General features: G+C 55.4%; 8 protein-coding genes across 11 annotated transcripts; 3 read left to right on the forward strand and 5 right to left on the reverse strand.

The window, feature by feature from the left end:
* Nucleotides 1–13643: 13643 nt before the first annotated feature.
* SHISA7 (shisa family member 7) lies at nt 13644–26627 on the reverse strand (the record flags this gene model as incomplete). 2 transcript variants are annotated; one of them, XM_082862024.1, is made up of 6 exons in its annotated part: nt 13644–14290; nt 15712–15861; nt 16308–16373; nt 17924–18078; nt 19578–20287; nt 26270–26627. In XM_082862024.1, the coding sequence occupies 5 exons, from the start codon at nt 20255–20257 to the stop codon at nt 13644–13646; spliced, it is 1698 nt and encodes a 565-aa protein (XP_082718150.1). The 2 variants fall into 2 exon arrangements, with proteins under 2 accessions (XP_082718150.1, XP_082718149.1); XM_082862023.1 differs by lacking the exons at nt 16308–16373; nt 26270–26627 and having other exon boundaries at nt 19578–20257.
* Nucleotides 26628–26638: 11 nt separating this feature from the next.
* Nucleotides 26639–33529, reverse strand: ISOC2 (isochorismatase domain containing 2). 3 transcript variants are annotated; one of them, XM_082862026.1, is made up of 7 exons: nt 33441–33529; nt 30150–30193; nt 29701–29856; nt 29369–29578; nt 28983–29053; nt 28703–28820; nt 26639–27046 (listed from the first exon to the last, which is right to left on the reverse strand). In XM_082862026.1, exons 3-7 carry the CDS (start codon nt 29833–29835, stop codon nt 26966–26968), a joined length of 615 nt encoding a protein of 204 aa, XP_082718152.1. In that variant the 5' UTR covers nt 29836–29856; nt 30150–30193; nt 33441–33529; the 3' UTR covers nt 26639–26965. The 3 variants fall into 3 exon arrangements, with proteins under 3 accessions (XP_082718152.1, XP_082718153.1, XP_082718151.1); XM_082862027.1 differs by having other exon boundaries at nt 28983–29076; nt 33441–33514; XM_082862025.1 differs by having other exon boundaries at nt 28983–29076; nt 29701–29838; nt 33441–33476.
* A 1447-nt stretch (nt 33530–34976) lies between these two features.
* Nucleotides 34977–41783, reverse strand: LOC309977280 (uncharacterized protein C19orf85; the record flags this gene model as incomplete). Its single annotated transcript, XM_082863320.1, is given in 5 exon segments — nt 34977–35039; nt 35043–35090; nt 35093–35423; nt 41612–41771; nt 41774–41783. Coding segments are annotated over 5 exon segments (612 nt in total).
* Nucleotides 41784–53409: 11626 nt separating this feature from the next.
* Nucleotides 53410–60577, forward strand: ZNF628 (zinc finger protein 628). Its single transcript, XM_082861947.1, has 3 exons — nt 53410–53554; nt 57326–59841; nt 59875–60577. The coding sequence occupies exons 2-3, from the start codon at nt 57331–57333 to the stop codon at nt 60502–60504; spliced, it is 3141 nt and encodes a 1046-aa protein (XP_082718073.1). The 5' UTR covers nt 53410–53554; nt 57326–57330; the 3' UTR covers nt 60505–60577.
* A 1291-nt stretch (nt 60578–61868) lies between these two features.
* NAT14 (N-acetyltransferase 14 (putative)) lies at nt 61869–63947 on the forward strand. Its single transcript, XM_082862730.1, has 2 exons — nt 61869–61955; nt 62837–63947. Exons 1-2 carry the CDS (start codon nt 61884–61886, stop codon nt 63383–63385), a joined length of 621 nt encoding a protein of 206 aa, XP_082718856.1. The 5' UTR covers nt 61869–61883; the 3' UTR covers nt 63386–63947.
* A 1062-nt stretch (nt 63948–65009) lies between these two features.
* On the forward strand, nt 65010–88632 carry SSC5D (scavenger receptor cysteine rich family member with 5 domains; the record flags this gene model as incomplete). The annotated part of the gene is made up of 14 exons (XM_082862218.1): nt 65010–65034; nt 65482–65508; nt 65831–66139; nt 66835–66954; nt 67144–67257; nt 67605–67913; nt 69601–69918; nt 70140–70316; nt 72904–73221; nt 75418–75990; nt 76073–76387; nt 76545–76712; nt 83554–83718; nt 86792–88632. The coding sequence occupies 14 exons, from the start codon at nt 65010–65012 to the stop codon at nt 88630–88632; spliced, it is 4779 nt and encodes a 1592-aa protein (XP_082718344.1).
* Nucleotides 88633–96876: 8244 nt separating this feature from the next.
* Nucleotides 96877–100778, reverse strand: SBK2 (SH3 domain binding kinase family member 2; the record flags this gene model as incomplete). The annotated part of the gene is made up of 3 exons (XM_082861948.1): nt 96877–97467; nt 98252–98454; nt 100520–100778. The coding sequence occupies 3 exons, from the start codon at nt 100776–100778 to the stop codon at nt 96877–96879; spliced, it is 1053 nt and encodes a 350-aa protein (XP_082718074.1).
* A 33-nt stretch (nt 100779–100811) lies between these two features.
* Nucleotides 100812–107874, reverse strand: SBK3 (SH3 domain binding kinase family member 3; the record flags this gene model as incomplete). The annotated part of the gene is made up of 5 exons (XM_082861949.1): nt 100812–100818; nt 104486–105144; nt 106420–106622; nt 107151–107301; nt 107830–107874. The coding sequence occupies 5 exons, from the start codon at nt 107872–107874 to the stop codon at nt 100812–100814; spliced, it is 1065 nt and encodes a 354-aa protein (XP_082718075.1).
* Nucleotides 107875–119245: the final 11371 nt, after the last annotated feature.

Below are 119245 nucleotides of genomic sequence, written 5' to 3' on the forward strand. Positions count from 1 at the left end.
TGGGGGGGCGAGGGAAATGGAGAGCGACCAATGGGAGCCTTGCCTAGCGCGGACCCAGGCGCTTGCAGCCAATGAAGTTCGTTGATTTTTGTGTATGCAAATGAGTGTGCGCGGATGCCCGCGCCCCTTCCTCAGCCGGGAGTGGGGGTGGGCGCTGGGAATCGTTGTACGTTTTTCTCCGAGGCGCCATTTTGTGCTGAGAATGACCTGTGACCTGCGTGGTGTGTCAACCCGGCGCTGAAGGCTTAGACGCCTGGCCGTCCAGTGTGTGACCTCTGGCCCCAGCCAGGCTTCAGTCTCCTCCTGTGAGGACTGTGCCCGAGAAAGAAGGAAGAGCCCCCAGGCCTTGTTGAGGGCCTGGCCCTGCCTGTGACTGACAGCGGCCTCCCGCCAGCCAGGCCTCGCCGGGACTCCCTTTCCCTGTCTGGTGAACCGGCGCAGAGCGCCCCGGGCGGCCCATTGTAGGCGCCCTGAGAGCGGGAGGCCCGGGAGCTGACCCGCCTCCTCGGCTCCTGTGCGGTGCGGCCGCGGCGCCCCCGTCAGGCCCTCTCTGCCCTGGTCCCGAAAAGACTCCTCGGGGGCCCCAGCCTCTGGAACAGGGGCCAGGAACGTGCAGAGACGCCCACCGCCGTAGCCGTGACTAGTCTGTGGCAGATTGGCCGCACGCGGGCATCCCGCGCGCCTCGCCTTGGGTGTTATCGCACCGGGTGCAGAGGAGTCCGGCCCAGTTAACACCCAAGAACCCTGAAGGAAGAGGGGGGTCAAGTGACGTGCCCAGGGCCTCCCCCTCCCCCACTTGGGACATGGCGGAGGTGGTGGTCAGACTGAGCTGTAGCTCAGAAGTCCACTCAACAGACGTAACTGATGATGGTCACGAGAGTGGTGGCGATCGATCGGTGCTCGCTGGGCAGGGCAGGGCGCTGCTCTAGTTTCTTTGCATGCTTCGTCTCATTGAATCCTTGCCACAGCCCTGTCAGGTGGATGTTATGATTCCCCTCGGGACGCCCTCCGTCGTTCAGTACGCTTTTATTTTTGAGCACCTATCATGTGGTAGGCAGGATACTCTGGGGATAGGGCTAAGCATAAAAGGGACAAAATCCCTGCGCACTCAGGGAGCTGACGTCTTCGTGGGGAAGCCAGACAGTAAACAAGTAAGTATATCCTATGATGTCAGCGAGTGATAAAGACGTAGAGGAACAATCAGGGCCAAGGGCCTACAAAGGGAGGGGTGGGGGTTGCTCTCTGACCTGAGGAAGGATCACTTGGGCTCCATGCGGGAAGGTCTAGGGGAAAAGCATTCCAGAAAAGGGAACAGCCCATGCAAAGGCGAGGCGAGGGGATCGCGCTTGGTGTGTTTGGGGCGCCACCAGGAAGCCAGTGAGGGTAGGTCGGAGGGAGGTGCCTAAGTCCGAGAGGTAAGGGGGGGGGGCAGCGGTTACGTCTCTCGCCTCTGCCGGGTGGGCGGTGTGTAGTCTTCAAGCCCTAGGGAGCCATTGGAGGCTTTGACAGGGCCGTGGGCGGTAATAGAGAGGGAGGCGAGCAGGATGGTGGCAGTGGGGGTGGGAGACGTGATGGGGATCGGTGACGTCGACAGGACCTGAGGGAGAAGGAAGGAATCGCCTGCATCTTAAAATTGGGGTCAGCAAACCTCAGTAAAGGTTTTTGATTTTGCGGGCCATCAGTCTCTGTCCCAGCGTACCCAGTTCTGCTGCTACAGCCCCGGAGTAGCCAAGCCCATGTGCAGATGTAGGGGCTGGCTGTGTTCCCATCAGCCTTTGTTTACAGAAACAGGCAGTGGCAGGGGTTGGACCTCAGGGAGGCTGCTCTTTACTGACCCCTGAAATCCCAACAGGCCCCACCCCTGCTAAGAACTTTTCAAGAGCCCTCAACACACTGCGTTTCAAGTAAATCCCAAACGCCCATGAGATCCGTAAGTACACTCTCCCTGAGGCCCCCTTGGCCTCTTTCTGTCTGTCTCCCTGCTATAAGCCAATCTCTGCCTGACCTGAAGTAGTTTACACGGGAGTCCCCTGTGCCAGGAGAGCTTTCCTCCTCCTCTGTCCTCCTCATGGCCTAGGCTCACCTTAAAATGTCACCTCTCATGGGACTTTCCTGGCAGTCCAGTGGTTAGGACTCCTCGCTCTCACTGCCAAGGAACTGAGGTCAGTCCCTGGTCGGGGAACTAAGATCCCACAACCTGTGCAGCACGGCTGGAAAAAAAAAAAGTCACCTCTCAGAGCAGCTTCCCACCTCCACTCCCATGCTCTGTTTACTTCACCCTCGTTGATCTTCCTGGTCCATAAGAATTTATTATTTGCTTGCTTACGTGTTTGTCTCTGTCCCCCGATGAGTACAGCCCCAGGAGCACAGGGACCCTGTTCTTAGACTCTAGCAGAGTGCCTGACAGATCAAGGTGTTTGTTCAGCAAGTATTTATTGAGCACCTACTGTGTGCCAGGCACTTCTGGGTGATTGGGATACGTAGGCAAACAAAGATCTTCGCCCTTGTGGGGCTTACTGTGGTGAGAGAAGACAGACACAGAAGTGAAATGTAATAAATAAATAAGATACATGGTATGTTAGGAGGGGGCAAGTGCTGTGGAAAAAGGGAAAAGTAGAGCAAGGGAGGGGCTCGGGGTGCGCCAGGTTGTGAAGTTTAAGCCAGGTGGCCAGGGAGGCCTCACCAAGCAGGCATCATGTGAACACAAGTTTGAAGGAAGGGAGGAAGTGAGCCATGTGCTTATCAGGGAAGAGCATTCCAGCCAGTGGGAACAGCTGGAACAAAGGCCTAGCACGTGCAAGGAACTGCAAGGAAGCTGGTTTGGTTGGAACAGAGTGGGCAAGGGGGAGGGTGTGGGGAGCTGAGGTTAGAGAGATGTATGTGTGGATGGAGTTGGGGAGCCGGTATCATTCAGGGCCTTGAAGGCCGTGGCTAGGACTCTGGTCTTGTCTCCCGGGGAACAGGGAGCAATGGCAGGGTTTTGAGCAGCGGAATGCTGGGGTCTCACTCTGACTGCTGGATGGAGAAGAGAATGAAGGGGGATGAGGGCGGAAGCAGGGAGGCCGGGGAGGAGGCTGTTGCAATAACCCTGAGAAGAGATGGTGCTGGTCATCAAAGAAGATATATAAATGGCGAATAAGCACATGACAAGATGCTCAGCATCATCAGCCATCAGGGAAATTGCACATCAGAACCACAGTGAGCTACCACATTACACCACCAGGGAGGCTATAATCAAAAAGTGAGATAATAAGTGTTGGGGAGGATGAGGAAGATAGGAACCCTCACACAGCTGGTGGGAATGAAAAATGGTGCAGCTGATTTGGAAAACAGTCTGGCAGTTCCTCAGATGATTAAATCTAGAGTTACCATATGACCCAGCAATTCCACTGCTAGGTATATACCAGAGAAATGGAAACATGTACACGTGAAAAGTCATACACAGATATTCATAGCAGCGTTATTTCTAATAGCCAAAAGTGGGAACAACCCACATGTTCAGCAACTGGTGAATGGATAAACTAACTGGTATTTACTTACAATGAAATATTATACAACCATAGAAAGGAGTGAAGTACTGTTATCTGCTACAAAATGGATGAACCTCCAAAGCGCTACGCTAAGGGAAAGAAGCCAGTCACAAAGGACTACATGTTGTATGATTCCATTTATATGAAATGTCAAGAACAGTCAAATGCATGCAGACAGAAAGTGGATTAGTGATTGCCTAGGACTGGGGGATGGAGAGTTGATAGCTAATGGGTAGATTTTCTTCTTGGGGCAATGAAAATATTCTAAAATTGTGATGGTATAGATGCACAGCTCTATGAATATACCAGAACACTTTAAATTGGTGAGTTTTAGGTATGACATGTGAGTTATATGTCAGAATAAAGATGTTATTTTTCTAAGAAGAATTTTTAAAAAATACTGAGATGGGAGGAACTGACAGAAGGCCAGAGGGGTGGAGAAAGAGGGAGAGAGAGGTCTGAAGGAAGAATATTCTGAGCCAGTAGAGGTAGGTATGGAGGGGCTAGGCTTGGTAGAGCCCTAGGGAGCCAATGAGGAATTCTCACCGGGACGTGTGAGTGGATTTGGTACTGATGTTGAGATTCTGGCTCAGGGCTGCTGGGTAGAGACTAGATTGGAGGACCCAGAGTGGAAGCAGGAACTCCAGCAGGGAGCTGGTCATGGGTTGGGCTAGTGTGGTGGCTATGGCCGAGAAGTGGGCGGATCTGAGAATGACTCAGGAGATGGCCTAGTGATGGGCCTTTTGTGTTAGTTTGGGAGACTGGAATCTGCAGGGGATGGGCTAGGGGAGGGCTGTCCTTACTTTCCTAAATATTGGAGACCTGGAAACTTACTTTTGCTCAGTGAAACCCAAATTGTCCCTTCGGCTTGAATTCTAGCTTCAGAAATTAATCTTCATTTCTTCTGTTCATCTGTATTAAATCACTAAAGAAATACATGCTTGGAGGGAAATTCACACAGTTACTGCAGTGCAAGAGGTAAAAGTAGGAGGTGCAGCTCTCCAGCTCTCCTTCCACTCCCACATTCGCAATCCCACCCCCTCAGGTACCCGCTGTTAATATCTGGGTGTCTTCTTCCCCACACTACTTGGACGTTTACATTCCCACACATCCTCCCTCGGCAGCATGCACAGCGGTCCTTGATAAGAACACGGGAGTTTCTAGCATTCTCCAGGGTGTTTATGCCGGTCCAGTCTGTGGCTAGAAGCTGCAGTGAGCATCCTCAAACGTTTACCTTTGGGCAAAGGTGTGAGCTTTCGGGCTTCCCTGGTGGCGCAGTGGTTGAGAGTCCGCCTGCCAATGCAGGGGACACAGGTTCGTGCCCCGGTCTGGGAAGATCCCACATGGCGCGGAGCGGCTGGGCCCGTGAGCCACGGCCGCTGAGCCTGCACGTCCGGAGCCTGTGCTCCGCAACGGGAGAGGCCACAACAGTGAGAGGCCCGCGTACCACACACACACACACACACACACACACACACACACACACACACAAAGGTGTGAGCTTTCCTGAAGGAGAAATTCCTAGAAGTGGAATCTCAGGATCAAAAGAGCATGAGTGTTTGCAATTCTGCCAAGTAGCCCTTGGCAGGGTTCTACTTATTTAGATCCTCACCATTAGGCTCTGATCCATTCATTCAGTAATTCATTTAGAACCAACTATTTGCCAGGCTGTGTTTCTGTGTGCTTGGGATACATCAGTGACCAAGACAGGAAGCAAGACACCACCTTCCTGGGGCTTCCATTCTGGTGGGGAGACAGATAAACAGTAAGCACTAAACCCAGGGTGGCCAACTGTACGGGGTTGCCCAAGATGCTGGACTTTCAGTGAGTGCCAGCACTGGGAAAGTCCTGGGCTAGTGGGTAAGAAAAGCTGGTAGTATAAAAAATATTACTATAAAAATTAGAGCAGTTAAGGTAAGGAGGTTTGGGAACACTGGGGGGAGGGGGGAGAATTTTAGATGCGGGGAGTCAGGGTAGATCTTCATCGAGAAGGAAACAAATATTTAAAGGAAGCGAGGGAGCAAGGTTTGTGCTTATCCAGAGGAGAAAGACTGTTCCAGGCAGAGCAAGCAGCCGATGTCAATGTTTTGATGCAGAAATGAGCCCGAGTATTAGCAGGCTTCAAAATATGTGCCAGTCATGGTCAAATGTGCCTCATCTTTAATCGGCATTTCCTTTCTTCCCAGTGAGGCTGAGCATCTTTTCATGAGTAAATGCCTCCATCTTTATTTCTGAGTTCACAGTCTGTGGTTGCTGATGTGTTCTCTGCCTCTTAGTGGCCTTAATATTTTTAAGCAAGTTGACTGTAAGGCTGTGGTAGGTAATTAGCAAGAACCACTTTTCCTTTGTGCCCCTGAACAGAGGTTAGAGCTCTACGCCAGTGGGAGGGGCCCGCATTAATTGCTAAATATGCCTGCAGTGGATCAGGTGCTCCCTCTAGTGACAGACAGCAGCAATGAAACGCGTTGCTCTTATCCCGCTCCAAAAACCCTAGACGGCAGAGCACAGACTTTCATGTTGGACAAAAACAAACTTTAGGGGTTTCCCTGGTGGCGCAGTGGTTGGGAGTCCGCCTGCCGATGCAGGGGACACGGGTACGTGCCCCGGTCCGGAAGGGTCCCACATGCCGCGGAGTGGCTGGGCCCGTGAGCCATGGCCGCTGAGCCTGCGCGTCCGGAGTGTGTGCTCCGCAACGGGAGAGGCCACGACAGTGAGAGGCCCGTGTACTGCAAAAAAAAACACAAAGCAAAACAAAAAAAAACAATAGTAACTAGGGGCTTCCTATAACGGCCGTAAAACAGACACCTCTGATGCACATCAAGATTAAACAGAATAATGCCTGATGCCGGCAAGGGTGGGAGCAAATGGACGTTCTCACATACGTGGACTTGGCAAGGCTCTCGGAACTGCATCTTGGCGTTGTGTAGCAAAAGTCTTAAAAACGCACCTCCCTCCGACCCAGAAGTTCACCCTCCTGGGAGGTCTTCCCAGGGAAAAGTAAGTGAATGCTCCCCATGGTGTGCAAAAAGATATTCCTCAAAGTATTGTTCATAGTATTGAGAAATGGGAAAACCCTAAATGTCTGGTGGTAGGGACTGGAATAAAAATTATGCTGCTGCCTGGACTCCAGAAACATGTGTCATGAAAGAGACTGAAGAACTGTTCAAGTCCAAGGATCCTCGAGAGACACAATAACCAGATTCGACACCTAATCCCGGGGTACCAGGGACTGAAAAGAGAACTGCTCCAAAGGACAATACTGGGACAGTTGGTGAAACTGGAACATGGACTTCATCAGTGTTGAGTCCTTGCTTTTGATAACTATACTGTGGCTGTGTAAGAGAATGTCCTTGTCCTTCAGAAATGTCCCTTAGGGGGCAACTTACTCTCAAGTGTCTCTGAAAAAAAATATATGGGAGGAAAACCATAAAGCAGTGTGATGAAATGTTAGCAATTAGTGAATTGACAAAAGCTGTACATGAGTTCTTGGACTTATTCTTGTAACTTCTGCACGTTTGAAACTGTTTCAAAATATAAAGTTGAAAAGAAATGAAAAGAAAAAAGAAAGGCACATGCACACAACATCTGGTATAGATTTCAGAAGTTTGCAAGCCCGCCCCCTCAAATGCCGGTTAAGAATAGCTGCTCAGAGGCTGTATTTATCAACACAGTGGAGTTGCAAATTGAGCAAATGTTAGGTTACAAAGGCGAAAATGCTTATGCCAGATCTTATCCTTGACTTGCTCAACTAAAGCACGGTACATGTGGATCAGATTGCTTTCTTCATGGCTGAACAGAAATGAAGTAGTTGACAGGCACATAGAGGCCATGTTGAATGAAAAATACATACGTTTAAGCCTTGGCATTACAACTCAGAGTGGAAGCTAAGCACTTGCATGGGAGGGGAATGAGACTCTAGTCTCCTGTGTTAAGCTCGCCCTGGGCATCTGCTCAGTTAGGAGAATGGCAGTCAAAGCCGGCACCATTGACGTTTACATTTAGACTTTATTTTTTTAAAAGTAGGTAACGCATCTACAAAAAATTCAGAAGTGCAAGAGTGTACAGCAAAAAAGCCACCCAGTTCCCCTCTCCACAGGCAAGGCACATTGGCCGGAGTAGGCTGCACTGTCCGGCAGTAACAAGCAGCCCCAAAGCCCCAGTTGTTAAAGCAACAAGGGTTTGTATCTGGCACATCTAACATCTGGGAGGCAGGGAAGTATGGTCCTAGTCTGTGCCCAGGAGGAGACTCTCTGAGTGCTCAGTGATCCCATACTTCGACACACTGCATCACCACCCTCCCTCCCCACCCACCCCCAATTTTCTATAGACAAATCGCCAGCACAAAGAGGCGATTTCTAAGAATGGTCGAACAACCCTTACACACACCACGTGGGGCATTTCACCAGGGATCCAATACCAGTACTTGAAGGCATCACCCCCTCCCACCCCACTAACCTACGGTCAAACAGATGGACCTCTGCAGGTGAAATCTAGCCGGTGGTGAACACTTAACTGCACCAAAGGGGGGCAGGCTTTCTCAACCACAGATCACGCTCCTTCCAGCAAGCACTATCCTGTGAGGATGGTTAGGTTTCATGTGTCCACTTGGTTGGCTACAGTGCCCAGCTGTTGGTTCAAACACAGCCCAGGTGTTGCTGTGATGGTATTTTGTAGACAAGATGAACACCTACAGTCAGTTGACTTTGAGTAAAGGAGATTATCCTAGATCATATGGTGGGCCATGTTCAATCATTCGAAGGCCTTAGAGCGGAAACTGAGGTTTCCTGGAAAAGAACGAATCCTGCCTCAAGACTGCAGCCTCGAAAGCCTGCCCGAGTTTCTGGCTGCCTTACAGACTTTGGATTTGCCAACCCCCACGGTCACATGAGCCAGTTCCTTAACAGGAATACACACACACACACACACACACACATACACACACACACACACACACACACACACACACACACACACAGGTTCTGTTTCTCTGGAGAACCCTGACTGATATGGAATAAAGTCTAATATCTGAGAAGCAAACACTTAAATACACTAGAGAGGAAGGGGTTTTCTTAATGATAAAATCAATGCTGAAATGCCCTGCACACACAACCCAGAGGTACGAGCAAACTAATGCTTTGATGTAATATGAGTCTGATATTAGTAAACAAACACTTAGATGCTCCTAGAGGTGAGCTGTCCTAAAGTTCATAAAACCAAGCCTTAGAGGCACTTCTTGAGACAGAAGGAGGGGGCAATTCTAGTCATCACTATGGAAATATTTTAGTGCACTGGGTGGGAGGAGAGAGGTGTGGAAAATGATTCCCAGTTATCATAAAAACTGACATTTAGACTATTCTGTCACACCCCGTTATGGGTTGAATTTTGCTCCCTGCCCACAAAGATGTTGAAATCCTAAACTCCAGGACTTGTGAATGTGACCTTGTTTGGAAACAGGGTCTTTGCAGATGAAATCATTGGGGTGGGCCCTAATCCATGATGACTGGTGTTCTTATAAAATGAGACATTTTGCCAAGGAGACACGCATACAGAGGGAAGATGATGTGTCGAGGAATGCCAGCATTGCCAGCAAGCCACCAGAAGCTAGGAGGGAGGCACAGACAGATTCTCCCACACAGCCTCAGAAGGACTCAGCCCTGCCAACACCTCCGTCTCAGACTCTCAGCCTCCAGCACTGAGAGAGAATACATTTCTGTTTAAGCTGCCAGTTGTATGGTACTTTGTTACTGCAGCCCCAGGAAACTAATGCAGATGCACACCCCCCCCCCCCACACACACACTTCAATGATGTTCAGGCAAAGAATTCAAATATAAGGAGGCGCAAACAAATAGAATCTGCAAACAAATGCTTACCTGCTTAGAGGGAAGAAACTTTCTTAGGAAGAAACTAAGGATTTGAAGGCATCTTACAGTGCATCTCCCCATGCCTGACTCCTCTCTTGGTGACAGCTGGAGCAGCCCTGACCACCTACCTGTAAAGACACTTAGATGCCCGCCTTCCTTGGCCACAAAGGGGACTCCCCAGTGACCTGCAAATGCGGAGATGGAAACCCATCCTTTCCCGACAGTATACTTGAGACCGGGGATCAGGAAAACATCTGTTTATTCAAAAAAATACCAAGTTGCAGCTCGGCTGGCTGTCCTCACCAAGGAACTGGGGCAAGAGTCAGGTGTTGGGGGGAGGAATAGGTTGGGTAGGGATAAGGAAGCAGGCAGAGCTTTGGAAGTTCTTTTGGTCCAGAATTGATCTTCTTTCTGTACCGCCCTCCACTGCCCCCTCACTGGAATGGGAGTGTGTGTGTGTGTGTGTGTGTGTGTGTGTACGCACAAGCCTGTGTATGCATTTATGAGGTGGTGGGGGCTGGTGAGGGAAGACTCAGATGGCGAGGTCCCATCTCTGGAAGCATCAAGGGGATCTGGCAGGACATGCCCACTTCCTCACTCACCTCGAGACCTCTCCCTACTATGGCTTATTTGAGATAAGAGGTCAAGGCCCCAGGGTCAGGCAGCCTGTGTCAAGTGAGTGCGGGGAGGGGGCAAGATACCTGGAATCCAGGCCGGGAAAGAGCAAGTTGAGGGGGGCATACAAAAGCTGAAAGGCCCCGAATCCCCCAATTCTGGGGGCTGGAGAAAGCTGAGGGCTCCTTGAGGGTGGTGAGCAGAGGGGAGGGGTCTGGGAGGGGCAGGTGCCCAAGCTGGCTCCTTTGGGGGGAAGTCACAGTCTGCCATAGGGATACTGGGCGTGGTGAGGCCCTCAAGGGGATTGGAGGAACCCAAAGGAGCAGCTGTAAGCGTGGAGTTGAAAAACTGGCAAACTGGCACTGGGGCCCTGGTAGATTGGGGGTAACCCCTCAGTTTCCTCAGTGTGGTGGGAGCTGAGGGTCAGTTATCTGCCCCAGGCTCCTGATGAGAAGGGATGAGCTGAGGTGCCAGGATTTGTGGGGAGAGAAGAAAGGGAGGGGGACGGCCCAGGGGAGGGAGAAGAGGCCCCCGCACCTCGCCCTGGGGGCTGGGAGAGGGGGCCTGTAGCCCTTTGAGAGTGGGGGAGTGGCCGCCCCAGAACATGGCTATGTACAGAGAGAATTGGGGGCAACTTGTGCGCAGGGCGTCGGGGAATCCCCGACACCCCAGAGGCTCCCCAGTGTGTGAGGGGGAGATGCAGGAGAGAACGCTGCTTCTCTGCCATCTTGGGATGATGCAGAGCACCACCTCCCACCCCTACAGGTGGCACTGGCAGTGGCCGTGGCTCTCCAGATGTGCCTGCCCCACGACCAGGGCAGCAGAGAAAACCATTGAAGGCCTCAGGGAGGTCGGCAGGTGTTGGCCCAGCCCAGGGGGGTCTCTAGGGAGAGTTTGGCCCAAGCCAATGGAGTGCAGCTCTGGGTGGGGATCCAGGTAACAGGGATTGGGCAAGGGACAGTGGTATCACCTGAGGACTGGAAAGCCCCCCCTCTGGTGATGATAAGAGGTCTCTTTGTTGACCCTGTCACCGATCAGATGGGTGGGTGAAGGGCAGTTATCAGGAGGGACCTGGATACCCTCATCAGGGGGAGATGGAGGACTGACCAAGGCCAAGTCTGTGGTGTGGTTGATGCAGGCAGGCGTCAGCCTAAGTCAGGAGCATGGCAGTGACATCATCAGGAAGGGCCAGAGTATGATGATGTCATCAGAGGGGACCCCATCCCACTCCATTTTTGAGGGAACGGGAAAATGATGTGTATTGTGCTGGTTCCTCTTAAGGGAACAACTGTAGGTGACCCCAGAAGACAATTGAAATACAGCTGTCGTACAGCTTGGCTCCCAAGATGATGGATCCTGGAAGGTGATGATACATGGTTGAAGTGGATCCTGCTAAATGACATCATTGGGTGTCCTGGATCCTGGGAGATGATGATGCCATGGTTATGGTGGATTCCAGTAGATGGTGATACCATGGTTGAAATGGATCCTGGGAGATGATGACACTAATTGGGTGTCATGTGTTCTGGGACACCATTGACTCATGGATGCTGGGAGGTGGTGACATCACTGCTGAGTTGAATCCTGGGAGGTGATGACACCAAGTCTGTGGTGGATCCTGGGGCATGCAGACATCATGGTTGAAGTGGATCCTGGGAGATGATGACACCACAATTATGGGGGACTATGGGAGATTGTGGCATCATCAGTTTTAGTGGATCCTGGTAGAAGATGTTACCATCAGCTCTAGTGGATTCTGGAAGGTAATGACACCGTTGGTCATGGCGGGTTCTGGGAGATGATGACGTCATCAGCTGTGGTGAATCTTGGGAGATGATGACACCATGGTTGTGGAGAATCATGGGAGATGATGACATCATGGTTGTGCAGAATCATGGGAGATGATGACACCATTGGCTATAGGGAACCTTGGGAGAAGGTGACACTATAGTTATGGTAAATCCTGGAAGAGAATGATATCCTAGTTATGGTGGATCCTGGGAGATGAATACACCATAGGTCAAAGGGAATCCTGGGAAATGATGTCATCATCAGGCATGGTTAACACTGGACCCCAGGTGCAACTTACCACCAGGAGTGGTGGAAGTCTTGTGGTGCTGATGATGTCATCAGCTAGATAAATAGCAGGCATACTCCCACCTCTCCCCACCCCCCAACAGGAGGCCAGGACTTTGTTTACAGAGGTGGTGATGTCTGTAGTTACGGCAGAGAGAAGTAGCGCCACCTGTGAGTCCCAGGACTCCAGGAGCCTGGTGGGCCAGAGTGGCCTCCGTGGGAGCAGAAGCCAGTCTGGGAGTGCTATCCTCCAGGAGTCACACAGGACCCGTGGCCCAACCACCCTTTAGGTGAGGTTCTGGTGGAAATCCCGCAGGGCATGTCTCTAGGGTCAGGGGAAGGAGTGACCAAGCCAAGTCATGGTGGGACAAGGCAGAAACTCTGGTGATACCATTACAAGTAATGGCCTTCCAGAGCAGGCAGTGTCTCTGGTGATGACATCACAGCAGTGGGGCAGAGCCTCAGCTGGGGCAGGGCCACTGCCAACAATCCACAGATGGACTGTCATCTGTGGCAGAGACCTCTCCGCCGGGGCAGCCTCCCCAGTGAGGACACCCCTAGATGACACCTCAGGACAGGGCACTTTCTCTGGTGACCCCCCTCAGGATAGTCATGGACTCTGAGTGTGCCCTGCCGTTCCGGGACTTGGCAGCAGCAGTGGAGGTGTCTCATGGCGTATGTAATCTCGGAGCAGGCAGAGTCTGGTTGTGACATTGCAGAAGGGGCCTCGTCTTGGAGATGTCCCCAGAGTGGGCTGCCATCTCTGCTGATGACATCACGGAAAAGGCACAGTCCCTCTGACGACATCATAGGGCAAGGCACCTTCTCTGGCGATGGCATCACAGGAAGGAAGCAGAGTCCCTGTGATGATGTCGTAGAAAGGAGGCCTTATGTCTAGTGAGGACACAGCTGGTGAGGCTCTTTCCCCTGTGATGTGTCCCAGGAAGATGGCTTTGTCTGTAGTGGTGACAAAGGCATCTTCTTTGGAAGAAAATATTTTCCTGGTGATGATGATGTCAAAAGAGGCCTTTTGGTGCCAGAGATGACATCATAAGGATGAGATTTATCTATGCAGTGACATCATAGGAAGGACTCTGTCTCTAGGGATGACGTCATAGGACAAGGCATTGTTCCTCTTATGACATCACAGGAGGGAAGTCTTTGTGATGACACCATGGAGCATAGATGCCTCTAGTGATGACCTTAAGGGTGGGCCTTTTCCTCTGTGATGACCTCATGGGAAGGAGGTTTTGTCCCTGTGGTGAACAAAGACATTTTCGCTAGTGATGACCTCACATACAGGCCTCTTCCTCTGTGATGACGTCATGGGAAGGAGGTCCTGCCTCAAACTGTGACATAGGAGGAGGGGTCTCATCTGCCGTGACATCGCAGAAGGAAGCTTTGTGTCAGGTGATGATTTCATCCAAAACAGTGTCCTTGGAGGCAGCCCTCCCGGCCACCGCAGATCTGGTCCCAGGCCCCTGGCGTGTGTTGGGGGATGCAGGCCGGGATGGGGGCCCCAGGCTGCAGCCCCCAAGCCCCTGGCCCGACCTCAGACAGTCAGACAGTCACCTCATTCTTGCTGGCAGTGCGGAGGTGTTGGGGCAGGTGATGGCCGGGGATGAACTGCAGCTGCTCCAGCGTGCCCTGGCGCTGGAAGGGCGGCCTGCGAGACAGCGTGCCCCCACCTCCGCCGGTGTCTGACATCCAGGCGGGCTGCGGCGAGCCGTGCAGGCCGTGGTGGTGGTGGTGCGCATGCAGGCCGGGCGGCGGGGGCAGCCCGTGCAGCGGTGTAGGGGGCCCCCCGGGCCCCAGCAGCAGGTTGGAGTGGGAGGCGGCCAGGCTGGCGCGGGCGGCGGGCTCGGGGGGCAGCACGGGGCTGCGGGGGGGTGACAGCAAGTGCTCGCGGCTCTGGCGCAGGGCCTCGGGGGACGACAGGAGCAGGTGCTCCTGTGACACGAGGCGCGCGCGTGGCAGTGTGAACTCATAGCGTGCCCGGCCCCCGTCGCCCAGCAGGTGCTCCTGGGACATGACGCGCCGTGGGTTGGGCGCGGGCGCCAGGCCCAGCTCCTCGGGGCCACCCCAGCCTTCCATGCGATAGCCGCCCCCTGTGCCAGGTCGCCGCAGCGCATGCAGGGGCAGCGTCCCGCGGGGCATCTCTGCCAGGTGCCGGCGCTTCAGGTAGGCCTCGTCCAGATCCTTCTCGGCTGGGGGAGAAGGGAAGAAACCACAGAGGTGGGTCCTCAGCCAGCCCAGAACGTGCTCCCTTCTCTAGGGCACCCCCCACCCCAGGAAGACCCCAGACATTACCTGGAACTTCCTGGTCATTAGCCTGGGCAGGGGCACAATTTTAACCAGTCAGAACAGTCAAGCTAGCAGAATGCAGATTCCCAGGCCCAGCTTGCAATGCTGCGATCGTAGATGAGGGGGGACCTTTTTTTTTTTAATTGCCTGGGAACATCCCTTCTTTTGGGAGTAGAACCCAACTCTTGCTTTTGAGGAACCACTTTCCCTTCCCTTTCATCCTGTAGCACGTATTTTTCAAACTTGGAGATTCGACCCATTCATGGGTTGAAAAGTCAATTTTGTGGGTAGGGACCAGCATTTGGCAAAATGAAATAGAATAGAAAATTATCAGAAAGTGTCCCATAATAAGAGAATAAGGGTGAATACCATTCACAAAATTTTTATTTCAGTTGTGTGTGTTATTGATATATTAACGGATAAAGTGACATGATATCTGGGATTTGTTTTGAAATAATCCACCAAAAGATGGGGTGGAGGGAGGAGAGATTAACAAAATGTTGTCCATTGTTAAAGCTGGGTGAAAGGAACATGGGGCTCATTTTACAATTCCTCTACTCTCGAGTGTGTTTGAAAATGTCCATAATAACAAGTTTCAAAACTTTACTGTAATTTAGAAATGTGCCAGTGTATGTGGGTCTCATGGGACACAATATAAAAATCCTTTCTTACTGTGGATCTCCGTTTAAAATGTTTGAAGGCTACTCCACTACCAGGGATCGGCCACTGACCCAGAAGTGTCCAATCAGAGTCACAGTGATTGGTTTTGGGACAAGCATGTGACCCTTTTTGGCCAGTGGGATCCAGGCTTGGGAATTTTGCTGGAATCATTGGGAGGGACTCTTCTGGTAGAAGTGCCCTGAAAATTCTCAGGACAGTCTTTGCCATCACAAGGGGAGATTCTATCTGAAAATGAAGCCAGCCCACTGTTCAGCAGAGCTGAGAGATGTAGAATCCTGGAGACAGCTTTTGAGCACCTGGGTTCAGCCACACCTGAAGCTTGTGGCACATAGACTTTCTGTTATCAAGCCAGCATAGTCACCTTTTTTTTTTTTAAGTTGTATTTCTGTTCATTGCAAATACAAGTCCTGATGAATGCAACAGATCTTGGGGAGAGGACCATGGGTTTGCATTTTCAAAAAGCACCCCAAGTAATTGTGATACAAAATTACCTCAGGTAATTCTGGAACAAACTTGGAGAAAAATCTAAGGCGGGAGCGGGGTATCTAAAGCTTTAGAAGGCGATCGGGTCACTGTCCATTGTCCTGAACCCAGGCCCTGACCCCGCCCCATCGCCCAGGTAGCTCCCCTTCCCGGGACTCACCCAGCCTCTTGAGGGAGGAGTAGCGGTTGAGTTCAGATTTCACAGCGGCCTCGTAGGACGGGGGCAGATGCGAGAGGTTGTGGAAGGACCGAGAGCAGGACAGCGTGGAGTAGTGCAAGGAGGGGCTGGGCGGCGGAATGGCCCGCCAGTCTGGGGCAGAGTGGCATGGCTGGGGTCAGTCCAGGCCCTCCTCCCTCAGACCCAGCAGTTCTGGCCCCCAGCCCCCTTAGAGCATTAGAAATCTGGAATCCCAGCCCCTCAGAGCTGCAGCAGTCCAAGCTCCCTGTGCTCACTCCCCCCAACCCTCAGGTGCTCTTTGCTGGGGAAGGAGGAGGAGGAGGGGCAACTGGCATTTTCTCAGCACTCCTTGTGTGCCCCGCCCCAGGCTAGAAGGGACGCACTCCATGCAGCTTCCCGCAGACCACTTCTGGCATAGAAATGAGGAAACTGAGCCTCACTGGGTTACCTGGCTGGACTGTGCGGACAGGCTCCCAGGGTCTCACACCTGCCCTATGCTGGGCACCTGGCTCCGGCTCAATACAAGGGTGGGAAGGGAAGGAGCCCTGCCCTCCCCGCAGCCCCGCCCTGGTCCATACCCAGAGTGGCAGCGTGGTGTTTGGGGCTGTTGACGTTGAGGTGCAGGTAGTTGTGGTGCAGATTATCTGTGGGGACCAAGAGGGGAGGTGGCATCACTGCCATTGCCTGCTCCCAGCTGGCACCGCTGTCCTGGTCTTGTGGAAGGATCCCCACCCATGTCCACTTGGTCCCCAGCTCTGGTCCCTCCTGCTTACTGAATCTTTGCCCTGACTTGCTTCTCCCTCCTGGATCATCAAACCAGCCTTCTGGCGAAATGGCCAGCCCATCTCCAAGATCAGCCCCACTGCAGTACTTCTGACATGTACACCTGCCCCTGTCCCTCTGCTGCTCGAAACTCTTCCCATGTCTCACCATCACCCATGGGACACAGTCTAAGCTGGGGATGGCATTTGAGGCCTGTGTGACTTGTCCCCAACAGACATCTGCAGCCTCATCTCCCATCCCTCCCCTCAAGCCATACTTCTCTCTGATGCCCAAATGGTCCAGCTCAGTTCTGCCACAGGGCCTTTGCACATGCTGTCATGCTGTTCTCTCGGCCTTGAATCCCTTCCTCTCCTTCTTTGCCTGAAGACCTCCTACTCACCCCTCAAGATCCAGGTCAAATGTTTCTTCCTTATCACTACTATTCAAACCCATCTCCTCCCCTCCGTTCCTGATCCCAGATCAAGCCTTGTCCTTTACTGCCTGGATCATCATGCAAGCCTCCTCTGGAGCCTTCTTCCTCTCATCGATCTTCCTTCATATGGGTTCCAGAGACATAGTTCTTCCACCCACTTCTGACTTTGCTTCTCCCTTGCTCTAAACTCCTCCATGGCTCCCCATTGCCCTCAGGACAAAGGCAGAGCCACTCAGCTCAGCCTGGTACTCAAGGCCCTTCCTGAGGTATCTGCCCACCCTCTCCTCAGCCTCAGCTCTGGCCACCTCACAAGCTGTGCTCCAGCCACTCAGAGATCCTCCTGCCCAAGAAACTCCCCTCACCCTCCTGGCCACTGCTCAAACATCATGTTCTGAGGGAACTCCTCCCCCTCACACCAAATGAGACCCTTTTCAAACCTCTTCCAGCTACCTGGACTTCTCCACTGATGCACTCATCATAAACTATAAGAATAACAATAATATGAAATGAGTACTGTTACGATTCTCATTTCATGGATGAGGAAACTGAGGCCCAGAGGAGCGAAGTCACTTGCCGTAGGTCACAGTGGTAGAGCCAGGATTTGAATCCAGGCGTCTGGCTCCCAACAAATTCTAATTCAGTTACCAAGTGAGTCCTTGTGTGTCACTGGCTGTTGGGTGGTCTGACATGAGTTTCTCAAGTGCAGGGGTTGAGAATGTCTAAATCTAAATCATCCATCGTAGCACCCAGGGTTCCCACCCAGGGTGCCCACAGGAGGTCAGGGAGGAGGTCTGGCTCACTGCAAAGTCCAGTGCATTGCCCAAAACAGGTGTCGGCCATAACGGTTCAGGGAAGGCAGAGACAGCAGGCTGTGGCTAGGGGCAGGGCCTGGGCAATGGGAGATGGAGCCATCCGTGGAGGGCGGAGCTACAGGGATGAGGGGTGGGGGCAGATGCAGAGGCAGCAGAGGCGGCAGCCGAAGCCCCACTTCTCACTCACCGAGATTGCTGGGCTTCACGGTGTTGTAGAGGTTCTTGGGCGTCCTCGGGGGCATGCTGTCGGGACCCCCGACCCCCGGGGTTAGGGAGCTGCTTCGTGCCCGGTCCGGGCGGGTCCCAGGCCCCGCCTGATGCCTCAGAATGTCCACCAGAGCCCTAGAAGTGGCAGAGGGATGGTCAGTGGCCTGGGGACTGGGGCTGGGGGTGGGGAGAGGGAGGGCGCAGGCCTCTTTCCCCTCTCCGTTCTCACCTTTGGGTGTATCCATTAGCTCAGCTCGGCTTCTAGCCTTTGGCCACGCCCCTTGCTAATATCAATCTGAGCACCGCCTGCCCCAAGGTCCCTCGGACCACACTTCCTGCTTGAAGCGCCCCTTCCCCTATGTATTTGGACCCTACCCCTTCTGCGGTCCCTCCCACATCGTCCTCTCTGTGGCCCTGCCCCACCCTGAACCTGGGACCTCACTCTGTTCCTTTTGCTGCCTTCCCCATGGCAATAAAGGGTGCTATGTGGACCCCAAACCCTAGAATCACCCTTGACTCTTCTTTTTCTTTCCTGCACGGCCCTTAGCAATCCTGTGGATTCACCCTCCAAAATGTATCCCAACTCGGAGCACTTGTCACCACCTCTGCTTCTACCAGCCCCATCTCTCACCATTATTGCCACAGTCTCCAATTGGTCTCCCCATTTCTGCCCTTATCCCTTGCAGTTTCACACGCACAGCCCAGGGATCAGATGGTGACACACGGAGCTCAGGGCTCCCCCATCACACTTAGGATAAACCTGGCCTCTGCCTACTTCTGTCCACCTCCTCCTCACCCACTGCACTGCAGCTGCATGGGCCGCTTCGCTGTCCTGCAAACACTCCACCTTAGGGCCATTGCACTTATGGCTTCCTCTCTGCCTGGAATGCCCTTCCCACAGATATCTGCTTGGTTCTCTCTTTTCCTTCAAGTCTCTGCTCAGAGAGGCCTTTCCTGACCACTTCGTGTAAAACAACACTGTCCCTCCCATTCACAACTCGTTATGCTACTTTATTTTCTTCACAGCAGTTATCAGGATCTAAAAGTATATTGCACATGTGTTTCCTTGCTTACTGTCTTAATGATAACGGTAGCCAGCATTTACTGAGGGCTTACCAGGTACCAGGACTCAACATGAATTAACCCAGGTAATCTTCATTACAGTCTGAATAGGTGGGGAACAATTATTAGGCCCATTGTACAGACGAGGAAACTGAGGCATAGAGAGGTTTAAGCAAATTCCCCAGGGTCACACAGCCTGCAGGCAGCTGACCTGGGATTGGAAACCAGGTTTACTCCTCAGTGCAGGGACTTTGTTTTGTTCACTGCTGTGTTCCCAGCTCCTGGCTCACAGAAAGTGCTCAAGAAATATTTGTTGAATGAATGAAGGCCCGAGCCTACCCGGTCACTCCATAGACTGCCACTTAAGTCACATATATTCTCATGTCCCGCCCATCTTTCCAAGGCATTGGCTTCTGAGCTCCTGGTGGCTGCCTCAGGCTCTGGCCATACTCCCTGCACCCTGCCGCCCCCCCCCCCCCACCGGCCCCACTCCCTGATGGCTCCACCTCCCGTGGCCCCGCCCCCGCCCCCGCCCCCAGGTTTCCCACCCTCCGGCCCCAGAGCACACACACCTGGGTACATTGATTTCCCGGTGCGCCCTGGGCGCACGGGACGCCTTGCTGAAGGCCACTTTGGCGCCGACGCCCACGGCCAGGGCGAAGCTGATGACCCCGCACACCACGTAGGCCGTGCTGCCCCCTGGGCCCTCGCCCCCACGCCCCCCGGCGCCACCCGCCCGGCCCCCTTCCATCCACCCGGCCTGGCCGGGCCCGAGTCCCCCGCCCGCACCCCCGGCGCCCCCGGCGCCCCCGGCCAGTGGCGGCGGCGTGGTGGCCCAGCGCGGCGTGTCGTAGTTGGAGCAGGAGGCCTGCGCCAGGCGCATGTGGCGGTGCTCGCAGCAGAAGCGGTAGTGGCAGGTGCCGCAGCAGAAGCGGTAGGAGCCAGTGCTGCAGTTGAAGGTGGCGTCGTACTGGCCCATGACATCGTAGTAGCCGTGGCAGAGCTCGGCAGGAGGGGGCGCCCGTGCCGCCGCGCCGGCCGAACTCGGGGTGCTGGTCCTGGTTCCGTTGGCCCCTGGGCCCGCCGCGCCCCCGCCGCCGGTCAGCGCCCCGGTCAGGCGCCGCAGGTGCGCCAGCAGGGCGGGCAGCGGGCCCGGGGGTTCGGTGCTTGTGGCGTTGGACGGGCGCGCCCCAGCCTGGCCGGTAGTCGAGGCCAGGAGCAGGAGGGTCCCGAGGAGCAGGAGGGCCGGCATGGGGCAGCCAGGCTGGGGGGAGAACCGAGGCTGGAACGGCGGGCGGGAGAAAGGTGGCCAGAGGTGGAGAAATGTGGAGATGGGGGCCGGAGATGATGAGGAAGGCAGGGCCAAGGGAAGGTAGAAGGACGGAGAGGCACAAACCAAGAAACAGAAAAGATGGAGGGGACATGTATGGACCCAAAGTTGGCAGTCCCACGGGACAGTGCACGGTGATGGGGGAGCAACAGGAGGATGTCCAGACACCGCGGAAGGAGAACGGAAATGATAATGGCAGAGAAAGATCAGAGCGAGTGATGAGTGGTGGAGGAAAGAATGGGAAAGTCGACAGTGGCATCGGGGGTGCGAAGAAATAAGAGAGGTGGACAGAAACAACCAGAGGAAAGATGTGATGGAGGGAGAAGAAACCATGGAGGCAGGTGAGGGAGAGAGGGCAGAGGGGAAAGCCAGAGGTGAGATGCAGGTGAGGGAGGGCAGAGGTGGGCAGAGTGAGAGGTGGGCAGAGTGGGGAGGAGGTTGGGATGGGTCAGTGGGGGACCAAGGGAGGCAATGAAGGGAGACACATGGTGGGGTGGGCGAGATGGGAGGAGTCGGGGAGATGGGGAAGGAGAGAGAAAGAAGAGCAGATGGGGAGGAGAGAAGGAGAGAGAGAGATTGGAGTTGAGAACCTGAGTTTATAGACCAGGAGGTGGAAAGAGGGAGTGCAGGGTTTCTCACCCTGGGCGCTACTGTCATCTGGGCACAGAATGTACTTGCTTGTGGGGGCCCATCCTGTGCATTGTAGGGTGTTCAGCAGTATCTGCTGGATGCCAGGAGCATTCACATTCCCCCACATCGTGTTAACATAAGATGCCTCCAGGCATTGCCAAATATCCCCCCGGGGGGCACGTTTGCCCCCAGTTAGAACTGCTGCCTTAGACCCACGTGGCCCGCAGTTTCCCCAGTGCTTATTTCTCTCTTGTATTTACGTCTGATAATCAAGGGATCTTGAGCCTCTGTCTCTCTCTCTGTCTCTGTCTCTCTCTGTGGTCTGTCTCTCTCTCACGCACACACACACACCCATGCTCACGGTTTCAGGTCTGACGTGTCTCCTTGCACAGCTAGAGAGTCAGGGCAGTAGTGGTTCATCCCCCAACTCCACCATGTGCCAGGTGCCTGATACTGGATACACCTAAGTCCCCATGTGCCTCAGTTTCCCCATCTGTAAACCAGGGGTAAGGATGGCTATCACTGGGTGGTTGGAAAAACGAACCGATTTCATATGTGTAGAGAGTTTAGGGCAGTGCCTGGCCTAGCGCAGGTGCTATACTTATAGGAGGGTGAACAGGATGGGAGGGGCCAGATGGGACAGGTGCGCCCAGCTGTTTTGTATGGCAACAGGCTGGCAGGAGGGGTTCCTTCAGCAGTGTTTACTGAGGCTGGGGATGCAGCAGTAGATGAACCGCAGGGTTCCTCCTCTGTCTTTATGGGGTTTGCCTTCTGGTGAGGGGAAAAAGCCAGTATGCAGACACAAATTAATGGGATGCACGTTGAAAACTGTTATGAAGAAACACTAAGAAATTATGGAGGCCATGAAGAAATAAAAGCAGTGCAAGGAAGTGGGAGAGAGGGTGGGTGGGTGGGACTAGTTTAATAAATGTCGTTTGGTATTATTTTTATCCTTTATTCCTTCCCATTGAGTGAACATGTATCTAGGGACCACACCATTATGAAAAACTGCTGGGGCCTGGGATGGGGAGAGGGCTATGGGAGGCTGCACCTGGGGCCTCAACGTTCCCTTTTAGCTCTGCTCCGGCCCCTCCCCTGAGCTCGCCTCCAGACTGCCTGCTGGATGCCTCCACTTGGTGTTTAACGGGCATCTTAGAAGTGCCTTGGCCCACACTCTGGAAAGCAGATTGGCAGTTCCTTAAAAGTTAAACATAGGGTTACCACATGACCCAGCAGTTCCACTCCTAGGCATATGCCCCAAAGAATTGAAAAACATGTTAACACAAAAACACAAATGTCCTTAGCAGCATGATTTACAGCAGCCCCAGACTGGAGACCACCCAAATGTCCATCGGTTGATGAATGGGTAAACAAAATGTGGTCTATCCATTCAATGGAATACTATTCAGCCATAAAAAGGGATGAAGCACCAATACATTCTACATCATGAAGAACCTCAAAAACATTAAGAGAGAAAAGCCAGACACAAAAAGTCACATATTGTATGATTCCATTTATATGAAATGTCTGCAATAGTCAAATCCATGTAGACAAAAGCCGATGAGTGGTCGCCTGGAGCTGGGGGCAGGAGGGAATGGGGAGTGACTGCTTAATGGGGGCAGGGCTTCCTTTCAGGGTGAAGAAAATATTCTGGAACTAAATAGTGGTGGTAGTCGCACAACACTGTGAATATATTAAATGCCATTGAGCTGTACACTTAAAATGCTTAAAATGCTAAATTTTATGTTATGTGTATTTTACCACAGTTAAGAAACAAAAACCAACCAACAAAGGTCAGGTGATGTCGCAGTGCCCAAGCAATGGTGCTAGGCTTTGAACTCAGGGCACCACCACCCACAGAACATGGATGCATTATCCCACACAGAGAAACATAGGTTGTCATGCACACAGACACACCACTTCTGAGAGTGACACGTGTGTGGCGATGTGGATTCCTTCATTCATACGAGGGCTGCCACATATGGTTGGGCAGGTTGTGTACTGCACAAGAGGGTCTGGCTGAGAGGCTGGAATCCAGCCGCGCTCTCCTTCCTAAGAATGCAGCTGGTGGGGCTGCATCCATCTGTGGGAAGGGGTACCTTTTCAAACACATGCAAGGGTACCATCTGTCTGCTAAATCATAGATGCTAGGGAGCTGCATTGGGCTGGGGGAACCTTTGTCTCATCTGCCCCGCAGGGGTAGCAGTTTGCCCTCTCAGTCCCTGTGCTGTGCCAAGCCTCTGGCTGGGCTCCATGGACAGAATTTCTCCCTCTGCTAACAGAGTCCCATTGTCCCTTCCAACTTCGCACACATGCACAGAGCCAGGGAAACGAAACTCTTGGCCATTGACAACTCTGGGGAGTGAGGCAGGAGGAGCAGAAGCCTACATCCCCTCCAACCCAGCAACACACACACACACACACACACACACACACACGCACAGCCCCTCGACCAGTGGGCGTCCTGTAGCCTCCTGTCCCTGCCTCACACCTCCTGATGCAGGGCAGCACCTCCAGGTGGGGAGGAGACACACTGCAGACACAGCAGCTGGTCCACACACAAGGATACAGAGGACCAGTTCTTCCTCTTCCTCACACAAAACTATACACAGACACACAACAGAGCTTATATACACACAGTGACACAGAGCACAGGACACCCAGTGTCCCAGACACAACACGCAAGGACACCCAATGTCATCCTGGCGGCACACCTGAGCCTCTCTCCTCCCCAAACACACAATACAGCTCCATGTGGACACACAATCATGCATTTCTGGGCATTCCCACCCACAGCACACAAGAGTCAGACACAATCTCAGACACCTTGACACACTGGGACCACACACAGCTCCAGAACATGGCCAGGGACCTGCCCCGGCCAGCTGCACGTGGGCACGCAGTGGCACACATCACAGCCCACAGTCACGCAACCTCATAGGCACACACACCAGTGAGAACCCAGTGGTGGAGAGTCTGGAAGCAGGCATGTGGCCCTCCACCAGACACACCCAGACAGCCCCCCAGCACACACCGGAAGGCACACTCCTCCTTCACAGCTGGAGAGGAATGCCCCCCAAACCCCGATCTCCCTCCCCGCACCACACACACCTAGCAGCTCAGGGCCAGAACCCAGCACCCCAGCCCAGGACCTGAGAGACAGAGATGTGAGGACAGAGATCAGGGGAGCCAGTGTGAGGAGGGGTCCCAGAGCAGGCCCCACTCGGTCCTGGGCTCCCAGAGAAGCCCCTCCCCCACCCGCTCCCCTGCAAGCGCTGTGCCTCACAGCCCCCCCACCCCCCCTCTCCTGACCCTGCCAGCTGGGCTCTGGGGGCAAGGACTGCCTTCTGAGATGCCTGGCAGCAGAGAATGAGAGCTAGAACAGGGCGCGGGGGGCAGGGGGAGAGAGCCCTCGGGGTGGGGGTAGAGGCCCAGAGAGAAGAACAGAGACCCAGGGAGAGGGGAACAGAGACTCAGGGAGAGGGAGACAGAGACCCAGAGAGAGAGGAACAGAGACCCGGCGAAAAAGGGGGACAGAGGCCCAGAGAGAGAGGAACAGAGATGACGAGAAGGGAGTACAGATAGCCAAAGAAAAGAGGACAGAGCCCTGGGAGGGCAGAGACCCATAGGTCGAGCAGTGACGGGGTGGGGGTGGGGCAAAGACCCAGAGGACTGGGGATCAGAGATTGAAGGACAGAGAGAGAGAGAGAGAGAGAGCTCGAAAGAGAGAACCAGAGGAGGATAGAGACCCGCAGAGGGGAGGAGACCCAGAAAAAGCCGGAAGCCCTGACCTCAAGCAACTGGGTGCTGGAGAGGGGTCCGCAGGTGGCAGCGGGGTGGGGGCTGAGGGTGGGCGGTGTCCGAGTGCAAAGGGACGGCCTCCTAGGAATATCTGGGGTTGAGGGTGGGTTTGAGTTAGGCATGTGGAAGAAGGCGGCATCTGGGTTCCGGAGGAGGCGGACCCGGCTGGAGGGGAAAAGCGGAGGGAGAAGGGGAGGGGTCTGGATGCGGGGGCGGGGATCCCAGTTCCGGGCGGGGGAGGCAGGGTGGAGGGATCCAGCGCCGCCTCCGGCTCGCCACCTGGGAGGTGGGAGGTGGGATGGAGGGAGAGATGCGGACCCTCCCCACGCCCTCCCAGCGGCCCGCCCAGGTCCCTAGGCCTTCCTGTCTCTTATGTCTCTGTCTCTGGGAGTCTCTGCGTCTCCGTGTCCTTACCTCCTCCCGGGACGTCGCCTCCCACCGCCTCTCCCTCAGCCTGCCGGCGGATCTCTCATCTCTATCGGGAGGTGCCCTGGGTCGCGCGGCCTCTCTGAGCCTGTCTCTCTCTACGTGTCTCATCGCATCTCTGCATCTTTCAGTCTCTGTCCCAAGTCTCCTCTGTGTGCCAACATTTTCTCCTTCCCTCTGCCCAGTCTCTGTCTCTATACATCCTGTGTCTTCCCCGTTTCCACATCCCCATCTCTCGCTACCTCTTTGACTCCGTGTCTCTGTCTCTTTCCTAGGTTTGCTGTCTACAAATCTCTGTCCCTCTGAGTGTCTCTGTGTCTCCCCCCGACCCCGGACCACCAGTCTCCCTCCCCGGGCCCCCCACTCTCGCTCAGGCTCAGGTTGGAGGGGCGGGGTGGGGGGGCGCTGCGGCGGGAGCTGTGTGTTCCCAGCGCAAAATAGACTCCTGTTGCCATGGCGACGCGAGCGCGGCCTCCGAGACGCGAAGCTTCAGGCTGGGGGGTGAGGAGGGGGGGACACCTGGATCCGAAAGGCGGGGGCCGGGGGCGCCGGCGCCCGGTCCCAGGGGCTCCTGGAGGAGGGGGGAGGCAAGGACTCCTAGATCCCTGCGGAGAGAGGGGGTGCTGGGCGCTCTGACCGCGGGGTCCGGTGACCGGGACTTCTGGGAGGGGTCTGGGATCCAGGGGCGGGGGGGGCTCTGTTTCCCCAATTGGGGGCGGTCTGGCTGAGAGCTCTGATGCCTGGGTCCCTGGGGGACTCAGATTGCCTTCTTGGGCACCCAAGGATGTGGTGGGGGCGGGGGGAGGACTAAGACTCTGAAGGGGCTGAGGGGCCCTGACTGGGGGGTCCGTAGAGTCCCAACTCCCAGATTTCCAAGGGGGCTGCAGAATTCTGGGAGCCCCTATGTGGATCCCCGGGCTCCTGCGTCTTAGGGGAGCAGGGACCACTCAGATGAAGCTGTCTGTCCTTCCCATCCATTCATCCATTCATCCGCATGCCTGTCTCTTCCTTCCTCCCCGTCCCCAAGTCCCTCGTGCCTCAGTTTCCCCCTCCGCACCGGGGTGCGGTCACGCTCACCTCACTTTCCGGATGCGGGACCCTGGGGGAGTCGGGGGTGGTGGCGACGTGGGGGGCCGGCCAGGGGAGGCAGAGCCAGCGCGTGTCTGCGAGCCAACCCGGCTGGGCGTGCGCGCGCTGATAGGGGGGGCGACCGGCAGCGAGTTGGGCGACCCCGGGCCGGCAGTTCTTTTCCGTGCAGATGCGCGCCGGCTCCGGTGCAGATGTGACAGTGGCCAGCCCTCGCCTTTGCCTCGCGCCGGCTTGGAGTTGAGAAGAGGCACCTCCCCCTCCCCACCTGCTGGGGACCCCTCTTCCGCCACCGCCCGCAGCCCCCAGTCGCCCCCGGGATACCCCCCAAACCCAAGAATGGTTCAGTCCACAGTCACATCAATGTTTATTCTCTGAGACCGGGTCCCACACAGCCTGTGACACTCCCTCCCCCTCCCCTTGTCACCCCTTGAAGTGGCCCGGGGAGGGGGGGCCGAGCCCCGCCTCCAGCTCGACTCAGCCAACCCCCGCCCAGCTTCCAGGAGTCTCATTTGCATTTCCGGGAGCTGCCGTCCAATGGAAAAGCGGCACCCACATCCCCTGCTGAGGGGGCGGTACCCCCGGTGGACTGCACCACTCTTGGGATCCAAGAATGGGGGGGAAAGCGCTTCCAAGGTCCCAGGGACGAGAAGGTGGTCGGTCTCCCCTCAAGGCAGGGTAGGGAGTTCAGCGGAAGAGGGGGTTCTGGCCATGGAAGAGGCCCAGCAGCCCGCTGTCTGGGGCGGGCTCCTTGATGATCTTCTGGATCTGTAGGGTAGGGGTATGGAGTCAGGAAGCGTCAAGGGTTCTCATCCCCATGACAGATCCAAGGGATACTTCTCCATTTTCATCTCCCTTGCCCCCTTAGTAGCAACTGGCCAAACCCACCATTGCCTCTTCTCAAAACTTTTCTTGGGGCCTCTCTTTCACCATAGCCACCAGGGTTAGCACCTGATCATCTGCCATCTCGGTCCACCTTGCTGACTTGGACCACTAAGGGTGACCGACTCTTTCCTGGGGCTCCTTGTCTACACATGCTTCTTCTTAAGTAATCTCACCTCTCTTATCCCTCAACTCTCAAATCCAGCCCGCGCCTTGCCCCTCAACTCTGGACTCACTTATCCAGCTGCCTCTTAGATGCTGGTGGTCACCTGACCTCTCAACCTCATTGCCGCCACCGCCACCCCCATCAGTAGAGAGCTTGAGCAACTGCGCTCAAGCCAGATCCTCTCTCTGTGCTGCCTTTTCACACCTTGCACCCATCAGCAATCCCTGTCATGCTAACCTGCAGAGATTAAAAAATGGAAATAAGCAAAGCCTGTATCCCCGCCGCTGCCTCCACCCTGGTTTCCCCCCTTCCTACCACATATCCATTAGCCACCTGGCACTACACATAGATCTGACAGTGTCCAGCCCCCCTGTGCAAACCCCCATGGCTGCCCCTCCCAACCCCCACCAAAATCTTTGGGAAGGCTCCGGCTCCTCCCTGCCTCCCCTCCTCCCACACTCAGCCTGCACTCACCGTGCCCCGCTACCGTTCCTTGAATAAGTCACGTTCAGCCCCACGTCCAGGCCTTTGCCCTAGCTGTCCCCTCCGCCAGGACCACTTTCTGGATGACTGGCTGCTCCTGCACTTTCAGGTCTCCACTGTAAGGCCACCCCCCAGGAGGGGCCTCCCAGCTGCCAGCCCCCATCTTATTTCTCACACATTCTACATGTTCCCTCCCCAGCTCCAGGCCACAATGCGAAATTGAATACAGACTGTCTTTTGCTATTGCCCCTGGACCTGCCACAGTGGCTGGCACATAGTAGGTGCTCAATAAATGCTCAACAGAACTAAGAGGAGGGGAAGGGGCAGACCTCAGAGGGCTGGGAATCTCAAGTTCGGGCATGTCTCGTTATCCTAAGGGCCAAGCAGTGGCCCTTAGTGGTGTGAAGCAGTGGGGACTACCTGGTCAGACCTGGGTACTAGGAAGGCCACTCGGGTGGTGGGTGTGGAGGCTGGACCTCAGTGCCATAGACTGGAGGAGAGGGTGGCAGGAAAGGGTCAAGGGGCTCCCATCTACAGGGCCCCTGCTGGACTGTTCTCTCCCATCTGCCTGGCTCCCTCCCATCTCTACCTCACTCTAAAATCACCTTCTTCCGGGAGGCCTCTGGACCACCTTAGGCAACCCCTCCTCTGCACACCTGGCCCCCTCTCCTGCTTTATCTCTCTCTCCAGTCCTCGTGGCCAGACAGCTTCTCCTTTCATTGATTTATGGTGTTGACCCGCAGTTTCCCCCCACTAGAACTTAGCGCCCCTGGAGGCGGCAGCCTTCTGTGTTCCCGGATGTATCCTGTGAATATGTGGTGGGTGCTGAAAAGATATTTCTCGTTTGCACAGGAGATGGGGGAGGTCAGAGTGTGGGGCGTGGGGGTCAGTACCTCCTTGAACCGGGGGTGGGTGGCATCACCCACGAGCTGCAGAATGAGCCCTTCGCTGGTGGAGAGGAAGGCGCCGCTCTGGCGCATCCGGGACAGCGCCACCAGCCGGTCCACCTGGCTGCGGGGGGTGGGTGGGGGGTGCATGTGTGCATGCGGTGTCAGTGCCTTGGTCTGGACACCCAGACACCTGGCAAACTCGGCAGGGATCCCACCCCCTGGTTCTTCCTGGGTGCTCCAAACCCATCCCACATGCACCCCACCCCTGAAGGGACCCTCTCACCTGCGGGAGGTGCAGGCGTCCACCACCACGTGGACCTGCAGCCCTTGGTCCAGGAGGTCCAGGGCTGTGTGCTAGGGGCAGAAAGAGGTAAGGGCTACCCCCAGACAAGAATAGGGATCCTGGGTGAGTGATTGGGGAACCAGGATGGGGATGAGGGAGGCTCAGATCAGGGCAGGAGGTCCCCAGATTACAACGGGATCCTAGGCAGGATGGGAGCCCCAGGTAAAGAGAGGGATCCTTAGTGAAGGTGAAAGTCCCAGGTCAGGAGGAGAGTCATGGGTCAGGAAGGGGAGGATAGAGAGTTCTGGGTCAGGAAAGACACCCTTTTTAAGTTGGGGAGGTCCCAGGTGTGAATGGAGGTCCCCAAGGTTCAGTTGCGGTCTCACCAAGATGCAGGCTTGTGTCTCCAAGCCACAGAGGAGCACAGAGCGCAGCTGGGGCCGCGCATCCAGCTCCTGCTGCACCGCGGGCACCATGCTGAAGCAAGTCTTGGACCATGGCTGCAGACCCTCAGCTCCCAGCTCGGGCACTGTGGGGCCCAGGCCTTGTGGGTACTGCTCAGTCAGCACAACTGGCACATCCAGGAGCTGGGCCACCTGGGTTGGGGTGAGGAGCAAAGGTCTGAGCCCAAGGAAGGGGCCGGAGGCCCAACTCCTAGGTCTGAGGGAGGAGGGGCTGGGGCCCTGGACTGGTGGGTCTGCGGGAGGAGGGGCTGTACCTTGAGCATGCGGGCAGCCACAGAGACGATCTGGGGGAAGAACGAGACATGGCGGAACTTCTCCTGCATGTCGCACAGGAAGAGGATGGATGATCCAGGGATGATGCGTCCCAGGCCGGGCCTCACAGCTGCCATGTCCTGGGGTGGGCAGAGGGGCTGAGGGAGTGGCATCAGGCAGGGAGAGGCTTCTCTGCATGTCCAGGGTCCACATGCTTACACCCCAGGCTCCAACTGTGATCCTCCCCCGACCCCCAGGAGGAAACCGAGGTCTAAGTAGTGAAGTGTCCTGACTGAGGGCCCACTGCCCATAGCAGAGGGAGCAGGACTTGAGCCCCGAGGCAAAAAGAGCTGCATTCTCCCAGCTGCACCACCTCCCTCCTTCATGGCCTGGGGTCCCTCAAGTCTGACTGCCTCCTCTGAAAAGCAGTTTACCCGTGTGGAAAACTCACCAGCTGAACCCCCTTCCAGGTCTTAGAAAGAAAGGCTGGGGTACCTGTGGAGTGGAATATTACCCAGCCATAAAAAGGAATGAAGCAACGACACAGGCCACAGCGCGGAGGCCCCTCACCGCGATGCTCAGTGAGAGAGGCCAGTCACAGAAGGCCACGTGCAGGAGTCTATTTACACGGAATGCCCCAAACCCAAAGCGGCTTCGTCCAGAGACAGGGAGAGGGTTGGTGGTGCTTCCACCTCAGGGCAGCGGGGGTGGGGTGGGGTGCGGGGGTGTGAGGAGTGACTGAAAAGGGGTACAGAGTTTCCGTCTGGGGAGATGGAAGTGTTCTGGAACTAGATAGTAGTGATGGTTGCCCAATATCATGAATATACTAAGTGCCTCTTAATTGTACACTTTGAAATGGTCGAGATGGTAAAGTTTAGGTTATGTGTATTTTACCACAATTTTAAGAAAAAGAAAGAAAGGGACTTCCCTGGCAGTCCAGTGGTTAAGAATCTGTGCTTCCACTGCAGGGGGCATGGGTTCAATCCCTGGTTGGGGAACTAAGATCCCGCATGCTGCGAGGTATGGCCAAAAAAAAAAGAGAGAAATATAAAAATTAAGAGGTGGGGGACTGGTAGAGCCACCTGGCCAGCAGCCCTTTTAAAGGGGAGGACACTGAAGCCCACGGGAGTCCATGAAGGCCAAGGTCCTGTGGGGACTAGAGGGGTGACTGCCCCTCCCTGCCCCCGTCAGAGTGAGCATCTGGGCCCTGGCCACCCCAAGTCTCACATGTCCCAGCCCATGTACCCAGAGGCTTGTGTCCCTGGGTGCCTGAGTTGCTAAACAAATGGGAGTCCTGGCTTTTGTCTGCAGCTCCCTCTCTCTCTGCATGTTACTCACTTATTTGTTGATTTATTTAGGAAACGGAGACCCTGTGGACCCAGCGGACCCAGCGGACCCAGTGGAGGGCAAGCCGGCTGACACTCACTCGGGGGAAGTTTCAGTTGCTGGCTGGTGAGTCCCCACAGGTGTCTATGATTATTCTTTAAACTGAACACATCTACCACTGAAAATGTTTTCTATGTGTGACATATCTAAAGTTTAAAAACTAGTGGATGGCTAAAATGGTGAATTTTATGCTGTGCGAATTTTGTCTCAAAAAACAAATGGAATGGAAACTCCCTCAAAAACAAAACCACACTGAATTAATTAATTGCATAATTACAACTGTGACCAGTGCTAGGATTGCTAGGGAATCTAATCCATCTTGGCAGAGTTCTCTCTGAGGAAGAGAGAGGGAAAGAAAACAACCTTTTTGAAAACACAGAGCTGACCCTATTTCTCAGCTCTCCCCAGGGCCCCATGGCTTCTCTCTGTCCTCAGGACTACGATGTACCCTCCTCCCACAAGGCGCTGGACCCAGACCTTCCAGCCTCGGTGGCCAAGTCCCACTTCAGGGCCTTTGCCCAGGCAGCTCCCTCCACCTGGAGTGCTCTCCTCACTCCCATTCCCGGCTTAGCTCTCCACGGGACAGGAGGGACAGGGTCAGGTGGGGGCGGGGGCGCTGGAATGTCCAGAAGCCTGTGACAGTGACAGGAGTCTAGAGTGAGGCAGAGCTTCCCTGTGGGCTGTAGGAGCGGGGACTGCAAGAACCCCTAGGGAGAACCATGTGCCCACATTTCTCAGAATTACAGATGCACAAACCCTGTGACCCAGAGAACTCACTCCTAACTATCCTAAGTATTTATCCTGCAGACATACCTGTGAAATGACACAAAGTTATTCATTACAGGACAAGGTTATTCATTATGGGCGTCTGCCCAGAGCAAAAGAATAGAAATAAATCCAACATCCACGGTTAGGGTACTGGTTAGATAAGTTATGGTATATCCATACTATGGAATTCTTTGCAGCCAGGAAGAATCACAAGGGAGATCTTTAAGTAACAACGTGGAAAAGTGTCCAAGAGATGTTAACAGTGAAGAAAAAAAAAAAAGCATAATAGTGTGTATAACAATGCTCCCATTTGTGCCAAAACGCAAGAAGAAAAAAAGTGTAGGTACTGTTCCAATCTGTATCTGCTCTCTCTGGAAGGCACATAAGGAACAGGCTCCTTCTGCAGGGACAGGCCTCTGAGGCGCAGAGTGTGAAGGACATTTGATTTTCACTGTGTACTAGTCTGTTCCTTTTGAATTTTGGACAATGTGTAACAGGTTGTCTAGTCAGGAATAAATACAATACAGTAAAAGATTTACATAAGGCAAGAACCCAGCAAAACCAACCTGTAGCATTAAAGTTATGATAACAGTTATCCTTGGGCGGCAGTGTTGAAGGAGGGGGTGCAAGGGGGGTTTCTGGGGTGTGGGGGACGTTCGGCTTCTGGATTTGGATGCTGTTGACACCAGAGCGTTCTCTTTGTGAAGTTATTTGAGCTGTGTATCTGTGATTTCTGTTTTCCTACATATGTGATATACTTCCATAAAAAGTTTTCAAAATATACAATAAAATAGGGAGGCCTCGCTGGCCGCGGTGGGGCTGGACTGGAGGTGGAGGCCAGGGTGAAAGTGGGGACTGCGGTCCAGGTGGCCAAGGGTGAGGCCTGGGCTCCAGTTCAGGCAGCGGGGACAGAGCGGGGAGGGGGCAGCTGGGCCTGGCTGTGGTCGGAGGGGGAAGAAGGAAGATCCTCAGGTTGCCAGTGGTCCGAGGGTGGCAGGTTCCAGGGACTAACTGGGGACCTGGAGAGGGGAACTGATTTGGGGGAGAAGATGAAAATGTGTGTGTGTGTGGGGGGTGAATGTGGGGAGGGGGTCTCGGCTGGAGACAAAGTTGGCGGTACTCTGGGTAAGTGATGAAAATTCAGAACGCAGCTCGGGGTGGAGGGAGCCCGAGGCCGGAGGAGGAGCGGCCCGAGGTGGGCGGCAACCTGAGGAGCGAATGGGGCTGTTCAGATCCCCATGTGGCCTGGGGAACCCGGTTCTGCAGCCGAGACTAGCTGGCGGTGTGACCTTAGGCAAGTTTCAGCTCTGTCTGAGCCTCAGTTTCCTTATTGAGGAAATGGGAGCCAAACCCACCCACCACGCAGGGGTGACGCGGAAACTTGGTAGCGAGGGCGGAAGCGGCCCGTGGAGAATTCGAGCCCCTGGCTAGCCAATTCTGGAGGGCCCAGGCAGGAGCCCTCCCCCGGCTGTCCTCCACCAGCAAGGGGGGGAGGTCTGTCCCCCCGCAGCGCCAGAAGGGCCTCATCAGGAAGGCGCCGGGACGGGGCCCGGCCCGTCCGCCGCAGGTGAGGCCTGTAGTCACTTACCTCCCGCAGCCGGACTTCCGCCGCTCAGGCCCACCCGCGGGGTCGCAGGCCTGGTAGATGTTTCCCAAAGCCCAGACACTTGGCCCGCCCCCGGCTCCGCCCTCGTCCCGCCCACCAGGGCTGAGCCGCCCAATAGGCACTCGTCTAGCTCTGCTCAGCCCCACCCCCCGCTCCCATCCAATCCGCAAGCGCCGCTGCTTCTCCCGGGGGGGGGGGCTGCGTGTGGGCCAACTGTCCTTCCTGAGAGCGTGATTGGCCCGTCAGGGGGCGGGAAAGCAGCCAGTCTGACCAATGGGGAGTCGTGACAGGTGTGAGTGGCGGGCTTAAGGCGGAGTGGCGCGGTGGGTACCGAGAACGCGGACTCCAGCTGGAGAAGTGGGTGAGTCGCCACCTGCCCGGCTGCCCCAGGGTCGAGAGGGAGAGAAGGAGAGAGAGAGGGAGGGGCTGTGCCCAGGGGAAGGCCTGGGGTTCGAACCCTTGCCCTTCTGTTTAGAGACAAACTTAGCAAAGAGACCCAAGCATTTTCCTGGAAAGGGTTAAAGGCGCGAGGAAGCCAAGAAATCCCTCCCTCTCCCCGCACGTTCGTTCTCTGTGCCTCAGTTTCCCCATCTCACAGCACCTGCCTCCTACGGTGGTGTTCGTAATATTTAGACTGTGTTTGGAAATGGGGTTGAAAGAGATGGAGAGTGAACTTGCCATCAGGCTTGGAATAAAATCTAAGCTACCCCCAATTCATGGTGTGCCTTTGTCAGTCTCTCAACCTCACCTCTTACCACTCTCCCTCGTCTCACTTCACTCCAGCCATGCTGGCCTCCTTTACTGTTCCCCCAACGTCCCACCTCAGGGCCTTTGCACGAGCTGGTTCCTCTGCCTGGAATCCCAGACTTTCGCAGTACCAGCTCCTTCTTGTCATTCAAGGCCCTCCCTGACCACCCTACATCAAGTAGTCACCTGATCAGGTCGCTGTTCTATTTTCTTCACAGCACTAATGCCAATCTGAAATTGGAAATTTATCTTGTGTTTAAAAAAATGTATGGATGTACTCATTTATTTTCAGTACCCCCGACTTTACCCCCCGCCATGAGAACTCCTCGAGGGCAGAGATGTTATCTGTTTTATTCACTGCTGAATCCTCAGCACCCAAACCTGGGCCTGGCACATAGTAGGCACTCAACAAATCTTTGGGAATAAATAAGACGACACCAGACACTAGGCAGAGGTGAACCAGGGTAAGAGGGAGCTGAAGGGACAGTTGCCAAGGAGGTGGGGTTGGGAAGAAAGAAGGGAGAAGGTGGGGGAGGGAGAGCGTGACCCCCCCCCCCCGAAGGGGCTGTGATGGGGGCACTGGACCTGGGAGAAGACCCATGAGGCTGTGGTCAGAGGTGGGAGTCTGGGCTTGGTTCATATTCCCACAGGCTGCCAGGAGGGTAGTGGATGGGACAAGGGGCTCCTGGAGGGGGCGGTGGCTGAAGAACTGTCACGGAGGGAGGGGCAGACTGGTTTGTCTGGGAGCCTGGGCTGGGTTGTGATTGGGTGTCATGGGGAGCGGGTCCCCCAGCCTTCAGGGATCCTCTGAGAATGGCAGGCACAAGACACCTCTCACCTGCCCACCCAACCTCCCTCAGGAGCTGAGAGCTCATTCCCTCCCATCCCCCCAGGGCATGCAGGGTAGGGAGCAGGGGGTCATAGAAGTGTGGGTCCTGCCTCAGGTCCGCCTGGCCCAGCACACAGTGGGACAGGTCAGATGACGCTGAGGGACACTCTGGGGGGACCACAATGTCCTCAAAGAGGTCGTGGGTGGAGGCGTCCAGGGCAGCGAGACTTAGGCTGGGGCCAGTGGGGGCCACATCACAGGCCACCCCCAGGAAGGGGGATGGAGGTGGTGGAGGTGGCCTTTGGGGTGGCGGTCTCTGGGGAGGTGCCTCCTGGGACAGGATGGATATGGCCAGGCGCTGGGTGGCAGCTTCGATCTTGGCAAACTGCCTGCAGAGAGAGCCAGGCATTAGCTGGGTGACCACGAAGGACTCCTCTCCTATCTGCCATCCCAGGAGTGATTTGTCCCTTCTATCCCTCCACATTTTTCTTCTCTGTGCTAATGTCTCTGCCCCTGGGTCCATTTTCATGAGTCTGACAATGTAATCTTTTTAACCCCATTCATAGGGAAGCTCTGAACAGCTGTGGGGTTTGTGCACTGCACAAGGCAGCACATCTCGTCCAACACTACGCACATTTTTGACATTTAGATTTAATATGACTATATTCCAACATGTAAAAGTAAAAAATGTCTTAAGGAAGGGGTGCCTTTAACAAAATTTTCACACAAAGGTGCACTGTGGGCTGGCAATGTGACTATAACATGATGCCCTGTGGATTCTACTGCCTAAGTAGTTATGAATCTGCATCTCCACCAACCCTCTCAGTATCTCAACTAACCCCTGGTTGGAGTCCCCACCTTCCCCCACCTGGATGACTGTAATAGGCATTGCATGGGTCTCCCCCCAGTATTCCTAACCCCTCAGTAACAATGCAGACGGGGGGCTTCCCTGGTGGCTCAGTGGTTGAGAGTCCACCTGCCGATGCAGGGGACACGGGTTCGTGCCCCGATCCGGGAAGATCCCACATGCCGCGGAGCGGCTGGGCCCGTGAGCCACGGCCGCTGAGCCTGCGCGTCCGGAGCCTGTGCTCCGCAACGGGAGAGGCCACAGCAGTGAGAGGCCCGCGTACTGAAAAAAACAAAAAACCAAAAAAACAAAAAACAAAAAACAATGCAGACGGATCTCACAAACTGTTAGGGGCTGAACTGTGTCCCCCTGAAATTCATATATTGAAGTTTTAACCCCCAGGACCTCAGAATGTGACTGTATTTGGAGACAGGGTCGTTAGAGAGGTGATTACATTAAAATGACATCATCAGTATGGTCCCTAATCCAGCAAGAGGAGATTAGGACACACAGAGGGATGACCACGTGTGAAGCCAAAGAGAGAGGCCTCTCCCTGCCGACACCTTGATCTTGGACTTCAGCCTCCAGAATCATGAGAAAGTATCAATACACTTCTGTTGCACTAGTCTGTAGTGTTTGATTATGGAAGTTCTAGCAGGTTAATGCAAAAACATAATGTTGAACAAAAGCGGTGAGTTAGAATAAGTGGATACGTGACGCCATTTAAATAAAGTTCAAAAACAGGCTAACTCAGTCGACAGTGAGAGAAATCAGGATGTGTGGTTCATGGGAAGGAGGTACTACCAGGGTCTCTGGGACAAGGAATGCCCTGTTCCTGGATCTGAGTGTTGGTTACGTCAGTGGGGCCCCTTTGGGAAAATTCATTAAACTCCACACGGTTGATGTGTTCATTTTTTTGTACTATGGTAAACTTCCAGGAAACGGTTTATTTAAAAATGTATCTGAGGGCTTCCCTGGTGGGGCAGTGGTTGGGAGTCCGCCTGCCGATGCAGTGGACAGGGGTTCGTGCCCCGGTCCGGGAAGATCCCACGTGCCGCGGAGCGGCTGGGCCCGTGAGCCATGGCCGCTGAGCCTGCGCGTCCGGAGCTTGTGCTCCGCAACGGGAGAGGCCACAACAGTGAGAGGCCCACGTACCGCAAAAAAAAAAAAAAAAAAGTATCTGATATTGTATGACTCTGTTTATGTGAAATGTCCAGAATAGGCAAATCCCTGGAAACATAGAGTAGATTGGTGGTTACCAGGTGCTGGCGGGGAGGGAAGGATGGGGAGGGAATACTAATCGGTACCGGTTCTCCTTTGGGGTTGATGAAAATGTTGCAGAACTAGGTGGAGGTGATGGTTGCAAAACATTATGAATATACAAAATGCCTCTGAATTGTACACTTTAAAATGTTCAAAATGATGAATTTTATGTTATATATATATATTTACATTTATATTTATTTATTTAATGTATTTATTTTTGGCTGCATTGGGTTTTTGTTGCTGCACGCGGGCTTTCTCCAGTTGCGGCGAGCGGGGGCTACTCTTCCTTGCGGTGCGCGTGCTTCTCATTGTGGTGGCTTCTCTTGTTGCAGAACACGGGATATAGGCGCGCGGGCTTCAGTAGTTGTGGCGCATGGGCTCAGTAGTTGTGGCTCGCGGGCTCTAGAGCACAGGTTCAGTAGTTGTGGCGCACGGGCTTAGTTGCTCCGCGGCATGTGGGATCTTCCCGGACTAGGGCTCGAACCCGTGTCCCCCGCCTTGGCAGGCGGATCCTTAACCACTGCGTCACCAGGGAAGCCCAATGTTATATACATTTTCCTATATTTAGTGAGAGCTGCCTCTGTGACACTGTCTTTGATGCCAAGGAGGATAGTTATGCTCTGAGTGCCCCAGGGAAAGTTTTCAGTAATGGGAGGTCAGGTTAAATGTCAGAGGGGGTGCGGGGGTGGGGGCGGGGGACTGATTTAAGATTCATAACAACTACATGCCACGTATGGTCCCTGACCTGAACAAAGTAAGGATAAATGGTGTTTAGGGCTGAAGAGTCGTGACATTTATGATTTACTTTTAAACTTATTTAAAACATATAGATGAAAGAAATAGGCTAAGATGTTATGGACAGTAAAATCTAAGTGATGTTACATGAGGGATCAATAGGCCAGTGGCTCTTAAACTTCAGTGCACAACAGGAAGGACACCTGGAGGGCTTGTGGGAATGCTGGTTCCTGGGCCCCCGAGTTTCTGGGGTGGGGTCCAAGAATTTGCATTGCTAACACACTCCTAAGTGATGCTTAGGTGCTAGTGGTGCTGATCTGGGGACCACCTTTTTATTTTTTATTTTTATTTTTTTTCGGTACGCGGGCCTCTCACTATTGCGGAGCACAGGCTCCGACGCGCAGGCTCAGCGGCCATGGCCCACGGGCCCAGCGGCTCTGCAGCATGTGGGATCTTCCCGGACCGGGGCACGAACCCGTGTCCTCTGCATCAGCAGGCGGACTCTCAACCACTGCGCCACCAGGGAAGCCTAGGGGACCACCTTTTTAGAACTGCTGCATCAGACAACTGTCTTGACTTTTCTGTGGGTTTGAAAAATTTCACAAAAAGTTAAAATTTCATAGCGTGGGTGGGAGGGGGTTCCTGAGGGAGCAGGGCCTGAGCGGACCTGGAGGGAGGAGGAGGGCGTGGTGGGAAGATGCTGAGGAGAGCTTGTCTCTGACCTGGATCTTCCTAGGCTGAGCTTGAGTGCTGAGGGGAATGTGATTCAGAGCTACCTGGGCTGCCCTCAAGGCCACTGGTGGGCAGCCTGTGTCCCTGGGGAGCACGTGGTAGAACGGGGCATGGGGGTGGGGAGGTTGGGATGCTCTAGCAGAGAAGCTGGCCCTGGGGAGCAGGGAGGACAGACAGGGAACCTGGGAGGCCAGAGGCTGGCATTATCACAGGGTCCAGATTGGGGGGAGGGCTGAAGATGGGGAGGGGTACTTGAGCAGAGGAGGCTGAAGAGGAGTTGGGAGGCCAGCTCTGGAACACAGGGCTGGACCCTGTTTGGGGACATGAGTGTTTTCCTCTTCAATGGTGTATGTGTGTGTGCGGGGTGAGCATTCTGGGTGTGGCCACAGCTGGGCATCCTGGTGGAAGGTGGCTTGCAGTATGGGGGCAGTGTTTAGGCTGAACCGGGCTCCCATTTACTCAAATTTGGTTCCACGACCTCCTGAGGCACAGTCCTGGGCTGGCTGGGGGGAGCCACCTACTTACAGAAAAGCAGGTCCTTTGGCAAGTCACTTTACCTCTCTGTGCCTCAGTTTCCTCATCTGAAAAAGGAGGATTATAAGAGCACCTACCTCCTGGGGTTACTGTCAGGGATTAATGAGTTCATAATCACTGTAAGTGAGTACGGGGAGTTAAAACTGAAGTACTTAGAACAGTGCTCGGCACATATTAAGTATCAGATAAATTTTAGCTACCATCATCACCATCATCATCACCATCACCATCACTATCATCACCATCATCATCCTCACCATCACCATCACCACTATCACCATCATCCTTATCATCATCACCATCACCATTACTATCATCATTACCATCACCATCATCACCACCATCACCATCATCATCACCATCACCATCACTATCATCACCATCACCATCACCATCACCATCATCATCCTCACCGTCACCATCATCCTCACCATCACCATCATCATCACCATTATCACCACCATCATCGCCATCACCATCATCATCACCATCACCATCACTATCATCACCGTCACCATCATCATCACCATCACCATCATCATCATCACTGTCACCATCATCCTCACCATCACCATCATCGCCATCGCCATCATCATCAGCATCACCATCACTATCATCACCATCATCCTCCTCACATCATCACCACCATCACCATCATCCTCTTCATCCTCACCATCACCATCACCACTATCACCATCATCCTCATTATCATCACCATCACTGTCATCATTACCATTATCATCCTTACTACCATCATCACCATCACTGTCACCATCACCATCACCACCATCCTCCTCCTCATCACCATCATCATCAAGTCCCTGAGATGCTATATCCAGGCAGGACTATAAAGTGGTCCAGAGCATGGGCTCTGGATTCAGACTGCCTAGGGTTGTATCAACTGTCTAGCTGTGTAGCCTTGGACAAGTCATTGAACCTCTCTGAGCTTCCTTGGCTGTAATATAGGGGAAAGACAGAACCTACAGTGTGAGTTTGTTGGGAGCATTAAGTGATGTAGTGTATGGCAAGGCCTTAGTACACTGTACCTGGCACACAGCAACCTCAAAAAATGGTTACTGTCAGAGGGTGAGGGGAGAGCACAGGGCAAGGTGGGATGGTGCTGGGTGGGTGTGAGAGTGGGGACAGGCTGAGCAGAGACCTGAAGGAACAGAGGTCTCCATCCACATTCCTGGAGACAGGGAACCGCATTGTACCACAAAGGGAAGAGCATGTGCAAAGGCCCAGAGGCTGAATGGTGAAGTGCTAGATGGGGAGCTGAGGCTGGCAAGGGGAACAGGGGCTACTAGGGCAGAGCCTTTGTCCTGAGGGCGATGGGGAGCCATGGGAGAGGGGCCAAGTGTGGTGTGTGGGTTAGAAAGGCGCTACCTTCAAAAAGCCCCAGAGTCGGACCCCATCTCCACAGCCCAGTCCCCCACCCATCATCTGAGCCACCATCATCCCTTGCCTGGATCACTGCAGTAGCCTCCTACACAATCTGATCTCCGCTCAACACCCAGAGGGATCCTTTCAGATTGTACCACATCCCAGCCCAGAGCCCAAGTCCCTCCAGAGGCCCATGAGGTCTCCACGATCAGGGCCCTGTTTCTTTTGAACCTAATTCCCTTCCCCTTTCACTCTGTTCCAGCCACCCCAGCCTTCTTACTTGCCCTGGAACACACCAGGGATGTTCCTGCCTCAGGGCCTTCGCACGTGCTGTCCCTTTCCTGGTATGCTCTTCCTCAGACATCCACAGGGCTCCTTCCCTCACCTCTCTCAGGTCTCTGCTCAAATGTCACCTCCTCAGTGAGGCCTTCCCTGACACCTTACCTAAAATACCAACCCTCCCCCAGCATGCCCTCCGCAGCACTTATCACCTTCGAACACACCATATTGTTTGTAAAAATCGGGGTAAAATTCATATCACTTAAAATGAACCATTTTAAAGTGTGCAATTCACTGGCATTCAGTACATTCATGATGTCGTGCAACCACCACCTCTAATTAGTTCCAGAACTTTTCATCACCCTGGAAGGAAACCCGGTACCTATTAGCAGTCTCTCCCCATCACCCCCCACCAGCCCCTGGCACCCACTAATCTGCCTTCTGGCTCTGTGCATTTGCCCGTTCTGGATATGTCACAGCAATGGAATGATACAATAGGTTGCCTTTTGTGTCTGGCTCCTGTCACTCAGCACTGTGTCTTCAAGGCTCCTCCACTTTGTAGCATCATACTGTATCATTCATCTCTTTATTTTGGCCTGCCCACTGGAACACGAGCTCCATGAAGACAGAGAATTTTGTCTGCTTTGTACTGATGGGTCTCTGGGGCCGGGCGCACAGTTGGCACTCAGTAAATGCATACTGGTGTTGATTGCATCCAGCTCCGGGGTCCACTTCTCTCTGTTCGGTCTGGGCCTGGTCTCCCCAACACCAAGGGCTCCCCTCCCACCCCGCTCCCCTCACCTGCAGATCTGGTTGTGAAGGAACCTCCTATGGTTGGGCCTCCTTTTGGGGGGCTGGGTCTGCCGGGGGTGCAGGGTGCACAGCACATAGGCGGCTGCCCCAGTCATGAAGGCATACAGCTCCCGGGGGCCGGGCTCGGAGATTCCAGAGGCTGACGGGCCCCGGGGTGCATGGCCAGGGTGATCTGGAGTAGCTCCCCCCAAATCTGTGAGGGGCAAGGAGCAGCCAGGGCTGTAGGTTCAGGGCTGGGGGGTGGGGGAGAGGAAGAGAGATGGGCTTTGGGAGGGTGGGTGGGCTCTGCAGGGAAAGGCCCTCCCCGGGCTGGCAGAGGCAGGGTCTGGGCAATTAGAACATCCCTGAGGTTTGAGGCACCTGTAGGTGGGGGTCTGATATAGGAAGGCAAGGGGGCAGGGAGGGGAGGGGTCTTTCTGTGTGCCCCCCAAGGGCCCAATTAGCACATAGTTGGACCTGCGATCTGGGACAGTGCAGTGTAGGTGGGGGGCCAGAGGAAAGCTCCTGGAGATGGCCAATTAAGGGGACAAAGCCCTCATTAGGGAAGCGAGGCCAGGAGCAGAGTCAACGGCAGCGATAGCAGTGATTAGCGTGGAGGAGCCATGATTGCAGGCTAGTGGAGGGCGGTGGGAGGCTTGGGTGCCGGCTGGGAAGGAGGGGAGGTGGCCCCCGGGGGGCATGCCGGGAGCCCCCGCTGTGGGCAGACATCCCACATCCATCCACCCACCTCCAGACCCACTTGCCCGTGCCTCCTTGCCTCCCTCTGCTCCAGGCCTGGCGTCCCAGGGAAACAGCCTCAGAGAGCAGCTTGCCGGTGCCCAAGGTCTTCCAGCCTGCAGGAGGGGCTGGCTTTGGGGGGGAGGGTTGACCTCCAAACCCTGCGTTTCATTTCATACCCGAGCTTCTGAGTGAGCAAGGGAGAGGGGAGGGGGGACACCTGTGGTATGGGCCTCGCTGCTCAGGTGGGTGACATGGGTGACAGCCAGGCTGTGGCAGGAGCGGAAGAGAAAACATGGGCATGGTTCCCCCCAAGGCATTTCACTGGGGGACTTGGGGGCCCTTGTGTTTCCGGGGGGCTGGGACGTGGCAGGGAGGAGGGGCTGGCTCCTGGGGCTGGGAGTGGGGTCCTCTTGCCTCTGGAGGGTGTTGGCCAGAGTGGGGGAACCTGGTCTCCGCTGGTGCGGGAGGGAGGGAGCATCTCAGTGTTTGCTCTGAGAAGACTGCATTGGGGGTTTGTGTCGGGAGGTATATGAGCGTCCTGCGGATGCCCTAACACATTGTCGCAAACCTAGTGGCTTAAAACCATGCACAGGGTCTTCCCTGGTGGCACAGTGTTTAAGAATCCAGCTGCCAGTGCAGGGGAAACAGGTTCGAGCCCTGGTCCGGGAAGATCCCACTTGCCCGTGCGCCACAACTACTGAGCCTGCGCTTTAGAGCCCACGAGCCACAACTACTGAAGCCCACACGCCTAGAGCCCATGCTCTGCAAAGAGAAGCCACCGCAATGAGAAGCCTGTGCACCACAACGAAGTGTAGCCCCTGCTCGCTGCAACTAGAGAAAACCTGCGCACGGCAACAAAGACCCAGTGCGGCCATAAATAAATAAATAAATATATTTTTAAAACCCCCAAAACCATGCACAGGGATTCTCTCGCAGTTCTGGGGATCAGAAGTCCAAGATGGGTCCCACGGGCTAAAGTCAAGGTGTTGCTTCTGGCAGCTCTAAAGGGAATCTATTCCCATGCCTTTTCTGGCTTCTAGAGGTCTCCCAAATTCCTTGCCTTGTGGCCCCTTCCTCCGTCTTTAAAGTGCATCGCCCTGCCCTCTGCCTCTATTGCCCCATCTCCTTCTGACCCCGACCCTCCTGTCTCCCTCTTATAAGGACTCACTGCATAATCCAGGATCATCTCCCCCTCTGAAGATCCTTAACTCCACCACACCTACAAAGTCCCTTTGGCCCCAAATCGCACAGTTGCAGGTTCTGCAGGTTAGGACGTCGGCGTCTTTGAGGCGGGGCACAGAGGGAGAGGCTTGGCCCCAGTGATGGCTCCTCCCGGGCTCCCCTCAAGGCCACGTTAACTGGGCCAGTGGTTGCAGCCACTGAGGCTGAGCCTGGGGCTGCCTCCGGCGCCCCCAGCACGCAGGCAGGGAGAGAGACACAGAACAGCGAGAGCTTCCCCCAGAGTTCCCCAGTGCCTGACACGCTGCACCTCGGTGAGGCCGCCTGCCCCTGGGCACTCACAGGAAGGCATCAGTGTCCCTATTTCCCGAAGGAGAAACTGAGGTCCGGGCACACAGTCACCCAAAGTCGCAGGCAGCTGAGCTGGGGGATTTAACCCACATGGGGAAAAAAACCCTTAGGAGGGAAACTAAGAACTCTGTAAAAGCTCTCATAGTTGTTAAATACTAAAGTATATTATTTCTAAGATCTATTATAAATATCCTTTTTGTCCTCCAAATGATACCTTGATAAAATTATCAGCAGCAAATTATAAAAGACTCTGGCTCAAGAAGAGAATATACATAGGAGTCCTTCCTCCCACCCCCGGCCAGGCGGCTTGTGGGATCTTAGTTCCCTGACCAGGGATTGAACCTGCACCCTCAGCAGTGAAAGCGCGAAGTCTTAATCACTGGACCGCCAGGGAATTCTCAACATAGGAGTCCTTTTGTTTATATATATATATAGTTTGTTTGTTTGTTTGTTTGGCTGCACCAGGTCTTAGTTGCGGCATGTGGCATCTAGGTCCTTGACCAGGGATAGAACCCGGGCCCCCTTCATTGGGAGCTCAGAGACTTAGCCACTTCCACCAGGGAAGTCCCAAGGAGTCCTTTTGAAATGAGAGCTATCAAATGTGATATAGTGTAATGTTAGGGAATAATTTTTAAAAAAACAAAACAAAACTCCTTGCCACCACTTGGGAGATCCTGTGTCCTGATTCCATCTTCCATTACCTCACTGGTAAAACTGGGATAAGAAGGTAGCACAGAGGGAAATTCTCCAAGCTCACACAGCAAGGAAGTGGCAAGGCCGGGGTCTGAACTTGAGATAGCATAGGCCCGAGATCAGGCCTTTGCTTCCCAGGCCCACGCACCATGCAGCAATGCCAAAGGCAGCATCGGCACAGCGGTGGCATCCCGGTGGGCAGTGGCCGTGGCAGAGGCCCAGCCAGGTGCAGGGCTTAGGGTGGGGACCACCAGGCAGAGGTTGCCAGAGGTCCAGTCCCTTGGGAGTGTATTGTGAGCTGCAATCAGTGAGGCCAGTAGCGGCGGGTGGACCAGACGTCAAGGACCACCCATGCACCTCACCACAGCTGAGGACAGGGCAGCGTGGACACAGGTGTGGGGACGTGACGGGCCCCCTGTGCTCCGCCCCCGGCCCCTGTGATTCTCCGTCTGTCTGTGACTCTCACCAGCTCTGGTGTTGTCTCTCCGTCCCCCTTGCTCTCTCCTCCTCTTCCCCCTGGCTCTCCTGCCCCTCGCTGGGTTGTCTGCAGCCCTCTCCTCTTCACTGTGTCTCTGATGACGCCTCCCACCACTCGTGTGCTTCTGGCTTCTCTCACCGTCTCTGTCCCTTTCACCACCTCTCGAGTGTCTCTCAGACTTTGACTGCCTCTTTTCTTGGTCTGGGCAGACTCGAGTGTGTGTGTGTGTGTGTGTGTGTGTGTGTCCGTGTGTCCCCTGGACATACGTGTGGCGTTGTGGGTTGGCATGGAAGGTTTCCTGTCCTGTTGCTCTCAGGCCCAGAGGGGAGGGCCCAGGGTCCCTTGGCAAGAGGCTAGGAGGGAGGTCTCTGGAGGATTGGAGGTCAGAGCTCAGGCCCCAGGACAGGCAAGGGGCCACCCCTGCATGGCTGGGGCATGACCTTTGCTAACCCAGCTCCAGGAGTGGGCTCACATCCAAGCCGTCAGAAGCCAAGGGCAACATCTGCTGGCCAGCTCTGTCCCACCGCCAGACCAGCCTGGAATACACTGGGGGCCACCGGCCGGCCGGCAGGGTCTGGCCTGGGGATGTTCCACCAGGGGGCGCCAACGTCCCAGGCTGTGCTGGGACTCCCCGCTGGAGTGTCCTCAAGGTGTGGCCCCCACTTTTGAGCCCTCCTCCCCGTTTTCGATCTTGATAAGAGCTGCTCTCAGCTCGGGGCTGGCTTCGTCTGATGTTTGTTGCGGACCCGCACTTGCAGGTATGAGAAGGTATTCACAGGCTCCTTTCTCCTATCCCAGCCCTTGGAATTGGGGGTGGGTGGGGCGCATGTAATCATTCAACAAACATTTATGGGGACTTCCCTGGTGGTCCAGCGGTTACAGCTCTGCGCTCCCAATGCAGGGGGTCGGGGTTAGATCCCTGGTCAAGGAACTAGATCCGCGTGCCGCAACTAAAAGATGCCGCATGCCACAACTAAAAAAAAATTAAGAGATCCTACATGCCACAACGAAAGATCCCGCTCGCTCAAGGAAGATCTTGCGTGCCGCAACTAAGGCCCAGCGCAGCCAAATGAATAAATTTTTTTTAAAAAAAAGCATTTATGGAGCACCTACTGTGTGCAGAAGCTGCGGATGCAGTGGTGAGCAAGACAAGCACCGTCTGTCCCTGTAGGAGTCCGGGAGGGAGATGTCTGTAAACAAGAAATTATGGTTCTGGATGTGCTGTGAGGATGCTGAGACTGGACAGTAAGTTGGAGGCCGGATGGGGCAGGGGTGCTACTTCAGTTGGAGAGGCCCTCTTTGAGAGGGTTATAATTGTCTTGCAACCTTAATGGAAGAGGTAGCAGCCAGGAGCTTCCCAGGCAGAGGGCACAGCAGGTGCAATGGCCCTGAGGCAGGAGCAAGCTTGAAGGGAGTGAGAGAGGGAGAGCGATGAGAGGAGGTGAAGTCAGAGAAGTGGATGGGGGCCAGACCCGCGGGGCTTTGTAGGCTAGGCAGAAGTTGGGTTATGAGGGCAAGAGTGATGGGGAGCCATGGAGGGTTTGGGACAGAGGTAGTTCCCGGAGCTCAGGGCCCTGCCCCAAACCTCCTTTGCAGGCCTCGCTGACCCTGCCCCTACATCCCTCTCCAGTGTGTGTGGGGGGGAAACTGAGGTGACAGGGCCAGGCTGGGAGCCCAAACAAGGCTTGTCCCTCCTTGCCTCCACCCTGCTATGCTGCAGCACTCTCTTCACCCAGTCCAAGAGGGACTTTGTTCCCCATAAAATTTATTGTAAAAATGTACAGGTGGCAGGTTCCTGGTGTCCCCAGCCCATAACTCAGAGGGGCCAACACTGTCGTATTTGTCTTACATCTTTTCTTCTGAGAAGAGCGATGGACTGAATCGTGTCTTCCCAAACTCATGTGTTGAAGTCCTAACCACCATACCTCAGAATGTGACTGTATTCACAGATAAGGTCTTTAAAGAGGTAATTAAATTAAAATGAGGTCAGTAGAGTGGGCCCTACTCCTATATGACTAGTGTCCCTACAAGAAGAGGAAATTTGGACACAGACAGGTGCAGAGGGGAGACCATGTGAGGACACAGGGAGAAGGTGGCCGTCTGCAAGCCAAGAAGAGAGGCCTCAGGAGAAACCAACCCTGCTGACACCTTGATCTTGGACTTCCAGCCTCCAGAATAGTGAGAAAATAACTTTACGTTGGTTAAGCCACCCAGCCTGTGGCACTTTGTTATGGCAGCCTGAGCAAACCAACACAAGAAGTGTATTTGTTATCTGTGCTGCATAACAAATTACCACAAACACAGTGGTGTAAAACAACGTGCATTAATTTTCTCACAGTCCCTGTGGGTCAGGAGTCCAGGCACCACAGTTGATCTGGGTCCTTAGCTCAGGGTTTCACAAGGCTGCAATCAAGGTGCAGGCTGAGGTCAGGGTCCTCTTCCAAGCTCGCATGGCAGAATTCATTTCCTTGCATCTGTAGAACCCTTGAAGGCTGGTGTCTTCAAGGCTAGCAGGAGAATCACTGATATTCCACTGCTCTGACCTCTAGACCCAGCTTTAAAGATCTTGCCTGATTTGATCAGGCCCACCCAGGAAAATCTTCTTGTATTAGTCAGGGTTCTCCAGAGAAACAGAACCAATAGGCTCTATCTTTATCTATCTATTTATCTATCGGTCTATCTAGAGAGATTATATATATTACATATAGAAAGAAATCTAGGAAATTCCCTGGTGGTCCAGTGGTTAGGACTCCGCGCTTTCACTGCTGAGGGCCTGGATTCCATTCCTGGTTGGGGAATTAAGATCCCGCCTGCCACGCAGCCAAAAAAACAAAAAACAAACAGAGGGGTCTGTTTTCCCCACACAGATGGGACCCTGTGAACTGTCCTCCTCCAGGGAGTCTGCCCTAGTTTCCCCCCAGGCTGGGTGAGGGGTCTCCTCTGGCTCCCATGCCCTGGGCAGCCTCCATGGGCTTCTGACGTGCATGTGAGACTCGCTAGATAGGCCTTGGTTGGAGCTGGACCCTGGGGCTGGAGACCCCGGCCTTGCCCCCAGTTAAGTCCCTTCCTGGTTGCAGGAATCACTTCCAGCTCTGTGCCTGGCCAAGAACCTTCAGAGAGCCTTTATTTACTGCCCCGCCAACCCCAGTGAACTGAGGATGATGCCCCTTCCATGTGGAGAGGCCTGGCAGGGCAGGGCAGGCTCGGTCACCCCATGAGAACCCCTAGAGATGCTGGAAAGGAGCATCCTCAGTCTGTGGGAGGCACAGCCTGGCCCCTTGGTTCCTTCTTCCTGGGACAGCTGACAGCTGTGACTTGGGGACTTCTCTTGCCTGCCCCCTACCCTCCCCCACACTTAAAGTGTATCTCTGCTCTTTTTACTCCACTTATGTGAAAAAGGATATTTTATTTTATTTATTTATTTTTTTATTGGAGTAGAGTTGCTTTACACTGCTGTGTCAGTTGCTGCTGTACAGCACAGTGAATCAGCCAGACGTATACATATATCCCCTCTTTTCCGGATTTCCTTCCCATTTAGGTCACCACAGAGCACTGAGTAGAGTTCCCTGTGCTCTACAGTAGGTTCTCATTAGTTCTCTATTTTATACATAGTAGTGTGTATATGTCAGTCCCAGTCTCCCAGTTCATCCCACTACCACACCCCACTTTCCCCCTTGGTAACCATACGTTTGTTCTCTACGTCTGTAGGATATTTTATTTTTAGTCTCTGGCCTTGGGAGTCCTGTCTTTGCTCCAGCCACCTCCTCTGGGGGGTTGGGTGAGGGCTGCTCCAGGGAGAGGTGTCCCCAACCCCAATCCTCTCTTCTCCAGTGAGTGCAGGCTGTGCTGTCACCAAGGTGTTGGACTGAGTGGCCAAAACCAGAATCGAATGTCCACACAGCAGGACAACCCCCACTTCTAGAGGGAAGGGAGGCTGGCCGAAAGGCTCAGGTGTCTGGGGTCCGGGAGCACTGGTGGGGGCACGGTGAGTGGGACCTGAGCCCCCTCCACGCTCTGTAATCAGAGTGGGCAGGGCCCAGACTCTGGTCCTGGATGAGCCACCTTGGAGCTGGAGTGCCCCAGAAGCCTGGCACACATCCCCCACTACCTGGAGTGTGGCTGGTAGGGATGGGTGAGGGAGAGTGGAGAAGAGGGAAGGGCCAGGCTCCCCAATTCCTACCAGGGTTTCTCCTCTCCTTCAACTACTTCCTTGGGATGGGGGTGCAGACCTTGCCAATCCTTTTGGCTGAGATGGGGGTAAATGCAGGGACACCCCCACGTGCACACAGGGCTTGTGGGACATGAGTGACAACCTTGGGCCCAGGGAAGTGTTGGGTAGGTAGTCTTGGCCACCTTCAAAGACTGCAGTCCCCACTCCCATCCCTGTCCCCCATGGGAAGGGTGGTTCACCTGGCTGGCAAGGCAGGGGGCTCAGAGGGACTGGGGCTGGATGGGATGCCTGATCTAGTGGGAGGGGTTGCGAAAAGTACCTGGGGCGGGGTGTTGTTGGCCAGAAATAAGAATGCCTGGGGGGACTTCCCTGCCAGTCCAGTGGTTAAGACTCTGCGCTTCCACTGCTGGGGGCGTGGGTTCAATCCCTGGTGTTTGATCCCTGATCAGGGAACTAAGATCCCGCGTGCTGTGTGGCGCGGCCAAAAAAAAAGGATGCCTGGGGACTGGACAGGCGTATGTCCAGATGTTTGCTTAGTCCCATATCAAGCCTTCACCCACTGCCCCAGCTCTGGACATGCCCCCACGCCCATCTCTCCTGCTGTATTTTTTCTCTGAGACACTTAGCAGCACATAGCATGGGATATGTGTTATTTATTTATTTATTTATTTAATTTATTTATTTTTAACATCTTTATTGGGGTATAATTGCTTTACAATGGTGTGTTGGTTTCTGCTTTATAACAAAGTGAATCAGCTATACATATACATATGATCCCATATCTCTTCCCTCTTGCGTCTCCCTCCCTCCCACCCTCCCTATCCCACCCCCCAAGGCGGTCACATAGCACTGAGCCGATATCCCTGTGCCATGCGGCTGCTTCCCACTAGCTATCTACCTTACGTTTGTTAGTGTGTATATGTCCATGACCCTCTCTCGCCCTGTCACAGCTCACCCTTCCCCCTCCCCATATCCTCAAGTCCGTTCTCCAGTAGGTCTGTGTCTTTATTCCTGTCTTACCCCTAGGTTCTTCATGACATTATTTTTTCTTAAATTCCATATATATGTGTTAGCATACGGTATTTGTCTTTTTCTTTCTGACTTACTTCACTCTGTATGACAGACTCTAGGTCTATCCACCTCATTACAAATAGCTCAATTTCGTTTCTTTTTATGGCTGAGTAATATTCCATTGTATATATGTGCCACATCTTCTTTATCCATTCATCCGATGATGGGCACTTAGGTTGTTTCCACCTCCAGGCTATTGTAAATAGAGCTGCAATGAACATTTTGGTACATGACTCTTTTTGAATTTTGCTCTTCTCAGGGTATATGCCCAGTAGTGGGATTGCTGGGTCATATGGTAGTTCTATTTGTAGTTTTTTAAGGAACCTCCATACTGTTCTCCATAGTGGCTGAACCAATTCACATTCCCACCAGCAGTGCAAGAGTGTTCCCTTTTCTCCACATCCTCTCCAGCATTTATTGTTTCTAGATTTTTTGATGATGGCCATTCTGACTGGTGTGAGATGATATCTCATTGTAGTTTTGATTTGCATTTCTCTAATGATTAATGATGTTGAGCATTCTTTCATGTGTTTGTTGGCAGTCTGTATATCTTCTTTGGAGAAATGTCTATTTAGGTCTTCTGCCCATTTTTGGATTGGGTTGTTTGTTTTTTTGTTATTGAGCTGTACGAGCTGCTTGTAAATTTTGGAGATTAATCCTTTGTCAGTTGCTTCATTTGCAAATATTTTCTCCCATTCTGAGGGTTGTCTTTTCGTCTTGTTTATGGTTTCCTTTGCTGTGCAAAAGCTTTGAAGTTTCATTAGGTCCCATTTGTTTATTTTTGTTTTTATTTCCATTACTCTAGGAGGTGGGTCAGAAAGGCTCTTGCTCTGATTTATGTCATAGAGTGTTCTGCCTGTGTTTTCCTCTAAGAGTTTGATAGTTTCTGGCCTTACATTTAGGTCTTTAATCCATTTTGAGCTTACTTTTGTGTATGGTGTTAGGGAGTGATCTAATCTCATACTTTTACATGTATCTGTCCAGTTTTCCCAGCACCACTTATTGAAGAGGCTGTCCTTTCTCCACTGTACATTCCTGCTACCTTTATCAAAGATATGGTGTCCATATGTGCGTGGGTTTATCTCTGGGCTTTCTATCCTGTTCCATTGATCTATCTTTCTGTTTGTGTGCACATAGCATGGGATACGTGTTATTTATTATGTCTTGTTTATTGCCACCCTTCACCCCCTGTAGATTTTGTAAACTCACTGGGACCGAACTTTTGTTGCCCCCTCCCAAGCCCCCGTTGCTATATCCCAGCTCCTAGGGCAAGATCTGGGGAGGGTCCTGGGTAAGGACTGAGAGTCTGGACACTACAGAATCTGGACTGGGTGCCTCTGATAACTTTCTATGATATCTGTGTCAGCTGCAGAGGACTCCACATACAAGGCTCCATGAGAGGTCCAGCTCAGGGATGGATGGGGGGACAACTCCTCTTCCCGGCCGTGTCCCTGGAGAGCCAGACACGGTGTTAGCGTCCCATCACTCACACCACAGGGCTGTCACTGCTGTCTTGCAAATGAGCCTGTCAAATCTGCACAACTTTTTTTTCCCTCCCCAAAGAGGCACCAGGCCCCGAGAGTGGGAGCCAGTTGCTCATAAGGGATCCTCCCTCCATCCCCAAGCCTCTGTTAGCGACCAGAGCCTGATGTGTTGAGGAGCCTTGGACACAGACCCCAGGGGGCAGGGCCTGCAGGTCTCTCCTCTTCCTAGCTTTCCCCTCTTTACTCCGTAACAGCTCAGAACTCTCCTCGGGTGTCCCTCCCCCACCCCACCCCCGCCCCGCCGCCCCCAGTGCCTCTGGCAGCTTCGTTTCTGGCAGGGGAGGTGAAAGCTGAAGTGAGGGGAACGTTTGGGCTGAGCTGGAAGCCAAGGGTTTTATATGCATGAATTCACTGCAGATTTCATAAAGATCCTGCCGGGCAGGGACAGGTCCAACAACTCAGATCACGCCTGAGTCCCAGCCTGCCTGGGGGCCTTGGGAAACTGTATGGGAGGCTGTAAAAATTGGCTCATTCAACAGGGTGCCGTCTGCTTCTGATTAAGCCCCTTGTTGGTTGTTGGGGACAACTGGGTGGCAAAGTCAGACCCCATCCGTCTGCCCTAGAACAGAGATGAGTGCCGCTGAGCATGTAATGGGACCCCACCTAGCATAAGGGCTTTCCGGTAGTTGAGAAGGGACGCGGTAAGGGTAGCTGTCAGGCTGAAGAGGATTGCCTTGGAATAGTGGTTCTCAACCAGGGGACCTGCAGCCAGGTCTGGAGACGGCTGTCATAACGTGTGGTGGAGGGGAGCCGGGTGACGAGGAGGGCTGTTGGCCTCTAGTGGGTTAGGGTTAGGCCACTATGCTGCTAGCCACCCTACAAGGCACAAGACAGCCCCCACAGTAAAGAAAGACCCGCCCAAATGTCACCAGTGCCATGGTTGAGAAACTAGTTGGATGACTCGCAGAAAAGTCAGTTTGACTTAGAGGCCGAGGCTCGTGAGAGCTGAACATGGAAGGAGGGAGAGGGGATTCAGGACAGCCCCGTTTTCCCCTAAGCCCCCAGGCTGCGAAGGAGGCAGGGGTGCCTGGTGCCCTGGGCAGCCCCCTGCATAGCAGGGCCCAGTTTCCCCAACAGCCGCACTAGCGAGAATGCAACAGACGCCCGGGAATCGCAAGCACTTGGTACCTTTGCGGGGCAGGAAGCACTGCGGGCCTCAGTTTCCCCAACGGGGGAAAAAATGGGAGCCCCGAGGGCCTGGTCGTGGGGCCAGGCCAGGAGTGACCACATCCCTGGTGGGCGACGCCTGCTCGGGAACCGCGCCGCGGGAGAGGATTCTACCACAGACGAGAGGGAGTCGATGCTAATAAAGGGGAACGTGCGACCCTGCGTCCCAACCCAGCTTTCCCCGGCCTTAGGCCGACCCCCGCGACCGCCGCAAGGCCCGAGTGGTCGGGGTCCCGACAGTACTACAACTCCCAAGATGCCTCGCGCCGCCTGCGCCAGGAAGGGCCGCCACAGCCGGCGGCCAATGGGGGGTACGGAGGCGGGGCCTCTGCGCACGTGGCGTCCTGACGCACTGACGGCGACGTCGGGGTTTGTGTGCGCGAGAGGCCGCCGATAAAGGTTGGGTGCCTCGCGCCGGGGGCCGTTGGGAGGGAGCGTGCCCCCGCCCCCTCCCCGGCCCCCACTCCTACACCGCCGCTGCAGGGGCCCCGCCTTCCCATCGATCCCCGCGGGAAGGCCCTGGGTCTCCCCAGCTCATTCCCCGGTCGGGGCCGCAGGTGAGAGACCGGAGGGGAGGGGGTGGGGGAGGGACCGGAGGGCGGAGACGTTGGGGAAACGGCGAACGTGAAACCGGAAGGGATGCCTTAAAGGGAAGGGCGCTACTTCACCTCCGACTTTTGTCCGCCGGGCCGGCTCCGACTCTTTAAAGGGCAAGGGGCTGCTTTTTAAAGGGGCGGGGCAGGTTGTGCAGTTTGTAAAGAGCTTCCCGCTTCCATCACCCCCCCCGCCTCCCACCCCCCGAGAATAAATTGTCTCTTTAAAGGCAGGTGACAGTGTCCCAGGTACTGAAAGAAAAGCTTCTGAATCCTAGTGGCTTCAAAGCAGTCCCTAGTTTAGCTCAGAGAAGGTGGAGATGGTTGTGCAGGAGCAGGATCCTCTTAAAGGGGAAGTCGGGCCTGATTGGAAGGGTGTGGCCCGGCCTTTTGAAGAGGGTGCTCTTTACCAGATAAGATGGGTCCCGGCTCTTTCAGAGCACGGATGTCACCTGTTTAAGGAATGCCGGCCTTCTGAAAGACACGTGCAGCTTCCTGGGATAGCCTCTTAAAAGGATTTGCTTATATTTTAAAGGGGACGCTCATCTTTTTAAAGGGAATCTTTACGGCTTGTGCAAAGGGATGCCCAGCTTTCTTTCATTCAAGATATGTTCACTGAGTACTCACTCTGTGCCAGATATTATTCTAGGCGCTGGGATGCATCAGTGAACAAGATGCCACTAGCATCTAGTGGACCGAGGCCGGGGATACTGCTAACCAACTTGCAATGCAGGAAACAGCCCCCTGTCCAGCTCCAATATCAACAGTGCTGATGCTGGGAGACTCTGATTATAAAGTAGGTTAGAAGGTGATAAGCCCTATGAAGAGAAAAAATAAGTCAAGGAAAGAGAATGCGGCATGCTGGGAGGGGTTGCAGAGTTAGGTAGGGTGGTCAGGGAATAATTCCCCAAGATGACATTTCAGCAAAGACTTGGAGGTGAGGGAGGGAGCTTACTGGATATTGGAGGAAAGAGGGTACTAGGCAGGGGCCTGTGTGGGCCCCCAGGTGGGAGTGGGCATGCCTGACCCGGCCCTGTGACCATGGTGCTCTGAGGGTTGGAGAGGCTAGCAGGACAGTCAGGGAGGGAAGGAAGCCATAAGCCGTGGGAAGTCTGAAGGTTCTTGTAAGGGGTTCGTTTTCTGCTCTCAAATGGGAGCAGTGGAAGGCTTTAGCACAGAGGAATGAAATGGTCTGTCTGTGTTGGCAGTTTCCATTCAGCCTCTGTGTTGGGAACAGACTGGGGTTAGGAAGAGTAAGGGTGGAAACTAGGAGAGCTGTCAGAAGGCTGTTGCAGTTGCCCAGGAGGGAGATGTTGGTGCCCTAGAAAAAGGTGGTAATGGGGGACTTGGTGGGAAGTGGCCAGATTCCAAGGATGCTCCTGCTCGAATAGGGGAATCGGCTGACAGACTGGTCATAGAGAGTGAGAGAAAAAGAGGAGGTGAGGATGCCCTGGGACTTTTGGCCTGAGCAAGAATAAAGGTGTTTCTGGAGATGGAGCAGACTGGGAGTGAAAGAGATATTTGTGGGGGACAGAGAGGGGAGAGAGCAGGAGCAAAAACTGGACTTAGGTTTTGGGCATGTTAAGTTTGAGTTGTCTATTAGGCATCCAAATGGCATAGTCTAGCAGGGGTGTAGGTTTCAAAGGACAGGTATCAAGTGGAGATCAATTTTGGAATTGTCCAATTTATAGATTGTGAAGTCCCAGGAGTGGGTGAGGGCTTCCAGGGAGAGTGTGGATACAGAATAGGAGGGTTGACAGAGCCCTGGACTCTCCTACATTCACAAGTAGGACTAGCACCCGAAACTGAGAAGGGTGGCAGGTGAGGAGCACGGTATCCCAGAAGCCAAGGGGACTGGTTTAAGGAGAGAGAGAATAAGGCGTCCATTGACCACTGAGCGGAGACCACTGGCTTTAGCAACTAGGAGGCCATGAGTGGAGGGGGCTGGGGGAGGATCTGATTGACAGGGTTTGAGATGGGAAAGAGCATGTATTGATGGCACTTTTAAGTTGCTTTGCTGCAAGGAGACAGAGAGAAATGAGGCCATAGCTGGAGGAGGAAGTGGGGTGAAGGGTTTTTGTTTTTTTAAAGATGGGAGGGCTTCCCTGGTGGCACAGTGGTTAAGAATCCGCCTGCCAATGCAAGGGACATGGGTTCGAGCCCCGGTCCAGGAAGATCCCACATGCTGCGGAGCAACTAAGCCCATGTGCCACAACTACTGAGCCTGTGCTCTAGGGCTTGCGAGCCACAACTACTGAGCCTACGTGCCACAACTACTGAAGCCCACGCGCCTAGAGCCCGTGCTCCACCACAAGAGATGGCACCGCAATGAGAGGCCCGCACACCGCAACGAAGAGTAGCCCTTGCTCGCCACAACTAGAGAAAGCCCGTGAGCAGCAATGAAGACCCAACGCAGCCAAAAAATTTTTTTTTTAAAGTTACAAAGATGGGAGACCTGGCTTGTGGGTACACTGATGGGAACGGTCCAGGAGATGAGGGGAATCGCTGTAGGTGGGAAGTCAGAGTCTTTAGGCCCAGAAGTAGGCAGGTGGGAGGGGGTAGTGCAGGGTTTCTCAACCTCAGCACCACTGGCATTTTGAACTGATTGTTCTTTGCTGTTTGGGGTTGGGGGTGGTGCTGTAGTGTGCATCGTAGGACGTTGAGCAGCATCCCTGGCCTCTGCCCACTAGATGCCAGGGGTACCTGCTCCTCCAGTCGACAGCCAGATAACCAGAACAGTCTCCAGGCATTGCCACATGTCTGCTGGGGTGGAGGGCGTGGTGGTGGTGGTCGAGGGAGCTTCCATTGCCCCATTGAGAGCCACCAGTGTAGTTGTTGGAAGGTGGGAATGTTCTCTTCTGGTTGCTTTTATTTTCTCAGCGACAAGATCAATGGCAGGGTCACCTGCTAAGAGCAAGAGGGGATAGGAGAGAGATTTGAGGCAAGTATCACCTGGTGGGGTGGGTGAGTGGACCAGAGAAATGCAGCATGAGCAGTGCAGGGTGTTGGGGAGGGAGCTTTGAGGTCCTTGGGCATGAATGCAAAAGGAGGCTGAGGCCAGCCAGTTTCCAGTCACCAGCAGCATCTGTGCTGGATAAGGGGGGCAGTGAGGGTGTGGATGAGGGGGCGGAGGATGCAGAGCCCACAGGATCAATGGGTGGTAGATATGGTTGAACCTAGGGGTTCTGGGTTAGGGTCCCAAGAGGGAGTGGCGGAGCAGGATGAGTGGCGGTGGAGAGCGGATGCTCACAGAGGCTTTGTCTGTAGTGACAGGTTTGGGGGATGGCAGCGGAAGCGGGTATTGAGGCAGGATGGGGATGAGGCCTTTAGAGGGACCAGAGGATCCAAAGCGCGGTGCTAGAGACCCCAGCCTTCTTCAAAGACACTGCCTGTCTTTAGAGGGGCTGAACATAGCCGGAAAGGCAGCACCTGGCCTCATAAAGGCCACGTCCAGTGGTCCAGCCTCCTGGAGGAGATGGCTGGCATGGTGGTGGTGGGGGGGGGTAACCAGCTCTTCCCAATTTGCCATAAGTTTCCCTTTTAGCACCCAAAGCCTTCCATCGTGGGAAGCCTCTCCAGCCAGAGCTGACCTGGACTCTAGGAAGCCGTAATCCTAAGGGATGTGTCCCGTGCCTCTTACAGGGCCAGCCCGTGGGTTTGGGGTTGAGATAACCCGGTGTGTGGGCGGAGGTGGGGGGACCACCCGCCCTCGCCTGACCCAGAATCCCTCCTCAGGTGTGATGGTCGGCTCCCACGCGGACATGGCGCCGGCCTCTACCGCAGAGGGGGCCGGGGAAAAGCCGGGCCCCGCAGCTCCTGCCCCCACGGCCCAGTATGAGTGTGGGGAGTGCGGCAAGTCCTTCCGCTGGTCGTCCCGGCTCCTGCACCACCAGCGCACGCACACGGGCGAGCGTCCCTACAAGTGCCCCGACTGCCCCAAGGCCTTCAAGGGCTCCTCGGCCCTGCTTTACCACCAGCGGGGCCACACGGGCGAGCGGCCCTACCAGTGCCCCGACTGCCCCAAGGCCTTCAAGCGCTCGTCGCTGTTGCAGATCCACCGCAGTGTGCACACTGGCCTGCGGGCCTTCACCTGCGGCCAGTGCGGCCTGGCCTTCAAGTGGTCGTCCCACTACCAGTACCACCTGCGCCAGCACACGGGCGAGCGGCCCTACCCCTGCCCAGACTGCCCCAAGGCCTTCAAGAACTCGTCCAGCCTGCGTCGCCACCGGCATGTGCACACGGGTGAGCGGCCCTACACCTGCGGCGTGTGTGGCAAGAGCTTCACGCAGAGCACCAACCTGCGGCAGCACCAGCGCGTGCACACGGGCGAGCGGCCCTTCCGCTGCCCGCTCTGCCCCAAGACCTTCACACACTCGTCCAACCTGCTGCTGCACCAGCGCACCCACAGCAGCACCGCCGCCCCCGCCGCGGGCGCCGCCCCCGCCCCTCCGCCGCGGGAGCCCGGCGGCAAGGTCTTGGTCTCGGAGTCCTACCTACAGCGGTCCCTCCAACCCCCCAGCCCGCCGGCGCCCCCGCCGCCGGCGCCCCCGCCCGTGGTGCCCGAGCTCTTTCTGGCCGCGGCCGAGACCACGGTGGAGCTGGTGTACCGCTGCGACGGCTGCGAGCTAGGCTTCGGCAGCGAGGAGCTGCTCTTGGAGCACCAGCCCTGTCCCGGGCCGGAGGCGCCGCCCCCGCCCGCGGACGCGCCCTCGGAGCCGCGGAAGGCCGACCCTCCCCCGCCGCCCTCACTGTCCCCGCCGTCCCCCCTGCCGCAGCCCCCTCCCGCCGCCTCTGCCCCTGGCTTCGCCTGCCTCCCCTGCGGGAAGTCCTTCCGGACGGTGGCCGGCCTCTCCCGCCACCAGCACAGCCACGGGGCGGCCGGCGGGCAGGCGTTCCGCTGCGGCAGCTGTGACGGCGCCTTCCCGCAGCTGGCCAGCCTCCTGGCGCACCAGCAGTGCCACGTGGAGGAGGCAGCGGCCGGGCGCCCGCCCCCGCAGGCCGAGGCTGCCGAAGTCACCTGTCCCCAGGAGCCGCTCGCTCCCGTCCCCGCCCCGCCCGCTCCCGCGCCCGCCCCGGCTTCCGCGGAGCGACCCTACAAATGCGGCGAGTGCGGCAAGGCCTTCAAGGGCTCATCGGGGCTGCGCTACCACCTGCGGGACCACACGGGCGAACGGCCCTACCAGTGCGGCGAGTGTGGCAAGGCCTTCAAGCGCTCGTCGCTGCTGGCCATCCACCAGCGCGTGCACACCGGCCTACGGGCCTTCACCTGCGGCCAGTGCGGTCTTACCTTCAAGTGGTCGTCGCACTACCAGTACCACCTGCGGCTGCACTCGGGCGAGCGGCCCTACGCTTGCGGGGAGTGCGGCAAAGCCTTCCGCAACACGTCGTGCTTGCGGCGCCACCGGCACGTGCACACGGGCGAGCGGCCCCACTCCTGCGGCGTGTGCGGCAAGAGTTTCGCCCAGACCTCCAACCTGCGGCAGCACCAGCGCGTGCACACGGGCGAGCGGCCCTTCCGCTGCCCGCTCTGCCCCAAGACCTTCACACACTCGTCCAACCTGCTGCTGCACCAGCGCACGCACTCGGCCGAGCGCCCCTTTGCCTGCCCCATCTGCGGCCGCAGCTTTGTCATGGCCGCCTACCTGCAGCGGCACCTGAGGACGCATGCCCCGGCCAACGCCGCTTCTGGCCCTGCAGCCCCCGGCGCTGGCCCCCAGCCCCCTGCCCCACTGGCTGCCGCCCCAGCCCCGTCCGCCACCCAAGATGTCCACGTTCTACCCCACCTCCAGGCCACGCTCTCCCTAGAGGTGGCAGGAGTCACGGCCCAGGCCCCGCCCCCTGGCCCAGCAGCCCCCAACTCCCAGACGTTTCTCCTGGTGCAGACTGCTCAGGGCCTCCAGCTGATCCCCAGCAGCGTCCAGCCCCCCACACCCCCGCCTCCCCCCGCCCCCCCCAAGCTCATCTTGCTGCCCTCCTCCAGTACTGGTGGTGGGGGCAGCGGTGCAAGGCAGGGCCCACGGGCAGTGGGGAAAGCTGGGCAGGGGGCTGGAGTAGTCTGGCTGCCAGGCCCTGGGGGGCTAGGGGTGCAGGGAGGGAGCAACACCGGGGCCAGCGCGGGAGCGCAGAGCCTCATCGTTCTGCAGAATGTAGGGGCTGGGGAGGCAGGGCCACAGGAAGTGAGCGGGGTCCAGCTCCAACCCCTTCGGCCAGCCCCGGAACTGACCACGGTCCAGCTCCAGCCGGCCCAGGAGGTGACCACGGTCCAGCTCCAGCCGGCCCAGGAGGTGACCACGGTACAGCTCCAGCCGGCCCAGGAGGTGACCACGGTACAGCTCCAGCCTGTAACGGGTCAGCTGTCCAATTCCAGTGGGGGAGCCGTCACCACTGAGGCGCCTAATCTGCTGGTGGTTCAGAGTGGGGCAGCGGAGGAGTTGCTGGCGGACCCCGGCCCGGGGGAGCCCAGTGACGGTGAGGCCAGCACTGGTGTGGTCCAGGATGTGCTCTTTGAGACGCTGCAGACGGAGGAGGGGCTGCAGAGTGTCCTGGTGCTGAGTGGGGCTGATGGGGAGCAGACCCAGCTGTGTGTGCAGGAGGTAGAGACCTTACCCTCGGGGCTGGCTGAGCCGCCAACCCCTGGCCCAACGGGACAGAAACTGCTCATTATCCGCAGTGCCCCGGCCACCGAGCTGCTGGAGAATGGCAGCGTTGGGGGAGGCGCCGCTGCGCTGCAGCTGCTGGCCCCACCACCACCTGGCCCAGGCTCTGCTCCCGCGGGCGTCCCTGCGGCTCCTGCCTCCCAGATGGTACAAGTGGTCCCTGCAGGAGCTGCACCTGGGGGCATGACCCCACAGGGCCTACCCTCCATCCAGTTTGTCCAGACTCTGCCCGCAGTCCAGCTGGTGCACACGTTTTGAGTAGAACCACTGGTACCCCTTCCCGCCCCACACAGAGACCCCCGACTCACTGTCAGCCTGGGCTGGGCTGAGCTGGGGGGAGGGGAACTGCAGGCTGGGCTTGCTAATAAAGACCAGAATCTCCGCTCCTGTGTTTTTGTTTTATTTGTGGTTTGGGAGATCACTGTCATGGCCATAGCCACCACTTGGGAACTTGGAGTCTCATCTCTTGCTTCCTGGTTCGCAGGTGACTTGCTTTGCGTCTTGGGGCCAGCCACTTCTCCTATGTGGGCTCTGTTTATCCTTTTTAAAAAAGGGATGCAACGGTCACTATATGGGGGAGGCGTTGGAATCTAGAATCCTGGTTCTGCCACTTGTTCTCTGTAAGTCACCCCACCCCTCCTCTCACGGAAAAATGGGTGGGTGGGAATGCCCATTCCGAATGTCACTGAGAGCCGGGGTGGGTGGGTTTGGGGTGGGCAGTTTGGGAGCCAGTGGGCTCAAGATGCTGACGCGGCCCCTCCCGCGAAGGCCCTGGAACCTAAGAGAACCACTGAGTTCGCCGCCCCGCCCCCACCCTCTGCGCTCAGGTTGCTTAGGAACCAGGGGACGTCGGGAAGCAAGCGTGCGTTCAGCGCGCGACCGGTAAGTACCCCTCCCCGCCCCCACCCCGCCGGGTCCCCCGCTGCCATCCCCAGCCCCTTCCCCCGCCAGCGTCCTACAGGCCCCCTTTCTCTGTTGCTCCTCCCCTTGCAGGGTTGCCGCTCCCCGCCTTAGTCCATTCCCAGCCCACGCCCAGACTCTCCCCCCACCCGCTGCCAGAAGGTTGGCAACAGTTGCTAAGGCCGAGAGCAGGCACCGCCCCGCCCCGAGTGCGCTAGTCTGACGTCACTTCCGCCGACGACCCCCTTCTCAACCCAGCTCCCCCCGCACCTTGTCAAAAGCGAAGCGACCCACAGAGGTGCTTGCAAGTCCTTGTTCCTGCGACAGACGCCGTTCGGGGGCGATTGGGGCAGAGAGGCTCTGGGCACTGGGGGGTGGGGAGCGGGGTCCATTCCCTGCCTGTGGGGGTAGTTTCGCTCACCCCCAGGGCCGCCCCGGAACCTGGAAGGGAGCCCGGTGTTGGCAGGTGTTGGCGTGCACCAGGCATTTAGGCGTAGATCGCTGGACACCACTGGGGGCCGGGGGGGCACCCCGAGAGACTTTAGAAAGGGCGATGGGTTGACGGGGAAGCCTGTCCTGTCTCGAGCCTCTCTTGGGACCTGACCTGGGACATACTGTTGCGTGATCCGCAGCTCTGGGGCGCTTTGGGGACGAGAGGTGCCCTCCTGACGCTGACCGGCTTGTTTTCGCCAGGTGCACGCCTGCTCCCTTGGGGGCGCGGGAGCCTGGGGGCTGCCATGGCCCCCAGCCACCTGTCGGTGCGGGAGATGAGGGAAGATGAGAAACCCTTAGTGCTGGAGATGCTGAAGGTGAGAGCGGGCAGGGGCGCCAGTGAGCCTGGGAGGGTGGGGTGGAGGGTACCAGTGAGGGGGGGCCGGGACACCAGTGAAGCTGGGAGGGGACGGGGACACCTGTGAGCCTGGGAGGGGGCGGGGACAGAATGAGGGGATACCAATGAGCCTGGTGGGGCGGGGACACCAGTGAGTCTGGGGGAGGGTACCAGAGAGGGGGGGCCTGGACACCAGTGAGCCTGGGAGGGGGCGGGGACAGAATGAGGGGGCACCAATGAACATGGGGGTGGGGCGGGGACACACCACGGAGCCTGGGAGGGGGCAGGGGCGGCATTTTGAGTGGCTTCAGTCACCTTCCTGAGCCAGCCGTGACCCCCTGGCGAGCAGTCTTTTGCTGCTCCTAAGAGGGCCCTTGGGCCCTCCTCTCTCTAGTTCTTTCTCCCTACCCTGGGGATCAAAAAGGGTTTTCACCGCTGTAGGGCTGACACACCAACTCCTTCCCTATCCTCCGCACTTCCAGTCTTCCCTACGCCCCAGCCTCCTGCTTTTCAAAGTAGAGCCCTTGGGCCTCAGCCTGGCACTCGAGGACGCCCCAGGCGCCCCTCCAGCTTTCTCTCTTGCTTGGGTCAGCTCCTCCATCCAGCCCCCCCTGATGCCTGCCTCTCCACTGAAGTGGGAGCCCTCACAGTTCCTAATTCACCAGCTCACTCACTCAGAGCCCAGTGTGCCAGCCGTGTGGTCCTGGACCCTCCTCCACAGGCCTCAGCTCACTGCCTTCCTTTCTCCTCCGGCAACCCCGGCCCCGGATCCCTCCTGGGCAGGCAGGGCCTGCCTCCTCCCCGCCCCGTTCCTGCTGCCCACGGGAGCCCCCCCACTCTGACTGCTCCTCCTGCCTGCAGGCCGGCGTGAAGGACACAGAGAACCGCGTGGCCCTCCACGCCCTGACGCGGCCACCGGCCCTGCTTCTCCTGGCGGCAGCCAGCAGCGGCCTGCGCTTCGTCCTGGCCTCTTTCGCCCTGGCCCTCCTCCTGCCCGTGTTCCTGGCCGTGGCGGCCATGAAGCTGGGCCTGCGGGCCCGGTGGGGCTCGCTGCCCCCGCCGGGCGGGCTGGGGGGGCCCTGGGTGGCAGTGCGGGGCTCAGGGGATGTGTGCGGGGTCCTGGCCCTGGCCCCAGGCTCCAGCGCTGGAGACGGGGCCCGGGTCACCCGCCTCTCTGTGTCTCGCTGGCACCGCCGCCGAGGCGTGGGCAGGCGGCTGCTGGCCTTTGCCGAATCCCGGGCTCGAGCCTGGGCGGGCGGCATGGGGGAGCCCCGGGCCCGGCTAGTGGTCCCGGTGGCCGTGGCAGCGTGGGGCGTGGCCGGGATGCTTGAGGGCTGTGGCTACCAGGCCGAGGGGAGCTGGGGTTGCATGGGCTACACGCTGGTGAGGGAGTTCAGCAAGGAACTATGACGCCAGACCCTGGAGGAAGGAAAACCAGCGCTTAGTGAGCACCTACGGTGTGCAGACACTTTCACACCGTCCTTCCATGAATCCCCAGCCCACCCAGGGCCCAGAAACTGAGGCCTGCAGAGGGCAAGAGACCCCACCACAGCCTGACGTCTGTCTGTAATGTTTGAACTTCTCAGAGAGGTCGGCCCCTCTAACCCCTGCCTCAGATTCTGTCTGCACTGAGAAGTCTCCCCATCTGCCTGTCTGTCAAGCCTGTGCCGTTTGTGCTGTGAGCCTGGGAGAGACGTGGGGCAGGAGGAGAGGAGGCCGAGCAAGCCTGCCCCCCACCCCGACCAGGGTTAGGACTTAAGCAGGGGCACCCCAAACCGGGACAAGGCCCCCAGGGAATGGGGTGGGGCTTGATGCTGTGCTTGGAGTGGGTGAGGCTGCAGAGGCAGAGAGAGGGTGAGGGGCGCCTCTGCAGGGGAGGGTCGTCTGCCTCGAGAGCCCCAGGGGAGGGAGGGGGGTGGTGGGCACAGTGCTGCCCTCCCGGCCAGCCCCTCCCCGGGAAGGTGAGAGCCCAGAGGGGCAGGCAGACCCATCTGGTTTTTAACACCCGTTTGTTAATAAAGCCTGAAACTGCTGTGCGCCTGTCTCCCTCTCTCTGATGCCTTTTCCAGTCTGTCTCCGAGGCCCCCCTTCCGTCTGGCTCCTCCTTCCCCGAGGTTGACATTAATTGTTGGCAGCGGGGGTGCTGGACTGGGGGCAGGGGAGGCAATGAGCTCAAGGCAGCCCTGCTCCCTGCCAGCCCTCTGACTCAGGCTCCCCATTACCGAAGTTTTTCCGCCTCACAGCTGCTTAGTGCAGAGAGAGAGAGAGAGAGAGTGTGTGTGTGTGTGCGTGTGTGCGTGTGTGTGTATGTGTGTGTGTGTAGTCGCCCTCCCCCACCGAAGCCTTGACCCTTGGTCCCCCAACCCCTGACCCCAGTTTCCTCGGGAGACACGCAAGTTCAACCACGGCTCCCTCAGACAGGAGGTTGGGGACTTTTGCGTGCAGATCCACCGGGGGGGATGGAGAGAGGAGTTTCTCTGTCTCTTTTCCCAATCCAGGAAGTTCTTCCTGGTGTCTGGCTGCAAGCCCTCTTGCTGCACCGGGAGCCCCAGTTGTGCCAGGTCCCCAACCCTGGCATCTGATGTGAATCCATCTTTGATGCTCTCTGGTCCCAGCACGCTTCCCTGGCTGGACAAGAGAGGAGGCAGAGGGGTGGGCACCCCACCTGTGCACCCCTGTCCCCCAGCGTACGCCCCTGCCGGGATGCTTCCCTGCAGCCTGCTGCCCCCAGACCGGCTCCCCAGTGGGTGTTTGCAGTTGGACACCCTCCCTGCTGCCTGCCACCGCCCTCCTCCCCAGGCCTCAGCCGCCGGCCAGCCCCCTCCCCGCCCCCGCTCCCGTCCCCTGCTGCCTCCTCGGCAGCCTCTCCTCCTCCTGGCAGAGCGTCCAGCCCCTGCCTGCTCCTCCCCAGGTCCCGGGCGCCTCTGGCAGGAGCCTCCCTCTCTCCCTCCCTCCCCCCCTCCCTTGGCCGCTAGCTCCTCCCCTCTCCTGCTCCTCTTCCCATTCACCCCATCCCTGCCCCGACTCTGCAGACATGAGGGTCTTGGCCTGCCTCCTCGGTGAGTGACCCTTCTCCTCGGGGACTTGGGCCTGGGCCCCACCCTCTGACCCCTGAGCTCACCCACTGGAGAGCCTCAGACTTCCGGGGCCTCATCCCTGTTGGTTGGGGGATACAGGACATCTGGCCCTCCCTTGCCTGATCCCCCAGGGACCCAGCCTCTGGCACCCCCGTCCTACCCTCTCAGGAGCCCCAGAGACCTACCTCCTACACCCCCGCCCCACCAGCCCTGATCCTGTGGGGGGTCACCCATCATTTGACCTTTAGTCAGGCCCCTGGGGGAGTGCAAAGGGCCTGGGCGCCTGCCCTGAGGCATCTGGGGCCCCGCCCACCTCAAGGACCTGAACCTCGCCAGGCCCTCGACCCAGAGTCCTGCTTCCCAGCGGCGGGGTTTCTGGTTCAGAGGCATGAGGCCTCACTCTGTCCACCCCTCCAACCTCCCTTCCAGTGGCTCTGATGGGGATCCAGGCTGTTGGTAAGTGGCCCCAAACACTTCTTCCATCTGGCCTCACTCAGCTGCAGGCCCACCCCGTGCCCAGCCTCACCCTCCAATGGGACCCTGTTCGCCCCCATCCGCCTGTGACCTCGGGCACCACTTCCCCCAGGACCACCTGGGCGACAGCCTCCTGCTTCCTACGGGGCACCACTGCTCCCCTGGGTACCCAGGAGTTGGGCTCCCCGTTAGCGGCCAGGACACCGGCCTCCCGGTGATGCCCTGCAGGACAGCCCCCAGCCCGTACCCTCCCCCTGGCCCCAGGGTCTCCAGGACATCACAGCCTTTCCTCTGTCCTCCCCAGAGTGGCTGCGTCTGGCCGATGGCCCCCATGGGTGCGCGGGCCGCCTGGAGGTGTGGCACGGCGGGCGCTGGGGCACCGTGTGCGACGATGGCTGGGACCTGAGGGATGCTGCTGTGGCCTGCCGCGAGCTCGGCTGTGGGGGTGCGCTGGCTGCCCCTGGAGGCGCCTTCTTCGGGGAGGGCGCGGGGCCCGTGTGGCTGAGCGAGCTGGCCTGCCGGGGCGGTGAGCAGCAGCTGGGCCTCTGCCCCCACCGCGGCTGGAAGGCCCACATCTGCTCCCACGAGGAGGACGCAGGCGTCGTCTGTGCAGGTAAGGGGCCCTCGACCCCCTCCAAGGAACACTGCTTCAGAGACGACCCAGGGACACAAGTCCTCAGTCCAGTAACTCTGAGAATCCAGAAGTCCAGACACCCCACCCCTGACACCCCCTGCAAAGCCAGGACTTACCACTACCTTGGAGGGTTCCTGCCTCACTCAGGGCCTGCCCTCTTTATAGCATCTGGGGATCGCATGGCGGGGATATTGAGTAATATCTTCCAAACTGAGAGGGAAGTTTGAGACCAATAAAGAAAGCAGTAAAGAACAACTATGAAGTTTACTGTGGGGAACTCATACAGGCAGGATGGATCTGGTGGGCAGTGATCCATTTATTTGCAGCTGTGCTGCGCACCAGCGCAAAGGGTGCAGGAAGATTTAAAGGGGCCAACGCTAGAGACAGAATCTGAGTACCAAGGGAGAAGCATGTTTTCCTTCCCCCAGGGGGTCTTATGACCATCATTCCTCATGGACCATTAATCCTCTATGTCAGCAAAAGGCATCCTTCCTGTTTTCGTATCAGACGAAGGCAAGGGTAAAAGTTGATAGGGAACCTCTCTGGCTTGGGCGTGTTCCTCGTGAGTGGGACAACGCTCAGCCAAGCAGAGGGGAGGGGGCGGGGCCGCAGGCCTGAGACGGGGCTGACAAAACAGAGCCAGTGCGGTCCAGCCACACGCTGCTCTCCCGAAGGTCAGCGTGTGTCGGACTCCAGGGATTGGGACGACTCACCTTCAGTCCTGGATGGGGACCCCTGGCCGGGGCTGTCTGGGGAGCTGAGCCCCGGCTCTGAGGAGGCCCCGGTGATGCCTGGTGAGCCCCCCCCACATGTGCCCTGTCTCCAGCTTCGGCTGTGAGGGAGAAGGGACAGAGGCCCGTCTCCTCCACAATCCCGAGGGCCCCCGCCAAGGCCCCCTTCGGACCCCTGGGGACTCTCGGGACTGACCTGCGGCCCCAGGAGGTGCAGCTGCCGATCTCCCTCCCTGCTGTCTCCTCACCCAGCCCCCCGCCCAGCCGGGACCCCCCAGAGCGGCTCCCGGAAGAAGAGCCCCCGGCCGCCCAAGCCCGCCAAGTCCACTAGGGCCCCTTTGCTGACTGCCGGAGCCCCCCGCCAGGGTAAGTCCGCGCAGGCCTCCCCTCTGCAACAAATCTGGATGGGGTGAGGCGCTAGGCCCCGCTGGACCAAACTGGGACCCCCCCCCTCCAGGTATGCGGGGGCACTGCATCCCCCGGGGATTCACAGTCAGGCCCAGGCTCCCCACCCGGTCAGGAGACCCGGGTGTCCACTCCCGGGACCCAGGCCCTTGGCCTGCTCAGATCCTGGCTCTCCCCTTAACAGCCGGCTGGCAGGCCCATCTCAGGCCACTGACCACCCCCCCCCCCCCCCCCGCGGCTTGAATCCGCATATCCCCAGCTGCCTCGCACGAGGCCCCTGACTGCCCCTCTCCCCGCCCGCCCGCCAGAGCGGCTGCGCCTGGTCTCCGGCCCCCACGGGTGCGCCGGCCGCCTGGAGGTGTGGCACGGCGGGCGCTGGGGCACGGTGTGCGACGACGGCTGGGACCTGCGGGACGCCGCCGTGGCCTGCCGCGAGCTGGGCTGCGGGGGTGCGCTGGCCGCCCCCGGCGGGGCCCGGTTCGGCCCGGGCGCAGGGCCCGTGTGGATGGACGACGTGGGGTGCGGAGGCGGGGAGCAGGCCCTGCGGGACTGTCCCCGAAGCCCCTGGGGCCGGAGCAACTGTGATCACAGCGAGGACGCAGGACTGGTCTGCACCGGTATGTGCCCGCCTCCCCAGACCCCTCCCCCAGGGCCACGCCCCCTCTCCCGCTCACCGAGGTCTCAACTTTAAGGAGCTCTCTAATCCCCTTCCCTTCCCCCCTCCCCCCTCCCTCCCCACCCCCTCCCTCCCTCCCTCCCTCCCCCCTCCCTCCCTTCCTTACTCCCTTCCTCCTTCTCTCTCTCCCTCCTTCCTTCTTTTCACACTCATTAAGCCCCATCCACACCGGGCACAGACCCAGTTCTCACTCTCCTGACTTTTAGGAGGCAGGGGTGGCCCACAGGTGTGGGGTAGGAAAGTTCAAGGGCTGCACCCACTAGAGGAGCCTGCCCGCCTACCCGCACAGGGGGCAGGAAATGTTTCAGTCGGTGGATGGGAAAGGGGAGAGGGAGCTACAGAGGAAGCTGGGAGCCAGCTCTGGGCCTCACCCCCACCTGCCTGGCCTCCTGGGTGGATGTCCTCGCCCCACCCTTCACGGATGCAGGACAGAAGCTCAGAGATGTAAAGCAGATGGCCCAGAACTTGACTGCCGTGTCTGTCCCACTACACAGATGGATCTGGGTATCTAGCGTGTAGGGTGTGGTGGGGATGGAGACCAAGAGGACACAGGTCGGGGCACAGATTGGTGGACCAGAGGCAGTGATGGTGGTGCCTCCGTGGGAAGCACATGGGGGCAGAAATGGGGCCTCTGAAGCCCAGTTCCCAGGAGGTGAGTTGAGTCTCCAGCGGGAGAAGAAGCTGTTGGGGAGAAGAAGTGAACCCCATTGAGGGGCCCGGGGGCTTGGTATCTTACCAACATCTCTGCTCCTCAGGGCAGCCGCATGAGGGAGCGTGTCACTCACAGCTGGGTGATGCAGGCAGGAGTATCTCCCCCTCTCTGGCCTGTCCTTTTCTCTAGACACCGACTGCAGGCTAGAGAGATGGACTCCACACTCCCCAGAGGTGACCCAACTCTCACCCCACAAAGACCCAACAGAAATGTACCCCCAAACCAACAAGAGGTTAACATCTAGACTAGTGGTTCTCAACCGCACTCCCCAGGTGATATGGAGACATTTCTGTTGTCATGACTGTGTGGGGCACTGGGGGTGCTGCCGGCATCTGGGGGGTGGAGCCCAGGGATGCTGCTGGACATCCTACTGTGCACAGGATGGCCCCTCACAGCAGAGAATGCCCTGACCCCCGTGTCAGGGGCGCTAAGGCTGAGAAGCCCTGCTTTACAGGCTGGAGAAGGCAGCTGGGGAGTGGGGACCTGCCTGGGGAGGTGGGTGGAGGGCATCAGGGCCAGCGTCCCCAGGGCTCATCCCTGGGGAGGCAGGGACATGGGGGGCAGTGGATAGACCAGAGTTGAACTCTTGGAGAGCGACTTCCCAGCTCAGAGTCTTTCCCTCACTTGCAAACTGAAGATGGAATGGCTGCTTTCCAGCCCCATCTTGGGCGTGAAGCGGGACACCACACATAGCCTGTACCTGCTCACCCATCCTGGTCACCTGAGCATGAGGCTTATATCCACTCATCCATCCTAGTCACCTGAGCACGTGGCCTGTACCTGCACATCCATCCTAGTCACCTGCGTGCATAGCTCAGTACCTGCTCGTCCATCACAGTTTCCTGCGTGCGTGGCCTAAAGCTGCTCATCCGTCACAGTTTCCCGTCTCTCTGTTCTCCCTCTCCCCACGGTCCAGGCCCGGCCCCCAGGCTGCGTCTGGCAGACGGCCCCCACGGGTGCGCGGGCCGCCTGGAGGTGTGGCACAGCGGGCGCTGGGGGTCCGTGTGTGACGATGCCTGGGACCTACGGGACGCCGCTGTGGCCTGCCACGAGCTGGGCTGCGGGGCCGCGCTGGCTGCCCCTGGAGGCGCCTTCTTCGGGGAGGGGGCTGGACCCATCCTCCTGGACGATCTTCGCTGTCGGGGAAATGAGACGGCCTTGCGCTTCTGCCCTGCGCGGCCCTGGGGCCAGCATGACTGTCATCACCGGGAGGATGCTGGGGCCGTGTGTGACGGTGAGGGGGCCCTGGGGGAGAGGCCAGAGCTGGGGCGTCTCGTGTGTTTTCCGGAGGTGTACCCCAGGGCCCCGCACTCCCTCCGTCCAGCAGCCCACCTGCCGCATGTCTTGCTCATCGTGAAACCTCAGTCTCCATCGGGGGTCCTGGGGTGGCAGGTGTGGGGAACTGCCTGTAGCACAGCAGTGGGTGGTGGTCACCTCTTCCCTCTCACGCCCCAGGTATGCCTCTGGGATATGTCCCTCCCACGGCCCCCGCAGTGGGCAGCAACAGCTCCAGGCCCAGGGAAACTGCATCCAGGCCCCCGCCCCCCACGGTGAGCCAGGCTGCGCGGATAGCAGGCATTTCACCTCCGCCCGCTTCCCCTGCGGCCCCTCAGGAGCCTGGGCCGGAAGCTGGTGAGTCCCTCCTGCTCCCCGCACCCCAAATGTGGGGCTTAGCTGCTGCTGCTTTTTTTTTTAAGATTCTTTTCCCATGTAGGCCATTGCAGAGTACTGAGCAGAGCTCCCTGTGCTATACAGTAGGGCCTTATTACCTCTTTTATGTATAGTAGCGTGTATATGTCCATCCCAAGCTCCCGATTTATTCCTCCTTCCCCTTATCCCCTGGTAGCCATGTTTGTTTTCTATATCCGTGACTCTACTCCTGTTTTGTAAATAAGTTCATTTATACCCCCTTTTTTAGATTCCACATATAAGTGATATCATCTGATATTTGTCTTTCTGTGTCTGACTTATTTCACTCAGTATGACAATCTCTAGGTCCATCCGTGTTGCTGCAAACAGCATTATTTTGTTCTTTTTTGTCGCCGAGTAGGGGTTTAGCTTCTGTTTCCTGCCCCTCCTCCACTCCCCACAGCCCCCAGGTGCCTCCTTCACTGCCTCAGAGGTCTCGGGGAGAGGGAAGGGTGGAGGGGAGGAGACGGAGCCCACACGCAGAAGGCCCCTGCTTAGTCTAATGCTCTGCTCCAGCTGTCTTGAAACTCACAGGGCCGCCTCCTTCTCGCAAGTATCGAAAGAACTAGTCAGTGATGTTGTTTTAAAATACAGGCTTTAGGGACTTCCCTGGTGGGCCAGTGGTTAAGACTCTGCGCTTCCACTTCAGGGGCCACAGGTTGATCCCTGGTTGGGGAACTATGGTCTCACATGCTGTGTGGTGCGGCCAACAGGTGAGACCACTGTCACTGCAGAGATAGTTGGTTTCTCACAATTCCCAAGAGGAGGGGGCACAGCCCGCACATGACGCAGGGCCACACGGGAAGCACCAGGGTCCAGCAGGAGGCAGAGGGAGCGAGGGGCGACGGTGGGCAAAGCCTGGAGTGTGGCTTCATGGGGAGGAATGGACAAGGCAGGGTGAGATGACTCCGGATGGGCTGGTTTGCATCATTTCGGCGGGTTCTGGAGCGTAGCCGCTGCTCCTGGTTGTCGGGTACATGCCCTGGGGTGATGGGGCAGGTGGATGATGGCTGGAGTGTGTGAGCCTGACAGGAGGTGGTGGGTGAGGGCTCTGGGTGGGTTGGTTTCATATGAAGGGCACACTCCAGTGGTTTCCTGTCTCTGGGAATCAGCAATCCCTCCAGTGTCAGCAAGGCCCCGAGATGTCAAAGCATCAGGTACCGCAAATAAAAAGCCATGATTAATACAGCCATCTCCTCAAGGTTGCTGAAGGCTGAAAAAGTGGGAACTTGATCGCTATTAGCTGAGGCCTGCTTCCCCTTTTTCTGAATAATAATAATAATAATGATAGCAGCTGCCATAGACTCAGCTGTCCCTGGCTCACATGACCAGTGCTGTTCCAAGCCCCTTCATCAGGTAAAACTACCAGCCACTGGCAGGGTAGGTACCGTCTGGTTTCCACGTTACAGACGAGGCCACGCAGCTAAAAAGTCTGAAAGCCAGGACTCAAATGAGGGCAATTTGTTCCACAGCCCACTTTCTTTATTTTTTAAAAATCATGGTAAAATATACACAACGTAAAATTGACCATTTTAACAACTTTTTGTTTTTCTGGCTGTGCCACACGGCATGTGGATCTTACTTCCCTGACCGGGGATCAACTCCGCGCCCCCTGCAGTGGAAGCGCGGAGTCCTAACTATTGGACTGCCAGGGAAGTCCCATTTTAACCATTTTAAAGCATATAGTTTAGTTGTGAAAAATACACTCATCGTGTTGTGCAGCCATCGCCACCACCATCTCCAGAGCTTCTTCATCGTCCCGAACAGATAGCCCAGACCCGTTAAACACTCACTGCCCTCCCCTCCATCTCCCCAGCCCCTGGCACACACCACTGGATTTTCTGTCTCTGTGAATTTGCCAGCCGGGCACTGTGTGTAAATGGAATCGTATAGTATTGGACCTTTTGTGTCTGGCTTATTTCACAGAGCATAATGTTCTCCAAGTTCATCCATATTGTGAAGTGTGTCAGAATTTCTTTCTTTGTAACGGCTGAATCGTATTCCATCATATGGATGGACAACATTTTGCTTATCCATTCCATTCGTCCATTGATGGACGCTCGGGTTGTTTCCACGTTATTGCTCTTGTGAATAATGCTGCTGTGAATGTTTGCATACGGGTATCTGACTGAATGCCCATTTCCCCTTATCTTGGGCATATATATCCCTAGGAGTGGAATTTCTGGATCATACGGCAATTCTGAGTTGAGCTTTCCAAGGAACCACTCTTTATCCCTGACTTTTTTTTTTTTTTCTTTTTTTTGGCGTGCCGCGAGGCTGCTGGGATCTTAGTTCCCCAACCGGGGATTGAACCCGGGCCTCGGCAGTGAAAGCACGGAGTCCTAACCACTGGACCGCCAGGGAATTCCCTATCCCTGACTCTTTATTCCTGTGCCTGGTGCAGACGATGGCACAGCACAGGCCTGGATAAACACTTGCTGCTGGGAAGGAAGGGTGGATGAATGGAAGGAAGATGGAGCGAAGGTGGAGGAAGGTCTGACTCGAATTCTTTGGGTCTCTCCCACCCCAGGGTCCCCCCAGCTGCGCCTGGTGGCCGGGCCCAGCAGGTGCTCAGGCCGGCTGGAGGTGTGGCACGGTGGGCGCTGGGGGACCGTGTGTGACGACAGCTGGGACCTGCGGGACTCGGCTGTGGTCTGCCGGGAGCTGGGCTGCGGTGGACCTCGGCAGCCAGACCCTGCTGCCGGCCGCTTTGGCTGGGGCGCCGGCCCCATCTGGCTGGACGACGTGAGGTGTGTGGGGACCGAGGCTTCCCTCGCTGACTGCCCTGCCGCTCCCTGGGGGAAGCACAACTGTGCTCACAACGAGGACGTTGGAGTTACCTGCACTGGTAAGGAGGCCCTGGCCATTCTCTGGCTCCGGGAGGGCTTCCTGGAGGAGGGAACGGGAACTAACATTGGCACTAACATCGATTGAGCGCTCACCTCCTAAGCCCCCGCCCGTGACCGTATTCACACCCCACGATGCGTCCAAATTGGTGGATGTCATGCCCATTTTACTGATGAAGACGCTGAGGCACAGAGAGGTTACACAGCAGCTGAGCGGCACAGCTGGGATTCTTCCTCCTCTTCTTCCCGCCAAGAATCAAGGAAGTCTCCCACCTAGAGGGAAGCTGAAAAGGAAGAGGAAAGGAAGCAGGCATGGGCACCAGGAGATGGCAAGAAGCCCGTGTGACGGGAGGGCCACTTGAAGTAGACTCAGGCTTGGCCCGTGTTCATTCATTTGCCGTTATTTATCCAGCGCCAGACACTGAGCTAGGTATTGGGTCCTCAGAATGCAACGAACGCAACCCTGGCCTTTGAGAGGCTCACAGTTCACTGTGAGAAAGAGACGTCCCGACAAATCGCTGCAAACCCGTGTGACACATCATTTGGGAGGTCCCCAAGACCACCCTCGGGTTCCATAGTTTTCTAGAAGGATTCACAACAATCAGAAAAGCTGTCTCGCGGTCCAGTGGTTAAGACTTCGCCTTCCAATGCATAGGGTGCAGGTTCAATCCCTGGTTGTGGAGCTAAGATCCCACATGCCTCGCAGGCAAAAAACCAAAACATGAAACAGAAGCAATGTTGTAACAAATTCAGTAAAGACTTTTGGGCTTCCCTGGTGGCGCAGTGGATGAGAGTCCGCCTGCCGATGCAGGGGACATGGGTTCGTGCCCCGGTCCGGGAAGATCCCACGTGCCGCGGAGAGGCTGGGCCCGTGAGCCATGGCCGCTGAGCCTGCGCGTCCGGAGCCTGTGCTCTGCAACGGGAGAGGCCACAACAGTGAGAGGCCCGCGTACCGCAAAAAGACTTTTAAAATGGTCCATATCAGGACTTCGCTGGTGGCACAGTGGTTAGGAATCTGCCTGCCAATGCAGGGGACACGGGTTCAATCCCTGGTCCGGGAAGATCTTACATGCTGTGGAGCAGCTAAGCCCGCGCTCCACAACTGCTGAGCCCGCGAGCCACAACTACTGAAGCCCGCACGCCTACAGCCCGTGCTGCGCCAGAAGAGAAGCCACCGCAATGAGAAGCCCGCGCACCGCAACCAAGAGTAGCCCCTGCTCGCTGCAACTAGAGAAAGCCCGAGCGCAGCAACGAAGACCCAACGCAGCCAAAAATTTAAAAAGTCAGTTGAGGGAAGAGGCATGTGGGGCTGGGTCCAGGAGAGACCCTTGTGGAGCTTCCTCACTTAATTCTCCCAGCGACAACGCAGGACAACTCACGTGAAGTATTGCCAACCAGGGACGATCTCCCAGCCTTGGCGTCAGAGTGTGTGTAGGAGCGCAGTCATGAGATGTGGCTGGTGGCCCACTGGCGGCCCGTTAAGTCACAGTGTTAGCAGAGATGATTTAGGTGGCTCTGGCCCCACAGGGAAACAACACACTCTTACCAGGCAGGACGTTGAAAGGGCTTGGAGCTTCCCCCTTCCCCCCGGCAGCCAGGGGCAAAGGGCCAAACCTTTCTTTGGACAAGATTAACCCTTGTCCTGCATCAGTAACCCTTGGCATCGCCCATGGTGTCTGCCGCCTTCCCTGTGCTGATCAGAAAGATGTAAGGTGAGCCGTGGCAGCTGGGAGGATGGAGTCAACCATTCTGCCTGAAGCTAAGGCACTTTCCCCTTTCCCTCCCCTCCTGAGGGCCACGGGAGCCACAGAAGGGTTTTGAGCTGGGCAGTGGCCTGGTACCACCCTGGTGGGGCGGTGAGAGCTTCCCCCCACACACGGGGTGTGGGGGAAGACCAGTCAGAGGGTACAGGAAGCCAGGCAGTGGCTGGGCAGATGGAGAGGATGGGTCAGTGTGACGGGGTGAAGGGGGGCAGTCACATCATGATTGTAAGTGCCCAGAGGTGGGATGGTGCCGGCTGTGGCTGGCCACCGTATGCCCCAGGTCTGGCACAGGGCCTGGCTCGTAGGAGATGCTTTGTAAACGTCTATGATGTGAATGAATGCATGGGAACTTGGTGGTTGTCTGTAGGGGGAGATGAGAGAGAAGGACAATCACGGTGTCTGCTGTCTCCCCTGTCCTCCCCTCCTGTCTGCCAGGGACCCCCGGCCTGGACTCCATCTCAGACCCCTTCAGTTGGAGCTGGATCCCTGGCCTGGGTAGAGATCCAGATGCCTGGCTCCCGGGGGAGCTGGCCACCAAGCCCTCTGCGAGGCGGACCCCCAGCGTTCCTGAGAAAACCACCACCAAGGCCCCAGGGAAGATACCCAAAAGCACAAAGAAGTGGGTGACCAAAAACGCAAAGAGACCGACCACTCAGCCCGCCGTGATACCAACCACTAAGCACTCCAGGGCCACGGGCACCCAGAGTCCCCCAGAACTGACCTCACTGACCACCACCACTCCGACCACTGAGGCCTCCCGAAGACCGACCTCCGAGTTTACCACCAGGCTGACCACGGAGGACCCTCACAGGCTGACCTCACACACCACCGAAAGGCGGACTCCCCGGGTCCCCCGGGAACGGACCTCTAAGACCCTGGCAACACCGACCACCCAGGGCCCCCGAGAACTGACCTCTGAGGCCACCATGGAGCCATTGGCCGAGATCCCAGGAGTAGGTACTCCAGAGTCCTCCAAAGACCCAGCCCCCTCCCCCACTGGGGCATCAGGTGAGAGGAAGGAACGTGGAGGGTGAGGCTGACCCCTCCTAACCCCTGCTGACCCCTCCTGATCTGGGCTGTCTACCAGCAGGCCTGTTCCGGGTTCGTCTGGCTGATGGGCCCAACCGGTGCGCCGGGCGGCTGGAGGTGTGGCACGCTGGACGCTGGGGGACAGTGTGTGATGACAGCTGGGACCTGCGGGATGGCATGGTGGCCTGCTGGGAGCTGGGCTGTGGAAGGGTTAGGCCCCGAGTGGGCAAAACCCACTACGGCCCTGGCACCGGGCCCATCTGGCTGGATGACGTGGGCTGCAAGGGAAGTGAGGCCTCGCTGAGCGACTGCCCCGCTAGGGCGTGGGGACAGCACAACTGTGACCACGAGGAGGACGTGGGGCTCACCTGCACTGGTACGGTGGGGGGCGGGGGCTCAGTGGCCAAGGAGTCAGGGTGGCATGGGGGTGGGGACCCAGAGTCACTCCAGGAGATTCGGGAAGGGGACTTCGGAGCAACAGCAAGGACCTCTGAGCCGGGTCGGGGCTGTCCCCTTCCCCAATTTCTCCCAAGGCTATGCAGATGAGGAAGACTATCCCCCCTGGACCTGGGACCCCACCTCAGGAGAGGACCTGGCCAAGGGGACCACCGCTGCAGCGGTGCCTGCACACGCTCTCCCCTGGGGCACGGCTGGGAGCACAGGGGCCCCCTCCCCAACGACGAGGCGCCTTCCAAGCACAGGTGAGGGGCACGGCCGGGGTGGGGAGGGGCCCTCCATAAATCTCTGTGCACCTCCCTGCCGGGCTTCCAGAAAGATCCTCCTAAATGAGCTGGCCTGGGTCTCAGAGACCCCAGACAGGTTCTCCTCGGCTCCAGAGACCCTAAGAACATTCCCTTCTTGGACACAGCAGTAGCACTGTCCTGCAGAGCCTAAAGGAGACCCATCCCCACCCCCTGCGGTGTGATTTGCGGAGAATCCGACCAGGCTCAGCAAAGCCCCGGCCCGCAGTCCTCCTGTAAACCAGCCGGGGCCTTGGGAGCCCGTGCCCCTCGACCCGGAGCCTCGACGGAAATCCCCCCAGACCTCACAGCCGAGGCCCACCCTGTCACCACGTTGTCTCCCCACCCCAGCCCCTCAAACCTGTCCTCCCAGCTCACGCTCTGGTCAGGGTCGGGCTATGGCTCAGAGGCGGGGTGGGGACATCCAGGTCGAGGGCTCTGTCCTCAGCCGGACCCCCTTCCTCTGGCCAGTGGGAGCAGCCTCCAGCCCCTCAGCTCTGTCCCTCTCTGCCCCTCCGCCTCTGTCTCGCTGTCACCTGCTTCCCTCCTTCCATCTCTGCTGCCAGGGGCCTTGACCTTGACCCCCGGGGCCTTGACCCCCCTCCGATGTTGCCCATTTCTCTACCTTCCTCTGTGTGTGTGTGTGTGAGATCTCTGTCCTATCCGTGCTCAGGGTCTCTCTTGATCACCCTCTGCTCCTGTTTCTCACATTCTCTCTCTCTCTCTCTTTCTGGCCTCGCCTGTGTGGCACAGGCAATCTTAGTTCCCTGACTAGGGATGAACCCGCGCCCCCTGCAGTGGAAGCGCAGAGTCTTAACCACCAGACCCTCCAGGGAAGTCCCAAAGGAATTTATTTTACTTTTTAATTTTATTTTAAAATTTTTATTTATTTATTTTTCCCTTTCAATTTCTCACCCTCCTCATCTCAAACACTTTTTTTTCACCGCCCATTTCTTTCTCATCACCTTTCTAATTTTTTTTCTTTCCTTATCAAGTTCATACTCGCAGCATTTCTATTTCTCTCTTTATTTCCCCACAGTCAGCTTCTCTTTATCTTTTCCCCTCTGCGTCTGGCTCTTTTTTCTTTCATTTTCCATTTCTCACTCCCCCACCCCCAACCCGTATCTATTTCTCACTGTACTTCATGGCCAGTTTCTCTTCATCTCTTCTCCTGTGTCCTCCTCTTTTTATTTACATTTTCAGTTTCTCACGCTCATCGTCTCTGTTTCTCACTATTTTTCACGGTCGGTTTATCTTTTCAGCTCCGAGTCTCTTTTTTCTTTCTCTTTCTCTGCCCCTCCTCGTCTCTATGCCTCGTCAGCCTCTCTCACCATCTTTCTCATTTTTTCTCCAAGTCCACACCCCGTCACCGCTGTTTCTCCCTGTTTTTCACGGCCAGTTTCTCTTTCTTTCCCTTGAGTCTTCCCTTTTCTTTCACTCTCACCATCGCGCCCTCCGCTCCTTTTCCCACTCAACCTCCCCCCCACCCAGGGTCGGTTCTCCCCTCAGCTTTTTCTCCGTCTCCTCATCCTTCACGCTGACTCTCCATCCTACCACTTCCCGCGCGGCGGCTTCTTCCCCCGGCTCTGCCGACCCCGTCCCCCCGCGACGACCGCTCTCTCCCCCCAGGTGTCGCCGCTTCTGCTCCATGTCCGCAGGACCCCGCCCCTCGCACCTTTTCCCGCGTTTTTCACAGCTCAACACGCATGCGCACTCCGAGGGCCTCTGCGAGAGGGGCGGGGCCTCGGGTGGAGGGGCGGGCAGGGCAGACTTCAATCGCCCCGCGCCGTGTGACGTCACAGGCGCGGTGCGCCTCCTGATTGGCCGGCTGGCCCACGCCGCGGCAATAAAAGCGGGTGAAGAGGGTGGTGACCTCATAGAGTGGCGTCTGCCTCGGTCTGGTCTCGTTCCGGCGGGGAGGGTAGGGGGGCGCGGAGCAGGCATTGGAGGTACGGAGATTTGGGGTGGGGGGCACCCGAGCTGTGAGTTAGGGCTCAGTTTCCAGAGGTGATGCTCCTCACCTGGTAGCGTGGCCAGGACTTCTGAGCTTTGTTCTCTGCAGCCCGGCGCCACCTCCCTTATCCCGTAGCGACCCCTCGTGGCGGAGAGGTCCGATGCTGGGCGCGAGGCACAAATAAATACAGAACTAGGAATTGCACGATGGAAATCTCAGGGGTAACGTGTACAACCTTAGTAATGGGAAGACTTGGAGGGAGGTGCGGGGTGGCGTGGGGAGAGGGGAAACGACAGACAGGAATTCCTATCCTCGTTAGCAAGGTGGCCTTGAAAAAAATGACTGCTTCTTTGAACCTCAGTTTCTTCCTCCGGAAAAAAACGAAAACCGGAGCTGCAAGGAGCCTGGAAAGAGTCAAGGAGAGCTCACTGTGCCAGGCACGCATGATTCCAACTGGTGACATAGGTCCTGGTTTTGCCCCTGTGTTTTAGGTGCGGGAAAAATGAGGTTCAGAGAAATTAAACTTTAACTTAGGAGCCATTATTGAGATCCATTTTAAACGATTTCGCGCACAGTTTGCTTGTTGGATTGGAAAAGATTCTGGAATAACTGAAGTCATTGCAAGAGTGAATTCTGTAGTACAGCTCGCTGGGTTCCAGCTGTGGCTGCGCTGGGATTAGAACAACGAGCTGGGTGACCTCAGGTCCCAATCCAATGAGCAAAATGTGTGTGAAATCATTTAAAACCGCAAAACGTTGGTTGTTAAAAGTTATTTACCGTAAATGAGCAACAGCTGCAGGATCCCAGGGACGGAGTGATTATTTCTAGCAGAGCAATTGGGAAAGACCTCGCAGAAGAGATGGTGTCATTTTCACCAGCAGACACCAGGAGGAAGGGGATTCTCAGAGGAGCAGAGGCTGGAGTTGAGAAAATTGCATTGCCTGTTTAGGGCACGTCGTCTCTGCTAGACTTTTAGCTGTCTTGTATTTGGCTATGTCAGTTTCTGTTGTTGCCATAACACGGCCACACATTAGGGGCTTAGACAACACAAGTTTATTATTTTGCAGGTCTGGAGATCAGAAGTCCCACATGGGTATCACTGGCTAGAATCAAAGTGTCAGCAGGGCAGGGCTGTGTTCCTTCTGAGGCCTGAAGGGAGGATCGTTCCCATGCCTTTTCTAGCTTCTAGAGGCCCCTCCATTCCTTAGCGCATGGCCCCTTCCTCCATTTTCAAAGCCAGCAATGCTGCATCTATCTCTCTGGTCCTTCTTTTGTCTTTACATCTTTGTCACTATAGCCGGGTTAGATTCTCTCATTTTAAGGATTTGTGTGATTAGATTGGGTCCACTTGGATTAACATAGGATAATCTCTTCATTTCAAGTTCTGGACCCGTAATCATATCTGCAAAGTCCCTTTTGCCAGGAAAGGTAACATATTCACAGGTTCTGGGGATTAGGGCTTGGACATCTTTGGGGAGCGTTATTCTGTCTACCACGGGATCTATGTTGTAGAGACTTAGTAGAGACTTTTTACATACTTGTTGAATGAATGAATGAATGAATGAACCAGTGAGAGACCGCTGTGTAAGTCTAGAGAGAGTGTACAGGAGATGAAGCCGGAAGCTTATGAAGGTTGAATTCTCACTTTCCATTTCACTGAAGCAAGATTTCTTGAGGCTTCCTGGATGATGGAATTTGGAGACGCAGACATTAATTCATGTCTGAAATGTTTGCTGTGTGGCAGGCATGAGTACTAACCCCTGGGAACATAGCAGTGATGAGCACAGCAAGGGAGGGGGAAGGGAGGGCTAAGTGTTATAATTTAAAATAGGATGATCAAGAGATGACTTACTAAGAAAGTGCCATTTAAGTGACAACCTCAAGAAGGAGAGGGGGGAAGCCACGCAGATATCTGTTTGGAGAGTGTTCTGTAGAGAGCGGACAGCACATGCAAAGGCCCTGAGATGGGCGTGTGTTTAGCTGGTTCAGGAAACAGCAGTAAGGTCAGTGGGGCGGAAGTGAAGTGGTTGATGGGGATGATGGCAGGAGGTGAGGTCTGTGGTCCATTGTAAAGACATCTGCTGTGATGGGGAGCCTGGAGGGAGCTAAAGGAGCCTTCCAGACAGAGGGAGCAGCATGTGCAAAGGCCCTGTGGTGGGACCTTGGGAGACGGGCAAGAATGCTGGCCTGGCAGGAGTGGAGTGAGCCAGGCAGGGGGAGAGTGATCGGGGATGAGGCCAGTGTCTGGGTTTTATTCTATGTGCAGAAACCCTTGGCATTTTAAGCACTTTAAGTTATGGAGGATGTGATCACATGTGTATTTTCTTTCTTTTTTGGGGGGGTGGGGGGGCGTGCCTTGTGGCATGTGGGATCTTTGTTCTCTGACCAGGGATCACACCCATGCCCCCTGCAGTGGAAGAGCAAAGTCCTAACCACTGGACCGCCAGGGAAGTCCCCCACATGTGTATTTTCAAAGCATTCGCTCAGGATGCCGCAGGGGGGTGGATGTAGGTGTAAGAGTGCATGCAGGGAGACCAGAAGGTCCATGCAGACGTGACGGTGGCCTCAACAATGGTGGCAGTGGAGACTGAGAGAAGTGCAGGTGTTCAAGCTACATTCCAGGGGTTGAGCTGGTAGGTTCGAGTGATGCGTTGGGTGCGAGGGTTGAGGAGAGAGAGTGAGGTAGGGGATGGGGACCCGCCTTTTACTGGACCAGGGAACGCTGCGGGGTGGGTGCACAGGATCCAGAGTGGGGATATTAAGAGCTCCATTACTGATGCGTTCGACACACCCAAGTGGAGATATGAGATATGCAATCCTGGAGCTCCAAGGAGTGCCTGGGAGGAGGGAATTTGCAGCTGCGGGAATGGATGAGGCTATGCAGATGGACAGCCGTGTCTAATGGAGTTTCCACACCCAGTGAGGAGGTGGGATGACTCATGGACTCGGGATATCGCTGTATGTCATGGCTGCGCAGAGGGGAGAGCATCCAAGATTAAATGCCAGGTTACAGGCTTCCCTGGTGGCGCAGTGGTTGAGAGTTCGCCTGCCGATGCAGGGGACATGGGTTCGTGCCCTGGTCTGGGAAGATCCCACATGCCGCAGAGCGGCTGGGCCCGTGAGCCATGGCCGCTGAGCCTGCGTGTCCGGAGCCTGTGCTCCGCAACGGGAGAGGCCACAACAGTGAGAGGCCTGCGTACAGGAAAAAAAAAAAAAAAAAAAAAAAATTAAAATGCCAGATTACATTTAGAGGTTGTGTGGTAATAAGAGCATCAATAATAGCTAATATTCATTGAATAATCTCCGTGTGCCAGGCACCATCTAAGTGCATCCCATGTTTGTTTGTTTTTGGCCGCATCGTGTGGCCTGTGGGATCTTAGTTCCCCGACCAGGGATCGGACCCAGGCCCCCTGCAGTGAAAGTGCAGAGTCCTAACCACTAGACCACCAGGGAAGTCCCCAAAGTGCATACCATGGTTTAACTCACCTCCTCCACGTGGAACATTATGATATGAGTACTATCCTTGTCCCCATTTTATAGGTAGGGAAATTGAGGTCCAGAGAGGTCAGGACAGCGAAGGGCAGAGCTTGGATTCAAACTGCAGAATTCACACTCATAACCACTCCAGCCACGGAGACTGGGAAGAAGCCTGTGATAGAATTAGCTCTGAAGAACCCAGGAAGCATAGAGCAGGGTGTAACTTCCTCAAGGGGAAGCAGGGAGTGACCTTGGAATCAAATTCTAAATAAAAGCTCAACAGGGAAGGAGTGAGGTGCGACCCAGGAGATCTACCCCCAGAGGGAAGATGTTGCCGCTCAGAAGCAGATAGACCTGTTGGGTCTGAAACCCAGTGCTGCTTCTTAGCTGTGTGGCCTTAGGAAAATTCCTTGCCCTCTCTGGGCTTCAGTTTGGTCATCTGTAGGGAAACTGCAGCTTCTTTGCCCACCAGCTCCCCATGAGATTGCCAAAAATTTAAAATGTCTCTCAGCGGCAAGGATGAGGGATAAAGGTGGGCAGTTTGACAACATCTAGAGAGATGCCTTCCGCATGGCAGTCCCACAATTAGGTGTTGAGCAATTCCCACTCATGAAGAATCCACTGCAGCAAAACATTGGCCACAACCGAACCGCCCGTCCACAGGGGCATAAATAAATCGGCAGTTGTGTGTTCATACGATAGAATGTTACACAAGGTTAAGAAAAAGAAGGAACTAGAGTTATATGCATTTAACTGAAAGGACAGCTTATCACTGGCCAGCCCTGTGACCCCATGGAGTAGGTGCCATTACGATACCCATCGTACGGGTGAGGAAACAGAGTCGTGGAGAAGTGAAGTGACTTGCTCAGCCAGCTAGGAAGGAACGCAGCCAAAAAGCAGGCTGTGAGAAGGTGTTTGCTGTATATATGTATATGTGCAGTCTTTCTAGTTGTAGGAAGCTAACACATGTGGAAACAATATAGCATTAGGGAGTCCCACCTGCATAGCTCAGGTGTAAAGGCATGCTTGGGAACTATTAACTAAAGGCTTCTCTGACAAAGGGAAGGGATGTGACTGGGCCTCGCAAGGGCTGTAACTCTGCAATGCTGCTTCCTTTTTTTCGATGTATATTTTAATTAAAAAATCTCATCGATCACACACTAATGGATCACGAATGAGAATGTGGCCATATCTTAGAGCACATTTTGAATACACACGGACCCAGGGAGTATGCCTGCACTTGGTGGGCTGACATTTTAACAGGAAGACAGCTTCAGTTTGTGTTCTTGATGGAGTCCTCCTAAAACCCAGCATCTTGGAAAGAAATCTTCACAACACTGTTATTACTCAGTTCTCCCCGTATCTCTCAAGGTGGCGAGGATGGTTATGAGCCTTACTGGACGTGGGATACACCTTCAGGAGAGGTCCCAGCCAAGGGGACCCCCACCGCAGGCATACCTGGACCCTCTGGCACCGCTGGCACCATCAGGAGCCCAGGCCATCCCTCTCTAGCTCCAAGGGTCCGTGGGGATACAGGTGAGGCATGTGGCTGGGGCGAGGGGGCCAGGGTGTTTGTGTGGTGGGATGGAGAGGTGGACTCCAGATTTCCCCATGGTGACCCAACTCTCACCCTAGAAAGACCAGGCAGAAATATATCCTGAGACAACGGGTTATTATCTATACCAGTGGTCTTCAACTGGGGGCAACTGGCAACATCTGAAGACATTTTGGGTTGTCATGACTGGGAGCAGGGAGGCTACTGGTACCTGGTGGGTAGAGGCCAGGGATGTTGTTACACATCCTCTGGTGCACAAGGTATCCCCCACAGCAAAGAATCATCCAGCCCCAGATGTCAACAGTGCCAAGGGTGAGAAACCCTAACCTATACCACGTAAGTCACTCTGACAAATAAGAAAATGATAGGAAATCCTATAAGAGAATGGACAAAAGATACAAACAGGTGATTTGCAGAAGAGGAAGCCCAAATGCCAACGAGTATATCTGGAAGTGCTCACATTCATCATGAATCAGAAAATTCAAATTAAAACAATGACGAGCATGGAAAAAAATTTGAAAGGTAGATAATACCAAGTGTAGGTGAGGGTGTGGGGAGACAGGCATCCCCACTGGCTGTAGCAATTCGATAAACACAACCTAGTGGTGTTTAGTGAAATTAAATATGATTTATACGTTATTACCTGGCAATCCTGCTCCTAGATCTATATTCCAGAGAAATTCTTGCACAGGCTTATAAGGGAATATGTGTGAGGATGTATTAGGGAATTGGAGGCAAGTTAAGTGTCCAACAGCAGGGTAACAAGGAAGAGAAATGCAATGGTTACACGTGATGGAATTTTATGCAATAGCTAAAGCAATGACGAGCTATATACACAGCAACATGGATAGGTATGAAAAACATAATACTGAGGGGAAGGTCAAACAGAATGAGATTTCCAGCAGAATATTATTTGCAGAAATTAAAAGCACAAACACAAAAATACACATACACTTATATATTAACATAAACACATCTATGCATTCCGTATTGTTTAAGATCACACATATGTTTAAGGCCATATGTGAAACACACTAGAGTGGAGGTACCTATGGGAGAGGACGAGGGGATGGAGATTGGGGTTAAAGAGGAGAAAAAGTAAAATAAAACAAGAGAAGACATCGCAGGGACTATTAATGACAACGCACAGTGGGGTATGAGTAGCTTAGCTCTCTGCACCTTGGGTCTGAAAAATTAAAAATCAATACCACTCTAGGTTACTGAGTCCCTGTTCTATCGAACTAAGCTGAGATTCTTGAAATAATAACTAGGCACAGTTAACATTTATCAAGCAATATACCATGTGTCAGGCACTATTTTATGCACTTTATATGTATTATGCTTTAACATATTTATATGTGTTAATCCTCGTAGCAGCCACATGAGCCCTTCATGAATGATGCAAGTGCTATAATTGTTCCCATTTCACTGATAAGAGAAATTGAGGCACAGACATCAATGACTATGGCAGTATAAATAATCATGAGAATGCTTGTCATGTGCTAGGCATTGTGTAAGTGCTCTGCACACACACGATCTCTGAATCCTCATGATTACTCTGCAAGGGAGGTATGTGGATATCTATGGTTTACAAATGGGGAAGAAACTGAGATTCAAGGCAGGTAAGTAACTTGCCCATGATTACCCAGCTAGGAAGTGATGGAGCTGGGGTTTAAATCCAGGCAGCCTGGCTGGAGGCCAAGCCCTTTACTTAACTGCTCCTCTGACCCTGCAGGGGGACACGACGCACCTCAAAGACCCTGCAGAAAAGTGGAATTCTGTTGAGCTGTGCTGTTCAATATGGTAGCTACTGACACAGGTGGTTATTTAAATTTAAGTGAATCAAAAATTTGAAAAAGGAAGGACCTACTGTATAGTACATGGAATATACTCAATATTTTATAATAATCTATAAGGGAAAAGAGTCTGAAACAGAATATGTATATATGTGTGTGTGTATGTATATATATATCTGAATCACTCAGCTGTACACCTGAAACTAACACAACATTGTAAATCAACTATACTTCAATTTAAAAAATTAAAAAAAGAAATCTATTCAAAGGTAAAAAAAAGAAAATTGAAAAAGGAAACATTCATTCCTTAGTTGAACTAGCTACATTTCGACTGCTCAGATGCCACAGGTGGCCAGTGGCTACCATATTGGACAGCACCGAACATTTCCATGACTGAGAAAGTGATACTTAATGGCCTAGACTCTGTACGTAAAGGACTTGGGTTCAGATCTTGTCCCTGCAACTTTCAAACTGTGTGTGACCTCGGGCAAGTTACTTACCCTCTTGGCCTTATTTCTCTCATCTGTAAAAAGTGCTTAAAATTCACATTTACTTGGAAGCAGGGCCTGGAAGAGGGTAAGCCTTCTCATTTTACTCGGGCCTAAAATTTGGGGGCATTCCAAACACTTAGTAATGAAGATAAATAAGATCTTAATACCATAGGTTAAAAAACAAATGAATGCAAAAACAATCCACGATGAACTAAATAAAATTTTAACTAAAGTCAGGATCTGACCTACCTCACCAGGATCTGACAGAGCCAGTTTTAGGGGGGATTCCAGTGAGGTAGGTCGGATCCTGTCTTGGATTAAAATTTTGACTTTTTGTTCATTGTAGATCTTTTGTATTAATTTTGATTGTTTAAAAATATGGCGTAAAGAGATTTGTCTTGATTACTGAGATTACCCTTCAGATTCCCCCTCATGCTATGCACCGTCTCCCACTCCCCTCTCCCTCTTTATCTCCCTTCATCCCATCTCTGCCTTTCGGCCCCCTCTTGCATCCCAGGTACCCCTCCACATCCCACCTCCCCCCTGCCGCCCATCTCCGCATCTCCTGGAGGGAAGGACGCCAGGTGGCGCCTGGGGACATGGAGGAAGCGTGGAGGTGGGGCACTAGGGCGGATGAAGTCTGCCGGCGACCCGTGACGTCACAAAGCTTTCTGCCTTCCCATTGGTCATCCCACCCCTAGGAGGCGGACCATGCCGCGGGGTGGGCGGAGCAGACTGACCTCCGCCGGCCGTCTTTTCTCCAACAGGTTCACTGAGGAAACCGTGGCCCGAGCGACGGCTGCGGCCCACAGCGGCCAGGACTGCGCCCCCCACCACTTCCCCAGCTCCCTCTGCGTCGCCGGGGCCCCCGGGCCCTGTCCTGACCTCTGACTCCGCGCCGCAGCTCATCCCCACAGCAGCTTCAACGCCGGAGGTGACCTCTGACCCTCCCGCCACTTTGCCGCCCAGCCCAGACCCGGCGTCCTGGATGAACTCTCACCGCACCTTGACAACCCCTGGCCTTACCTTGTCCACCCCTGATGCCACCGTGTTTCCAGCGCTGACCCCTGGGCTTTCACCCACTCCACCACCCACCATGCCCAAAGAACTGACCTCTGACCCCTCTGCACCGGCGGTGGTGACCCGCCTTTCCCCTACCTCAGAGCTGACACCAGAGTCTGACACAACCCCAGTCTGGGACACATCTCCATACCCCAACATAACTCCAGAACCTTCTAGTTTCCCAGACCCTTCCACAAGTCCTCACCCCACTACCATCCCTCACTCCACCATGACCTCTCACCCTACCACGACCTCTCACCCCACTACCACCCTTTACCCCACCACGACCCCTCACTCTAAGACCTCTCACCCCACCACGACCTCTCACCCCACCACAACCCCTTATCCCACCATGACCTCTCACCCCACTGCCACCCCTTACCCCACCCCCACCCCTCACTCTACCACAACCTCTCACCCGACCACGACCCCTCCTCCCATCACCACTGCTCAACCTATCACAACCCCTTACTCAACCACAACCCCTCAACCCACCACGACCCCTTATCCCACCACGACCTCTCACCCCACCACAGCCCCTTATCCCACCATGACCTCTCACACCACTGCCACCCCTTACCCCACCCCCACCCCTCACTCTACCTCAACCCCTCACCCCACCACAGCCCCTCCTCCCATCACCACTGCTCAACCTATCACAACCCCTTACACAACCACAACCCCTCACCCCACCACGACCCCGCAACCCACCACAACCCCTCCTCCCATCACCAGTGCTCAACCCATCACAACCCCTTACCCTGCCACGACCCCTCACCTCACCACCACTGCTTACCCCACCATGACTCCTCACCCCACCTCAACCCCTATGGTCACTGCCAAGTCCCTTCTAACTTCCTTGGGAACAGAACTTCCCTTTCCCTCTTCAGCACCAACAGTCAAGCCCAGCCCACACCCCCGGTTGACCTTCACGGGGGCCCCTCACCCCTCCACGTCCCAGATGTGGAGCTTAGAGCCCTGTCCAGCAACAGAGTCCAGCCCCTGCAGGCCCTCTCCAGCCCCCAGCGTAGACACACTGTCCACTGAGAACTTCAAACCACCCACAAGCCCGAGCCCCAAAGTAACCTCTCCACCTACCCAGACTCCACACTCAGCCTCTGACCCCACTGTGACCCCTGACCTCCACCTGTCCCCTATGGCCCCCCCCTTGGATCAACCTCCCCCTGACCGCCTCACCCTTGGGCCAACTCCTGGTCAGAGCCCAGGCCCCCTTGGCCCATGTGAAGCCCCAGTGCCACCTGTAAGGGTCATGGCTTGTGATCCGCCTGCCCTGGTAGAGCTGGTGGCCGCTGTGAGGGATGTGGGTAGCCAGCTACAGAGGCTGACACAGGCTCTGGAGCGGGACCAGCAGGAGCGCCACGCCCTGGGACTGGGGTTGACCCAGCTGGTGGAGGCTGCCCAGGGTCTGGGGCAGCTGGGTGAGGTTGTAAAGAGACTGGCAGAGGTGGCCTGGCCCCCCAGCACACCTGCACCAACCACTACTACTCCAGAGGAGGAAGAGAGGCCTCTGCGGGGAGATGTGTGACCTCATCTGGGGTCTGAGGGACTTAAGACACTCCCAAACCCAAATAGGAAAACCAAAGTATCTAATTAAAAACAAAATGTGAATGATGTTTCTGGGGGACTAGAGGAGGTGGAATCACAAGATCTGTTCGTGAATACAACAGGCACCATGTGAGGTGGTGAGGATGGTGAGGACGATGGTGATAGTGGTGATGAGTATGATGGTGGTTATGATGGTGAAGATGAGAATGGTGATAGTGATGGTGAGGATGATTATGGTGATAATGGTGGTGGTGATGAAGGTGACCATGATGGTGGTGATGCCTATCCTGATGGTAATGTGATAGTAATGATGAAAGTGATGATAATGATTGTGATGGTGATGATAATGGTGGTGATGGTGATGATGGAGATGATGGTGGAGATGATGGTGATGATGGTCATGAAGATCATGGTAATGACTATTATAATGATGGTGATGATAATGGTGATGATGGAGATGATGGTGACGAAGATGATCAGGGTGATGATGGCAGTGATGATCATGATGGCAGTGATAATGGCCATGATGAAGCCCCACGAGGGCAGAAATCTTTCTCTTGTTCACGGATGTATGCCCAGCCCCTAGAACAGAACCTGACACCGGCTGCACCCTCCATTAATATTTTTTGAATGACGAGTGCGTGATAATAATAACTAGTGTTCACTGGGCACCTCCTATGGGTCAGGCTCTGTTCTGAGGGCTTTGTGTGCATGATGTCATTTTACCTTCATGAACACCCACTGAGGAGGGTACTTTACCACAGCTCAGCAGGGGGAGGGTGAACTTTGGAGCCTAAATGCCTGAGTTTTGAGCCTTTGAGGGCATGACCCTGAGCCGGTTACTTAACTTCTTGGTCTGAGTTTCCCCATCTCTAAAAGGGAACATAATAATAGTACGCACCTCAGGGGCTGCTGTGATGATTAACTGATAGATTAATACCTATGTGAGAGTGCTTAGCACAGGGCCTGGCTCTTGATAAGAGCTCAGTATGTGATAGGTATTATTGTATTTATCCCCATTTTACAGATCAGGGCACTGAGGCGCAGAGACATTTGGTTGTGTACCCCAGGTCACTCAGGGAGTGCGTAGTAGAGTCATGATTGGTTCCCAGGCCTGTCTGACCCAGGGCCCTTGCTCAGAAGATATTACGTGCCCAAATCAGATTATCCTCGATTCAAGGCTGCCTCTTGGCTCTGGGACTCTAGCAGTTAATTTCCTTTCTCCAGCCTCAGTTTTTCCACCTGTACAATGGGGATAGTGGTCGTTCCTGCCTCCTGGGGTGGTTGTGAGGATTAGATGAGCTAGTGCAGGTGAGGACACAGCTTAGCACACGAGCTCAGTTAACAAGAGTGACCATGACGGTTCCTAACCGTGCTTCTCTGTGCCAGACACAATGTGGACTCTTAATACACTACATCCCACCCTCACTATAGCCCTTGGGGGGAGGAACTTGACCCCTGTTTCAGAAAGGGCATTGAGGCTCAGAGAGGGCAAGCCCCTTGCCTCAGTCCACAGAGAAGAGCTGCGGGGACTCAGAATAACAATGCAAATTCCTCGGGCGTCAGACTTGGCCTGGGGCTCCAGGTTAGGCTTCCACGATGGGCCGATGGGCCCCCGCTGAATGTCCTTAGGTGGGCCTCCTCCTCTCTCAGCCTCAGCTTGTAAACTGGGGGCTGTCTTGGAAGACCCCCCAAGTTGTATTCTGGCTGCTGCAGCTTCAGGCAGGGAACCATTCCCTCCTCCCCACCTCTCCCCAGACTGGAGCCTGGCTCAGAGGTCCTGGAAGGTCATGGAGCTGCTGCCCCCGCAGTCCTGCAAAGGCCAGCAGGGTCCAGTTACTTGCTGGGGGCGGGGAAGGATATTGTCCGAGGGTCTTGATAGATGAACTGTCTGCCCCTGCCAACAGATGAAGAAGCACACTGAGAGTCCTGTTCCCTGGGTCTCATTAAGCCCTAAGACTTAAATAACTGCTGACTAGTAACCTGGGGAGGGCCTCTGCTAGTCGGGACTCCAAATGTGGCACCCCAACTTGGAAGCAAGAGGTCCCCTTTTTCGTTCCCAGGTGGGAGCAGGTGCACCCCTACTCCAGGTCACCCCAGAGGGCCCCACTGGGGATTCAGGCTCCTGGCGCCCCTCTGCAAGCCAGGGTTGGGGGAGCTACTGGGCACTCGGGCCCCAGGTCCCTCCACCCTCTGCCACCTCCTGCCAGCCCTAAAGAAGCGGGTGCTTAATTATCCGGTCACTCTATCCCTGCTTGGCCAGGCAGCTAAGCCCAAACATCTGGCCTCGGGGCCCATGGCCAGGATAGGAGGCCAGCCCCCACCTACTGCTGGCCCTGACCCTGGACACCTCCCACAGGACATCTGAACCTGATCCTGTGCCTGCCAGCTTGCAACAAGCCCAAAACAGTAGCTTCAGAGGCCTAGCAATCTTGATGCAGAGAAAACATTTGACAAAATTAACACCCATTCATGGTTTACAAACAGGCACACACACGCACTCTTCGCAAAGTAGGAGCAGAGGGAACATCGTTAATCAGACAAAGGGTGGAAAGGGAGGCACAGATCTGTCATTTCCCACAGGCGATACGACTGACCACATAGAAAACCGCAAAGAATCAAGCGGACAAGTATCTAGCATTAATGAGCGTTTAGCTGGGATGTGGGATCAATACTCTAAAATCCTGTTCTCACAATTCCTTGCACCTCAAAGTGCGACCCATGGACCAGAAGTGTCGGCCACCCCTGGGAGCTGGTTAGGAAAGCAGAATTTCGGGTGCCACCCAGACCCACCGGATCAGAATCTGCGTTTTAACAAGGTCAGGGGTTAGGGGTGCAGGGTGGGGTGGTGGTGATGCGTGGGTGCTGCCCAAGTCGTTTGCATGTCTGTACTTGAGCTGAACGAATGCAGAGAACAGTGTCTCTGAGGCCCTACAAGGCTGGCGCCCTTCTGGGTCCCAGGTAAACGCTTTCCTGCAAGGAGGGTGTGGGTTGGTTGCAGCCCCACAGCTTTAACGTTCTGCGGCCATGAGTCGATCTGATGCGCATTGTGATTTTTTCGAGTTTTTGGGCTTTTTAGGCCACACTGTGGCATGTGGGACCTAGTGCCCTAACCAGGGATCAAACCCGGGCCCCCTGCATTGGACCCACTGGACCACCAGGGAAGTCCTGTGCATCATGATTTTTGATTTTGTGTTTGCAATGGATGATTCTGTGTTTTGAGGTCAATGAGACAAGGAAGCATTCTCTGGGCGCTGGGAGCGGGGACTCATGCAAAGCCCCACATCCCCTATAAGTTCTGGTGGCCAGACCCCTGGCTATCCAGCTTCAGGCAGCCTCCACGATCCCCTACCCCTTGAGGGTCTGCCAGTGATTATCCTGGTGCCCAGGGAACATGACATTCAGTAGCAAAGGTGGGGGCCGGGGAGGGAAAAAGCTTTTTTTTTTTTTTTTTTTTTGCCGGACGCGGGCCTCTCACTGTTGTGGCCTCTCCCGTTGCGGAGCACAGGCTCCGGATGCGCAGGCTCAGCGGTCATGGCTCACGGGCCCAGCTGCTCCGCGGCATGTGGGATCTTCCTGGACCAGGGCACGAACCCGTGTCCCCTGCATCGGCAGGCGGACTCTCAACCACTGCGCCACCAGGGAAGCCCAAAAGCTTTTATTTAAAAACAAGAAACCCTACGTTTTCTCTTTTAAAATATTTATCTAGTTATTTATTTATCTGGCTGCGCCGGGTCTTAGTCGCGGCACGCGGGATCTTCATTGCAGCATGTGGACTCTTGGTTGTGGCATGCGGGATCTAGTTCCCTGACCAGGGATCCGACCCGGGCCCCCTGCATTGGGAGCACGGAGTCTTAGCCACTGGACCACCAGGGAAGTCCCACGTTTTCATTTTGTACTGGACACCCACACATTTTGTAACTGGTCCTGCTTGTATACTTGGGGTTCCCCAGCTGGGGTGTAGCCAGAGCTTCCTTGGTGATCACGGGCCCAGGTACACTTTGTGGGGTCGGGGGTGAGTGGGGAGTCAAGACCAAAGGCTTTGGAATCAGATTCAGCCACCTTTTGACTTTAGGGTCTTTGGAAAGTAGGGGCCTCGACAGTCTCGTCTGTAAAATGGAGAGAGACGTGAACGGGTCCTGTGTGAAGAGTGGGTCCTGAATTCAGCACTATTAGAAAAAGGGCAGGATTTTTTCTTTTTCATTTTCTTTTTAATGTGAACTCAGAGGCTCAGAGAAGGAAAGGAAACTAATCAAGGTCACAGCATGAGAACCTTGGAAATGCCTGTTTTGGTTTTTTTCTTTTAAGCAGCTTCATTGAGATGAAATTTACATGCCAATCTCACCCTTCTAAAAATTTTATTGAAATATGGTTAATTTACAGTGTGTTAATTTCAGGTGTACAGCAAAGTGATTCAGTTATACATACATCTATTCTTTCTTAGAGTATATATATATATATATATATATTCTTTTTTAGATTCTTTTCCATTATAGGTTGTTACAAGATACTGAGTATAGTTCACTGTGCTATACAGTAGGACCTTGTTGGTTATCTATTTTATATATAGTGGTGTGTATATTTTAACCCCAAACTCCTAATTTATCCCTCCCTCCCCCTTTCCCCTTTGGTAATCGTAAGTTTGTTTTCTAAGTCTGAGTGTATTTCTGTTTCGTAAATAAGTTCATTTTATCATGTTTTTAGATTCCGTGTATGTGATATCATATGATAGTTGTTTTTCTCTGACTTCGCTTAGTATGATAATCTCTAGGTCCATCCAAAGTTCACCCTTTTTACATGTACAATTCAATGACTTTTAATGTACTCAGAGAATTGTGCAACATTTAGCACAATCTAATTTTAGAGCTTTTCCACCACTATCGCCACCCCTAAAAAGCAAGCCTGTACCCATGAGCAGTCAGTCACTCCCCATTTCCCCTGGCAATCACTAATCTTTCTTCCTCTGTGGATACACAGAATCCTACAGTAGGTCATCTTCTGTGACTGGCTCTGGGTTTTTGAGGTTCATCCATGATGTAGCATGTGTCAGTGCTTCCTTCTTTTTTATGGCTGAGTAATACTCCACTGGATGGATAGACCACATTTCTTTTTTTTTTTCTGCACCACGCGACTTATGAAATCTTAGTTCCCCAACTAGGGATTGAACTTGGGCCCTCAGCAGTGAAAGCGTGGAGTCCTAACCACTGGACCGCCAGGGAATTCCCTAGACCACATTTCTTTTATCCCTTTGTTAGTGGCTTGACATTTGGGTTGTTCCCACTCTCGCTATTGTGAGCAATGTTGCCGTGAACATTTGTGTGGAGGCATGTTTTTATTTCTCATGGGCATTTACCTAGGAGCAGAATTGCCGGGCCATATCGTAGCTCCATGGTTAATTAACATTTTGAGGAACTGCCAGGCGGTCTTCCAAAGCAACTGCCCCATCTTTTACATTCTGCCAGCCCCATAGGAGGGCTCCAACTTCTCCACCCCCTTGCCAGCACATGTTACTGTCTGTCTTTCCACTACGGCCCTTGCCTGGGTCCAAAAGCTTTTCGACCTTCCTTTCCATGTAGGTGTCCCAACTCGCATCTCCTCCAAGGGAGGGGCGGCCACCTCAGCAACACACACCCACATACTCACACTCATCCTTACTCTGTCACACTCACATCCACACTCACACACGTGTGCTCAGGCCCCCAGTCCCCTCAAGACCCCTCCCCCAGGTCCTGACGGCCACAGGACACTCCTACAGTTTAAGAGCATGGAGCTTGGGACTCCCCTGGCGGTCCAGCTGTTAAGACTCTGCACTTCCAACGCAGGGGGCACAGGTTCGACCTCTGGTCGGGGAATGAAGATCGAGCATGGACCTTGGACAGTTGAAGAGCTGGCCTGGATTTGAATCCTCCCTCTGCCCAACGTTCCGTGTGACCTCAGGCAGGCACCTCGGCTGCTCTGGACCACCTGTGTCCACCCCTGAAGTGGGGAGGATCTAAGGGACCCCTTCCAGCGAGTTCAGGACGTGCCACCTGCTGGGAGCTGCTTGAGGGGTAAGCGGCTTCACTCGAGTAAAGTATCACGATTAGTATTATGTGTCTTGTCATTAAGTAACGCTAAATTAGCACCACCCCATCCACTCCTGTCTCTTCCTCCAGCCCTCCTGCGGGGGCCCATCGCTGGGTCATTATCACCTCCCAGTGTATCCCCAGCTGATGCCACCAATTAGCACCCTCTGTGCCCCCCCAGACCCTGCTCCTCTCCACTCCCCCGCCCCTCAGCCCCACCCCACCCCCCAGCCACCTCCAGCTTTTTTGGGACACATTCTTGGCCTAATTGCTTGGGTTATTTCAGATTCACGGGTGAGGTGGCAGGAGGTCCCGCTCGTGCTCCCCCTACTGCACCCACCATCTTGTTCTCCCCCTACTCCAGGAAGCTCACCTGGATTGCCCGGGACAGGGGCCCATGTCCCCAGGTCTCTGGACTGAACTTAGATTGAAAGGATCCTTGGGGTCACTCCACACATGTTGCCTCCACCACACCCCTCCCCTTCAGGCAACACCTTGGTGGCCACAGCAGGGGCCCTGGGGGGTGCAGGGCCAGGGAGAGGATGACATATGATCCAGCCCTGAGTTGTAGCCATTCTCTAGGCGGGCGGCCAAGGAGGGCACAGAGAGGAAGAGAGAGTGTTTGCAAACAGGGCAGCTGCCAAGAAGGGGCCAGGGTGACGGGGTGGCGGGGGCGGGTGGGTGTGAAGGAGAGGAGGGCCCAGCTGGTAACTGGCAGCCGCGCCTGTGACTTGTCTTCCCCCTGCTACACACACACACACACACACACACACACCACACATGCAGGCCCAAGGCCTCACAGACACGCAAGCATCTCACTGCACACAGTGAGATGCACACAGACTCTATTTTCTCCCCTCACCCAGGCAGTCACACGATTACATGAGCACACGGGGGCTCAGACGCTTGTAGACACACAAAGCCCACGCACTCATGTCATCTGTGTTCAAACCCTCATGTCTCTCTCTCTCCCCCGCACACAAACACACACCATTGTTTACACACACACGTGGGCTCAGACACTCATGGACACACAAACACCCAGAAATACACGCTCAAGTTCCTACCCACCTGAGAACAGCTGGACACTTTCCAGCTCTGGTGGCTAATCCCTCTCCTTCTCACACATATGTGTGCAGGGTAGGTGCAAACAGTGCTGACACACTCCCAGGGACACCACAAACGCACACGCGGAGCCAGCACCTCGCAGGAGCGCCCGGTGGGACCACTGTCTGCCATTCTTTCTGCCTCTGTCTGTCTCTCCGTTTCTCTCTGTCTCTGTCTCTCCTCCACAACATGCTCTCCAGGGCACACAGGCACGCACACGCCGGCCTTCTCTTTCCCACACTGCCAGACCGACAGCGTCACGGGGACCTAAGTGCCAGATGGACTTTATTTGCAGAGAGCGGTTGGGGTGACAGAGAGACAAAGCACATTATCCAGAGGGCGTGGGCCCAGCATGTGGGGAGGAAGAGGGAGTTAGGCAGGGAGCGGAACCCAGCAAAACAGAAAAGACAAGGGCAGGAAGACAGGCATACACGGAGGGAGGCTGTGCAAAACCAGGGGGGTCCGTTTACTGAATAAGCATCTGTGGACCACCTACATGGGGCAGGATGACCCCTTCTACGTGGCATCCGTCAGAGAGCAGGACAGGCTGAGATCCTGGGCCCCCGGGAGCCCACATTCCAGCCGGGCACACGGAATAACCACTACAAATAGACAAATTGTCCGGCTGGAAGGGAGTGAGTGTCACAGAGGAAAGGGGAGCGGAGCAAGAGTAGGGGGCTGGGAGTGCAGGCTGTAGTGTCCCGCGGTGGTGAGGGGCGGCCTGGCTGGGACAGCTTGGCAGGAGGTGCGGGAAAGCACCCAGAACACGGCAGGCAAAGGGAGCAGCGGGTGCCAAGGCCCGGGGAAGATGGGGCAGGTGTGGACAGACACGGGGTGCTCTCGGAGACCCCCTTCCCCCGGACCAAGGCAGCAGACAGATGCCCCAACGTGGGAATTAAGGACAGAAAGGGGAAAATCATGAGACAGAGACCAACAGACAGCAGAGCAGCCAGCCGCCACCCATGAATGCGGAGGAGGCCTCAGGATGGGGGCTGGGGTTGCCTTCCGGAGCCTCCCCAGGCCGGGCTGGGCCCGGGCTGCCCCCGCGCTTCTCACTCTGGGTCCCCCTTCTCCCCCTGGGGCGCCTCCTCGGCCTCCCCCTCCCGCTGCCTCCAGGGCCGCCCCAGGTAGTCCCGGATGGAGCTCACGGGGCTTCTCCTTCGGGGGTGAGGGTCCAGCAGCCCCCACAGGAGAGCGTCTGCCACGGGCGTCAGGCCAAGCCAGGGCTGAGGACGCGCCTGGGGCTGGCCTGAGGCCTGCCAGATGACGTAGTCCTCATAGAAGGGGTCGGCCTCCACCAGGGGCTGGTCCCAGGGGAAGTAGCCAGTAAGAAGGCAGAAGAGCAGGACGCCCAGGGCCCAAGCGTCCAGGGCGGGCTGGATGGGCAGGCCCTCGGGGCGGGGCGGGGGGCCACAGAGCTCCGGGGCCGTGTAGGGTATGGGCGGCCCCACCAGGCGCAGCAGGGTCCCGCGGGGCCGCGTGTGGCCGAAGTCGGCAAGCTTGACCCACCGGCAGGCTGGGTCGCACACCAGCACGTTCTCCGGCTTGAGGTCCCGGTACACCAGGCCGCGGGAGTGGATGTGCTCCAGGGCTGAGGCCAGCTGCGCCGCACAGCGCTGGGCTGCTGGCTGCAGGAGGCCCACCTGTGGGTGACAGGTGTCAGGGTCCATCACCCTGCCCGCCAGCCAGAAGGGAACGGGGCCATAGCGTTTGTCCTCGGCCCCGGGGAGCAGGCCCAGGGGATGGAGGGCCCCATAGAGGGTGGCTCTGGTGAGGCCTGGTGTGAGCCCCGCGGTGCCTGGCGTGAGCCCCGTGGGCCCTGGTGTGAGGCCTGGTGTGAGCCCCGTGGGGCCTGGTGCGAGCCCCGTGGCCCTGGTGTGAGCCCCGTGGGCCCTCGTGTGAGCCCCGTGAGCCCTGGCGTGAGCCCCGTGAGGCCTGGCGTGAGCCCCGTGGGGCCTGGTGTGAACCCCGTGGCCCTGGTGTGAGCCCCGTGGGGCCTGGTGTGAGCCCCGTGAGCCCTGGTGTGAGCCCCGTGGGCCCTGGTGTGAACCCCGTGGCCCTGGTGTGAGCCCCGTGGGGCCTGGCGTGAGCCCCGTGGTCCTGGCGTGAGCCCCGTGGGTCCTGGCGTGAGCCCCGTGGGGCCTGGCGTGAGCCCCGTGAGGCCTGGCGTGAGCCCCGTGGGCCTGGTGTGAGCCCTGTGAGGCCTGGCGTGAGCCCTGTGGGCCCTGGTGAACCTCAGTAGGGTGCAGTGTTGGTTCCGTGGCGGCCATGAACTCCTCAGAGGCCTCACAATTCCACAAGACCTGCGGGCCCAGTGAGGCCTCTGCAGGGCTACCTGAGTCACCATGCAGTGAGTGTGATTCCTGGGGCCCAGGTTGGGTAGGGGCGTCCACGTGGCACCCCCTGAGCCATGGGAGGCTGACCCACCTTGGGCTGGATGAAGGCGATGAGGTCTCCATGCAGGACAGGCTCGGTCAGGAAGCTGTAGGAGTCGACTGACTCCACGCCAATGCCGTAGGCCGCCACGATGGCCGAGTGCGAGCCCAGGGAGAGGCCCACACAGAACTCATACAGGAAGCCTCGGAGGGTGGTGGAGGCCTTCGGGAGCTGCTTCAGGGCAAAGGTTGTGCCTGACGGAGCAGGGACAGAGGTGAGAGGTGCATGAGCCTAGGGCCAGCCCTGCTGTCCCTCAGCCTGGACTCTCTCCCATATGCCGCCCTCACCCCCTCCACCGCCTGCCCCCTGACAAGCCTGCCCTAGAACAGCGTGGCCACTGAAACAACACCAGTGGTGATGATAATAATAATAATAATGATAATAGTATTTAGTGAGTTCCTACTCTGCTGTCTTGGAGCAGGTAGAATGGTACCACGAAAACCGAACTCAGAACTTCCAATAATTTTATTGGGCCCCTCGTTCCAGCAAACCCATGCCAAAAAGCCATGTTTGAGGCAACTGGGGAAAAGATACCCTGAACTGGGTATTAGACCCCACTAAGGAATTATTGTGAATTTTGCCACACGTGGAAACAACTTCCTAGAATGTAAGCTCCCAGGAGGCAGAAACTCTGGTTTCTCCAATTTTTGTTTTTTTCTTTTCCATTACGGTCCTTAAAAAACTGAAAATAGAGTTATCATGTGATCCTGCAATCCTACTCCTGGGCATATATCTGGTAAAGACTCCATTCAGATACATGCACCCCAATGTTCATAGCTGAACTATTTACAATAGCCAAGACATGGAAGCAACCTAAATGCCCATTGACGAATGGATAAACACAGGATGGACTATTCCTCAAGCCATAAAAAAGAATGAAATCGTGCCATGTGCAGCAACATGGATGGACCTAGAGATTGTCATACTGAGTGAGGTAAGTGAGACAGAGAAAGACAAATAGCATATGGTTTGTTCAATTTTTGAGTCACCAGCTGCCAGGGCCCAACCTTGCCCAAGAGGCTGTGTGTGATGGGGGAGGGTCACGTCCTTACCTAAAATGCTAACCATTCCCCTCCCCCTCCCCAACTGGGTGCAGCAGTGCCTCTTCTGTTTATCGACAATGCTCTGAATTCCCACCATCATGCACAAGCTGCCTTCGATTTTGAGGACCTGGAAGAGTCCCCCTTACAAACCCCCTGTTCCCCATTATGGCCTCCAAGTTCTGTGACGACCCAGGTCTGCATCTTTTTGCATCTTTCTCTGTTGTGGGCTGCCTTGTGTCCCTCCCCCCACCACTCCCCACTGCGAAATTCATATGTTAAAGTTCTCACCCTGCAGTATCACACAATATGACTGTATTTGGCCGCGCCACACGGCTTGCGGGATCTTAGTACCCCATCCAGGGATTGAACCCAGGCCCGTGGCAGTGAAAGTGCAGAATCCTAACCACTGGACCGCCAGGGAATTCCCTGGAGAGAGGGTCTTGAAAGAGGTAAAATGAGATCATTGGGGTGGTCCTTAGTCCAGTATGACTGGTGTCCTTATAAGAAGAGGAAATTTGGACACAGACATGCACACAGGGGAGACGGTGTGAGGACACAAGGAGAAGGTGGCCGTCTGCAAGCCGAGGAGAGAGGCCTCAGGAGAAACCAACCGTGCTGGCACCTTGATCTCGGACTCCCGCCTCCAGAACTGTGAGCCCCCCCTAGTCTGTGGTACTTCATTATGACAATCATAGGAACCTAACACACCCTCTCCCCATTCGTGCTGGGAGCTCCCTGAAGGCTGGGCTGGCTCAGACTCCTCCTTGGGGGCCCAGCAGCCCCCTGGACAGGGCTGAGCCCTCCAGTCTCCTTGGAAGGTGATGACCAGATTGGGGTTGGGGTGCACAACCACCGTGTGCTGGCCTTGCTAAGTGCCTGGCAGACAGCATGGCTCTGCGTCACTCCCACGATGACCACCAAGCCGGCCACGTGTGAGGGCCATGAGAGGGGGCTCTGTCTTCCTCCCCATTGTCCCCAGCAACTAGAGCTACCAACATTTCCTCAGAGAATCACAGTTCTTTCAGAGAAGGAATCATCACCCACGTTTTCAAAGGAGGAGGCTGAGGTTCGGAGAGGGTAGGGGAGTTACTAAGATCACACAGCCTGGAAGGAGCAGAGGCAGGACTTGATTGAGGTTTACAGACTCCTCAGCCTTGGCTAGCTTCTGCCTGGGCCCACACCACTGCCCCCCGCCTCTGTCCCCAGGCCTTTGTACCTTTCTGACGGTGGGTGACCAGCAGGACCCGGCCAAAGCGACCCTGGCCCAGGGGACGCACGTGCTGGTAGAGCTCGTCCACCTCGGCCTGGACCAGGGTCTGGGCGCTCAGCGCCATCATGTCCTCCAGTGCCAGGGCCGCTTCCTGGCCCTGCCGCAGCTCCTCTGCCGTGAGGCCCCCCAGGTCCTCCCCAGCACCGTTCTCCACAGCCCCCATCTCCATTTCCACCTGTTTCTCCTCTGATGGCTTCCCAGGCATCTCTGCAAGGGCAGAAGAGAGGGTGACCAGGACTTAGGTCCTGCCAGACCAGGGGCCAGGGGAGGAGGGGCTGGGGACCTGGACTCCTGGATCTGAGGAGGAGGGTGGAAGCTGATTGTCTCAGGCCATCGTGACTCATTTTCCCTTCTTATTAGAGGCGTCTTGGGAGTGGGGAGACCAGTCTCGGGTTGGGGTGAGGTCAAGTCTGAGGCCACAGATGTCCCTCACCCCACCCCCACATCCCTGCGCCACCTGATGGCCTGAGGATGAAAGATGAACCAGATAACTCGAGACACCCCCCACCTGTTTCCAAAGCAAACAGACTTGGGCCCTGGGGGTGGGTGAGAAGCCTCAGCCTCCTAAGAGTAAACAGGTGCTCTCTGCCCCCAGGGCCTGTGCAGGGCGGCGGCTCACACCAGGGCCCGGGGACGCCTGGGGCCTGGGTGGGAGCTAAGTGCTCGGGATGAGCTCCAAGCCCTTCGTGGTCTGGGCTCCAACTCAACAGCCCCAGCCCCTCCCCACTCAGACCCAGGGGCCCCGGCCCCCAGCCGACCCCTCTGCCACGACCTTATGTAACTCACACATCTTGGGAGCCCCCCCAAGACTCTGTGTCCCTGACACTCAACCACTCCACAGTCTCAAGGTCTGTAATTAGCCCCTGATCCCCCAAAGAACCCAGGACTCTGACCACCTGCACAGCTTCACCCTCAGGCCCACCTCAGGAGGTCTGACCCTTGCCTCCTCCTGACCCGGGCTCCAACCTCCGGACCTCACCTTCTCCAAGGCTTGCCTGACCCTTCGGCTGCCCGCTGTGGTCAGTGCCCAGCACTCAGAGCCCAGGCCAGCAGAGGCCTGCCCTGCAGCAAGACCCCGCCCCCACCTAGGGGGTCGTAGCCCCGCCCCAGGCCTCGCCCCTTGAACCTCATGGGGAGAGCGACATCGTGCGTTGTCTCCCAGAACTGGCTCTGGCCAGACAGATATCCCAGGCCAGGAAGTCAGTCCTCCCTCTTCAGACCAGACCCCAGCCCCTCCTCCCTCAGACCCAGGGGTCTGGGCCCCCAGCCCCTCCCCCCTCAGACCCAGGAGTCCGGGCCCCCAGGCCCTCCCCCTCAGACCCAGGGTTCCAGACCCCAGCCCCTCCTCCCTCAGACCCAGGGGTCCGGACCCCCAGCCCCTCCCCCCTCAGACCCAGGAGTCCGGGCCCCAGCCCCTCCTCCCTCAGACCCTGGGGTGTAGGCCCCCAGCCCCTCCTCCCTCAGACCCTGGGGTCCAGACCCCCAGCCCCTCCCCCCTCAGACCCAGGAGTCCGGGCCCCAGCCCCTCCTCCCTCAGACCCTGGGGTCCAGACCCCCAGCCCCTCCTCCCTCAGACCCTGGGGTCCAGACCCCAGCCCCTCCTCCCTCAGACCCTGGGGTCCAGACCCCCAGCCCCTCCTCCCTCAGACCCAGGGATCCGGGCCCCCAGCCCCTCCTCCCTCAGACCCAGGGGTCCAGACCCCCAGCCCCTCCCCCCTCAGACCCAGGAGTCCGGGCCCCAGCCCCTCCTCCCTCAGACCCTGGTGTCCAGACCCCCAGCCCCTCCTCCCTCAGACCCAGGGGTCCGGGCCCCCAGCCCCTCCTCCCTCAGACCCTGGGGTCCAGACCCCCAGCCCCTCCTCCCTCAGACCCAGGGGTCCGGGCCCCCAGCCCCTCCCCCCTCAGACCCAGGAGTCCAGGCCCCCAGCCCCTCCTCCCTCAGACCCAGGGGTCCAGATCCCCAGCCCCTCCTCCCTCAGACACTGGGGTCCAGACCCCCAGCCCCTCCCCCCTCAGACCCATGGGTCCGGGCCCCAGCCCCTCCCCCCTCAGATCCAGGGGTCCAGGCCCCCAGCCTCTCCCCCCTCAGATCCAGGAGTCCTGGTCCCCTGTAGAGGATGAAATCATTTCTCCAGCTTGCCCCTGCCTTGACCCCAGCCAGCTGCCCCATTAGTGCCCCACTGACAGGTCTGACACAAGTGTTTGGTAAGGGGCGTCCGGGGGAGGAGACATGGGGTCCTGTGTGGGGAAAGGATGAGACAACAAGATTCCAGAATGATGCAGTGAGAAATGACCTCAGACTCGGAGCAGAGGGGGAGCAGGTGGTGCAGCAACTGGGAAGTGAAGGCCCTGAAGGGAGGGGAAGAAGGGAGGGGAGTCCCAGTTATGAGTCTGCAGACTTCAAAGTTGGGCGGGGGGCAGGCAGGGACTCCCAGGGCTGAAGGAGGAGGCAGGGGTGGGGTCCCGGAGGGTTGCACCCACCCCCTCAGGTTTAGAGCGAGATGATCCATGTGAACTCACTTGATTCTTTTTAAATTTACTTTTTATTTCAGAATCATTTTTGGATGTGCAGGACAGCTGCTTTGAGCTCCCATGTCGCCTCACCAAGCTCTCTGCCAGGTGAGTCCCTCACCCAGCCATCGGTGCATTTGTCCAAATGTAGACAGTAACCGTCAGTCAAACGCTAGATGCTTCCCATGTCCATCAACAGCCTTTACCTGCCCCAGGGTCCAATTCAGGACACCCCGTCGTATGGAGTGAACTCACGTTTTTAAATCTAGAAAGCACGTAGGACAGATTCCCCAGAAAGAAGCAGGCCCCCGTGGCCGTGCTGGGTGCGGGGCACGCGGCATGGGATCCACGCAGCCCCTGCCTTGCAGGCGGGAAGCTTCACAAGTCAGGGGTCTGTGTGCTGGGATGGGGGTGGCATCGGGCCGGCCCGGGTGAACACAGATCCCTGCAAACCAGCCGTGGCCCTCAGCGTGGACGGGACCAGCACACGCCACGGTGCTTGTGCTCTCAGGGAGCTGGCGCGGGAGGCTCGCCGTGTGAGAGCAGAACCCGAAAGGATGTGCAGGGGGACAAGACCAAGTCTATCCTGGGCAGCCTGCGAGGGGAGATGAAAAAGGTGGAGGCGCAGATCCCTGGGCTACAAGTTTCGGAGGAGCCGGAGAGGCCCCTGGGGAGGGGTCTACTTTCTGGAGGCCTGGAGTTGGGAAGAAGGCATTCTCGGGGGAGAACACAGGGTTTCCAAACGTCTGCAAGCAAGAGAGGGTGTGTGTGTGCCTATCTGTGTGTCCATTTAGGTCCAGAAAGGATGAGTGCCTCTCCTTAATGTCCCCCAGAGCCCAGGGAAGTGGGAGAGATGGAAGGCGAGGTTTCCATGGTGTTGGATATGGAAAGCCCAGATTTGGTGCCAGGGCCAGCGGGAGTCACCTAAGGTCTTAAAGGAGAGGACTGACCACATCACAAGTCCATAAGCACCCAACATGTCCCCACCGTGCAGAAATGCATCTACAGGGGAAACAGCACCTTCCTTCAAGAAGACACGCTCAGGACAAAAGAGAGAGGAAGGGTCCTTGAGGGAGGAGGGGTCAGGACCCCTGGATCTGAGGGGGAGGGGCTGGGGGCCTGGACCCCTGGGTCTGAGGGAGGAGGGGTGGGGGTCTGACCCCTGGGTCTGAGGGAGGAGGGGCTGGGGGCCTGGACCCATGGGTCCTCAGTCAGGAGGGGAATTGTGCATACAAGTCCAGGCTTCAGTTGGGAGAGATGCAATGTGTTCCATCTCTGTCCTCCCGGGAGCAGCTGTCTCTCCATCCAGGTGGCCATGGGGGCTGGGGGAGAGGCCTTTGGCCCAAGCTCTGGGCGCTTGTCCCAGTCAGCTGGTCAGGGCTGTCCCCCATCTGTCCGCACCTCCCACCATCATTGTCGTCATTCTCTTCCCCCTCTGACCACTCTTCCAGGCTTGCTCCCCCCTCTTCCTCCTCCCCGTCTTCACTGGACACACTCCCCAAGCCCCCAGGTCTCTCTTTGTTCTCCTTTAACCCCCAATCATCCCCCAGGAAGCCCAGGACAGCCAGTGGGGGGATCCTAGTCTCTTGATTCAGGTCCAGAAGCCCCTGGAGCAGTGCCAGAGCTGGGGGCGCAAACTGGTCCCAAGGGGGCGGTGGTTGAAGTGGCTGGGGCCTGGTGGTCATCCAGCCAGCAAAGGCCTCAAACCCAGGGTCAGGGGCTAGCGCCGCATCCCAAGGGAAACAGGCCATGGCCGCACAGAAGAGAAGCACCCCCAGCCCCCAGGAGTCCACTGCTGGTCGCAGGGGCAGTGTGTCAGGGGGCAGCAGGAGGCAGAGCTCGGGTGGGGCGGAGGGCAGTGGCCCTGGTGGGGCAGAGGTTGGACTGCCCTCAGGCCGGGTCAGACCCAGGTCACCCAGGGCCACACGGCTGCAGACAGGGTCGAAGACCAGCACGTTGTCTGGCTTGACGTCCGCATGCACCAGCCCCCGGCCATGGAGGAAGTCCAGGGCTCCAGCTAGCTGGGCCACCACCCGCTTCACCTGCAGCTCTGGGAGGCCCTGGGGTCAAAGAGAGAGGACGAAGGTCAGGCTGCTTTGGTTCCTTCTTTACGTTGCTTCTTGGGGTTCAAGAATCCAAATTCCCAGACAAGGGGCTACCTCTAGTGTCCCCAGAACATACCCCCAACAGCTTCTCCAGGTCACCCTCAACCACAAGCTGCCCCCACATCTGTACTCCTGTAGACCAAATCCCAGATGTTTTCCTCACTGGAACCCCAGATCTAACGAGAACTTCTTGAACTTCCATCAGACTTTGTCCTAACACTCAAACCCATTCCTTATATTTCTTATCTCCTCTAAACTGACCACCAAGATCTCCAGTGAAAACCCAAATCCCACACTTAATCCTAATCTGAGTCCCGTACTAATGGAGGTCCCATCTCTAACTCAGACCCAGTTCTAAAGTCCCACAGGTTATTTCATCAATCGACTGATAGATCGATCCATCCAGCTAGCCACGGAGCAAGACAGCAATCCATCCATCAAACCAGTTATCCATCCAACGGTCTACACAGCAGGGTTTCCACTCAATACCCATTCCGCCAGCTAGTCAGCAATTCAATAATTTGTCCAGTTATTTAATAGCCAACATCCATCCATTCATCCCTCCGTCCTTCAATCCATCCAAACATCCATCCATCCATCCATCCACCCATCTTTCCATCCATCCGTCCATCCTACTCTTTCCCTCCTTCTCTCCCTCCCTTCCTTTTTTCCTTCTGTTTATCCCCAACTCTATTTCAAATCCAAAGTCTATTCCTAAAGATGGCCCTACCCTAACTGCAAACTCAAGTACCCCCAGAATATCATGGATTCAGTCCTGACCTGGTCTTTCTAGAGAGAACTTCATTACAGCCCTTCTCCAACTCAACCTACATACACATTCTCAAGCATCTCTGCTTCACTCTGCAGCCCCAGCCATGCTCTTCTCCACACCCGTGACCAATCTATAATCAACCCTAAACTCAACCCATCCAACTCCACCCACACCCGTTCCCAATGCCAATGCCAATTAAAAGCCCATCTCTGTCTCCTTCCCTACCACCTCATCTGACCTGATCCATCCTCAACCCCAGTCCCAACTCCCTGCCCTGGATGGATTAGGGTTGGGGTTAGTCATGGAACTGCATTGAGAATTAGAAATAAGGAGGTGGTTTGGGGGCTTAGGGCAGAGTTAAGATTTGGGGGTCAGGGTTGGAGACAGGACTGGGGGAGGGACAAAGTCAGACCTGGGATGAACAGTCCCAACCTCTGTCCCTTGCCTCCCTGCCTCACCCGTTCCTGCAGCATCCCGCTGAGATCCCCACAGGGCGCATACTCCTGGGCCAAGGCGAAGTGTCGGGGGGTCTCCAGGGGTCCTGCCAGGGTCTGGAGCAGGCCTGGATGTGATGAGACACAGCGGCCCACACAGAACTCTCTCAGGAAGGTGGTTCTCAGGACCGAGTCCCGAGGTAGGAGCTTCAGAGCCACAGCCGGACCTGCTGGGGAGGCGGGGGCAGAAGGGAACTCAGGGCGCTCTGATCTTGCTGTGGGGCCCTAGGCAAGCCACTCGACCTCTCTGAGCCTCAGACGTCTTACATATAAAACAAGAGGGGCAGGGCATAGTGTCTGACCTCTCTGTGCCTCGAGTTTCTCCATCTGTGAAGTGGAGGTTGGAGGAGACCTTCCCTGAGGACTCTTTCTGCTCTGCCTCAGATTGCTTTGTGGTCTTGCACAACTGCCTTACCCTCTCTGGACCTCAGTTTTCTCTCGCATAAAGTAGGGGACGCGGAGACTTGAATTTCAGTCCAAGTTGTGCTCCCGCCTTGCTGTGTGACCTCAGGCAAGTCTCTCACCCTCTCTGGGTGAGTTCCATTTTTTGGAAGACCACAGAGCTCTTAACTTTCTGGAACCCCATCAAGATGTGTCCTCATCAGCTCCCCGCAAGGCTGCTCCCTGTCTCAGTGGTTTCAGAGGGGGAAGCCTGGGGGACGTCAAGGACTGTGCCCTTTGGTGGCCAAACTCACCCCCTTGGCGAGGCCGGGCAAGGAGCACGTGGCCGTAGGAGCCGGAGCCCAGCTTTCGGATGAGGTGATACTGGACACGCAGACTCCTCACTGGGGTCACCCTGGTGGCCGTCAGCTCCACGAGCCTCTGGAGGGCCGTGGCTGTGTCCTCCTGCAGGAGAGGGACAGAGGTGGGGAGGGGGTGAGTCTGGGGGCCACCCAGAACAGCAGGGGGGCCTGGAGGCCCAGCCCAGGGCTGAGGTGGGGGGTTGGTCCCCAGGGAGGGGCATGAGTCACAATGACTCACCCGCCCTCAGGCCACCTGTTTTTGTGTCCTGGCGGGGTTATGGGTGATTGTCTCAGCGCCCCTGCCCACTGCCATCTGTGGGAGGCACCAAAGCCCCAGCCCCACTGGGGGCCTCCTCAGCCCACACCACCCCGACTCTACGCCTCTCTTTCTCCATCCTCCTCTCTTCCCGGGTTTCCTGTTCTTTGTTTCTGAGTACATTTCCCCCAGGGGTCTTGGCCTTGCTGTGTGTCCTCGGGTTTAGTTCTTCTGGGTCTTTCATGTTTCTCTGTTTCCCTGTCTCTTCCGTGTCTCTCTGTGTCTCTCTGTGTGTGTCTGCCCCTGGCCCTCTCCATCTCCCGCATCCCTCTCTGTCTCTCTCTGTCTCTCCCTCCCTCGTCTCCTTTCTCTCACCTCCGGGTCCCCATCCTCCTGGTTCTCGGGGTCCCTGAGCTCCATCTCAAGGGTGACCTGGTGTCAGCTGGCCCTCGGGCAAGCACCCCTGGTCTGGGCTCCCCAAAAGCGGCACGCCCACTGAGCTCCACTGCACCCCTGAGCAGAGCCAAGGCCTGGAGCTCATCCGAAGGGTCTGCCTCCGTGCCCCTCTGCGTCCAAGTCCAGAGACTTCCCTGCCTGTCTGGCCCCCTCTCTCCACACCTCCCTGTCTCTGTCTTGCCCTTTTTCTAGCTCCCGGGTCTCAGGGTGGGTCTCCCCGCCTGTCTGTTGGTCCCTGGCCCCTCGCTCCTGTCCCCACGCTCTTCCCACTATGGTCGCTGTCTGTCTGTCTGTCTGTCTTTCAGGATGTCCGCACTCTGTCCCCCACTCTGGCCTGCTCTCCCCAGTGTCTCTCCGTCTCTCTCCCGTCTTTGTTTCTGACTCTCTCCAAGCCTTTTGTCCCTCCCTTTTTCTGGGCCTGGGACAGGGGTGTGTGTGACAGCTCAGAGACATCCTGTCACCCCCCCACCCCTCCCTCCCCCTTCCAAACTTAGACCAGCTTGGACTCTGGGCTCTGGTCCCAGGACAGAGGGGACAAAACATATTATGAACCCCCAGGGGCCAGGCCTGAGGGCAGCAGAGAAAGGGGAGCCCAGCCCCTTCATACACCTTACCTGGGTTGGGAGACCCAGGGCTCTGTGCATCCACCTGCCTCCATGGGCCTCTGGTGACCAGGGAGACCACTCCCAAAGCCCCCTAATACCAAGAGTCCCCACCCCCAGCCCTCCCCCATCAGACCCGGGAGCTCTTAATAGAGGACTCTGGGGAAAAGTCTTCTTTCATGTACTCAGCAAGGCTCTGAGCCCAGCTCTGCACTGGGGCCTTTATGCTGCATCCTCCCAGCCACCCAAAAGGGTGGTGATTTATCCCCAGTTTACAGAAAAGGAAACTGAGGTTCTGAGTGGCAATCGGCTTACGTTGGGTCAGAGAGGAGGAGGTGTGGGGTGACGCGGGACAGGCCTGTGTGACTCAGCCCGGACGCCTGCCCCATCAGGTTTCAACTACTACTACAACCTGCTATTAATAAAGACGCAGCTAGAAAGGTCTCTGGGCCCCTGGAAGGATCCCCAGGAAACTGGCTTCTGTGTTGGCCCTGGGAACCTGGGCAGGGCTGGCGGGGTGCGGTGCAGAGGCAGAACTTCCTTTGTTCTTTGACTTTTCGAGGTTTGTGGAAAGTTGCAAGCACAGAACAGTGGAAAAGGAAAGCCACAGGGAACACCCTCCACTCCACTGACCAGACTTCACAAACATTACTTTTTGCCATACTCTCTTTCTCTCTCTTTTCTTTTGTGGGGATGGAGTATTTTAAAGTAAATTGCAGCCTAGGGAAATCATCTGGGGCAAAATGATACACTGCCTGGTGTTTGGTTTCAAATACTCCAGCGGAGGAAAACATGGCCCAAGTGAAGGTGGGGATCTTGAGTCAACAGCACATGTGTTGCTGAGCACATGGAAGTTCCTTTACTCTTTACTCTTGGTTCTGCTAGAAATTTTCCCTCATAAAAAGCTAAAAGTCACTAAATAAACTACAGACATCGTGATAAATTCTGCCCCAATGCTCAGGTTTACGTTTCCATCAAAGGAAGGAAAATTTCCAGCTCAACTGCAAAACTCTTATCAATCACATCGAACGGCACTGACGGTAATTCCTTAACATAAGCTAATACTCAGTCTGTGTTCTTCGTCCCCCAATTTTCCCAATTTTCTATTGCTGCTTCAGTTGAGTCAGTAATCAGTGTCAACATGTGACTTTGGAGGAACTTTTTTTTTTTATTTTGAAGTATAGTTGACTTACAATATTGTGTTAGTTTCAGGTATACAGCATAGTGATTCTTTTTAAAAAAATATTTATTTATTTATGGCTGCATTGGGTCTTTGTTGCTGCACGTGGGCTTTCTCTAGTTGCGGCAAGCGGGGGCTACTCTTCGTTGCGGTGTGCGGGTTGCTCATTGCGGTGGCTTCTCTTGTTGCGGAGCTCGGGCTCTAGGTGCGCGGGCTTCAGTAGTTGTGGCACGTGGGCTCAGTAGTTGTGGCCTGCAGGCTCTAGAGCGCCGGCTCAGTAGCTGTGGCTCACGGGCTTTGTTGCTCCGCGGCATGTGGGATCTTCCCGGACCAGGGCTCTAACCCATGTCCCCTGCATTGGCAGGTGGATTCTTAACCACTGTGCTACCAGGGAAGCCCCTGAAGGAACTTTTGATCACTCTGCCTTTCGTATTATTTGAATTTCCCCCACAGCATGTTACCTATTCAAAAACTAAAACTAAAATTAAATAATGCGATGATGACCCTTCATTCAATGCTTATAAGGTGTCAGGCCCTGGCTCTTTATTTTTTAACTTTTTAAAATTCATTCAAGACTTTGTGGAGTCCTCCCGACAAGGCTTGGACGAGTAGGATGATGGCTTCCAATTTACTGATGGGGAAACTGAGCCCTGGAGAAGCAGAGGCATTGGTCAGCAGCCAGAGAGAGGCAGAGCCAGGATTCGCGAGGGTCCGGGGACCCCAGGCTGCCCTCTACCACGCCACCACCCCACTCAGGCTAGAGCTGAGTCCCTCCCCTGGGGGGCTGCAGGGCCTGCAGGGCAGCTGCTGGGCTGGAGCTGAAAGGTCAGGCTGCAGAGCTGGCCACCTGGGTCCCCCAGTGGGAGGGTGAGAGGGGCCGCTGCAGGCCTCTTGCCCTCCCCAGCCCCCCCAGAGGCTCACTGATGATCCGGGAGCTTTACACCTCCCCATTTAGCCACACTGCCGCGTGGGGTCACCCAGAGTGACCGGGAGAGGCAGGTGTGATGGTGCGGGGGGAGGCCCAGCCCAGGCCCCAGGGTGCACACACCCCTGTTGAAGCTGGGCTCTGGGCCTCCTGCCTCCCCACGCCCCCGTGTCTGCTGCTCTCCAGCTCCCAAGGACTCCTCCTGTGACTGTCTCCTGCCTCTGTCCCCCTGGCCAAGTGTCCAGCTACCTCTGTGCCTCAGTTTCCTCCTCATGAAATGGGAGCAATTGCTGGTCGTACTCAGAGCATTATTGTCAAAGCAACATTTAAAGTCTGTAACATATTATACACTGACAATACGTAATGATTGTACCTGATACAATCACAAATGCAATATACATGATCTTGTATATAATTATATATACTATGGACTATCATATATATGAGGTCTGGTATATATCTTATATATTATTTATATACTTTATATATTTTTCCAAATAAAATATTTACTTAAAGATCACATCAAGAATTAACTGCACTTTAGGGCTTCCCTGGTGGCGCAGTAGTTGGGAGTCTGCCTGCCAATGCGGGGGACGTGGGTTTGTGCCCCGGTCAGGAAGGATCTGACATGCCGTGGAGCGGCTGGGCCTGTGAGCCATGGCCGTTGGGCCTGCGCGTCGCGTCCGGGGCCTGTGCTCTGCAATGGGAGTAGGCCACAGCGGTGAGAGGCCCGCGTACCCCAAGAAACAAAAAACAAACAAACAAACAAAAAAAGAATTAACTGCACTTCAAATGTTGTGCAGTTGGGGAATCCCCTGGCGGTCCAGTGGTTAGGACTCCGTGCTTTCACTGCCAAGGGCCCAGGGTTCAATCCCTGGTCGGGGAACTAGGACCCCACAGGCCACATGGCATGACCCTCCCCCCCAAAAAAAGAAAAAATGTTGCGCAGTTGATTACTCACCTGCCCACCCCCATATCCTTGGACCAAAAAAAGAGATAAAAAGAAAAAAAAAAAAAAACCTGTAACATTTAATTGATGTGTCTTGTCTGGAAAGAATAAGATTACTTACTAGTAGGGCAAATCTTGGCCATTAGCAGTTTTCAGGGTGCGTCATGAAGACTGGGCTGCCCTGCCCTCTATGTTCACAAGAATCATGCTGTTTTCTCTCTATGGCACCTGGGCAGGGGGCTCTGTTCCTACAGGCACTGGATAAATACTGTTAAACAAAATAATGGATGAAAATACCAGACATAGCACCTAGAACAGAGCGATTGCTCAGTGTTACGACTGCTCTCAACAGATACGCTGATGGCGGTTACAACAGGCCAGACACTGTGCTGCGGGCTTTATTCACCTGTGCAGGAATCTCACGGAATCCTCACCAGCTACCTGTCAGAGTGGCTCTAATATTTTTCAAGGCACACGCAGGCCACATATGACCCCTCACTGCCTGTCTGTCTGACCTGGTCAACACAGCAGTACAAACCCTTGCTATGGTTCCTCGTGCAAAAGAATATTTCAGGCACACACACACAAAATATCCCAAATAACCATAATAAGCACCTCCATGTCCACCACCGTCCAGCTGAAGAAATACAACTTTTCAAATATAACTGGAACCCTCTGTGTACTTACCCTTCTCCAAGTCCTTCCCTTCCCTCCCAGAAGTAATCACCATCCTTAAGGAGGTGTTGTTGTATAAATAGCATCAAAGGTTAAATGTTGATGCTATACGAAGGTTAAATGTTGTATAAATAGCATCACCTCTCTGACCTTCCGCAGCTTGCTTTCATCCTCACCACCTCACCCCTGTGAGTTTCATCCGTGTGGTTACACGGAGCTCAGGCTCTTTCTTTTGCAAAGATGTTGAATAGTCTAGTGTATGGACACGTTGTATTTTATGGATGCATTCTTCCGAGCATGGACATTTTATTTTTCTCCACTCTCATGCTCTTCCAAGCAGGGGTGCAGAGAATATTCTTATACATGTTGCCTTGTGCTGAGTGGTACACTTCATGGGGCACTGGCCCCAAAGTGGAATTCCTGGGTCGAAAGAAAAACGCGCGGCTAAATTCTTAGATATTGCCACATGGTTCTCCAAGGTGGCTGTATCTGACATCGCCTTTTTATTTTTATTTTTGAGTCCGCAGGTCTCTTGGAGAGTCTCAAGAAAGCTATAGAGACGTGCACTGTCTGATATGAAAGCCACTAGCGGTGTGGAGCGCTTTCGCACTTGAAACGTGGCTTGTCCAAACTGAGATGTACCGTGAGTACAAAACAGACCCCGGATTTCAAAGACTTAGCACCAAAAAGAGAATGTAAACTACCCGTTGATGATGTTTATATTAATTACATGATGACATGATAACGTTTTGGAGATACAGTCGAGCTCATCATTGGCGGATTCCATATTTGCAAATTTGCCTACCCACTACAAATGCTCCTGTGACCCCTGAACCTAGAGCACAGTGCTTTCGCGGGCATGCGCAGAGCAGCCAACAACGGGAGTCTCTGACACGTGTTCCCAGCTAAGGTTGAACAAACTCGCCTCCTGTAAACGAGTGTCCTTTCTGCAGTATTGCGCTATTTCTTGGTGATTGTACACTTTCAAACGCCTCCCCAGACAGGAAGCCCAAGTGCTGTCTAGGGTCCTAAAGGCTGGGATGGGGCTTATGGAGAAAATGCATTTTAGATAAGCTTCCTTTGGGCATGAGTTACAACACTGTTGGCTGTGAGTTTAATGTCAGTGAGTCCACAATAGGCATATTAGACAAGGTGCCTTTAAGCAGAAGTACACATAAAACAAGGTTATGTATAAATCAATGAACAACAACAACAACAAAAGTGTGACCATAGTCTGGGAGGCAACTAACCCTGTATTTCCCCCGGGGCAGTGGCTCAAGATCAATTATTCAGTGTTCACTATGCTGTTATAGACCATCACTACCGTGAATAAGAAGAATAAACTATATTGAGTGATGCCAGTAAAAAGAACATACTGTATTGAGTGAACTAAAACATATTAGTTACTTTCACCTTGTTTCTCTTGCACTTTTGTAAAAATGGAAAGAGGATTTAGCAGACAACATCCAGGTTTACAGTCCCTGCCAGATCTCTCTAGAAATCTAGAGACAGTGGGCTCAGAATCAGGGCATTCTCCATGTCCACGGGGCTGCAGGCCAAGGGCCTGGCTGCATCTTCTCCCATGTGGACCATCACCCCCGCTTCCTGCCCGACTCCAGTCTCTCCCCCTAGAGTGAGCCCCCATCACCCCACCTCCGAAGGCATCTTCCTAACACTCAGAGATATCCTCTGTCCCTCAGCTTCTCAATAGCATCCCCTGGCTCCTCGTTCGTTGCCTTTGGGAAGGAATCCAAGCTCCCCAGCCTGGCCTCTGAGCTCTCCCGCAGCTGGCACGGGCCCCATCTTATCTGCTGCTACACCCATCTCACCTAACACCCCAGTCACAAGGAAGGCCTCACAGTTCCTGGGGGCACCCTGGATTCTCTCTCCCTCTCCTTGGGAAATGTGCATAGGGTGAGGAGGTTGACGGATGGCCGAGTGAAGGCCGTGTGTCATGACTTCATAAATCCCGTGTGCTTAGCGATAATTATAGCTAGTACTTACTGAATTCTGTGTATTACCAGACCCTGTGCTAATCCTCGCTGCAGCGGGGAGAGGTAGATCCTATTATTAGCTCCGTTTTATAATTGGGGAAAGGGAGGCTTGCCGAGATTCAATCTCTTGCCCAGTGTCCTGCTGGGGGTCACGGCAGAGTCGAGACTCACACGGGGACAGTTGGGCTCCACGCTTCACACTCTGGGCCTCTCTGCTGGGCTGTGTGTCTGCCGGCCAGGAGCTGGGGACACGTGTGTGTCTAGTATGCTGACTGGTCTCGTTTCCATTCAAATGCAACACGCATTTCCTGGGACCTGAGGTGAGGCAAAGAGCAGCAGATAGATTCTGTCCTTGCCGGGAGGAATCTGGGAGGAGTCTGGAGGGTGTCGAGTACAGGGATGCAGGCAATTATGAGGCAGGGTGTTACCTGCTCTAACGGAGGTAACTCTGAAAGGTCCTGATGGGACAATGGGTGGAGGAGAAAGAGGCTTCTGAGGAGAAGCCAGTGGTGACTGGGACTCAAACAGAAACAGATTAGTTAAGGGAATTCCCTGGCGGTCCAGTGGTTAAGACTCGTGCTTTCAACTGCCGTGGGCCTGGGGTTTGATCCTGGTCGGGGAACTAAGATCCCACAAGCCAGACAGGGTGGCTAAAAAAAAGAAAAAGGAAAAGAAAAGAAAAGATAAAACAGATTAGTTAAATTTAACTGTGGAGCACCTGCCCGTTAGGGTGTATCCAACAGGGTTGCAGGTTCTGCGGACACATCAGAGAGCAAAGGGAACAACTCCCACGCTCAGAGGCAAATCTCAGAGATGGGGAGGGGATGAGTTGTTGCCCAGGGGATGGGTCACTGGCGGGGGGGGGGGGGCGGGGGGGGGCGATGCCTAAAGGGTGTGGTACTTCTTTTCGGGGTGATGGAAATGTTCTGAAAGTGATCGTGCTGATGGTCACACAACTCTGTGACGGCACCAAAAGCCCCCAAGTTGTACATTTTAAATGGGCGTGTTGTGGAGTATGGGAATTATATCTCAATAAAGCTATAAAAAAAATCCCTGTCCCGGCAGAGCACACAGTCTAATCAGAGGCCCCAGCGACCTGACGTACTGGACACCCAGATCATTTTAACACCCTCCCCCTCCTGTATGTAACAGAAAGATTTTCAGTCATTACCATGCAAGAACCATCAGCATCCTTCTTGATTTGTGTTTTTTATTTCTCTTTTTAATTAATAAACTTATTTTTCGGAGCTTTTAGGCTGACAACAAAATTGAGTGGAACGGGCCTTCCCTGGTGGTCCAGCGGTAAAGAATTGCCTTCCAATGCAGGGGACATGGGTTCGATCCCTGGTCAGGGAACTAAGATCCCACGTGCCTCAGGGCAACAAAGCCTGCGCGCCACAACTACTGAGCTTGGGCGCCTCAACTAGAGAGCCCGTGTGCTGCAAACTACAGAGCCCACCTTCTCTGGAACCCATGGACCACAACTACAGAGCCCACATGCCCTGGAGCCTGCATGCCACAACTAGAGAAGAGAAAACCCTCACGCCACACTAGAGAGAAGCTGGAGCATTGCCATGAAGACCCCATGCGCCTCAACGAAGTTCCCGCATGCTGCCACGAAGACCCAATGCAGCCAAAAATAAATAAAATAAATAAAAAATAAATCTTAAAATAAAAATTGAGTGGAAGGTACAGAGATACACCCCCTCACCCCACCCATCATAGCCTCTCTGTTACCAACATCCCCACCAGTGGTACATTTGTTACAGTCGATGAACCTATATTGACACCTCATTATCACCCAAAGCCCATAGTTGACATTAGGGCTCACTCCTGGTGTTGTACATTCTGTGGGTTTGGACAAACGTATCATGACATGTATCCACCACTACAGTATCATACAGAGTATTTTTGCTGCCCTAAAAATCCTCAGTGCTCCCTGCCATCTCCTGGCAACCCCTGATCTTTTTACAGTCTCCATAGTTTTGTGTTTTCCAGAGTGTCATATAGTTGGAATCATACAGCACGTAGCCTTTTTAAGATTGGCCTCTTTCACTTAGTTGTATGCATTCAAGATTCCTCCATGTCTTTTCGTGACTTGATAGCTCATTTCTTTTTCGTTTTTTAATTAATTTATTTATTTGTTTTTGGCTGCGTTGGGTCTTCGTTGCTGTAAGCGGGCTTTCTCTAGTTGCGGCGAGTGGGGGCTGCTCTTCATTGAGGTGTGTGGGCTTCTCATTGCGGTGGCTTCTCGTTGCGGAGCACGGGCTCGTGGCACGCGGGCTCAGTAGTTGTGGCTCGCGGGCTCAGTAGTTGTGACTCACGAGCTCTAGAGTGCAGGCTCAGTAGTTGTGGCGCATGGGCTTAGTTGCTCCGTGGCATGTGGGATCTTCTCGGACCAGGGCTTGAACCTGTGTCCCCTGCATTGGCAGGCAGATTCTTAACCACTGCGCCACCAGGGAAGCCCCCTCATTTTTTTTTTTTTTTTTTTTTTTTTTGTGGTACGCGGGCCTCTCACTGTTGTGGCCTCTCCCGTTGCGGAGCACAGACTCCGCACGCGCAGGCTCAGCGGCCACGGCTCACGGGCCCAGCCGCTCCGCGGCATGTGGGATCTTCCCAGACCGGGGCACGAACCTGTGTCCCCTGCATCGGCAGGCAGACTCTCAACCACTGCGCCACCAGGGAAGCCCCCCTCATTTCTTTTTATCACTGAGTAATCTTCCATTGTGTGGGTGTAGCACAGTTTATTTATCCATTCATCTCCTAACAGACACCTTGGTTGCTTCCAAGTTTGGGCAGTTATACGTAAAGCTGCTATAAACATCCATGTGCCGGTTTTTGTGTACGTGAGTTTTTGACTTATTTGAGTGGATACCAAGGAGCACAATTGCTGGATCATATGGTAAGATGATGTTAAGTTTTGTAAGAAACTCTCCCATATATAACAAATAATTTATCATCCTTTTCTGGATTTGTTACATTTGAAATGTATATATATGTATATGTGTGTATTTAAATATATGTATTTATTTATTTTTGGCTGCGTTGGGTTTTCGTTGCTGTGTGTGGGCTTTCTCTAGTTGTGCTGAGAGGGGGCTACTCTTCGTCTCAGTGCACGGGCTTCTCATTGCGGTGGCTTCTCTTGTTGCGGAGCACGGGCTCTACGTGCGCCGGTTTCAGTAGTCGTGGCTCGTGGGCTCAGTAGTTGTGGCTCGCAGGGTCTAGAGCTTAGGCTCAGTAGTTGTGGCACATGGGCTTCGTTACTCCGCAGCATGTGTGATCTTCCCGAACCAGGGAATGCGTCCCCTGCATTGGCAGGTGGATTCCCAACCACTGCGCCACCAGGGAAGCCCTAAGTATATGTATTTAAAACGTCATGGTAACATTTGCAGCAAATGCTCAGAACTTAGACCAACAAAAGATATTTTGCAGGGAAGCACTGACCTTGTTTTACCACTGACCTTGTTTGCAATCGCCCGTGTGTGGTAAAAGTGAAAAGCAGACCAAACCTTTAATGGGTTTTATTCTTGTTTTTATATCTTCTGGGTTTAATATTCCCTTACTACCTGCATCTAGGGCAGAACACTTCCACAGTCCCCACCACGGAATGGCACTCAGGGGAGATTCCATTTGACACCAAGTGGATAGGCAGAAATTAGGAAGTGGGGAAATGGGGACCCTTAGGCAGCGCTGGGGGTGTGTGTAGACTGGTGTGTCCTTCTGGGGAGCGAGAGGGAAGACATTCCCAAGTGTGAGGACTCCCCTTCTGGTGAACACCCTGTGCTGGTAGCCTTCCGTTTGTCCATCTCTCTCCTCTCTGTCTGGGTCATTCCTGCTGACTGCGTTACCTGGGCTGCATCTGACTTCTTCTTGGGTTCAGCCACTGGAAGGTGTCAGCAGGCTGTCGGCCAGAGGTGGGAGGAGTGCAGGACATGTGTTAGGGCTCCCAGGTCCCTCCTGGCCAGGCTGCCAGTGTGACAGCGGCACTGACCTTGAGCAACTTGCTTCATCTTTCTGAGCCTCAGTTTCTCCCTCTGTCAAGTGGGGGTGAGGCATGTTATAACCCTCCCTTCATTCATGTGTTGGACAATTATTTGCTGTATATCTCTATCCCCACTTGAAAGACACAGAAAGAGGCTCAGAGAAAGAATTCGTCAGATGATTTAACAACAACAACAAAAAGTTAAGCACCTACTGTGTGCTGGGCTGTGCTCTAGGCTCTAGGAGCCCAGCGGGAAAACTCAGCCACAGTTTGCACCCTGGAAGATGACACATGTAGGTAGGGATGGTTTATGGGTTGAAGCCCTAACCCATAAACATGACCTTATTTATAAGAACATGACCTTATTTGGAAACAGGGTCATTGCAGATGTAATTAGTTAAGAGGAGGTTGTCCTGGAGAAGATGGGCCCTAATCCATTGCTGCTGGTGCCCTTTCAGTAAGACGGCCAAGTGAAGACAGCAGCACATGGAATAACACAGTGTGACGAGGAAGGCGGTGATCCAAGTGGTGCATCTACAAGCCAGGGAAGTCAAGGATTGTTGGTCAACCACCAGGAGCCAGAAGGAGGCAAGGAGGCCCGTGCAGGCCTCCGAGGGAGCACGGCCCCGCCCACACAGGATCTTGGACTTGCAGCCTCCAGAGCTGTGAGACAGTCCATTGCTGTTGTTGTAAGCCACCTGGTTCGTGGTACTTTGTTAAGGCAGCCCTAGCAAACCAAATACAGATGGATAGACTTGAAGCAATTAAGTAATCAAAGAAACCAACTTACTTTGGCAGTGAGTGCCCTGAAGGAAACAAAACAGAGAGATTGCATTTGTCTTCTGTGCTGGTAACAAATTAGCACAAATGTAGCAGCTTAAAACAGCACCCACAGGACTTCCCTGGTGGCGAAGTGGTTAAGAATCCACCTGCCAATGCAGGGGATGCGGGTTCGAGCCCTGGTCCGGGAAGATCCCACGTGTTGTGGAGCAACTGAGCCCGTGAGCTACCACCACTGAGCCCGCATG

The sequence above is a fragment of the Leucopleurus acutus genome, assembly GCF_964270905.1.
Source record: "Leucopleurus acutus genome assembly, chromosome: 20".
Classification (NCBI taxonomy): Eukaryota; Metazoa; Chordata; class Mammalia; order Artiodactyla; family Delphinidae; genus Leucopleurus; species Leucopleurus acutus.

Coding starts and splice junctions, on each gene's coding strand:
- ISOC2 (XM_082862027.1), bottom strand. CDS start 29,835: ATGGCAGCTGTGAGGCCCGGCCTGGGACGCATCATCCCTGGATCATCC. Junction 29,579..29,700: donor TGGCTGCCCGCATGCTCAAG/GTACAGCCCCTC, acceptor ACCCCAACCCAG/GTGGCCCAGCTCCTGGATGT. Junction 28,821..28,982: donor GACGCCTGCACCTCCCGCAG/GTGAGAGGGTCC, acceptor CACCCCCCGCAG/CCAGGTGGACCGGCTGGTGG.
- ZNF628 (XM_082861947.1), top strand. CDS start 57,331: ATGGTCGGCTCCCACGCGGACATGGCGCCGGCCTCTACCGCAGAGGGG. Junction 59,842..59,874: donor AGCTCCAGCCGGCCCAGGAG/GTGACCACGGTC, acceptor CCGGCCCAGGAG/GTGACCACGGTACAGCTCCA.
- NAT14 (XM_082862730.1), top strand. CDS start 61,884: ATGGCCCCCAGCCACCTGTCGGTGCGGGAGATGAGGGAAGATGAGAAA. Junction 61,956..62,836: donor TAGTGCTGGAGATGCTGAAG/GTGAGAGCGGGC, acceptor TCCTGCCTGCAG/GCCGGCGTGAAGGACACAGA.